The sequence below is a fragment of the Sminthopsis crassicaudata genome, chromosome 1, assembly GCF_048593235.1.
Source record: "Sminthopsis crassicaudata isolate SCR6 chromosome 1, ASM4859323v1, whole genome shotgun sequence".
Lineage (NCBI taxonomy): Eukaryota > Metazoa > Chordata > Mammalia > Dasyuromorphia > Dasyuridae > Sminthopsis > Sminthopsis crassicaudata.
Window position 1 is genome coordinate 19,000,242 of NC_133617.1, and position 144,179 is coordinate 19,144,420.

Consider the following 144,179-nt stretch of genomic DNA (forward strand, 5'->3'; position numbering starts at 1 on the left):
TAGCAGCTCCTTCTTTCTTTTTAAGACTTGCCAGATCTCTTGGCCCTAAGCTTAAGACCAATAGAATTCTAGTTCCCACAATTTCTGGATGTCGAGGAGAGGGATGTCCATCTAATCACTTTTTAAAAGTTTGCCCAACTCCATTTTTTTTTTTTTTTTTTTTTTTTTTGCATTTTCTCTAATGTAGGATAGGCTTGATACAAATTCTTCTTTTCTGGGAAATAAAATATTTTCATGACATCAGAACGTGTAGGTCTATTAAAGTGATGATCCCAAGACTTAATCCACAATCCTATGGAATACTGGAAACACTGGTGACCAGTCAGAAAGCCTGGATTCTAGGGCTTCTTTGCAGTGTGGTATTGACTGTTCTGGTTCTGCTAACTTCATTCCGCATGGGTCCATAAAGTCTTTCTGTTTCCCATTTGTTATTTCATATACCACAGTGGTTTGTTCAGCTGCTGCCCGTGAAGGAGCACAAGATCTAGTTTGGTACAGAGAAATCTTTGCCTCTTTCTTCAGTCTCTCCTGGGGGCATGTGCAGTACTTGTCTCCCTGGGTCAGAGCACGTGCAGTTCCTGTCTTTAAAAGCTCAGTCCCAATGCCAACTTCTGTGCAAGACCTCTCCAGATTTTCCTGATTACTAGAGTCCCCCTTATCCTGTCCCCATTTTTCTTCAATAACAAGGAGATGGGTTCTAAGCTCCTTCCCAGCTCCAACATTCCCTATCCCAAGCTCCTTTCCAGCCCCTGATAGTCTGTGTTCTAAGGCCCTTCCCAGGTTCTCAGACCTCTCCCAGCTGACACATTAACCTGTGCTTCTCTCTTGGTCTTCCCTCTGAGAGTACACATACCCTAGTTCTCTGACCATTCCTCAAGGGCTCATCTTTATTTTTGAAATCATGTGACTTACCCTTCCCCTTCGCCTTCCTTTGCTGGGACCTGTACAAATCCCAGCCCCTTCAGAGTAACAGGGTTTTTTTAAACTCGGCTATCACAGCAGACCCTCCACCTTCTCCTTTGTTTGCACAGTGGTGGATGGCACTGCCAGCTTCTCCAGGTTTCGGTCTTGCTGCTTATTAAGTGACAAATGAATAGGAGCTTTCCTTTGAAGGCCTGGCCTGTTTGAGGAGTGGCCAGTGGGTGGCTGCCTAGGTCGGAGGTCACAATCTGCCCCTCAGAGGCTCTTCTTTCCTACTCTTTATTCCTTATTCAGTTCAGCTTTACATGTTTCACCAGAGAACAGTAAATAGTAAAAAAAACTTGCATTTCTATAGCACTTTAAGTTTTGAAAAAGCGCTTCAGAAATATTTAATTCTTAGCCTGACTTTGGAATGTAGCCCCTATTATTATTATTCCCATTCGACAGTGGGGGAAACCAAGGCAAACAAACAGGCTTGGTGGCTGGCCCAAAGACACACACAGCTAGGAAGCTTCTGAGCCTGGATTTGAGTTCAGACCCAAGGCTGCCTAAAGTAGAACATTCACTCCTTGAGGGTAGGGGCACCAAGCAGAGTCCCCTTGGCCTACAGCAGGTGTTTAATTAGTTATAGCAAGTGAACTTGAACTGAAATGGATCAAGAGAATGGATAGGCTCTTTGGCTCCGGTGGTCGGTTCTGCTCAACCCTTCACATGGACAAAGTCCCGTCCTGATAAAATGCAGACACAGAGAATTGGGGGGGGGGGTTACTTGAGGCACCGCAGGTGCTTGGGGCTGCACGGAGTGGAGGGGAAGAGGCTGGCGCCCAAGGGAGGCGAGGGGGACGTCGGGTGCCTGTTTGGCTGGCTGCACGTGCAAGGGAAAAGGTGCAAGTCTTACTTCCAGCGGGCCTTCGTCGCTCTCTTCTCCCCGAGTTAGGCGTTCATTCTGAGCTGAGCCAGAGGAGAGCAGCTGACAGACATGAATTCTTAAACTTAATGACTGAGTTTTCTTTCGATAGACGATCTTGCCAGAGTTCGAGTGTTTGGCAAATGGCACAAGATCCCAAGGAAACAAACCACTTATGGGGACCCGGGGTTAACCTACACCTTCTCAGGCCTCACCTTATCTCCAAAGCCCTGGATCCCAGTCCTGGAGCACATTCGAGACCGTGTGGCTGCTGTGACTGGACATGCCTTCAATTTTGTGCTGGTCAACAGGTAACAGTGGGAAATGTCAGGTGTTTTAAGAAACGTGGCTAAGGAGTAGCTAGATGGCTCAATGGATAGAGCACTGACCTTGAAGTCAGGAGGACCCTGAGTTCAAATACAGCCTCATATACTTAATAGACACTTCCTAGTTCTATGACCCTAGGCAAGTCATTTAAACCAGCTGCCTCACCAAAAAAACCAAACAGAAAAATGGAGTGGTGCAGTATTCTGAGGATCGTCCATTGGCTTTCTTTCCAGTTGGCTTCAAGGCCAGTAGAAGAAACTGATGACACTAGGACCACTTCTAGTTTATGTAGTGAAAAACACTTAAAATAGGGCCTTGCATAGCATCTGCATTTGTTGAACTGGATGGAGACAAGGCCATTTCCCTTGTCTCTTTCACCGATTATCTCCAGTGATCCCGGCTTTACTTGATTGTTCAGAGTTGTTGACTTGGGATCAAGCTGTGAGTTTCGGGAGGGCAGGAACCATCTTGCCCCTTCCTTTGATCTCCAGCCCTTGGTCCAGTGCCCAGCTAATAGGTGCTTAATAAATGGTTACCCACTGAGAACAAGCCAGGTGAAAGTCTTCAATAGCCTCAGACTGGGCTTTCCTGAGCTTAAATTTCTTAACTCTATAAAATTTGGGCAGGCTAATTTCTAAGGCCCTTCCAGCCCTAAACAACTGAACTTTAGAAAGCAGTTCAAATGGAGATATCATGCTTTTTGCCAATGAACTCTAAAAATTCTAGCAGTAGGCAGAATCAAGAAAGATCCACATTCTTCTGATTTGGCTATTTCTGGAACTAAGGAAATCCCTGAGCCTTCCCCAGAAGATTCAGAATCATCATATGGAGGGTCTGTTGAGGACGTTCAGTCTTTCTCCCCAGCCCGGCTCATATCAAGGTCTAGAAGTCTTTGCCACTGGGCAGTAATAAGCAGGGCCCTGGACCCCAGGTCTTGACTCCAAAGTCCAAGGGCACTTTGCTCTCACTTCTAAGCCACACTAAGGAAGGGCTGAGACGTTCCTGGAGGTTAGGATTACACAGAAAAAACAGGCAGAATGTTTTCCCCTTGCAGGTACAAAGATGGCTGCGATCACATTGGTGAACACCGAGATGACGAGAGTGAGCTGGCTCCCAGGAGCCCCATCGCCTCCGTATCCTTTGGAGCCTGCCGGGACTTCTTATTTCGCCACAGAGATTCCCGAGGGAAAGAGGCCTCCCGGCGTGTTGATATGGTGAAGATTCAGCTGGCCCATGGGAGCTTACTGATGATGAACTACCCAACCAATGTCCACTGGTATCACAGTCTCCCTGTCAGAAAAAGGATTCTGGCTCCACGAGTCAATCTGACATTTCGTAACATTCTCCTCTCTAAAAGATAAATGCTTTTCTTAATTCTCATTAAGCCTTGTTTTTTTTTTTTTTTTTGGACAGAAAGTCAATTTTCCTTGGGTTCTCTGTCAAGGAGGGGCTATAACTGGCACTTCAGACAGTAAACAGCATTTGAAACAAAGCACAGTAGTCACATAGAACGAAAGCTTTAAGGAGGATGAAATAGCACATGTTGATTTATTAAAGAACTGCCTTACATACTTTCATTTGTCTTTGCAATGAAACAGGAAGCTGCAAAACCACTGCCAGCTTACCTTTTCTAATAAAATGAATCTTTATTGCCATAATCCACACAGCAGGTACAAACAGATGTTCTCAGCAGATCCACAAAACCAGTGTTTTGTACTGTAAACTATTTATTTAATTTAAAATCTTTGCCATAAGGAATTAAGTTAATTATTTCCCCCAACTTCAAAATCAGCCCTCTGGCTTTGATGTGATAACTGCTAAGACATTAGAGAATTGTCAGCTTTTACAAAACACAGTTAAAGGTTTTTCTCTGCCAACGTTTTTCACCGTTATCTACCATGTCCTGAGCCTCCCTTCTGACCTGCAGAGAAATGCTCTGTAAAAACCTCCACATTCCCGTCTCACTGAGGTACTTTTCCAAAGGAATTTCAGCAGATGCTAACTTAAGAACACAATTTAAATCTGTCTGGGCTCTTGCTTCCCTGGCCTGGAGCAAAGCAGATCATTGTTAAAACCACCTGAGGTGAAGGAATGAGCTGAGCAAACCCACAGCTGGACCCCTCACAAAAGTGCCCCAAATCAGGCCTGTGGGCCTCTGCCCTGGCACTCAGGGCAGCCTCGCTCTGTGGAGCCACGCCAGGGAAGAAGGCCTCACCTGGAAGTTCTTGGACAACTGCACAGTCTTGGGCAGAAAGATTGGCAGAAGCAAGTTTGGGCCTTACCTTGAGAGGCCTTCTGGGTGGGATCTGGCCCAAGTCCTACCTCCGGAGAATTTGTAGTTTTAGTGCAGACATAATTCTCATTTTATTTATTTTTAAAAACTTTCACTAAACATAGGCAAGCCTTGGGCAGCTAACAAATTTTTCAGCCTTACAGTGCCTGGACTTAAGAACTGAAAAGAGTCAATAAGAACATGATTAAATTTACTACATACTTTCACTCTGTGCCTAATAAATATCTATTATAATAATCTGATGAGTAAGATGTGCATAAGAACATGTGGGGAATGAGTTCAGAACGTAGACATATGGCTGAGGACACAGTGTTGGGGGGGTAAAGGCGACTTTGGAGCAGGGTGAGACCAGCCTGAATTAGCCTCCCTGGTGACCCAGCTTCTAGCGTCCATGCCGGGCCTGCCCCTGTCTCCGACCCACAATGCCCTGTGCTGGGTCAGGGCCTAGGATGAGCCGACCAGAGCAGCACACCCAGAAGGGACAGACACAAGGAAACCTTCTCGTTACAAAGGACAAAGCAGGTAGCATGGGCCAGGTCCTCTTCCAATGTAGAACAACCTGACCTGTGGACGTACAAAAGTGGGGGCTGCACTGGTTCCTCCACTAAGGAAAAAAGGAGCTATTGCCTTTCAAAAAAGTCTTTCTCAGCCTCACTGAGCGGCATGGATTTTGGACGTGACCCATTACAAAAGCGACTGGCTGGACCGTAATCATTTAACAAGGGAAAGGCACTTCTTTTAAATTGCTGCCTTTAATAACTATGGAAATTCTCACTCACAGCTTCTACAGGCCTGCTTTTTAAATAGAGAAATCTGATTTGAAATTTTTTTTTAGAATTAGGCAAAGTGAATCTCCTCTTACAACTTGCAACGTACACATCCAAAGTGGCTTCGGACGTCTAGAACTCTGCAGGCCCCAGTGTCAGAGAGGGCTGAAGACGTCTTGCATACATCACGGATGCTTTCTAACACCACAGCACTCCCAAGGGCCCGCCATTATCAGACTTGTTTCCAGTAGCTTGGTTTGGGCATGGATCAGGAGATGACAGCTCCAAGAGAGCTCTCCATCACCACCGCACCGGAATGTCGAAGAACTGGAGTCAGGCTATTTTCATAATGTATACAGAGAAAAAATTAGGGTTTTTGTTTTTTGTTTTTGTTTTTTTCTGAACCGTTCTGAGCACTCTTGCTAAGCCTGGCTCTCAGTTTCACTCTTCGGACTTGTATTCCTGGCTTTGGTGTTGCTGGGCTTTCGAAAGGACCCGCTCATAAAAGAGCAGATAAGCGCTTGAAGACAAAACTTCCTGCAAACTCGCCTTTCGAACGGTGTCATCTGAGATCCATAACCACTGGCTGCTGGTAGACAGAGGGTTCTTAGCAGAAGGAGGGGAACGTCGATAAGTCACAAAGTGACCAGAATGCATGTCTCCATGATGGACCACAACAGCCATCAGCCTGAAGAGGTACACAGAAGAGCTGAAGGCCAAGTAAACAAGAGAGTCGTCAGCATTTAACGTTCAGTAAACACATTAAGGGAAATCACAGGACTACAGCATTTTGAAGTAAAAGGGACATAGTGCCATTTTCAGATGAAGAAATGGAATCCTAGAGTGGTCAGTTTTAAGTTGTCTAGGACACAAAAGCAGGAAAGAGTCTGGAGTCTGACAACAGGGCTGACCCTAGCTTGTCTGACACCAGTGAATACAATTTTGCACATGAAATCCATCTTAAATCTAAGGGAGAACTAAATTTCTCTTTGGATCCTCCGGAACAAATATATTTGGAAATGCTAATTTGCTCTTAGAAATAATCAGGGTTAATAAGCATTTATTACAAACCAAATGCTAGGGATATAAAGACAAAAAATGAACAAGATTGGGAGAATTCCCAGTAGCCTAGGATGCACACAACGAATGGACTGGCAGCCACTTACCTATAGTCAGGAACACCTGGGAGAGAGAAAGCGCCTGTGGTTGGCAGCAGTGTTGGTGAGGAGCAAGCCCCATTGATGAAAAGTGCTTTGGTCCTGCTGGGCTGAGCAGAAGCTGCAAGAGAAGGGGGTTTTGGGCAATTTGAGGCAGCAGTGTCCTAAGCAACACAACCACATGCAGGGTCATCAGCATCTAAACATTCCGCCAAGAGGAAGGGATCACAGTGACTATTTTGGGTAAATGGCGAGCACACTGGTAGGGGTGCCAGAGCTGCAGTGGCAAATAAGGAGTGCTATCAATCACATCAAGGTTATCCTTAAGACCCTGAGAGCAAGTCCATCCTGGGAACACGACCTGGACCTGCCACCCTGCATGTGCCTAGGAAGGGAGAGCTGGCATTATAGCGCTATGTTCAGGCTAGAGTAATTCAGAATACGATGAGGCCTGGGAAATCTACTCGGTCTGTACTCTGAATTACCCAAACTAAAAAAGTTCTAGATCATTCCTTATGTTGATGGTAGGGAATATTAAGTAGGAACTAATTTCTGTATGCCTTCTGAGAAGCTGGGCAAGAAAACAAGTCTTAATAGGAAAAGGATTCCTGAAAGCAAGGAGACTGAAATATCTGAGTCAAAGGGGCAGAACCTCTCTAAGAAGGGCTACAGCTATAACCTGCAAAGGAGAAAGGAGAACTCATGTAGGTGTTAGGCTAGGGCTGAGTCCCCAGATCTGGGTAGAAAAATATCTACCCAGGAGAAAATGAGGAAAGCCATAACCTTGTAAAGAGAATTTCCCCAACTGGGACACCCAGTTCCTACTCCGAGGCAGGGAAGTACTTTGCTCAGTTGTTTTTTGTTTTTAATTGATCTACAAGGATCTATGAGATAAACTGTAGAGAAGCCAGAGAAAAGATGGTGAGGAGAAATTTCTTATGAGAACTGTCTCAAAACTTAATTTAGGAAAAAGCATCATAAAAGAAATTATATAAAGAATAATCCTAGAGAAAGGGTATAAAAGGGATAGTTTGAGAGAAGATGAAGAAATTATTATCCTTGATGGCCAATGAGAAAGAACAAAGACTAATGTAAATTTAGGGAATAAGTTAACTCATTTTGAGGTGAAATAAGAATAGAATTACCTAGACATTTTACTTGGGATCTAGATTGAAGTGAAGAGTGAAATTGTGTTTCTAAAAGAAGAAAAGTTCTCTGCTACTCTGGTTGGGATCCTTTGCAATGCCAAAATGTTTTAAAGAATTATCCATGGAGGGCAGCTAGGTGGCACAGTTGGATAGAGCACCAGCCTTGAATTCAGGAGGACCCGAGTTCCAATCTGGTCTCAGACACTTAACACTTCCTAGCTGTGTGACCCTGGGCAAGTCACTTAACCCCAGCCTCAGGAAAAAAAAAGAAAAAGAAAAGAATTATCCATGACTGATTTAGTTTATTAATAAAATTATATATTTGGTAATCTGAATATTTAATCATAAGAGATTAATGTATTCAGCACATTTTGTTGTTTAGTTGGTTCATTGTTCAGTCTTGTTTGACTCCTCATGCCCCAAATTGAAGTTTTCTTAGCAAAGATACTGGAGCAGTTTGTGATTTTCTTTTCCGGCTCATTTTTTAGAGATGAAGAACTGAGGCAAACAGAGATAAATGACTGAGCTAGGGTTACACAGCTAACAAATGTACGAGTCTGGATTTGAACTCATGAACGTGAGCCTTCCTGAGTCCCAAGTGCTATCCACTATAGCATCCCTTAGCTGCCCCATTCGATATATTTAGAGATAAGAATAACTACTATTGGAAAAGGAATTTCTTCATTCAATAAATAATACTAAATGAACTAAATGAACCAAATATTTAATGAGAAAAGGACTGCAGGTTTAATTATTTATTCCAGAACTTGGGATGATATGATCATTATATATATTAAATATTAGGAACACATGTAGAAGAGGCTGAGAAGTGACTCATAACTGAGTCAGATCCCAATAGTTTTTGCTATATAAGTATATACAGAAGAGAATATAAATACATACAAGGTAGCTGAGGAAGACAGTAACAATTTGGGACAGCAGGAAAAGTTTTATGTCTAAGGGGGTCCTTGAGCTGTAGTAGTGAAGAGTAGTGATGGTAGGAGGAAGTAAATTTCAGGCAGGAGAAGCCAGCCCAAAGGCCCTGGACCAGGAGATGGGGCACCCAGGGTGGGGGGCTAAGTTGTAAGTGCTTTCAAAGCTAATCAGAGACCCTTCTAGATGCACCCAGAGGCAATATGAAGCCAGTGGAGTTGAGGAAGTAAGAGAATGACCGGTCAGATCTGTGCTTAAAGAAAATGGAGTAAGTGAGGAAAGTCTTCAGGCAGGGAGCCTGTGGGAGGTCACAGCAGTTTTGACACTGGCTGGATGAGTCAAGAGTTGGGCTCAGAAGGAAGAGCTGTGGGAGTAGGGAACGGCAGGATCTGACACCTGCTTGGATTCATGGGATGAGGGAGAGCCACTGATGAATGACAAGGAGCTTTTAACAACAGAAGTAATGAGATCTCAGATCAACAGGCTGGCCTGAGGGAATGAAAGTGTGACTGGGCCTCTAACAGCAGCGGTTTGTTTTGGTAAAGGGATGGATCTGGGAAGAAAAGATAAGAGCTCCATTTTGGTCATGATGAGGGTGAGAGATCTCTGGGACATCTGGTTTAAACATCCAGCAAGGCAAAGTACTGAAGGGAAAGCTTAATTATACACCTGAGCGTCATCTATACTTGACAGTTCAATTATTATCAAATTAAATTATTCACTTAAAAGCCCAGTGCCCCATTCACTTCTGGTGCCAGGAGCTGGGAGCTTCCACAGTAGGAGTTTCCTGGCCTGATGAAGTCACATGATCACAAGTATTAACCAAACTCCCCCCTTTTGCACCATTCTCCAGCAATCAGTGGCCAAATCACCTAACTACGTAGAACCGAAGGGGAGCTGGGAACTCAGGTGGTCAGAAATCCTGCCTGGATTGGTCACCCTGCGCCCTCCACTTTCCTGGCAGACTTTCTGGACAATGTGACCCCACGTGTCCGCAGCCCATTGCTCTTCCTAGAATGGCCTCCAATATGGGACAAGTTCTGGTCAGGTACCTGACTTGGGGGCTGTCATCCCATCCTTCACTTCCAAGGCCGTCGCCTCTTTCAGTCTGAGATTGTGCTGGTGTGGTTTGCAGCCAGGGAGGTGATATTTATAGATGTCCATGATTAGGAATTCATTAAACTGTACATGTTCGTGACGTTTCAAAGGCGTGCCCTGGCTGGACCAGCTCAGTCTTTGCAGATGGATGCACAGACACTGAGGAAGCTGCCGGGACAAACAGAACAGAAAGAGGATAGCCCGTGAGCCTCTCCTGTACCACAGGAACATTCCTTCCCGCTCCCGTGCACCCTCTTACCTTCCCGAGCTTTAACTGTTTGACAAATGTGGTTCTCTGGTGTTCGACCACTTCCCCATTCAGGGTCCCTTCCGCCTCAATCTGAAATAAAAGATGACATTCTTACCATTGCATCTCCACAAAATTAAGGGGCGGAAGAAGAGTTGGCTCAGTGCCTCTGGACTTTGCAGTAAGTCACTCAAACTCTGAGAGTTATCTTCCTGTTTTTTAAAATTAAAGAATATTAAATTTGCCCCATCTATCTTGTGGGATTGTTGAGATATAAAAATAGATGTAAATGTATTTTATACACTGTGAACTGCTACACATAAGAGAGGGCATCTTAATTTTCTCTAATATCAGACACTGCAAATGAGGTCAAGGTTATGTTTACTCAAGTGTTCTGCTGACACTGAAGGGATCAAGTTAACTTGGGAAGTGGAGGTAAGCCCTCTGACCTCCACCTATTCTACCTGACTGTCCCATCACTTCTTGGTTATTTCCACTAACCTCATCACCAGCTAATCAATAATCAATCACCAGGGTAGAGGGAAAGGCAAGATGAAAAATCAATTCTGTCTTGTCTGGCCAACCATCATTGTCACTGGTTACGGGTGAAAACAGAGGTAGCCAAAAGGAGCTGATGTTGAGAGAGGGACTCCATAAGGCAGGGAGAGATACCTTGGTACAATTGTCACACACAACGTCCCTGACTGATTCTGAGGAGATGAAATGATGAAGGCAGTGGTCCAGAGTCAAAGGGCGACCCTAGAGCAGGAAAAAAGAAATTCACTTTTATCATACAAAGTCATCCATTTATAAACCGACTTAGGAGATGGAACTCATAATCCCATCGTTCTGTCTTCTATAGAGACAGAAAACAGGTAAATGCAAAGGAAGTTTCCTCCCATCCGTGGAGCTCCCCCTCTTGCTGCGGACTCCCTAACCAGCCACAGATATGATCAGAGTAAAAAGGGACTGGGATTGAGCAAGTCAGAAGCTTCTCATCTCTGCTGGATGTGCTGACAGTTGGAAAACAGCAGCCAGGCAAAGCAAACTCTAGATTTCTACAGGGCCAGGTGACAATCAGGGGACCAATGGGGTATAAATCTCAGGTAGGGGAGGAAGGGAAGGGAACCATCTGCCTTGAAGGACAGGCTTAGGTCAGAATTCTTAAGAGGAGACAACTAGGTGACACAGTGGGTAGAACACCAGCCCTGGAGTCAGGAGGCCCCAAGTTAAAATCCAGCCTCAGACACTTAATAATTCCTAGTTATGTGACCCCAAGCAAGTCACGTAACCTCAACTGCTTTGCCAAAAATAAAAATAACGATCCTTCAGAGGTCCCTCCCTTCCAAGTCTATGTTTCTACAAATCAGAAAAAGCCAGCTCAGTACCTACCCACGTGGCAGCAGGGATACTTAGGGAAAGACTGTCAAAGGTATCGTATCTCACAGGACTCTGAAAAGAAAAAGGCAGAGATTCCATAGAGCAGAAGTTCAAGCGAAGGCCTCCCACAACACCCACCGGGAAGCTGTGCTAGAGCTTGAAGACAAGGGGGGTGGGCGCCCTAGCCTGGAGAGGCCTCCAACGTTGCATGAGTACTCACAGGGGCACAGGCCAAGCCAAGGGCCCTTGAAATTTGGGTCTGCTCAAGCCGAGGAGGAAGCATGGTGCCTGGGGAGCCACGGAGCTACAGCCAGTAGGCTCGGGCGCTTCCTAAGCTGTGCAACCTTGGGCAGAAGTTGGAGAACACGGGGGTTGGGCCAGATGACTTCTTCAGTCTCCTCTAGTCCCCTGTCTACAATCCCAGGTCTACTTATATTTGATCCAGGGCTATTTTTAAAGAACTCCACCACCCACCCAGCAGAATCTGCCAATTCATGTGTGTACAGACCTAGCCTAGACTCAAAATCCTGTCAGTTCTTAATGGTGTCTCTGTTAATGTAAAAGCAAGTGCACCAAGAGCACCGGGCACCAAGGTGCCAGGACTGGCCACAGTGGGAGCATGAGACTGATACCGCATCTAAGCAGGCTCAGGACGAGAGGAAAGCGGCCTGGCCAAGTCCGCTAATCTCCTCAATACGGGGCCTGTCCCCCTCTTCCTCCCAAGAAAATGCCCAGAACTCAGGTACACATTTTCTTTACCTGGTGCTCACAGTGCTTGCAAACCATGTTACTAGTAAGTCTCCCATGGAAAGGATGCTGAGATTTCCAGGCGCTGGACATGGGGTGAAGTGCTCCTAGAACAGAAAAACATCTTTTTACCCTATAATCCTCCTCCTCAGAAAACCCCTGCCCCTTCACTCCATGAGGAGGAGTCTGTAATGGATATCCATTTTCTCATTAATTTCCACCCCACTACTGGTATGACATTCTTAGGTTGTTGTTTTTGTTTTTTTCCCCCCAAGACAAATCTTATTTTAAAATAAAACCTAGCTTTTTTTAATACAAGAAGAGATAATTTTAGTACCATGAAATCAGAAAAAAAAACTTTAAAACTACTTGTTTGAAGACACCTATAAATCAATCAGCCAATAGCATTTATTAAACACCTAATGTGCACCAAGAGTGTATGGAAACTTAAAATAATGGTGCCTCAAAATCTGAGGGGATATTCCTCTGGCTAAGGAGGACAAAGGCTCCCTTCATCCTAAATTCTTCCAAAGAAATGATCTTGTAGGATTGTAGAACTGAGCGTCTTTGGCTTTGGGGCCTGGTTTTTTCCCCGTGGAATAAGGAGCGTCCCAGCGCCAAAGCTTCCTCTACCAATGCACACTGGTACATTATTCTGCAACTTCCAAGATTATGGAAGGTCAGAGATGGGACTTAAATTGAGGATTTCTTCACATTAAGGGCAGTTTTCTAACATCCAATGGCAGCTTTTCATGATTAACAGGTATTAACATTTTCTTACTTAATTATCTGTTTGGTACTTCAAAGGAAAAGTGATTTACTGAAAAGAGATGTCTGTGGTCTTTATATTTTTTGTTACAGAAATGAGTCTGATAAATAATACGTGATCTCGCCTGTATTATAAAGAACTAACTAATGGTTTTTCTTTATTATAAGTTCCTTTTGGTGGAGGATACCAACTTCCTAAAGATTTTTATTCTAGAATTCCAGTTGTCCAAAGACTCACTTAGAATTCCTGGACCTCAGGGCAGCTAGGTGGCGCAGTGGATAGAGCACCAGCCCTGAAGTCAGGAGGACTCGAGTTCAAATCTGGTCTCAGACACTTAACACTTCCTGGCTGTGTGACCCTGGGCAAGTCACTTAACCCCAGCCTCAAAAAAAAAAAAAAAAAAAAAAAAAAAAAAATTCCTGGACCTCACTTTGTTGCTGGATTAAATTCAATCTAGGAATTAAATTCCTAACGGAAATAGGCCCTGACCCCAAAGATTTTTCATTCTATGATCAGTGAGAAAGAGAATTTCAGGATCAAAAAGACAGCCGAAAGCTGGTTTTTCACACTTTCTATCCCCAAATATGCCTATGACAAAATGAAGGAGGAGCATTCATTATTAGGAGACAGACTACGGAAGGAACAGGAGTTATCCATTTCAGAAGAATTGGACTTTTCATTTCATTTGGGGGAAGGGGCAAGGAACTACTAAAGCTATAGAAAACAAGAGAACTATTATCTGACTTTTTAAACAATAATAACTGAAAAATAGTTTCCAATTGGTAAAATGTAACTAATTTTTGCCTCTTTTAAGAGTTATTAACACAGTCTCTATCCCTGATCAGAGACCTTATAGCTGGAAGGGTCCCCAGAAGTACTAGAACTCACAACCTCACTTATAAATAAGGAAATTTGGGCCTAGAGATTAGGAGATTTGTCCAAGCTTATTAGTAGTGATGAAATTATCTCCTCACTTCAAGCGCCTGAAATATCTGGCATCAGAGCTGGCTGACATCAAAAGGTATATGCTATGACTGACTTAAGTCAACCATTCATCATCAAGGAAAACATAAAGTCACATTTGAAGCTATTTATGCTTTCCTGCAGGTAAAGCAGGCAGGGGATGAGGGTGGGCTGGCTTCCAAGATGCTTCCAAGCTCTGAAAGTATTCTGTTTGAGACATAATAGCCAAGGTTTTTTAAAGTCTCCTGGGGAGGAAGACCAGCTGAACTGCATGGCCCAAGGAGACCGGCCAACAAGGTGATGACCATATCTAGAAAACAGAAGTGTCACGCGACAGATACCAAGAGAAAATGTCTACCTCGTATTCTGCAGCTTATTTGTTGGAGGGTCATTTCTTGTTGCAGCTGTAGAGAAAGAGAGACAAACTATTTATACCCTACTCCCAAAATGCAACTCTATTCACTGCCAGCCCCCCACCCCGAACTTGAACAGACTTCCACACTGACCTCAACACAAACTGACATCAAAAACCCCAGAAATCCTCACCTTTTAAAACTGTTTGAATTGCCCTCGTTCATCCAACAAATAAATTCCCTCTTGACCTCCCCTCCATAGCCCCTCTCATGGAGAAGCGTATTCCCCATCCTCCCGGGGCCACCCGCTCCACCCGGTGCTGGTCGTTGGGGATCTCATCCCGGCGAGCTTTGTCCTCTGTCCAGGGGCCACAGCACGTGCTTTGGTTAGTGCTGGGTTTGCATCTTCCACAGCACTCACAGGCGCCCAGATTTAGAGTCAGAAGGACAGGATGGATTGGGATCACCCAAGTCAGCTCTCATCCACAAATGAAGAAACTGGGGCTTAGTGAGACCCACTGACTTTGGAAGGGCTCAGGATCCCAGTTCCCAATACTCTTTCTACTGCTTGTGAACAAGGATTTACTTTAAAAGAGTTTTGAGATCTCCCAGCTCTGGATGAACCTAACCTCAGGATTAAAGCTGGGCTTCTTTATTAATTGTGCTTCCTACATTTATTCCCTACTACATACAAATATAGGGAAATAGTCTTTGGGCTTTACCTCCAAAGAATGCATGTCGAACAGATGTGCTACCCGAGGGTGGCGATCTCTCTCATCCTCTAGAGACGACGTGATGACGTGGAATAATTCATGTGCATCCTAGCCAAGAGGGACAGGTCAGTCAGGAAGGGACAGAACGTCAATCCCCCGCCCCACCTCCAGCTGACTGCATAAAACGAGAGCAGCAGGTTGAGGACGGGCTTCCCTCCAGCCAACCAAGGCCCAAAGTCCAGGCCTGGCAGCACCCCAACCACCAGCGGTCTCCAGGCTTTGGGTGCACCCCACAAGGTGTCTGGTTATTTACACATTGAAGACATCAGTACTATCAGTAATTATGTGCAACATAAAACTGATACAAAATATGAATTCAAAAGGAAAACAAAGCTGAGACAGTTGGATGCTGGAGCTAACAGGGGGTGTCACTGAGCTTTCTGACCATGGCAGTGGCGTAGCAGGGGCTGGGCTGCCTGACCTCTGCAACCTGATGTGGGCGCTTTGCTGACAAGTCCCTCAGGTGCTGGGGACACAGAAAAGGCCAAGTGGTCCCTGCAGCCAAGAAGCCTGGGCTGAGAGCAGAAACTGGATATAGCAGGCACTTAATACATGCTACTGGTTTGTGAAGGGTTAGGGAGAACTGTCCTCTCTTAGGTCCCCTTGGGTTTGCTGAGGGCTCAGATCCTTTACTGACAAGTCTCCTGTTCTCAGACGATGCTGGAAGTGATGTTTTTAGTTCTCGGATTAAAAATATTTCACCATTTTACACACATTTAGCATGTAACTGCTTCATTTAATGAGGATCTTTTAAAAAATTATAGATAACCCCACAGAATCATTTCCTACAACAGGACACCACAGCCAGCTGCTTCCCATTACAGATAAGCACAGAGTGGCAAGGTCTTAAAAATAAAGGAAGGAAAAAGAGTTCCGGGCTCCTTCTTGCCAGGCTTTCACATACAGCATCAATGATGCCGGGGGGAGGATGGAGCTCAGAGGCCCCCACAGCTTCCCAGCACCTGGAGCAGGGCGGGGTGCCTGGCTGCCACCAGAGCCCGGCCAGCCCTCCCTGCCTCCCTCTCCCCTCCTCTCACTAGGGTTATGGCAGGTAACCCTGGGCAAGTCACCAAAGTACTCAGGGATCTAAGCAACTGAACCGGGGGGACAGAGGGGATGCTGACGTGCACTGGCGGAGGACATTTTCTCCATCCGGAGTTCCCTAATCAATATAATCACCCAATGTTTGCCTCTGCCTTTTCCTTATATACAAGTCAACTCAAAGCCATGGAACTCTCAACTCCCTCCCAAATTCTGGTCCCACATCACCAACTGCTGCCTGGTGTCTACACCTGCCCATCAGCAGGCATCTCATCCCAAGCTCATCGTGTCCTAAACAGGCTTGTAAGCCCCACCCACAGTGCCGCCCCCCCCCAACCCCTGCCTCCCCCCTCTCCATATCTAATCAGTGGCCAAGTCTTTCCAGCTCTTTCTTTACAGTTTATCATGTCCCCTTTTCCTTCTTTCTGTTCTGTCACCACATTTGCTCTGGCTGTCATCATTTCCCATGTGGACACAGCTGACAAACCAGGCACGTCCTGCTGCTCCTCCCACACGAAGTCCCACCTCTCATCTCCTCGCCTTTGCCTGCAGGCTGTGGCCCCTAGGCTGGAACACACACCATCCCCACCTGTCCCTCTCTAAATCCCTCGCTCTAGTGCTTTTCCTGCTCAGATGCTAGCATCCCCCTCGAATTACTTTGTATTATTTTCTTACAGACACAAATTCTGTGTCCACCTCTATGGAGACATCTTGTTTCCCTGAGAGTACAAGACAGACTTTCTGCTTTGCCTCCATATCCTCAGTGCTTTGCCTGGCGCCCAGGAAATCCTGGCCAAATGCTAGGCGACAGACCACCTGGTCTCTCCCCTCTCCAATCCCTCCCTCCAAAGAGCTGCCCAATTGACCCTCTCCTGCATGTATAATCAGACCAAGAGCTTTTGTTTTAAATACGATTAACAATGTTAACTGTTTTCCTAATGTCAAATCATTCTTACATGATTGACTTTGACCATAGTGAATAACTTTTTGGAATAGATTGATGCAGGATTTTTTCATTATTTATTGCTAAATTCTTTTTATTTCGTCTCTCTTATGAATTCATCTTGTCCATTTGCTTAAAACTCTTTTTTAAGTAGGTGAGCTAAAAGTTTATAGATATTGTTTGTTAGTCTTTTGTTGTCCAACTTATCTATTTCTCTTTTAATTTTCAAATTTCCTCTTCTGGGTTTATTTGTTGATTTTCTCATTTTTAGTTCATCAATTGTTTCTTTTTCTTTTCTGTTAATGGTCCCTTCTCAAGAACTTAACTTTTCCCATAAGGTTTATTGAAGACTTTATTAAAACACACACAGGTCTGACTTATCCCTGACCTATTCAAGAGGCTTCCTAATGAATTCCAAGATAAAATGCATGTTGTCCCCCATGCCACACAATACAGCTCCAATTCACCTTTCCAGACTCACCCACTCTTCCCTCCAGCCAGACTAGCCTGTGGGCTGCTCCCTGCTCATATGATGCTATCTCTTGCCTTCCTGCTTTGGTAATGACTATCTCCCAAACCAGGAGCTGCTGTTTTTCCTTACTTCTGCCCCTTGGCCTCCCTAGCTCCATCACAGCCTCATTTCAAACCCTTCTCCTACACAAGGCCCTTCCCAACCCCTCCACAGACACACACAGATACACAGACACACATTCAGACACACACACACACACACACACACACACACACACACACACACACACGACTTCCAAAAGAATTCTTGACAGCAGAGTCTATTTTTGTCTAACCCAAGCCCTGACATATCAAGTTTTTTAGGGGTTTTTTGTTTTTGTTTTGAGGCAATTGGGGTTAAGTGACTTGCCCAGGGTCACGGAGCTAGGAAGTGTTAAGTGTCTGAGGTTGGAGTTGAACTCAGGTCCTCCTGACTTCAGGATTGGTGCTTTATCACTGAGCTGCCCTAGAGTAGGTTTTTAAATAAAAGTTATGAAATTGATGGGAAAGCCTTTGCCTCTGGCAAGAGTCAGAGTTGCCCATGGGCAAGGCCCAGGCTGATCTTCCAGCTGCTCCTCAGTGTGTAGCAATCATGCTTTGGGGCAGGGCTGTGCCCACTTCTCACCTGCTCCTCAAAGGAGGAGATCTGCCACCTGTACATCCTCAGCACCTCCAGTAGGCAGCCAGCGTCCAGGACGTCCTCCTCCTCCTCACCACTGGTGACTTCTTGGCAAGACAAAGCTGGTGAGACAGAAATGACTATACAGGTCACGGTTCCATTGGATCTCAATGGATCAGAAATCAAAGAACTTGCTGGGAAGAGCACCAGAGCTGGCTTGCGAACCTGAGAGCGCTAGAAAAGCCATCATCGTGGCTCATCCATCTGACCCGTAAACTCTCCAAGCCACTCCCATTGGTCATTGACAGCAGGAGAAGCCTCTAAACAGGGAAGAGGTGGCTGTTCCTGATGGTTTATTCCTTAACCACCAGGTGGAATCAGACCTGACCAACAGACAGGAAAAGCTGTGGTTTAAATTCATGGGGCTTCAAGAGGTTATCAAACTGTGCATACCCTTTGACCCAGCAGCGCTACTACTGGGATTATATCCCAAAGAAATACTAAAGAGCGGAAAGAAACATATATGTGCCAAAATGTTTGTGGCAGCTCTTTTTGTAGTAGCTAGAAACTGGAAGATGAATGGATGTCCATCAGTTGGAGAATGGTTGGGTGAATTGTGGTATATGAAGGTTATGGAATATTATTGCTCAGTAAGAAATGACCAGCAGGAGGAATATAGAGAGGCCTGGAGAGACTTAAATCAACTGATGCTGAGTGAAATGAGCAGAACCAGAAGATCACTGTACACTTCAACAACAATACTGTATGAGGATGTATTCTGATGGAAGTGGAAATCTTCAACATAAAGAGGATCCAACTCACTTCCAGTTGATCAATGATGGACAGAGGTAGCTACACCCAGAGAAGAAACACTGGGAGGGGAATGAAAATTGTTAGCACTAATATCTGTCTGCCCAGGTTGCATGTACCTTCGGATTCTAATGTTTATTGTGCAACAAGAAAATGATATTCACACACATGTATTGTACCTAGACTATATTGTAACACATGTAAAATGTATGGTATTGCCTGTCGTCGGGGGGAGGGAATAGAGGGAGGGGGGGTAATTTGGAAAAATGAATACAAGGGATAATATTATAATATATATATATATATATATATATATTTATATAATAAAAAAAAAAAAAAATTCATGGGGCTAACAGGTTGGAAGAACACACAAGAAGCCATGGGCCATGCCTGAATTTGGTATTTAAGCTGCAAGATGTTGAGCAAGGCCATCACGCCCAAACAACCTCAGAATGGTAAAGGACTCGGTAAGTACTAGCACAACTAGTTTTCCCAAAAGCCTCTTGTTCTCTAGGGATTCCTCAATCCCATCTTTCCATGATTCCTTCCTTAATGTCCATTTTTCCTCTGGGAAAAAATGGCAGGAGGTAGAGGTTGTAGCAATAACATGATTTGGTGAGGACCCCGTGGCCTCACCCTGGCAGAGAAAGCTTGGCAGGGTTTTAAGAAAAGGGGAAATACCAACACACTAACAAGGACAGAAACCTTTGCTCAGTGACTCCCCTTTATTCACATTATAACTTTTATCTGGAGGGGGGAGTGTTGAACAATGATCAGAGGGTCATCTCAGAGTGAAGTCAGCATTATTCTCAAGTCAGAAATCTCTTGTACAAGAGAACAATTTGACTCACTGGAGGCGAATCAGGTGCCCAGCATGGACAAAGCACATTCTACAAAGACTTTACAGCTTCCACAAGCGATTCTGAAAAAAGAAGTGACCTCAAAGTGGAAGAAATGGCTGTGCTATAGAACCCCTTTATTTCTCCCACAATTCCCTACCTTTCAGTAGGCGCAGCAGAGTTAGGGACAAGTATTGGGGCTTAGTGGTTTCTCTCTGATCCGCAGGATATTGGGCAGTGAATTCCTCCAACCACTTGATGAACGTGGGACAGGCAGAAAGGCCTTGCAGCAAGGAGTTCATGAAACAGGTGTTTCCTAAGTTGAGAAGACCAGGAACAAGCCCTAGGGAAAAAGGACAGAGCAGTGAGTCAGCCATGACCATCACTTGGCCTTTGTTCACTTGGAGAAAACCTGGATCACAAAAGGAGGGAAACAGGGCTTCGCTGAATGGTCTCTAAACCTTCTTCACGTTTGTCAGAAAGTGTTACAGGAAAACGGCCAAAGGAACTCTGAAAAAGGAATTGAGAGGCAGTCCCGCTTAGAATGATGAAGTTGGGACCTGGGCTAAAAGGCCAGAATTGGGATAAAAGGCTTATGGATAAAAAACTGGTCTGTTGCTTACAATTGTATTTTAGAAGTCAAATTAGGTTATTTAAGCCAATAAAACTGAAAATGGAGAATTTTCCACTGTCAAGAAGATTTTAAAATAAAATTATTATGAACTTTAACAATCCACAAGAGAAATATCTCAGTACACAATGAACAAAAAGGAGGACCGTATAGAAAATTGTTCATTTTTGTTTATATGGGTTTTTTAAAAGTGTATGTTAAATTTAACACTAATTAAAACGCTTCCCCATTTGTATCCCATTCTGAACTTCCCTTCACTGTATTTCTGATGGTTCACTAATATTTCTTTTTTCCCCCCATTATTAACACTTCTTCTGTAACCCTCCCCCCAAGCTCTCCCTTATAACTAACAGCACCGGTCAAACAAACCAAGTCACCATCACAGCGGCTTCAGTGGCTTCAAGTCCATTCCCCTCCTTTCTGCTAAAGGGGGGAAACCCACTTCGTGGCCAGTCTTCTGAAGTTTTGATGGGTCCCTGACTAGATCACAGTTGTATTTTTCAAGGTTATTTTCCTTTATACCCATTACTGTAGTTGATAGACTGCCACATTTCCTCCTGCCATCTCTGTAAGCCTGACAGGTATAAAGTGACCCTCAGACTGCTGTGAAGTTTCAGACAACTTTAAAAATTCTAAAACTTTAAACTTTCAAATTCTTTAAACTTTAAAAATTCTAAAAAAAAAAAAAAAAGAAAAGAAAAAAGAAAAGAAAAAAGAAAAGAAAAAGAAAAAGAAAAAGAAAAAGAAAAGAAAAAAGAAAATACCCTAGCCTGTTGGGAAGAGCATAAAGTAGGACATTTAGGAAAGTTGGCTTCCCCCTCTCCCCATTTTATATAATTGAGGATCCTTGGTCTGTCTCGGAAAGCAACTGGGACCTATTGTATAGGACTCCTGGAATCTAGCCTGACAAATCAAGTGAAGTCTCTCATTTCTGCTCAGTCTTTTGTAAACCGCTCTATGTCCCCCCACTCAAGGGCCACTTGCAATTCTAATGACCCTCTTGATCTTCAGCTTTGGACACTGCTCAACAGTACCATTCTTGCATGTATTTTGAAAAATAAAAACGTATTATACAAAAAAAACCCTTAAAACTTTATTTTCTTTGATTTTACTCTCTCTCATCTTCCCACATCTAAATAATTATCAGGTTACTATTCCTAACATCTAGTCGGCCGACTAACCAGATTACCCTGCTCCTATTCCTACTTTCTAGGCTATTTCTTACCTATTCTGTTAATTATTTTTATTGTGGATGAGTCTGGATGCTTCCGTCTTTGAATTAATTGATAATTTCTCTGAACACCGTCCGTTTTTGTAGTAGTGCCAGGTTAATAACTAAGTGACATATATTCTTTAACACTTCCATTCAGAAGATGTCTTGTGTCTTTCAAATACAAATACAACAAAAATTCAGTTCTGTATTTCCTTTTCATTTAACTTTGTTCAATTTGTTCAGCCCCGAGAGAGGAGACTCAAAGTCTCTTATAGAGACTGTATTATCATTTTGCAACTCAGTTAACGTTTCCTTTATTAATGGATGCTGCTATGTTGTTTGTATATTTCATACTGATACTGTTTCATTGATAGCTTTAAGTGTAACATACTTTCTGCTTCTCTTATTTTCTCTTTGTCTGATGTTCACATCCCACTTCACATGCTGTGTGCCTCCCCCCCCTCCCAAGGCAATTGGGGTTAAGTGACTTGCCCAGGGTCACACCGCCAGGAAGTGTTAAGTGTCTGAGACTAAATTTGAACACGGGTCCTCCTGAATTCAGGGCTGGGGCTCTATCCACTGCGCCACCTAGCTGGCCCCTGCCAGTGTGACCTTAAGTCCCATCATTTAATCTCTATAGACCTGTTTCCTTATTTCTAAAACGAGGGGACCCTGTGGGTCAAGGGTCCCTAAGGGAAGCAGAGGCGCAATCGGAGTCCCTTCCCTCACACCCTGTTCTGGTTAAAGAGAGACCCACGGACCCAGGCCGTGTCCTGTACTGGGCTGTACACTGAGAGCCGGGAGGAACCTGAGGAGGAAGTCCTCCAAAGGAGGAGACTAGGCCAGAAAAGCCGTCGCTCACTTCCCTGGTCCCCAGAAGATGGACTATGGCCTGCTTCCTCTGTGCTAGAAGGAAGGGGATCCGCCTAGACTGCAGTCACTGACTGGGAGCCAGACGGACTGGAGAGCTCTACTCCAATGCTCCCATTTTACAGATGAGGAGGCCAAGGCCCGAGGCCCCTAAGTGCCTTCCTGGGAACAGACCTGGGGCCCCAAGGAGCTTCAGCAAAGAGCAGAAAGTGAGGACAAACAGAAGCCCGGCCCCCTCTCAGGGAAACCATGGGCCCGAGCCCTCACCAGATGGTGACCAGAGCTCCCCGACCCTTGGAGAAAGGTGCCTTGGGGAGGGCCCATGTCAGACCTTCCTGGATGGAGAAGGCCCGAGGGGTGGTGGGAGACAGGGTGCCAGGCAGCGATGCCCATGAACACCACGATGTCCACAAACAGCATGGGGCAGGGCCTCTGAGGCAGCACCATTCCCAGAGCCAGGTCTGGGGCTGGTCCAGATCTGAGGCAGGACTGGTATCCGGGGGCACTGCTCTGGGGCCCCTTCTGTGTCTGCTCCGCAGCAACGTTCCCCCAGCAGTGTGGAAGGGCACTGTGGGAGGGCACTGTAGCTGGTTCCGGGCTAAGAACTTGTGCGAGTTGTAGAATTTTTAGAGAGAACAGGGCAGGTCAGGCCCCGAGCCCTCTCGGGCCCCTCAGCAACAAAGGACACGAATGACGAGCTGCCAGAGCCTGAGAGCCCGCTTCCGAGGTGCGTGACGAGGCCGCTGACTTTGTTACAAGAGGATGGACAATGCGGAGAAAGTCACTAGGAACTGACTGCTTGTCAAGCCCCGCAGACCCATGCCCCCGCATGTTGAGCGTGTCCACGGTCTGCTTGTCCAGGCCGCTGTGGTCCCCCCCGCCGTGCTGCCCCTTACCTTTCCTGCGCTTCTTCCTCTCCGTGATGGGGCCCCACAGCACATAGATGCCTGCCGCCAGGGCCGCGGCGACCCCCCCGAGCACTCCCCAGTTCTTCATCACCTTATACCTAAGGGAGGAGGCAAGGGGGCACCGTCAGCACCAGAAGGCCTGGGCACCGGCCCAGACCGGGGGTGTGGGCCAGGTCAGCAGAGCCAGGACCCCAGGGAGGGGCTCCTTCCTGCCTCAGAGCTCCCATTGTGCGGCACCCACGCACTTGTGCAGCCCTTTGAGAGCTCGGAGGAGCTCCTGGCCCTCCCATTCCCCCGAGGAGGAAACTGAGGCAAAGAGAGACAGCGATGTGCCCAAGGCCACCCAGCAAGCGGGGCGAGGCAAGCTCCAGGGGCTGGTGCCAGGGGCAGAACTGGGGCAAGCTCGGGGGCTGCAAGGCGGTCCCTCATCTCCAGATGAAAACCACGGCCCAGAAAGCTTCCCTCACATGCCTGAGCCCACAGAGGTGACAAAGGACAGAGCTAGGACTTGAACCCAGGTCCTGTGCCTCCAGATCTGCACCCTTTCTGCTGTTTACCACAACCTCCACCAGATGTCAGCACAGCCCGCTCAGAGGGAGGGGCCACAGCCTCCAAAGCCCTCCTCTGGCAGAGGAGCTACTTCAGAGGGTTCTCCAAATATTGACAGAGAACTCTGGTGTTTGGGGTCATGGTGTAAGAACTGAACTGCACCTTCTGAGAGGGGGGGGATCGAAGGAGGGGAAGGGGAGAAAAGGGGGGAGGGGGAGAGAGGAAGGGAGAGGGGGGAGAGGAAGGGAGAGGGAGGGAGGGGGAAGGGGAGAAAAGGGGAGGGGAAGAGAGAGGAAGGGAGAGAGGGAGGGAGGGGGAAGGGAAGAAAAAGGGGAGGGGGAGAGAGAGCCCTCCAGCAGTGAAGCCACTTTTAAAACAGCAGGCTCTCTGTTTAATTAGTATGTAAACAAAGTACCAGGAACACCACGTCCTGAGCCCCAAACTGGGAGCAGGGGCAGGACAGGACGTTTCCCCAGAACTCTGCTGCCGTGACCTGTCGGGATGGCACTGATGCCCCCTCCCCAGCCCCCCTCGGGCTTCTTCCACTGGCTCTCCCAACCCCAGCTCTGTCTGCCTCTTGTGTGCCCCCCAGGGCGGCCCTTCAGGTGGATGCTGGGGTTCCTGCCTTCTAAAGGGGACGTGGAGGAAACAGAGGCCCTGCCGGAGCTGGCCTGGGAGGGCCCAGAGCATGGGCCAGGCCCAAGGAGAAGCTCAGCGTTTCTTTGCGGGGACCCTATTCCCCAGACCCTGTGACTCCTCAGCAAAGTGGGGAGCGCCCCGGGCCCGGGAAGTCAGAGCCAGCCTGGTCACCGACCGGACTGGCCAGGAAGGAGGCAGCCGGCCCTCTGGGTGACCTCGGCCAGCGGCCCCGGGTCAAAGGACCCCGTGCATGGTGGGGCCTGGCAGGGAGGCCTGGGGTGAGCGTGGCAGGGGCGCCTTGCAGAGCCAAGCCAAGGCCCGCGCTCAGACCCCGGTCCGGGGGTCTCCTGCAGCCTCAGCTTCCTTGAGGCCTCCCGAGGGCAGAGCTGGGCTGGGGTCTCCTCCGCAGCCCCGAGTAACACGTGACTCCCTTAGTGCCGCCTCTGCAGCTCACCGGGCAGTGCCCCAGCCCCCACGGGCCCTGGCTCTGGTTCAGACAGGAGGGGCTCGGATCCAGGCCCACAGAGGGTCTCTGGGCTAAGCCCCCTGCACCCCTGGCCACGGTGGCTGGGCAGTGCCAATCTGGGTCCTGGCGACCCCGACCACCGGGCACCTACCAGGAGCCACATCCCAGGGAGTCTGAGGGGGAGGAGGCCGAAGCTCGGGCCAGCAGCCCCCAGGAAGGGGGAGGGGCGGTCTGGGCTCTGACTTATTCTGGAGAACGCCTTGGGCAGGCCAGCATTTATGAAGCGCTCAGGGTATGCACTTGGAGGCCTGGCTCCTCGGAGCCCAGCTGAGCACGGGGGAAGCTCCTCTCGTCCTGGGAAAGAGTGGGTGCCCCCCCCCACGTGCTTTTTGAGGGGCTGACTCTGACCCCGAGGGCAGCCCCTCCCCCTCTGGAAGGCTCTGGGGTTGAGTCCTGCAGAAAGCCACTGGGGCACCGCTCACTAGGGAAGGGGGAGCCCCCGGGGGCGGGGGTTTGTCTATAACAGGAGTTTAATAAGTGCTGACAGCCCCTCCCCCACGCTGGGGTCTCACTCGGAGCCTCCGTTAAAAAGGGAGCTGCGGCACAGGGGCCCCTCGCGCACAGAACCCCAGCCCTGGCGAGGGAGACCCGAGTTCAAATCAGCCCGAGGCACGGACCAGCGGTGACCCTAGGCGGGTCCTGGCGCCCGTTTGCCTCAGTTTCCCCAACTCTAAAATGGACGGGGTGGTGATGGAGGTCAGGAATGTAAAGGTCGGCACACAGCAGGTGCTGCATAAATGCTCACACCTGTCCCAGTAACACAGGAGGCACTTAATAGATGCTGGTTCTTGATGTGAGTCTCACTGAGCGCTCTAGTCGGACGCCATCATTTGGGAGGAGGGGCAGTGACCCGTCCAAGGTCACACGGAGACCCAGGAGCAAAGCTGGAATTCGAACCCGGGCCTTCTCCACCCAGCTCCGCGCAGCCGGCCGGCTAAGCGAGTCCCAACTTCCAACAAGCTAACTTGGGGGCAGGGGGCGGAGCCAGAGCTCCCAGCGCCCCCTGCGCCCGGCCCCACCTCCCCCAACGCGCGCTCCCGGCCCCGCCCTCAGGGTTTCGAGCTCCGAGCCCTCAGCCCCGCACACCTCTCCGTCCTCCGGCCTCTGCCCCTCCCCCACTGGCGACCCTGCGCTTGCGCGCCCCCGGCGCCCGCGCGCTTCTGCCCCTCCCCCCGCCCCGTCCTCCAGCCGCTCGGCTTCCTGGCGCCCCCGCCCCTCTCTCCGCGGCTGCGCCCTCGCGCTCCCCCTCAGGCCCGGCTCCGGAGCCAGCCCCACTGACCTGAGTACGGCCCCGGCCCGCAGGAGGCGCCGGAGACTCCGGTCCAACGCCGCCGCCGCCGCCTCGGCCCCAGGGCTGAACATTGCCCCGGCTCGCTCGGAGGGGAGGCCGCCCGGCCCCGCCCAGCCGAACTCCCCGAGCTGCCCCCCTCCCACCCCGCCCCGCCCCCGCGGGGCTCAGCTCTTTTGGCTTAGGGGAGCGGGCACTCTGAGCCGGAGGAGGTGGGGGGGACTCGGGAAAGAGACGGACCGGAAACAGGCTTCTGCCGGAGGATAAAAGTCGAAGGACAGCAACCACCACCTTCCGGCCTCCTTTAATCCCGTCTTCCCTAGCAACCGGCCCGCGCACGCGCGTAGGCTCGAGAGCTCGTTGCTACGAAGAGGACGCGGGGTGGGTGGGGGTCGGGGAGGGAGAGACCGAAGAACGTCTGCGCAGACTCCGAGGCCTAGGGTTACGTCCCCCGTAGGAGGAGCCCCAGAATCTGGGACGTTGGAACTCTCGGGGATGCTTCCCTGATAAAGTCTAGCTCTGGCGTCGCTTTTGGTGAAATCAGGGAGACCAGGGACCGGTCCTTGGCCTTGCGTACCTGGCCTGACCCCGAGTGCCGGGACGGAGGTCCGCGCTCAGCGAGCGGCCTCCACGTTGGGCCGGGCCACAGCGTAGACGTATCCGTAGTTTCCGTGCACCTGAGCCAGCCCCAGACGGCCTTCCTTAAGAATCACTCCCGGGCTTTTATTTTGGTGGGGGGGCGGGCGGGCCTCGCTGCGGACCGCCCCTGACATGAGGACCCACGGGCGTATTAATCTGTTTCGGAGCATCCTGGAGCCCCCAGCCCCTTTCTTTGTATCTCCCTCACTTCCCACCTGGAAGGACCGGGTATGCCCCCTGCCCGGGGAGCTGGCACAGTTGACAGGATGCCAAGGAAAGGTCACGGCAATGCCCCATGGCCTATGACCTCCTTAAGTGGGGCCACTGGGATCACCTCGTCTCCCCCCCTCCCCCCCAGCAGGCAGAACATGTCATTACCATGACAGCCTCGGGCTTTCCAAACTGTAACCAAGAGGAGCCACGGCTTCCAGCAGCCCTGGGGCAGGGGAGCCATGGGACACAGGGCCCAGTGAGGGAGACTGGCCGGAAGGGGGAGCACCACAGAGGGAGCACGGGCCGGCGCCCGAACCGGGTGCGCACCAGGCTGCGGGTTTCACTGGGCCCGATGACGGCTCACTGCACCAGGGGCATGAAGAGCCCCATCCCCCTTCCCAGCCCCCTGTCAGGAGTGTACGAAGTCAGAGGATCGCTAACCTACTTGGGGAAGGCAGAGAGGTTGATATAAAGCTTGTCACCAAATGTCCAAAGGAGAAGAGGAGCCTGGGGCCCAGCATTCACCGAGATCAGCCGGAGGCAGACACGGGCGCAGTTGTTGGCTGCAGGCATGTGATGGCATGAAATAGATGGCAAACCGAATGCCAAGCTCCTTGAAAAATGGGGGAAACGGGGCAGCTAGGTGGTGCAATGGTTAGAGCAGCAGCCCTGAAGTCAGGAGGGCCCGAGTTCTAATCAGGCCTCGGACACTTCACTCTTCCTAGCTGTGAGACCCTGGGCGAGTCACTTAACCCCAGCCTCAGGAAAAAACAAAACAAAAAAGTTAAAAAATAGGGAAAACCACCCACAGAGACATAGACAAGAACTAATGGCATCCAGAGGAGGTAGAAGCTGGGGCTGATACCCTTGACCCCTCCCCACCTTAAGGGGACCCAAGGCGGGGTGTTAAAGGGTGACCAGAGGTCCTATGTACCTATCGCCATGTCCTGGGGCCCCCAGAATAAAAAGACACCAGAGCAAAACGCTTAACGCTACGCAGGAGCCCCAGAAGCCATGTTGGATACATAGGTGGCCATAGAAAGGAGGCACCTTCATAGGGATGATGGCTAGGATCTGAAGGGTATAGCATGTACACAGAGTGTGACCTGTTACCACTACATAGATACAGGGGTTCTCAAACTCCGGCCCACAGGCCAGATGCGGCCCGCTGGTTATGGCCAATGGGCTGAGGGGCCGAGACAGAGGGTGAGCTTTTGTTTTACTCTAGTCCGGCCCTCCCACAGTCTGAGGGACAGGGAATTGGCCCCCTAGTTAAAAAGTTTGAGGACCATTGTATAGACACTGTAATGTCAGCTGAAAAAGAGTGTGTCATGGTACAGGAAACAGCCTGCTAGTCAGGACTGCCCAATGCCTCTACCAGGGGTCGGCTGCAGTGTGGGTCCGTGAACAGACAGGGCACAGGGGGCAGCAGTGAGCCTCGCCTGGCCTCCGTGCCACAGGGGAAGCCATTGAAGAGGCAGGAAGGGGTACACCTGGTGGGCATAACAAAAGCCACAGCCCTTCAACCACCAGTTACATAATGGGGACCCTCTTCCCACCAGTCAGGGTCACAGGTTACTGTCAGGGAGTTTGGATCAGGTGACTGTTGCTGCCCACAACAAAAACACTGCTAGGTACATAACACCCTTCTGTCAAATACTATGTAGGGTACCCCTGGGCGGTGGCCCCCCTCATCTCAGCAGCCTGGGCTGCCATGAGCAACAAGGCTGCTGCAGCGGGGAGCCCTTCCAACGGTCCCCGTAAAGGCTATATCACGTATAACAGGGGTTCTGTCTTCAGGTCCTATAACCATTTCGAGACACATGTTTTGGGAATAGGAAGCCAAGACCTATGAACCCCAAATGTCACCAGAGAATGAGACATAGCAGTATTCTGGGACAGGTTGACGTTGGAGCATGTGCAATATGCCCTGCTACCAAGCAGTGTTTCTCTGTGTCAAAAAAAAAAAAAATGGCACTTGGAACTGCCACCAGAGGTATGTAGGGGCAGCTAGGTGGCACAGTGGATAGAGCACCAGTCTTGAATTCAGGAAGACCTGAGTTCAAATTTGGTCTCAGACACTTAACAGTTCCTGGCTGTGTGACCCTGGGCAAGTCACTTAACCCCAAATGCCTCAGCAAAAAAAAAGAAAATGCAATCTACTGAGAAAACAAAGGATAAATAACAATAAGGAGTAGAATCTAGTGCACACCAAGGGTTAGCCATGGAAAAGAGAAAGACAGGTGTGTCTGGACCACAGTTTCTACTTTGACTTTATCAGAGATGGGATAAATGAATGACGACACCCAGGATTTTGAGATAAAGAAAAAGGGAAGAGGGCACATGTTGAAACAATCATATTATTTTTTAAACACAAAGAAAAAGTTCTTAAGCTAAAAGGGAAGAAGATGAGGTATGGGGAGGACAGAGAAGTTTTGGAATCATTTCTGTGGAAAGTGAGACAGGTTATCAATTAGGAAGGAATAAATTACCGCAGTAATCTTGCCACCCATCTTGCACCCAATTGGCTCCAGAGGAAAGAGTAAAGCTGATGAGCACAGAACTTTCCCTTACTTAAATCCAATTCACTTGCAAGTCATAGCATCACGTTCCTGATGTCCCGACAAGCAATACATGAAGGAACAAATGAACCAGTTAGCACAGTTGTAGGATTTCCAACAATTTCATTTAGCAACCCCTACATAGGAGCTAGAGAGTGGGAGAAAGACAAGGCTGAGGTTTTGCAAGAGAAGAAAGAAACAAAGAGAAGAGGGCAAAGGAATCCAGAGTAGAAGACAATAGAAAGTTGAAATGGAGGGATAGCTGAGCGAAGCCTGCCACGAAAATGCAATGGAATATGATTACATCATGGAATAAAAACTTCATGGAAAGGCTCATGAATTACCAGAGTAAGCATAACCAAGAAAACAGTTAATGCAACGAGGGCAATGAAATAAATGAATCAATCTGCTGAGTTTGCCCAAGTGTCAACATTCCTAATTATGATGTTGCATACGTGTGACCTGAGGTTCTCCAAGGCAAAGTTATACCTGAGAAATATCAGTTTTTCCAAGTCCTATTGAGCCGGGCAAGTTTGAGTACAAGCTTGGCAATGGACTTGTGTATGTCCTGCCAGAGACTCTCAGAGAAGTTTATCATCTGAGATATCTAGATTCTCTATTCTAGCGATATCTTTGCCAAAAATGGGCTATAACTGCTCACCAAAACCCATAAAACATCAGCAGGCACGTCAGCTAGTACAAATAAAAGAAAACAAACTTCACATGATATTTTTTTTTTCGTATCCTTGTCCGATTCTTCCCCATCAGACTGTCTGCTCAAGTTATTGTCTTCATTGCCTGGTGCCCACGACAAACCTGAGGTCTAGCCAGTCCAAGTACAGCTGCCACTGAATAATAGATGTTTTTATAAATAGTGATGTATTATTAATTTGTAGTGGAAGTGGTGCATTGAGTGGCCATTCCTACCCTGTACTGCCATACATCAGGCAGAAAGAGAGATCTCTGGGATATCTGGAGATAACTGGGTCACGGGGTCAGGGTCTCAGAGGCATGGCTATTGATGTGCTAATGTAGTCTAAAGCATATGCTTCTATGTTCCTGGAGAGAGAGAAAACACATGAGATCAACAAACAGTCCAAAGTCTTTTTGTTCTCTCATTGGGTTTTAAGAAGGGATTTAGAATTATGCCCTCAAAATGGAACTGAGGAATTACTGAAATTTGTTGAGAAAGGGAGCAATAGATAACTCAGACCTTCAGAAAGGATCCAATCTTGCTAGACCCTCTTAAGTGGGTACTGCCATGTCCAGGGAGCGGAGTTAGCGTCTTTGGAATTGTCAAATTCACTTTTCTGCATAGATCTGGCCAAGTTCCTCTGCTCAGAGGTCCCCTTTGATCCCCTGAGTAAATTCAAACCCATTTTATTTGGCAAATTTACCTGTCAGGCACAATATCATGTGTTCAGAGGGGAAGGCTCTTAGAAATTCAGTCTTCCCTTTGTCTCTGTCTCTCATTCCTACCACTCTTCAAAGTCAAAGTCAAGTGTTGCCTTCTCCAAGAAATCTTCCCTGATGTCCTCAGTTAAAATCTTCCCCCCCCACCTCCAACCTTACATAGTCCTTTGAATTCTGCAGTCCTAATCCACTTGTCTTATGAAACTACCTTATATCTAGCATTGTTATTATTATACCATAAGCCTCAAAGGCAGGAATTTCATGTTATAATTAAACTTTGAACCACCACCGTTACCTAGCCCAGGAACCACAATCATGGCTGATCTATGTAGCACTTTAGGGCTTTTGAAGCATTTTCCCACACGTTATCCCATTTGATCCTCACAACACTCTTGTGAGGTAAATACTACCCAGGAGGCGAGCTCGGTGGTAACCTGACTGTCTGGAAAACTCCCTATCCAAGTGGTTGAACCTCTCTGTGTCTCCTCTCAGCCTCCTTATTTGGAGGCTCTGCTCCATGGATTTGAGAGTCCTGCCAACTCTAGATAATGATCTTTAAGAGATCCTATAGTCTACCCAGTGGTCCTCAAACTTTTAAAATAGGGGGTCATTTCACTGTCCCTCAGACTGTGGGAGGGCCGGACTGGAGTAAAAACAAAAGCTCACACTCTGTCTCCGTCCCTCAGCCCATTTGCCATAACCCAGCGGGCCTAGTAAACATCCTCAGCGGGCGCATCTGGCCCGAGGGCCGTAGTTTGAGAACCCCTGGTCTAACCCCTGTATTATACAGATGAAGAAAGTAAGACACAGAGAGGTAATGTCATATACATATGGTCACACAGATAAGTGACAAAACTAGTATCCACAACTCCACACCCAGCTCTTGTTCTGCTGGACCATGTCCCCTCCCCAGGGAAATTTTTTTTTCTAAAGAATAAGGGCTTCCTCTGAGAGCAGCTCCAAAGGGCTTTCACTAATTTTGTCCAGGCAGGTGTGTCTGAAACAGTTTCCACTTAGCCTCTTCTATCACCTAAGGATGAAATTAAGAGCTTGGCCCAGGCCCATGGATGGAAATAAAATGAGTCACTGAAAAAGCAGTGACCCCAAGGGTCTGGGCCTGAAACAGGACTTGGGAAGAGTCCAAGATGTCATTGTTACTTTAGCAGACTTATCTCTCCACGTAGCTTCCAAAATTAATTTCCTAATGTACAAATCTGACCATGTCATCAGCTTCTCTTCCCTCCATATTCAATAGTGACTTCTTATTGTTTCTGGTGTTGTGTTAGGATTCTTACAAGGTAATTATGCACTGAGTTCACACCTTTAAAGGTGCTTACACCTTTAAAGGAGCTCTCATTGGTCCTTTAAGGAGCTCCCACAAGCCCATTCTCTTGGCAACACACACACACACACACACACACACACACACACACACACACACACACACACACAAATGACCTTATTCCTTATTCCTTCTACATGTCTTTTCATCGTCAATCAACCTTAGTTCTCCCACCTCAGCAGTAGCCTCTGTCCTTCCAATTGGAAGATGGAGCCAGGAGCTCTAAAATCTCCATTTCAAGATAAGGGCCAGCACAGCTATTTTCTCACTTCCCACCTGACTACACTACTTGGAGACTTCTCCATTAAGCTCTTGACTCAGTTTCCTACCCTTCCTCATTCCCCTTTTCAGCTCTCGTTTGTGAGCTGTCTTCCCCTCTTAGATTATAAGGTCCCTGGGGACAGGGGCTACCTTTCTTTTTTTATATTTGCATGATTAGGGGGTTAGCTCAGTGCCTGGCATAGAACAGTTACTAAATATTTATTGATGATTTTTGACTTTACATGACTATTCCCCATTTCCGAAATTTGCTTCCTTCTCAACTCCATCTCTTAGAATCCTTTAGCTTTCTACAAGTTTCTATTTAACTGTTACCTTCTACAAGATGCTTTTCCAGGTCACCCAAGGTACCAGTACTTTCCCCACCCCATATCACTGTTTCTTTTTTGTATTCATTCCTCCCCTACTTAATAGTTTTTTAAATTATTTTCTAATTACGTGTACTTGCATGTAATGTAATTACATTTATTTTTGTAAGATTTTGATTTCCATTTTCCCTCTCTTCCCAAAATGGCCAGCAGTCTTATATAGAGTATGTTATAAAATATATTTGTATGTTAGTCATGTTGTGAAAGAAGAATCAAAACAAAAGGGAAAAAAACATGAAGAACAAACAACCCCAAAGTGACAATAATATGTTTTGATCCACATTCAAATCATGCTTTATCTGGATAAGGATAGAATTTTTCATCACGAGTTTTTTAGATTATCTTTAATCACTGTATTGCTGAGAAGAGCAAAAGTCTATCCAAGTTGATCATCACATATGTATTGATTTTCTATATACTTATACATGTGCATGTCATCTCTCTCTCATAAAATATGAACTCTTTGAGGGTAGGGCTTATTTAATTTAGTTTTTGTGTTCCAAATCCCTACCAAAATCTCTAGTCCTTGTTCATGTGAACTACAAAAAAAAACAAAAAACAAAACAAAACAAAAAAAGACAAGCAAACAATTTTGCCTATCTTATATTTATGCATTTTGGTTTTTTAGCCTCAATTCAGAATTTTACACTTATTTGTTAGATTTCATCTTATAACTTTGGGTCCTTCATGTTTGTTAAGATCCTTTTGAATCTGTTCTTTTTCATGATACATTAACTAAGCAGAATTGATAAGCATGATTCTAGTCATTCAAAATGATTCAACTAAGCCTTTATAAAGTGTTTATTATGCTAGATACTAAACATAAAAAACACGAATGAAACATATTCAAGCCTCAGGAAACTCATATTCTACTGAGGGGGACACTACAGATCCATAAGGAAAATTGAACACAACAACAGGAAAGAACAGAAAAGGCTTCATGAAGAAAATGGCACCTGAGCTAAGCCTTGAAGGAAGTATGAAGAATTCTGGTGGGAAAAGCACAGGATTTAGAAATGTGCTAAATGATCCAAGAATGTTAGTTCTACTCCTTGCTACATAACCTGTGCAACTTTGGGGATATTTACTTCAACTCTTTCAGCCTCAGTTTCCTGTAATATACAATTGGGTTGGACCAAATGGTCAGTCTTTCTTCCGGGTCTAAATCTATGCTCAGAATTCTAAGAAATAGAATGTGTAATTCAAGGTGTGGCTAGCCAGTCATCTAATTTAGCACTGGAAGGGACTTCAGAGATCATCAACAATCCCAACATTTTACAGATGAAGAAACTGAAGTTAAGTGGTTTCCCCAAGAATAGGATGGAGGGAGGGATTTGAATCATTATCCTGAGTTCATTTCTCTATTCACTCTACCATTGCTGCCACTCCACAAAGGAAAATAGTGTGAGATAAACCTCCAGGAAGTAGAGGAGATCACATACTTAAAGAAAAGTAGATTGAAATCAGTCCATAAGGGGCAGCTAGGTGGTACAGTGGATAGAGCACCAGCCTTGAATTCAGGAGGACCCGAGTTCAAATCTGGTCTCAGACACTTAACACTTCCTAGCTGTGTGACCCTGGGCAAGTCACTTAACCCCAGCTTCAAAAAAAAAAAAAAAAAGAAATCAATCCAACTGGTACACTTTGAGTCAATGGAAATGTATCCAGCTTTAAATCTACTTAGATTTCCTATCCACTATGTACAGATCCACTGTATCCTGTCCATTGTGGACAATAGCTCATGGTTCTAATGATAACCCTTAAGAACATCATGAAAGACTTTGTCAAATGCCTTGTTGAAAAAGGCATCGAAGGTAACTCTCTCCCAGAGCACCCTCGTACCTTTGCATCCCATTCACAAGACAGCTGCCATCTATATACCTATCTCTAATTCTGCAGAGGAAGCTGGTAACCTCCTTGCCCTGAAGGCAGACCCTACAGGCTTTAAAAAATGAGTAAAAAAATCAAAAGGATGATCAATATCTTCTATGCAGAAAAAGAGCAGGTTTGCAACCCGGAGGAGACTAATAGCAAACAGTCTCCAGTTAATACCCTGAAGGGGAATGGTACCTGGCCCCCATCACATAACTCTCTCCTAGAAGAGACTATTCAAAACCTTAAAAGAGAGTTAGAAGAAAAATGGGGAAAGGAAAGAGAAGCTATGCAAGAGAGTAACAACATCATGAAATGTGAATTGGAAAAGATAAAGAATTTCCAGGAAGTGCAGGGAAACAGAATTTGTGACCATGTTTCTCTTCTACCCATTTGATTACTCCTTTTAACCAAGGAAATGAATTTAATTTGGTATGGTTTGTCCTGAGTCAATCTGTCCAGGCTCCTACAGAAACTGCTCTCTTTTTCTCATTTTAATATTCTATTTAATATTTCTTTCATAATGTTGCCAGGCTTAGATGTCAAACTTACGAGCCAGTCACTTCCAGAAGCCACCATTCCTCTCCCCCATTTTTCTGAAAATGGAGACAACATTGGTCCATCTTCAGTCTTCTAGGGGCTAAAAACTACTGTTTCTTTTCACCACTACCATCACCACCACCACCACCACCACCACCATCATCACCATCATCACAATCAACATATACAATTACTGGATACCTGTTATGTGAGGGGTACTGTCCTGGGTGCTAGAAAAAAAAAAAGTCTGATTTTAGACCATCAGGTGTGGGAATTGGAACAGGGGCTTTCTCTTTGGGAATTTCACCTGTTTGGGGGATGGCCATATGGGAAAGGAATGATGGGTTGTGTTTGATAGGATTTGTAAAGAGGTTCCTATCCTTGGATATGCAGTCATTCTAAAAGGTCAAAGCCATCCCAACCCAGGTGACCTGGGTGGATCATGTAACCACATCCTGGATATTTGGAGAAATGTTGAGAGTTCAATAAGACCAGGTTCTGGGGCTCCCTTTGATCTTGCACTTCCCACCCTTCCTCAGTTTTCTGTTATGCTTGAGATTGGATTCAGAAGGGGGAGGACTGGGTCCAGAATTCCTCTGAAATAGCAAACTTCCTCTACCGAGGCAGGACAGCCCCTTCTCTGTGGTTTATAATCTTAGAAGGCTGCCTGAAGTAACCAGGATTACATAGCCCTTTGAGGCAGGATTTGAACCCAAGACTTCCTGAATACAAGATCAGCTGTCTTTCCACTCCAGTACAGGATATTGCTCCTCAAATTCAAAACAGCCGTAGGAATTATACAACCATAAACCTACCCAAAAACAGCTCTATGTAGCTATATGTATATGTGTGTGAACTATATATACAAAACCAAAACAACGCTAAAACTGTGTACAATATTATGTATAATAGTTTATGTATATATATATATATACATTATATATATTATATTATGACATATAATATAATATATATACATTATATATATTATATTATGATATGTAATATAATATATAATACATTATAATATATATAATATACATTTTATATATATGACTATATTTATATACTTACCAAATGTGTTCATTTGCTTCACCTGAGTTCAAATTCAGCCTCAAACACTACCACTTCCTACCCCAATTGCCTCACCAAAAATGAGACAGAAACACTGACAGACAAAGGACAGTCTCCCTTTAAGAGCTTACAATCTAATGGAAGACACAACATTCAAAGCTATCGATAGAAAAAATAGAAGATAATTTATAGAGGGAAGTCATTGGAATTAAAAAGTAGAAGGAAAGGGTTTCCTGTAGAAGGTGGACTTTTAGTGGACATTTGAAGGAAACCAGGGAAGCAGAAAGTAGAGATGACATTTTAGTTATGGGGCAGTCAATGGAAATGTCCGGAGTGGAAAGATGAAGCATCTTGTCATTGAATAGCAACAAGGAGGCTGGTGTATTTGGGGATGAGGCATAAGGTATAAGAAGACTAGAAGGTGGTGGGTCAAAAAAGACTTTGAATGCCAAACAGAGGATTTTATATTTGATCTTGGAAGCCATGGAGAATCATGGGAGTTTATTTAAGTAGGAGAATGATATGGAGTTCGACCTGAACGTTAAGAAAATCAGTCTAATGATGTAATGAAAGAGTGGGGAGTGGGGAGACTTGGAGCAGATAGATCCCACCCTCCTAGCAGCTATTGTAATACTCTAGGGGATCAGAGCTTGTACCAGAGTGGTGGCCATGTCAGGGAGAGAAGGGCACATGTGTATTCAAGAGGTGTTAAAAAGGTGAAATCAGTGGAATTTGCCATGATTGTTAGGAAGTAGAGAGAGATAGTGAGGAACTTGTGAGACAGAGGGCCTGGGAGGATGGTGTATTCTCAAGATTCAATCCAATTTTTTGTCCTCTGATTGAGTGATCACCCATGATCACTCATGATCAAGCCTTAGCCTAAGGTCATGGGCCAAACTTTGAAGACCATTAGTGTAACACATTATGACATACTTTATCAAATACTTGGCTAAAATATAAATTCTATTTTTAACATTTAGCATTAAACATTTAACAGTTTAGTAACCCAAAGAACCTAGCCTGCAAAGACAATGTAAATTGGGTCATTGATCCCAGAGGGAATGCTACATTTAAGGAGATGGGCAGTAGTTACCCTTAAGCATAGGAAAGATGGTGGCCCTATAGATCTCCGATACCTTTTCCATCCTGCAAATCCTGCACACCTCATTAACCACAGCTCAGACAACCTAGTCTTTTCATGGCTCACAGATATCACTCACACACGATTGTCTGATGGCAGACATCTTTGATGAGTGTAAAGGCCCCTGTTTTATGTCTTACCTCATAGGAAGAATCAGTGCTTGTCAAATAATGTTCACCTGGTTGCCTGAAGCCCTTCCTCTGCCCTTTGATGCTACCATCCGAATAAGGTGGCTAAAGCCAACTCATACTAGCTCGACAATCGACTGTTAAATTTTTATTGTAAATACTTACAGAAATCAGCAAATACTACAAGTCAGGGCTTGATTTATTATTTGTTGTTTGTCTAACCAAGGCTTCTTAAACTTTTTCCACTTGTTACCCCTGTTTCCTGGGAAATTTTTATGTGACCCCAGGTATATAAAATAGGTATACAAATCAAACATTTAATGATTATAAATCATAATTTCACAATCCCCACATTCAGTTATGTAACTCCATATGGAGTCGTGATCCACAATGTAAGAAGCTTTGGAGACTTAAGAAAATGGTGGGGGAAATGCTAATGATATATATTAACTTAAGAGTGTGCCCTGTGCATGTATACATATATTGTATTTAATTTATACTTTAACATATTTAACATGTATTGGTCAACCTGCCATCTGGAGGGCGGGAAGGAGAGGAAAAATTAGAACAAAAGGTTTGGCAATTGTCAATGCTGTAAAATTACCCGTGCATATATCTGGTAAATAAAAACTATTAATAAAAAAATAAAAATTAAAAAAAGAAAAGAGTGTGTCCTGTGCCCATTTTTTTTTCTTCTGGAAATCTGGGTATTAAACATTCACTAACCCACCCCTGATATCGACTCATATTCATTATTTTTCTTACCTGCCCCTAGCATCCTACAATTTTTGGAAATGGTTTAGAGGTTTATAATATGTCAAGGAATAGCTAGCAATCAGCACCCTCCCCACCTCCTATATTTTATAGAGTCTTGTATGATTTGAAGAATTGTAGACTCATAATGACATTATCATTTCAGAGTAATTCCATTTCTGATTTATCTTCAATAAAGTCTTCAACTTGACATTTAAAGCCCTCCACAATCTGGCTCCTTATGACCTTTCCAGACTATTATATGCTTCTCCCCTTCAGGCATGCTATAGTTTAATCTAACTGGCCCCTTTGCAATTCCTGGTACACAGCATCCCATTTCTCATTTCCATGTGTTTTTATAGGCTTCCCCCCACCCATAACTAGAATGAACTCCTTCCTCTCTTCTGTCTCTTAGAATTCCCAGCTTCCTTCCAGAGGCCACTTCTTGTTAGCTGACGCCCTTTCTGATACATATAGTGATCTGTTTATGTTCAAAATATATCATAATTATGTGCTTCAATGTTTTATATGGAATATTCTCCCTTTTCCTCTCTGGCTTCTGGCTTCTTTCGTATCCTAATCAACATCTCATCTTCTACAAAAAGCCTTTCCAAACAAAGTTCTAAAAATATTTTTACATGTAATTGGAAAAATTTAATAATAATAATAATAAAAACCTTTCCCAATTTCTCTTAATGTTAATAGTATCTCTCTCTGGATTATTTCCAGCTTCTCCTGTCTCTATCTTGTATGTCTATAGTTGTCTTTAGGTTATCTCTCCCTTGAGAGAAGATCTTGTACTTTTATTGTATCCCCAGTACAAGTCCTGGTATACAGTAGGGGTTTAATAAATATTCACTGACTATTTTTCTACCTCTCCAAATAGAAAGTAAATTTGAGGGCAGGAACTGGTTTTCAATTAGTCTCTAGATTCCCAGAGCCTAGCCCAGGATTAATAACAAGCAGATTTGCTTACTAAATAAATATTTTCTGCATGGAATTGAAGTGATGGAAGCGCCAGATATTTTGCCGTAAAGATTCTTTTTCATCAGACTCTCTTTCAAAGCAATTAATGAAATGAAGACTGAGAAGGTTAAGTGACTTTCTAAGGTTAAAAAGGCTGAACTGAGCCTAGAAATCTGGTCTCCTGAGGTTTAATGCTCTTTCTACTGCAGCACACAGACTGAAATCTTATAAATCAGATAATCTTTCACATTTATAAGTGTTCTAAAAAAAAGGTTCATTCCTTCTCAGTCTTCTTTGCTGGATTTTCCATATTATGCCCTATAACTACAACATCTATACCAGCCCTTCTTGTCTTTTCCCTCTATACCAAAGCTTCTTAAAACTGTGGGTCACAACTCCACGTGGGCTCTCATAACTAAATGTGGGGGTCACAAGATTATGACTTGTTTTCTTTTTTAAAAATTAATTAATTAATTAAATTATTTTTACAAAAAATTTATGCATAGGCAATTTTACAGCATTGACAATTGCAAAACCTTTTCTTCCAACTTTTCCCCTCTTTTCTCCCACCTCCCCCCAGATGGCAGGTTGACCAATACATGTTAAATATGTTAAAGTATAAATTAAATACAATATATGTATACATGTCCAGACAGTTGTTTTGCTGTACAAAAAGAATCGGACTTTGAAATAGAGTACAATTAGCCTGCGAAGGAAATCCATAATGCAGGCGGACAAAATTAGAGGAATTGGAAATTATATATAGTGGTTCATAGTCATCTCCCAGAGTTTATGACATTTTCTTTTTTTTTATTAATTTTATAATTATAACATTTTTTGACAGTACATATGCATAGGTAATTTTTTACAACATTATCCCTTGCACTCCCTTCTGTTCCGAATTTTCCCCTCCTTCCCTCCACCCCCTCCCCTAGATGGCAGGCATTCCCATACATATTAAATATGTTGTAGTATATCCTAGATAAAATATATTCGTGCAGAACTGAATTTTTTGTTGTTGTTGTTGTTGCAAAGGAAGAATTGGATTGGATTCGGAAGGTAAAAATAACCTGGGAAGAAAAACAAAAAATGTAAAGAGTTCACACTCATTTCCCAGTGTTCCTTCTCTGGATGTAGCTGATTCTATCCATCATTGATCAACTGGAACTGGATTAGATATGACTTATTTTCTTTTTTCTTCATTAATTTTATAATTATAAATTTTTTGGCAGTATATATGCATGAGTAATTTTTTTATAACATTATCCCTTGTATTCATTTTTCCAGATTTTCCCCTCCCTCCCTCTACTCCCTCCCCTAGATGACAGGCAATCCCATACATTTTACATGTGTTACAGTATAACCTAGATACAATATATGTGTGTAAATCCAATTTTCTTGTTGCAAGTTAAGTATTGGATTCTGAAGGTATAAGTAACCTGGGTAGATTGACAGTAGTGCTAATATTTTACATTCAATTCCCAGTGTTCCTTCTCTGGGTGTAGTTGTTTCTGTCCATCATTGATCAACTGGAAGTGAGTTGGATCTTCTTTATGTTGAAGATTTCCACTTCCATCAGAATACCTCTTCATACAGTATTGTTATTGAAGTATATAGTGATCTTCTGGTTCTGCTCATTTCACTCAGCATCAGTTCATGCAAGTCTCTGCAAGCCTCTCTGTATTCCTCCTGCTGGTCATTTCTTACCGAGCAATAATATTCCATAACCTTCATATACCACAACTTACCCAACCATTCTCCAATTGATGGACATCCATTCATCTTCCAGTTTCTGGCCACTACGAAAAGAGCTGCCACAAACATTTTGGCACATACGGGTCTCTTTCCGCTCTTTAGTATTTCTTTGGGATATAAGCCCAATAACAGCAATGCTGGGTCAAAGGGTATGCACAGTTTGATAACTTTTTGGGCATAGTTCCAAATTGCTCTCCAGAATGGCTGGATTTTTTCACAACTCCACCAACAATGTATTAGTGTCCCAGTTTTCCCACATCCCCTCCAACATTCATCATTATTTGTTCCTGTCATCTTAGCCAATCTGACAGGTATGTAGTGGTATCTCAGAGTTGTCTTAATTTGCATTTCTCTGATCAGTAGTGATTTGGAACACTCTTTCATATGAGTGGATATAGTTTCAATTTCATTATCTGAGAATTGTCTGTTCATATGCTTTGACCATTTATCAATTGGAGAATGGTTTGATTTCTTATAAATTAGGATCAATTCTCTATATATTTTGGAAATGAGACCTTTATATGTAAAAAATATTTTCCCAATTTGTTACTTCCCTTTTAATCTTGTTTGCATTAGTATTGTTTGTACAGAAACTTTTTAGTTTGATGTAATCAAAATCTTCTATTTTGTGGTCAATATTGATCTCTAGTTCTTCTCTAGGATATGACTTATTTTCAATAAATGTTTGATTTGTATGCCTATTTTATATAACTATATCTGGATCACATAAAAATTTTGGGGGGTATTTTGTTCCAATTCTTCTCTCATAACATGACTAATGTGTAAATATATATAATAAGTATAACCTAGATTACTTTCCATCTTGGGGATGGGAAGGGAAGGAAGGAGAAAAATGGAAATCAAAATAATATAAAAGTAAATATTGAAAACTAATAAGTAATTTTTTTTAAATTTCTTGAGCAAAAAGGAGTCAAGCAGAAAACATTTTTAAAACCCTGTTCTATATGACTTCACTTGGTGAGCTCATCAGTTTCTTGGACTGAATTACCTTCTCCCTGGTGATGATTTTCAAATCATCCTATCCTGTCTTAACCTCTCTGCTGACCTCCAGTCTTGCATCTCCAACTGCCTTTAATACATCTCTAACCGGGTATCCGGTAGACATCTTAAACTCAATATGTCCAAAATGGCACTCATTCTTTTTCCTCCTAAACTCTCCCCACTTTTAGACTTTCCTATTGCTATTGAGAGCAACACCATCTTCCAAGTCCTTCACTACATGAATATCATTTCATTTGATGCAAATAGCATTTATTTATTAGCAGAGCACTGGACTAGATGCTGGTAATAAAATGATAAAACAGAAACCAGCCTCGTTATGTACTACTGAGAAATCTTCCCTAACTCTTCCTTCCCTCTCCAGGTCTTCTTTCTCTCCTACAATTTTACAAGAGCATTTTGTCTGGCTTTCTCTTGTATCCACCCCAGCTTTCTTTCTATTATGTTTATTTGTGAACTTGTAATCCCTGTGTAATGTAAGCTCTCTGAAGACAGCTACTGTTGCTTTTTTCTGCTCACTATGCCCAGCTTTTTGAAGTATCAGCTTTCTTACTTGTAAAATGAGCACATTAATTCTTATACACTTAAACTTCACAAATATAGGGTCTCGAAAATGCTAGACATTTAATAGCCGCTTGGTGAATGAGTGAATGCTTTTTTAGAGACATATTGGATAGCCTTTTGTAGCAGGTGAGGTCTGGCTACAGCAGAAGTTAAGCAGAAAGGGGAGGAAGTCAGGAGTCAGTATAGATAAAATTTACCCTAAACAGATGAGCTCAGGCGGTAATTCCTTCCCAAGGTTCCTGCAGTAACTCAGACCTCTCAAGCTGCCTTCTGGTTTATGACACTCTCCCAAGTTCTTGACAGAATTATTGGCCCTTAATTCACCCCCTTCCTGTTATTTACTTTATGGCTATCTGGACAGTCTGTCTGAGGCATCATAGTTATTACTAAAGCGGTTTCTGTAGCTTATCTTTCTGAGCTCAGAGAGGTCCTTTTCCTTTCTGAATCGCTCTTGAAACAGATTAACTGACATCTATCCCATGAGGCAATGGGAAAATGTTTATTTCTTTTCTTTTCTTTTATGTGTTTCTCTCCTTTTCAACAAGGGGCTTAATTTCTTCCCTCAACCTCCCTTCCTGCTCCAGTGAACTACTTAAAGGATCATAGGACCAAAGATTTAGAATTAAAAGATTACATAGCTGATTTATGGATGAAGAATGGAGATTGAGAAAGGTTAAGTGATTTTGCCCAAATTTTGTCACTGATAAGAAGTGCCAAAGTCAAAATTTTAACCCAGGTCCTTTGAATCAGAAAATCAGAAAGAACTGATCATGGTGTATGAAGATGTATTCTGATGGAAGTGGAAATCTTCAACATAAAGAAGATCCAACTCACTTCCAGTTGATCAATGATGGACAGAAATAACTATACCCAGAGAAGGAACACTGGGAAGCGAATGTAAATTGTTAGCACTACTGTCTATCTACCCAGGTTACTTATACCTTCGGAAGCTAATAATTAATGTGCAACAAGAAAATGGGATTTACACACATAGATTGTATCTAGGTTATATTATAACATATGTAAAATGTATGGGATTGCCTGTCATCGGAGGGAGGTAGTGGAGGGAGGGAGGGGATAATTTGGAAAAATGAATAAAAAAAAAAAAAAGAACTGATCATGGCACAGAATGTTGTTGTCTTGGAAATGAGAGCATCATACTTCCAATTATCAATGCCCATAAAGATCTGACCCTATGAGGAAGGCAGAATCAGATTCTGCTTGAGAATCAACTCTACTTGTCTCTAGAGTAAATTATAAACTCCTGTCTAGATTTTTAAAGCTCTACATAGCTTTACCCCAAACTACCTTTCCAGTCTCACTTGGATGCTGCTCTTTCTCCTGAACTCAGGGATCCAAACAAACTGACCTCTTTGTTTTTTCACATAGGATCTAGGCTTATTCATATCCTGACTTTGGCACCTACTCTCATCTCCTGCCTCCTTGTTTTTGCCCTAGTCATCCTTCACCCCTGAAATGCCCTTTCTCCATCCCTTTTTTTCCCCAGAGTCCTTCTTTTCCTTTAAGGCACAGAATCCAGTACCATCTTCAAGATGAAGTCATTCCTGAAGTCATTCTCCCAACTGCTGATGCTTTCCATCCAAATTTCCTTGTGTTTAACTACTCTACTTATATTTGCATCCATTCACTTCATATTTATATGTATACATTTTCCCACATACCCTTTGTCTCCCCATTAGAATGATGGTTCATTATAAGTAGATGCTCTTAGCATTTGTCTTTAGCACAGTGCCTGGCAATAGCAGGTACTTGACAAATATTTGTGGATTGATAAATAGTTAGTTGATTTTGATCGTGTTATAGCAGAAAGAGCATAGGATTTTGGATTCAATAGAATGTAAACTCCTAAAGGTCAGTCCCTGTTTTTCATTTTTTCTTTGTTATCCAATGTCCCTCCCCACCCTTTTCAGTTCAGACTGAGGATTTCATCAGTATGGAGATTCCTTCCACTAACACAGATTTGCAAAACTCATTTGTCAATTATAGATTTAAGAATTTACCTGGGGAAACTGAAAGACGAAGTCATTTGCCTAAGGTCACATGGACAATATACTCTAATTCAGATTTTCTTGACTGAAGTCTGGTCCTCTGCCCATTAGGTCACACTTCCTTTCATCTCATATAAATAGGTGCTTCATAAGTATTGGTTGAATGGGACTGTATTGGACTGAGTTCTAGTTTCAGCTCAGTTCCCTAAACATTTATTAAATACCTCCTATATACACGATACTGAGCTAGGTGCAAGGGATGGGGAAAAAAACAAAAACAAAAACAAAAAAATTCCAGCCCTCAAAGAACTGATGTTCTACTAAAGATGTTCTTTTGCTTCCATTCTGAGCAATTTGATGATGCTGTAGGATATGGGGCTTTGCTTGAAAATTGTGAAGAACATCTCTACATGGAGATGGGCAGGCCTACTGTTGGTCTGCTGAGAAGCAATGAGTTAACCAGTTTTTAACCAGTACTTATTAACCACATACTGTATGTCAAGCCCTGAGCTAAACTCTGGAAATACAACAAAAAAAGGCAAAGAGTTCACAATCTAATAAAGGAGACAGAGTATATATATAAAAACTATGTATATAAACAAGGCCATGGATAAGATAAACTGGAGATAACATTGGAAGTAAGGGGGATGGGGAAGGCTTCCTAGAAAAGATGGGATATTAGTTGGGACCTAAAGGAAGATCAGGAAGTCAAGAGAGAGAGATGAGGAAAGAGAGCAGTCTAGGGCCAGGAGACAGCCAGCAAAAGTGCCTGGAAGAGGAAGGGTCTTGTGCAAGGAACAGCAAGGGAGCTTGTGTTTCAGGATTACAGAGTTGGGGGATAGAGAGCAAAGGGTGAGAAGAATAAAAGAAAATAAACCTGGAAAGTAGGAGGGGACTAGGTTATGAAGGACTTGGAACTCCATATAGAAGGTTTTATGTCTGATCTGATCCTGAAGGTAAAGGGGAGCCAGTTGAGTTTATTGACTGGGCATAACATGGTGGGACAGCTTGGTGATGGAAGTTGGAGTCAGAAAAACTCATCTTCATGAGTTCAAATCTAACTTCCAACACTAACTAGCTATGTGACTCTGGGCAAATCATTGAACCCTGTTTGCCTCAGTTTCCTCTCTGTAAAATGAGCTGGAAAAGGAAGTGGCAAACCAATCCAGTATCTTTGCCAAGAAAACCCATGGAGGCTGGAAAATGACTGAGCAACAATAAAAAAACACGAGTGGCTCTGTGCTACAGGGAAATCCCTTTAACATCTGAGTAGAGAATGGATTGTAGTGGGAAGACTTGTTTTAGGGAGAGCACCAGCAGGCAATTGTAGTCGTCTAGGCATAAGGTAGTTTGAGATTGTCCCAGAGTTTGGCAGTGTCAGGGAAGAGAAGGGGATGCATTGAAGAGATGTTGCAAAGGTAAAATCTACCTGACTTGGAAACAGATTGGATATAAGGGAATGAGAGAGAGTATGGAATCAAGGATGTCTCCCAGGTTCACGATGTGGCTGTTAACCTTGATGGTTATTTAAGGACATTTGAGAAGAGTTTAGAGTATGAAGGAAAAGTAAATGAGTTTGCTTTTGGACTGAGATATCTAATAGGTAAGAGGACATATGAGAATGAAAGTTAGGGCTAGATAAGTGGGTCTGAGAGGTAGCAGCATAGAGATGATAACTGAATCCATGGGAGATGATGAGAATCCTAAATGAAACAGGGAGAAGGAAAGAGAAAAAGGGCTAAAAAAGGGCCTATGGGAGGTACACAGGGTATTCCCATGAATCCTTGTGAGTAACCTAGTCATAGATCCAGGAAAGGAGGCCAAGGAGGAGAATCAGGATGGAGCACTGTTACAGAAAACTAGAGAGAAGAGAGTATGGAGTATAAATTGGGAGGGATAAACAGTGGTCAAGAAGGATGAGGATTGAAAAAAGGCCATTGTATTTGGCAATTAAGAAATCACTGAGTAACTTCGCAGAGAACAGTTTCAACTGAATGAAGAGGCCAGAAGTCAGTGTGTACAGAGAAAGATATGGGATGAGAGCTAGTGGAATTGGAGGAATCAAGTGACAGATTTCTTCTTCTTCTTCCCCTCCTCCTCCTCCTTCTCCTTCTCCTTCTCCTCCTCCTTCTCCTTCTCATTCTCCTTCTCCTTCTCCTTCTCCTTCTCCTCCTTCTCCTTCTTCTCCTTCTCTTCCTTCTTCTCTTCCTTCTTCTCATTCTCCTTCTCTCCCTCTGTCCATATAGAGATCCATATCTTTACATGTAAGCATTCTGTCCAAAGGCATATAGTTTTTGATTGCTTATATTTCATAAGGTGACTTGATTTGGGGGACAAATTTTCCCCCTATTTAATTATTTTATCATTCCCCCCCCAAAAAAAAGCTGGGATAATGAATTATATCATGTAGTTTTTATTTATAATTTCTTGAAATATAGTTCTGAAAAAACAGGCTTTGAAAAAGCCCATTGTGATTCAAATATTTGACTATACTCTAAACCCAAATCACTTCTGATTTTCATTGATTGGCCAATGATAGATACCAGCTCAAGTCTCTCTTGCTCCTTGGGTTTTGATGACTTAGAGTGAGTGCTAGGAGCAATTTTTTTTCTGGCCAGAAACTGAGGGTCTTCCCCTCCCAGGTTGATTCTTTTGTGATGGCGATCTGAGCCATCTTTTATCTCAATTCTTACCTAACCCTTCATCGATGGTTGGGTATTGCATTAAACATAATGGTTGGGTATTGCATTAGACAGAGACCTGGGAAAGACCTTAGCTTTCAAGTCCAAGATCTCCTATTCCATCCTGGGCCAGTGTCAGTTGTTTTGACTTCCGTCTTGACGCCGGACATAGAAAACTGGTATAGAGTAAGGCTGATGATTTTGTGTAGCTCTGCTTCACTTGAATCCAATTCACTTGCAAGTCAAGACACCACCTTCCTGATGTAATTGGTCCTGGATAATGTGCATACCCTTTGATTCAGCGGTGTCTCTACAGGCTCTATATCCCCAAGAGATCATAAAAGAGGGGAAAGGACCCACTTGTGCAAAAATGCTTGTGGCAGCCCTTTTTGAAGTGGCAAGGAACTATCAGTTGGAGAATGGCTGAATAAGTTATGGTATATGAATGTTATTGGAATATTATTGTTCTGTAAGAAACGATCAGCAGGATAACTTCAGAGAGGCCTGGACTTACATGAACTGATGCTGAGTGAAGTGAGCCGAACCAAGAAAACCTTATACATAATATCTTTTTTTTTTCTTTTTCTGAGGCTGGGGTTAAGTGACTTGCCCAGGGTCACACCACTAGGAAGTGTTAAGTGTCTGAGACCAGATTTGAACTCGGGTCCTCCTGAATTCAGGGCTGGTGCTCTATCCACTGAGCCACCTAGCTGCCCCCCATTATACATAATATCACCCAGACTATGTGATGATCAACTTAATAGACTTGGTTCTTTTCAACAATGATGTGATCCAAGACGGTTCCAATAGACTTATGATGGAAAGTGGCATCTGCATCCAGAGATGGAGACTGAATGTGGGTCAAAGCATGATATTTTCACCACTTTTTGTTGTTGTTGTTGTTTTTTTCTCATGCTTTTTCCCCTTTTGATCTAATTTTTCTCCTGCAGCCTGATGAATATGGAAATGTGGTTAGAAGAATTACACATATTTAATCTTATCAGATTGCTTGATTTTTTGGGGAGAAGGAGGGAAGAGAGGAAGAAAAATTTGGAATATAAGGTATTACAAAGGTGAATGTTGAAAACTATTTATGCATATATTTGGAAAAATAAAATACTATTTAAAAAAAGACTGAAGCATGAGTAACAAGGACTGTCTTTCTGTGTCACTATCTTTCTGTTTCTCTCTCTCCAAGAACAAAAACCATCCAGCATCAGGAGACGGATCACATTCATGATGGATGTGGGAAGAAGAAACCTGTGTGTATGCACAATTCCCTCCCTATGTAGGAGTTTAAACCACACTATGGTACTACAAGTCTTGGGAAAAGTAAAAAACTCTACAAAAAAGTAACCCATTAGAATACTGAAGGTTTGCTTTAGTCTTATCTTTTAGGTACACTCCCTTATAAGGAGAATCGATGGATTATTCAAGTGATTTTTGACATTATTTGTATTTGTTTATGAGATCTTGAGTGCTTTTAAATTTCATACATTTTCAATGTATTGTTCTATACCACGTTTGGATTTGCTACCTTGAGTGCCTTTGTGGGTGATAGGCAATTCTAGAGACAAGAGATTTTCTTTTCTTTCTTTCTTTTTTTTTCTGAGGCAATTGGGGTTAAGTGACTTGCCCAGCATCATGCAGCCAGGAAGTGTTAAGTGTCTGAGATCAGATTTGAACTCAGGTCCTTCTGACTTCAGGGCTGGAGCTCCATTCACTGTGCCACCTAGATGTCCTGACAGGAGATTTTCTTAGGATAAATTCTAGGTGGGAGCAGTTAGCCAAAGAGAAAAAATGGTCCTCTTGGGGGCAGCTTCCATGTACAGACTTAGGTCTATGTGAGCCCAGGTAGAGTTCTGGGATTGCTATGGACCATGGATTACATTTAAAATGCAAAGGTACATGATTTTGTTGGTACGGTTCTCCCAAACCTTCTATGACTTAGTAGTTGGTCTTTAAGAATGGCTGTTGTCAAAAAAATAATCACTCTGAAGCCAATCTTATGATGATTACTCATCTGTAAAATGTGCTATTATAGTAAAGATTTAATTTTAATACAATCAACCATTTCTATCTTCTCTCAATAAATCCTTCAATTAGTTGAACAGGAAGGAAGTCATCTCCCTACTATAAATGAGATAAATATATTATTCGCTTTTCTTTTTAGTATTTTTTAAATATTTAAATCATCCATCTAGAATTCATTAAGGTATATGGTGTGAGCTATAGGTAGAAATCAGTTTCCTACCTGAAAGCCAACTAGACTTCCCAATACATTTATAACATCGAATCCTTTCTCCAGTCTCTAATTTTATAAATTAATCAAACATTAATTTTAGTATATATTTTGTTGGCTGTCTGGAATATCTCCATTCTATTTCATTGATAAATCTCTCTATTTTTGCCTTGTTCCAAGTAATTTATCACTGATTTTAATAGATTAAAAAGGCCAGCTATATATAATATATATAATATATATATAGCTATACATATATATATATATATATATATATATATATATATATATATATATATATATATATATAAGCTAGCCTAATTCTTTTCTTCTCCTTGCTTCTTATCATTCTTGTCTGTTTGTTTTTCCATTATAATTGTCTACAAATCTCTGGTTATTTGATTGATATTGTATTAGACATGAAGAGCAATTGTGTAGTACTGTCATTTTTGCTATTTATCCAACCAATCTATGAATATTGACTGCCCTTCCAATTATTTGCCTTTATTTCTATCATTTTCAATTTTCAGTTGTCATTATAAAAATCATATGCCTTACCTAGGTTAATTCTCAAATAGTTTGGATGCTTTTAGTAAGTACGGTTTCTACTACACTAGTTCTTGAATGATGTCAAAGTCATTTAATGTTTGATGGTCCTTTACATTACTCCAATACATCCTCTGACTATGGATTATTTGCTTGATGTATGAAATTAGTTAATTTAATTCTTTTTTGTTTATTGTTTTTTAATCTATATTTCCTTATCTTGCAAAAGGACAGTGATCCCATATTCTGTTGGCATTATGGAAGCCTGAACCTACTATTTTTCTTACCTGGGCCAATATGTTCCTCTTTAAGTAACTTGGTCACTTAGTTAGGCACTCGCCATTTTGGCACTAAACTAATCATAGAGGTCCAGTTGGTTTTAGACCTTTTGGAATGCAAAACTCCCAGACTCAGACTAATTCACTGACCCCAGCCTCTCCAGCAGTAGGGGTCAAAGGGGCTTACTATCACACTTGGTGAAACAATTTAATTCAACAAACATGTCATTTCTGGGACTACTTCCCACCTTGTACACTGGATTCCTCAGATAAAACTTTGAATTTGAAGTACTCTGTGGGCCCACATCTTTTCAGAACCATAGCTCACACGTCCCTACCAGTGTGTTAGAAATTTATTCAGCCAGAAGATGCGATTAATTCTAAACAAAGGCATTTCATGAAATAGCATAGCAAGAAAAGTAACAATAACAAATTTCCCCTGTCAATCTGGAGCATGTGTTCCATAAATATGTGTCACCAATGAGAAGAATGGACACATGTGAAAAAAGATACATGGAGGGTTAGCCACGTAAAGAACTCTGTGCTTCTGGAACATTTGTGGAGGAGCAACTAACGCTTCTGATACCACAGGGGTAGAATGTCTTCTTGTGACATCATCGTACAGCTCCTGAGCTTGCCACTAATCTTGAATGATATACCATCTCTGTTGGGTATGTAGTCTCTAGAAGATACATGGGCATGTCATGGATTCTCTGTGAGGCGTTGTTCCATGATGACTTCATATAGTCGCTAATTGATGTTGCTCTACTTGTCCAGTGGTTGCTATTGGTCAATGCTAAGTGTAGCTTGACTGAGAATAATATTATGGACTTCTTAGTCTACCTTCTTACTGCTTCTGTCTTCTGACCTGGAGACTTTAGCTGAGATGCTATCTCATCTCCATAAGAAGGAGAATGGGCTTTGCCATTATAGTTTTTAGCTTAAAGCCCATAGGCTTTTTTTTTTGTATATCTTTTTTAAAAAAGCAAAGATCTCGGGTTTCCAGTCATTGGATTAAGGAAAATCCTGAAATTGGTTTTTTCCTTTTATTATAACAATTATCCATTTTTTTCTGAGCCTTTATTCCAATGGATGTGTTTGTTTTTTTGTTTTGTTTTGTTTTGTTTTCCAGAAGGAAGATTATTCTGTTCAGGTGCTAAGATCTTAGGAAGATAGAACATCTTTAGCAAATTAATGCCTTCAGGTTTAAGTTTCTTTTCTTTCATCTCAACTTTGTGGTCACCTTGGACAGCGTCTCAATCTTATAAGCATTTAGGTTTATAAGCATTACCTTATAAGCATTTAGGGTTAGAAAGTTCTTGTGACATTCTATTTAATTTCCATTATTAATATCTTGTCAGTGTTGGTGTTTCTAGAAAAGTAGCAAGGGTTCTCTGTGGATTCTGGGTCCCCCAGTTTATCCACCTTGAGTCCCTTTTGGTCTGCCATGCAAACAAAAAGGGGAAAACAAAGGAACAAACTAAATCTAGAGGACAAGGCCATTGTTTTCTCCCATCCTAACCCCATTCCTGAATTTAGTGTGTGTGTGTGTGTGTGTGTGTGTGTGTGTGTGTGTGTGTGTGTGTGTGTGTGTGAATATATATATCTCTCCAGCTTAGTGGCAGTAGATAGAGCTCATACCTGGAGACAGAAAGACCTGAGTGCAAATGTGACGTCAGATACTCACCAACTATATGACCCTGGGCAAGTCATTTAATTTGTTTGCCTCAGTTTTCTCTTGTATTAAATGGGGTAATAACAGCATCTACCTCCCAGAGTTGTTGCAAAGATCAAATAAAATATTTGTAAAGCACTTAACACAGCATCTGGTACATAGTGTCATACAAACGTTAGCTATTATATTCAGACCGTGAATTCTTATGTGAATTTCAATATGCTTTCATTATGGCAAGGGCTTTTTTGTGTTATATACTCAATAATTTCTAACAAAAAGGTAATGAATAAAGAGCTGTCCTTGGAGTTTCAGGGAGACCTCAGTTCAAGTTCCATCTGTGATAGACAGCCTTGTGTGATCCTAGGGAAACCACTTACCCTCTCAATCTAAAAGCTATTAAAGCAGCAAAGTAGGAGTTGATCTGAATTGTAGAGAGTTTTGTGTTTTTTTTACCCAGAATCTCCTAAACCAATCATATCACAAGTCCAGTTCAACTCACACACCCATATCAGATGCTTAATTGTGCATTTCAGGAATATTTATGGAATTAAATAATTTCTAATTGTTGAATCTCTATTTCTAGCAACCCCCTCTACTCACATTTCCACCTCATTCAAAAATTAGTCACTTAAAGTGACAACATAATTAATGTACTTGTAATTAGAATAGATGGATTTCAGTCCCACCTCTGATACTCGTAAAGTGTACTCATAAGCATGAAAGTAGTTCAGTGAATGTAATAATAGACACAAGAGTCAGAAAAACCCGAGTTCAAATGTGACCTCAGATACGTACTAGCTATGTGATCCTGAAAAAGTCACTTACCTTTTGTTTATCTCAATTTCATCATCTCTAAAATAGGGATAATAATAGTGCCTTTCTCCTGAGTTGAGAGGAACAAATAAGGTAATAATCAAAAAGCATTTAGGTACCTGGAACATAGTAAGTGCCATATAAATGTTAACCTATATTACATTATATTTTATTCTAAGGGCATCTAAGTATAGATAGAGTTCTGGGCCTGGAGTCAGGAAGACCTGAATTAAAATCCAGTTAAAATCCTCAAACACTTCCTAGATGTGTGTCCCTGGGCAAGTCACTTCATCCTGTTTGCCTCAATTTCTTCAACTATCAAAGCAGCTGAATAAACCATTCCAGTTTCTTTGCCAGAAAACCCCAAATGGGGTTGCAAAATATTGGACATGACTGAAATGACTAAACAACAACAATAACAAATTATTATTATTAATCACCTTACTTCTTGAAGTATCAGCTTTCTTATCTGTAAAATGAGTATAATAATAATTATAGGTTAGACATCACTGGATTGTTGTAAGGCAAGGCTTTATAAAATGGTTTTGCCCCTGAACCTATCCAAATATATCATGGAAAGATTATAAACTGCATTATTGTAGGGAACTCAACATATTGAAATCACAGATATTTTGGAAAATTTGAGATTTTGAACAGAACTGTTGTGATGCTCCCTGGAGACAAGATTAAGAAAGTGCTTTACAAACTTCAGTCATGATATCAACTTTAGGCATGATGTCAATATCCACTATCTATATCTATATCTATATCTATATCTATATCTATATCTATATCTATATGTATCTATATCTATATATATAGGGAAATATATATAGATATAGATACATATATCTATCTATCTATCTATCTATCTATCTATCTATCTATCTATCTATCTATCTATAATAATGGATATTGACATCATGCCTAAATGTGAATGTGAACATATAGAAGCACTGACATCTTCCCTATGTGATTGCAAGGTGAGTTTGCCTCTTTCTATTCCTACCCACCTATTAACATTCTTTTTATCTTTTCAGTTTTTTTTTTCATTTTTAGCTTTTTGTCATTCGAGCCTTTGCTGGTGGGTCTTATACAGTCCTATCAACCTTTCTCTGGTTTTACATTATCCAACTACTTTGAACCCTCTTGCACAAGATAGCTCATTTCCCAACTCCATGATGCCTTGTTGACTTTTCTTAAGATGTTCTCCTCCTTCAATTTTACCTATTAGTGTTTCTAGTTTCCTTCAAACCTCCGATCAAATCCTTCTTTCTACAAGATACTTTTCCTCAACTGTTGGTGCTTTGTGCTCTGAGATTACCTCCTATCTAGTCTGTGTATATCTTATAGGGACCTTGTTATTCACATGTCGTCTTCTTTATTAGAATGTGAGTTCCTCAAAGGAAGGAATTTTGCCTTCCTTTGTGTCCCCAATATTTAGCAGAATGGCACATTACTGAATGCTTAATAGATAGCCATTGACTGGTTGATTGACTGATTGACTCTTGTCCATCAAATCTGGCTTAAACACTTATTCACTGTATGACCATGTATAATTTGTCTACAATATGTCCACACTTATTGTCCCCTCCCTTCCTTCCTCCCCTCCCTCCTCCCCTTCCTTCCTTCCTCCACTCCCTCCTCCACTCCCTCCCTCCCTTCCTTCCTTCCTTCCTTCCTTCCTTCCTTCCTTCCTTCCTTCCTTCCTTCCTTCCTTCCTTCCTTCCTTCCTTCCTTCCTTCCTTCCTTCCTTCCTTCCTTCCTTCCTTCCTTCCTTCCTTCCTTCCTTCTTCCTTCCTTCTTCCCTCCTTCTTTCCTTCCTTTCTGCTCTCTTCCTTCCTTCCTTCCTTCTACAGAGCACTTGGGAATACAGAGAAAGCCTAAACCGTCCCTTGACCTCGAGGAGCTTACATTCTAATGGGATGAATAACAGGGCCATAAGTAGAAATATACAAGATCATACAGGGCTCTGATGCATCCATGTCAAGACAACCATTTTATAGACTGCGATGCTAGAGAGGAAAATCAACATCCCAGCTCAAGTGTAAAAACAACGCGGGGGTGGGGGGGTGGGGCGCAGGGGGGAGGAGAGAAGAGGGGGCGGGAGGAAGGGAGGGGGCGGGGTAGTCGAGTGGGAGGGAATGGGCAAGTTTCTGCTAGCAGCAGAGCTATCTCCGCCCCCTCTCCATCTAGCAGCCTCCTCTTCTCTCCCCTCTCTTCTCCTCTCCAGCTGCTGCTATTGCTGCCGCTACCCTCCTCCTCCTCCCCCTCTTCCTCTTCCTCCTCCTCTTCCTCCTCCTCTTCCTCCTCCTCCTCCGCTGCTCTCCCCTCGGCCGCTTTGTCTCCAGGGTGCCCTAGCTGCATCCTTGTAGCTGTGGGGAGCTGTCCAGCAGCCCCGCTCCTGAACGCCTTCCCAGCCGTCCATCCCCTCGCCATGTAAGGGCCATGAGAACACCGCTCCCCACCGCAGCCTGCCATGGAGGATGATGTGTTCCAGCTGAGACAGCTGCCGTGAGTACCACCGGGGGATGTGGGGAGACAGACAGATGTGCGTGCGTTCGGCAAGAGCCAGACCGCTCTGGGCGGGCGGCATCTGGGCTCTTAATTGCCCGGAGCCAAAGGAGCCCCGAGAAAATGAGTTAGGCCCCGAGGAAGCAGGCCATTTTCTCGGCTGGGGAGCCAAGTTGGGTTTCTCTGACTCAGTTCAATTTTCCCCCGCTGCCGATGGAAAGATAATGTGGGGAGCAGGGATATTGTCTGGGGTTCTGCCCAGTTCTGGAGGGATGGATTAGCAGGCATCTGTCAGGGCTGGGATTTAAGGAAGGTGGAGCAGCTTATTTCAAATGCTGAGAGCCTCTTAAAAGCCTGGACATTTGCCCTTAGCAGCTCTTCACCTCCTCAATGAATGACTTCCAGCCTCTGAAATCTTTCTGCAAGGTCTGTCAGTTGGGAATGATAAAAGATGTTTGCAAACAGCATTCTCCCCCCTCCCCTCTCCCCGCCTTCCTCCCTACCCCTTCCCACCAAGATTCCCATCAGAGAGGAAAAGATGGGGCAGAGGGCTGTTGTTTATGAAGCGTGGGAAGGGGAGGTCTGGACTCAGAGCTGATTATCCTAGATATCATCCCTAGGAATCGCCTGCCTTTTTTTTTTTTTTGAATGAGTGGAGAGAGGAATTTTTTTAAACCCCCCCAATGAAGCCCACCTTAATCCACTGGCTTAAAAAGCAGTAGAAATCCACTGCTTAAAGGAAGTGATTGCTTCAGGGTAAAATAAAATTGCCCTGGAACCCTGGGGAACACTCTAAAGCAACTGCTCCAAATTGCTGTCTTTGGCAGGGGGCAGGAGTGGGGGGCGGGAGGGGGATGTTGGGTGGAGGGGATGTTCCCTCCATGCAGATTTCCTAAGATGGGAATAGAACTACAAGGAGAAAGCAGTTCTGTGGCCGTTCAGCCAAATCTCAGCTTGCTGAATGAGATTCCATTTCGACCTGTCCAGAACCCTTGCTTATTACACCTTCTGTGGGTGTCTTTTTCTCCATTCAGCTTTTAAAAATAAAATAAGATGTTTCTTTGGAGCACTTAAGTATCCTCTAAAGTCATTTTGGGTGTGGGTGTAATTGCTTCCATAGTCAGATATTCCATCCAAATACTGTTCGACAAGATGATGAGGAGTGAGCAATTCCATGAGGATTTCACTGAAGAGGGTACCTTGTAATTTCTGTTTCCTCCCCAGTGTAAAATTATTACATTAGATGGGGCGGAGGAGGAAAGGAGAGGGTGACTGTGCTGGATGTGACATGAAGGCTTTTATTAATAGAATGATGCTAATAGACATATATTTTATTGTTGAACACAGAACGATTTCATAAATAATAATCACATCGGACATTATACCAAAGATGGCCAGTTAGAGCTGCCAAAAGCTGGTTGTCAGATGAGATATGAGAATACCGAAATACAAGTACCTGAGTGGAATTTATATGGCTGAGTTACAGAACTATGAAGCTGGCAAAGGGACCTTGGAGACCAGTTTACAGGGAGGAAATTAAGGCCTCCAGAGAGGGCAAGTAAATTGCTTAAGGCCACACATTTTCTATGCTAAGAGCCAAGACTCGAATCCCTTTCTTCAAACCCAAAGCTTTTCTCCCCCTCCATGTTGCCTACACAAAATAAGTACTCTCTATTCCAGTCAAAAGTCAATTCCAAGGGCCAATAGAAAAAAATAGCCCCAAATTAAATCATATTTAATCAATATGGGCTCCTGATGGCATAAGGGAATATGTCTATCCATGATATACGAAATTGACATGAGATTGTAATTGTAATTTTAAAACTTTGTGTTCTGTAACAGATCTGGCCACATTTCCCCCTCATTCAAAAAATTTCAACAGCTCCCTATTGCCTCCAGGATAAAATAAAATTATTATCCCTACGATTTTTTTTTAATCCCCCCCGCCCCGGCATTTAAAGCCTTCCATATTCTGTTTTCCACCACCAGCCTTGTTAGTCTTGTTTTGTATTATTCCCCTTTATACACTATCTATAGTCAAGTTGACATGTCAGCTGTACCTTGTATAGGGCATACTATCTCTAGCCTCTTTGACTTTGCACAATTCATCAAGCATGCCAGGAATGTCCTCCATCCTCACCTTTGCTTCTTGGAATTTCTAGTTTTCTTCAAAGCCCCCAAACCTCTGGGACTGCCTTCCATATGAGATCTTTCCTCATACCCCAAGTTGTTAGCTTTCTCTGCCTCTTAAAATCATGTTGTTATTATTTTTACACTCTTTGATTTACTCCCCTGGATATATGTTGTAGCCTTCAATGGTATGGAAGTTCCTTGAAGGCAAGGAGTATATCTTTTTGTCATTGTATTCTTCTCTGCCTCCCACATAGTAGGCAGACAAGAAATGTTGGTCGAATTGAATTGAAATAACTTGAGTTTCTAAATATTGATGGAAGTTAGTCAACTACAAAATAGTAGATAGGTTGTAAAAAGAGTGGAGTGTTGGGCTTGGAGTCAGGAAGACTAGCGTGTCCAAATCCTTCCTCAGAAAATAGCTATGTGGCCCTGGTCAAGTCACTTAACCTCCCAGTCTCAGAATGAGGACATCAGTAAAATAAAGATAATAATAGCACCTACTTGACAGCATTATGAGAATTAAATGAGGTGATATTTTTAAAAAATACTATATGAATGCTATCATTAGAAAAAAAACATGGAAAGTATGTGTGAGAGAGAGAGAGAGAGAGAGAGAGAGAGAGAGAGAGAGAGAGAGAGAGAGAGAGAGAGAGAGACTCTGTGTGTTAGAGAGAGACGGAAAGTGAAAGAGGGAGATCCAGAAGGATAGAACAGCTAGGTGTGCAGTGGATGAAGTACTGGTTTTACAATTAGAAAGACTCATATTCATAGTTCAAATCTGGCCTCAGACTTTACTAGCAGTGTGAATCTGGACAAGTCACTTAATCCTGTCTGCCTCAGTTTGCTCATCTATAAAATGAACTGAAGAAGGAAATGGCAAACTACTCCAGTATCTCTGCCAAGAACATGGGATCATGAAGAGTTGGACAAAACTGAACAACAACAAAATGAAGGAGTAGATGGTCTCTTGGGGCCCTCCCACCACTGACATTCTATTGCTCTGGTTTCTAAGGTTCATTTCAGTCCTAGTATACCATATTCTAATGTGCTTATGGTTCTATCATTTTTTGTTCTAAGGAACCTTCTATCTTTGAAGTTCCATGATCACACATACAAACACACATACACACACAAACTTAGAATTGGAAGGGAACAAATATTAACTCCCTTATTTTCCAAATAAGGTAAAAGAATCCCAGAGAGAAGTGAGTTGCTCAGCATGGTACAGCTAGAAAGTAAGTAGCAGAGTTGAAATTTGAACTCAGATCCACTGGCTCCAAATCCTGTTCTCTTTTCCTTGTACAATGCTGCCTCCCAGGTCCTTTCTAGCTTTAAATTCACTATTCCGTGTCCTTAGGTTCCCTACAAACATAAAGGTTTATGAACAAAACATGAATAAAATATCCACAGATTTTCTGAAGAGTGACTAGATTTCAGCAAGTTTGCAGCACTTGTGAAATTTGCAAATGACTCAGGGGATGCCTCCTTAACCAAAGAAGTTGCCTGAAATTACTTGGATATCTCTGTGCTGAATCAAAAAAAAAAAACTGACCTTAAATATAGAAGAACATTTAGAAAACATGTTAATGATTTCTCGTTCAGTTGTTTTAGTTGTGGCCAGCTCATCCCAACCCCATTTGGGGTTTTCTTGACAAAGAGACTTGCCATTTTCTTCTCCAGCTCACTTTACAGATGAGGAAACTAAGGCAAACAGGATGAAGTGCCTTGCTCAGGATCACACAGTTAATAAGCATCTGGAGCAGGATTTGAACTCAGGAAGACTTTAGGTCCTTCATTCTGCCCATTGCTCCATATAGCTGTACATTTTAATTTTATAAGGCCCCCAAAAGTAATTGTAATCTATAAAACTACATTTGAATGAAATCAGAATGAATTTTGGAATATTTGACAACAATTTATCCTTAAAACTCAGCTTAAAGAACCACTCTACTCCATGTGTCACAGTGAATCCTGAATTAAGTAGCGTTTATGCCATCTTCCATGCATGGTAAAGACAGATTGCAGACTAGAGATTTCTTTGAAATGTGGTGTAGTGGAAATACTGCCGGATATGGAGTCAAAAGATCTAACTTGAAATCCTACTTCTTCTTAGTAGGTATGTGGCATTGAAGAAAGTAAATAAGCATTTATTAAGCACCTCCTATATGCCAGTCACTGTGCTAAGGATTTACAAATATTATCCTTATCTCATTTGTATTCTCTTTTATAACAACCCTGGAAAATAGGTGCTATTATTATTCACATTTTACAGTTAAGGAAACTGAGGCCCAAGTGATGTGACTTGCCCACAGTCACACAGCTAGTAAGCATATGAAGCAAGATTTTCACTCAGATCTTCCTAAATCCAGGCCCAGCATATTACCCATCATGCCTTGAGCAAAGCACTTAACCAAGAAGCACTTACTGCAGGTCAGGAATGGTGCTGGGCAATGAATGGGGTGAGGAAGACAAAAGTACAATTAGAAAAAAGTAGAAATGGGCCCTGCCCTCATGGAGCATTCTGTAACAGTGAATGATATATACATTTGTAAGTGCAACCTGACTCCCAAAGACCACTCTCTCCTTGTGGGTGGAAATCAGCACCTGAGCCCCTGCAGTGGGGGGAAGGAGAGCATCCCCTCAAACTCCCTCAGTCTCTTTGGCAGTAGCTTTGGAGACTTTTGGCTTCACCCCAAGAGAACAGGCAGAAGAGACCAACCCCACTTCAGGTTACTGAAGGGAAAATAGACTGTGGGAAGAAGCTGACACGAGGAGTTGACTGTGTCCATCACATCCCTGTTCCCAGCTTTCTTCATGAGTGATTTTGGAGAACTTGTCCTTGGATGAGATTTAGAACTCTCTTCTAATGGAGCTGAGTGATCCCCTTCCCAATAGGAGAGAGCTCTTTGATCCTCTATGGTCTGGTGTGTATTCTCCTACATATCCCTTCTCTGGTTTCTGTTTTGTTACTAACTTGGATAAGTGGATTTCTTTCCTAATTACTATGTGTGTTCATTATGGAATTGGAATTTGATGTGAAAGGCTCAAGCCTTGGATATAAAAGATCACTTTCTCCTTTCCCCATTAAGAAATAGCTATCAGAAATGTAGTTGGAAGCTGAAAACCATATTCTCTTGATTAATAATCTTTAAGGGAGTAAATAAATATAATTCTAGCTAGGTTTTCTCTCTGTGTGTGTCTATCTATCTCTGTCTCTTTCTTCCCTCCTTTTTAACTTCCCTCTCCCTTTTCTTCTCTTCCCTCTTTTTCCTCCTCATCCTCATCCTTGTCATCATCATCATCATCTTCTTCTTCTCTCTTCTCTGTCTCTCTCTCTTTCTCTCTCTCTTTCTCTCTCCCTCTTTCTCTCTCTCTGTCTCTCTCTCTTTCTCTCTCTCTTTCTCTCTCCCTTTTTCTCTCTTCTCTCTCTCTCTGTCTCTCTCTCTCTTTCTCTCTCTCTCTGTCTCTCTTTCTCTCTCTCTCTTTTTCTCTCTCCCTCTTTTTCTCTTTCTCTTTCTCTTTCTCTCTTCTCTCTCTCTCTCTCTCTCTCTCTCTCTCTCTCTCTCTCTCTCTCTCTCTCTCTCTCTCTCTCTCTCTCTCTCTCTCTCTCTGTCTCTCTCTCTTTTCTTATTCTCTCTAACCTTTTGCTTCCTGGTAGGAATTAAAAGCTCCTTTGGAGAATGATGGGAGAAGAAGAGGCTAAGAGCTGAAAAAATAGGAAAACCAGATTGTGAAGAATTTTAGATGCCAAAAGGAGTTTATATTTGCAACCAGAGGTAATAAGAAGCCACTGGAGCTTACATATGAAGTATGATTGACATAGCCAGGGAAGAATGTGAGAGGAGAGAAAATGTTATGTAGCCGTGCTTCTTCTTTCAGTAAATCCCCCCCCTCTAAGAGCTACCGTAGTTCAACTGATTGATTGATAATGGGTAATATAAGCAACAGTACTAGAACTCCTCAGCCTCTTGGTGTTGTTCCTAGAATCCTGAAGGGATCAGTAGTCAACTTCCCTCTAGAGATCCTAACTAATGAGTGGGAATGCCTTCTTTGGGAAATGGCCTAAAAAAAGTGCTACATTCAGGACTGAATATTCCATTTTTAGGAAGAACATTGACAAGGTGTTGTACATTTAGAATAAGTATGACAAAAGGCATTCAGATCATGCTATATGAGGAACAAGCAAAGGAACTGGGTGACGATGAGCCTGAAGAAAACAATTAGAAGAGACATGAGAGCCATCCACTTTTAACTTTTTGAAGAATTGTCCCATGGAAGATACAATAGACTTAAACTCAGAGGCCAAAATAGAAAAAAAAAAAAACCCTGATATTGCAGAGAGAAATAGACTTAGACTGGATGTCAGAAAAATTGATTTATTTTGAGAGTTATTCAAAACTAGAATCAACTATCTTGGGAAGTTTCCCACTCTTCAAGCCAAGTGGGAATTTTATTGAGGTATGTGTTGGATTAGGCATTTTTATCAATGGGATTTCACGAATTTGAATGGAATTAGAGAGGGAAATTCAGAAGAGCCAGAGTCTTCAAGGAGAGCTTCCAAAGGGAGGCAGAGAAGAACAGAATAATTATTCTCCACGAGGGAAATGGGAGTAAGGAGGTAGGACTCGGCATGTCCTGGTGGTGGTACAAGGATGTGGTTCTGATTAGAGCTAAGAAACCATGGTAATGAAGAGAAGTGAATTAGCTTACTACTACATGCCAGACACCATGCTAAATGCCTTACTAATTTTGTCTCACTTGATCTTCACATCAGCCCTGAATAAGTACTAGTATAACCCCATTCTATAGTTGAGGAAACTGAGGCAGGGGGAAAAAATGTGACTTACCCAGAATAACACAGCTAAGATATGAATGAGGTTGGATTCAAACTCAGATTTCCTTTATTTGGGTTACTCGAGCACTCTATCTGATTACTTACTTAATTTCCATGACCTAATGAATATTCCAAAGCCCCAAAGCTCTCTATAACTAGATTTACCTGCTTATAATTTTACTATTTATTTATCAGTAGATAATTGCCAGAGGAAGTTTCTTATCAGGAATCAACTCCCTACCCCATTAAAATCAGAGGGGTATTTAAAAAAGGGAAAAAAATACTGATTTGGGAGCTGGGGATACAGATATAGTTAATGTTGTAGTCCCAAGACCTGTGTTCCAATCTCAGTTTTGCCATTTGTTTTTTCTATGCCTCAGTTCCCTCATAATAACAAAAGTTAGTAATAGCTAGCATTTTTGTGAAATAGTTTGACAGATATTGTTTCATTTGATTGTAAAATTGGTGTTATTATTATCCTCTTTTTAACAATAAGAAAATTGAAGCACAGAGTGATTTGTATGAAAGGGTGGCCCCTTTCAGCTCTTGATGGAATTCCTGCCTTCAAGGAGCTTAGCTTCTTCTGAGGTGTGGGATGAGATGGGGATAAATTGTTCCCAGATAAATGGACATAAGGTTATTTGAGGAGAGAGGGGAGGTGGAGGAGTGATCAGGGAAGACTTCTTGGTGGAAGTGGCACTTGCATCACCTATGGTAGAGGAAGGTTCTGAGGGGCACTGATGAAGAGGGATGCTTTCCAGAAGTGAGAAACGACTCAGACAAATATAATGGCAGGCAATGAAAAGTTGGGCTTAGGGAATGGCTCATAATCCTGCTGTATGCAGTTCAGAAAGGGCAGTAACATGGAATAAAGCTTGAAAGATAGGAGGCCTTTACCTACCCAGGAAAGAGGGGAAAGACCTCTGAATATATTATTATTGTTAGCCTTCCTCTCCTGTAGGAGTAGTGATGACTGCATTCATTCTCCTGGGGTTAGGCCACCTGGATGGAACAGGGGATAATGCTTCCCTAAGACTTTTGGGATACCTTAAGTGTCCAGTTATCCCTTCTATATCACACCTTGGCCCATTGCAGTTTTGATATATTGTGGATCAGCATAAAAAATTAAATGTGAATTTGAGGGGAGTTTTGTAATGTTCTGTTTCTCTAAAATGTAATCGTTCTCTGTGAGCAGATCTCTTGGGGAGTTTCTGGAGGCAGCCTTCGTTTCAATTCTGTTCCAAAAATCACCAAAATGCAGCCAGGAGTTAAAGTCCGGATTCTTTATTGGGTCCTTCAAAATCCTGAATCTTTTCCTGGGGTCCAGCTAGCTTTCTTAGAGGCCTATCTCTCTCCTTGATTCCCAAGAGCTCTAGTCCAAATGTCTCCAGCCAGCATAAACATGGATGTGGGAATGAATCAGACTCCGCCTCTAAAAGTGTGGAATTATGGGTTTCTGCCTTGTGAATCTCCCAGAAGTCAATCCTATTTGTGAATCTCCCAAAGTCCCTGAGTGGGCTTTTCCTTTAGATGTGTGAATCTCTTGGATTTGCAAATCTCCCCACTGAATCCTGGCTCTGAATCTTCCCTCAGAGAGTGGGCTTGTCCTTTTCTATGCTCTCTAAAAGTATGATGTCTAATGTGTGAACCAATGATCGAGCTCCTTTAAAGGTGTGAACTGAGTACATAAGTACCTTGTCTCAAATTCTGGCCCATAACATCTCCTTGTAGGATCAGATCAATCATACTGAACCATCAGATAATTATATCCATTCCAGTGACTTAGCACCTTGTAAGAATTCTAATAAAGTTTAGTGGAAGCTGCAGCTGACATATGAAGGCCAGCAGACAAACAGAAAAAAATTGAGAACTCAGAAATACATAAAATATATGTATAGAATTGAATAACATAAACATATTTTATCTTTTAATACCATAATAATTCAGACTTTTCCGGTATGAAGGGAAGGCCTAAAAAAAATTGGATTTCCAGATCATTGGGGGGGGGGCATTGTACCTCTATTTCCCAGGTTCACCAGGTAAAAATAGCTTTGTCATAGAAGTACCTCTTTCCAGCATCAGGAGTAGCCCTCAGCTCTGAAACTAGTTGTGCTGACTTCCATTCTAAGCAGGGCTGCCCTGCTGATGAAGGGCAAGAGGTCCGCCATGGTCTTTCTATCTTAGCTATGGAAGCTCCCCAGCTGCATCCCTGCCTGTGGCCAGCCATACAAATGTCCCTGGCCTAGAGGCTTTCACTGGACTGCTGCTCAAGGGCATCCAAATGGCTTCCCTGCCTCTGATGTACTTGATGGACCTTTCAAAAGCACACCGGCCAATCTAAAAGGAGTTCACTGGGAAACTGTCTAAAGGTCACTGTTGCCAGCCTGGTTTTTTATATAACTTTCTGCATTCATCCTCCTTCTCTCCTCTCTTGCTAGCTCTTAATACTTGGAAACCATATTCCGTGCAAGATTCATTCAGATGAGGAAACTGAGCCACAGAGAGGGGCATTACCCAGAATCACACAGGCAGGATGCAGTAGAGGGACCAGAACCCACAGCTTTTAATGCCAAATCCCGATCTCACGTGCAACTTTTTCAAAGCCTCTGTTTCCTCATCTTGAAAAGGAGTACCTCCCAAGATAATTATAAAAATCAAATAAAATTATGTATAGGATTTTTTTTTGAAAAGTTGATGCTCTCAAGAAATTTTGGAACTCAAAATTTTATTAAAAAAATGAATGTTATGCATGGGACTGCCTACCATTTAGGGGAGGGGGTGGAGGGAAGGAGGGGAAAATTCAGAAAAGAAGTGAGTGAAAGGGATAAAGTTGTAAAAAAATTACCCATGCATATGTCAAAAAAAGTTATAATTATAAAATTAATTTTAAAAAGAAAAAGAAAAAAAGAATGTTAAAATTGTCTTTACATGTAAGTAAAAACAAATTTTAAAAATTAAAAAAAATAGTTAACACTATAAATGTCAGTTATTATGACATCACATTCTTATCATCTCATTCAATTATGTTTGGCTAGAAACAATGTTGGTTCAAGTTTCTCTCCTGCTTTTATTTTAGATTGAACGCTCTATGTGCTAATGTAAGGGTGGACAAAATAACTGCTTTTTGTAACTGAATATTATTAGTATGATAGGATCTTAGATATAGAGCTAGAAGGCAGGTTAGAGATCTTTAAGGCCAAACCCCTCGTTTTACAAATGAGGAAACTGAGGCTGAGAGGTGAAATGACTTGCCCAGGGTCATACAGATAATAAATGTCTGAAATGGGATTTGAATTTGTATTCTTGACTCCAATTCTAGTACCCTAACTAAATAATGCTGCTGCTCATTATCAATATCATCACCAATGTCATCAACAACATCCTTGTCACTATCCTTACCACCACCACTACCATCATCACCATTACCACAATCATCATCCCAATCATCATCATCACCATCATCATCACCACCATCAGCACCTTCATCATCTCAATTATCATCACCATCATCACCACCATCAAAATCTCACTTGACGGAGTTCAGATATAAATAGTCTGGGGAAAACTTGCTTCTTTTGTGTTCTTTTATGTTTCATGTTATACAGACAATTATTTTTTTTTGTTTTTTTTTTTATACAGACTATTACAAAGTAGATAAAAAGATTGTTATTATTGTTGCTGTTAATCTTATTTGCATCTTTTCTAATCAGATCAGATGGTCTTGGGAAAAGTTGACTTTTCTTTTATATATTAAGTGGTACAATAATGAGAGCACAGATAAACTACTTCTTGGTGTTCACTAAAAATGTGAAGATGTCAATTCATTCTCTCCCGAGTCCACTGAAAGCATCTTCTGTACAATAGCAGTAGCAGACAGATGGATGGGGATGATGTGAACCTAAGCTTGTTCCTAAAAGCTGGTCTCCTCAGCTATTTTTCTATACTTTGAGAGTGCTGCTCTTGTTGTTTTCCCACTTGGAAATTGTATATTTGAGGGATAATGATATCTAGGAATGTATTGGAGCTAGGTCAGACTAGCTCTTGAAAGTCAATGATTATTTTTTCAGAGTGATCATTTATATCTCAGAAAATACTATAGATCAGGACTTGATTTATTGTTTTCTCGATTATCCAAATATAAGAAAGTGATGAAAGAAATATGAATAATACAAGCTCAATATAAATGTGTATCATGCACATGTTTTATTTTTCAGAGAGCCAGTTGTTAAACATTTATCAGCAGACCTTTGAATCTATTTAAAATGTTGGGTTTGAGTTTTTATCAATCAGTGTTATCCAAAAATGATTATGGGAAACAGTTTGATCTGAAATGATGATCTGGTCCCAATCCAATTTATTGTTTGAGTTCTCCGGGATATTTTGAAGGTGTATTTATGGAACAGGGATTTATAGTCTTTAAGTCAACAAAGATGATGTATAATTCTGACATAGAATTCTAACCACCAGGTCTGGCCTTGCCGGGTATTCAGTAGGTGTTAAATTCTTAGTTTGCAGTTTTGTGTTGCATAATCTCTAGCATTTCTTTGTATAATCTATATTGATCACTAAAACTGGTTCCAAGGATTATCCCTAGTTTCTTATGACAATGGCCTGGTCCTGAATGGCGCGCGCTGTTCAATGTTTCTTTATCAATATATTGATTGATATATTATAAATATATATTTATATGAATTTATATATTATATTAAATTATAATTAATAATAAATTAAATTTTATTATATTATTATAATAAAATATTAATATAATAAGATATATTGATTGGTTGACTCACCCAGAGAGGACCTTTCTGGGATCCCTATCTGAGATACTAGTCGTTTCTTTGGCCTCCATCGAGAAGGAAACCACTTTCAATTTGGAAAATCCAATATCATTTTTATTACTGTTGTTATTGTTATTATTATTACTCCAATGGTACATCTAACATAACAGTCCAATAAATACAATACAATCTGAGTATACAAGGTACTTTGTTAGGCTCTGGGGACACAAAAATAAAATAGAAACCAGTTCTTGCGCTTATGAAGCTTGCATTCTACCATGACAAACTGGTTCCTTACAAGTACCTGCTGATAAATGCATTAAACCCAAATATTTCTAAATACAAATTTTGGGAAGAAAAAGGGACTCCAAAACTTACATGCATGAATGTGTGTGTATATTAATAATATGGATATTAATGTTCTCATCAACCAATTTCTCACATATCTATTTCAAAAGTATGGCGTGTTTATTGTGCTTTTTAAGTTTGAGAAATGGTCTATACCAGAGCCAAACTGAAGTGGGGTGATTGGGATGTTGCCTCAAGGCACCAAGTTTACAAATACTGACAGCATTTGTGGTCCTTTGGAAATTCTTCCTCCATTCTTCTCTGTCTTCCCAGAAGCTACCTCACCACCCATTTCCTGCATTTCTGGGACCCCAATACTATAGTGTCCCACAATCATCTCCCCCAAATCTAGGGCCTTTTTAGCCACTATCTTCTTCTTCTTCTTTTTTTTCTGAGGCTGGGGTTAAGTGACTTGCCCAGGGTCACACAGCTAGGACGTGTTAAGTGTCTGAGTCTAGATTTGAACTTGGGTCCTCCTGAATTCAAGGCTGGTGCTCCATCCACTGCACCACCTAGCTGCCCCCAGCCACTATCTTCAAATGCAAAAAGTCCTAGTTATGATTCTAGTCTGACTCGTTGGAAAATACTCTGTGAGGAGGAAGGGAAATTTAATAATGAAAAACCAAATTAATACTTTGTATTTGTAGAGCATTTCTTTTCCAAAGCATTTATACAACTATTTTCATAGTTTATTCTCTCTATAGTACTGTGAATTTGAAAGGATCAGATTTACTCTGTCACATGAGTATTATTTGAATAAACTAAGAATGTATTGTCTAGAAAAGAGAAAATTTATGGAAATGAGTGCTGTATCTGAAGGGCTCTCAGGTAAAAGCGAGGTTTTATTTGTTTCCCTTGTCTGCTAAGAATAGAACAATGGATAAAATTGACAGAGAGTTTAGGATTGGTATAAAGAAAACCTTCTTAACAAAAGGAGCCATCTTAGAGTGGAATGGGCTGCAGATCTTCAAGCAGAGCCTTTGGAGAGGGGACTTTTGTTCAGGTATAACTTGTGTCTAAGGTTGCCAGATGGCATTATGGATAGATGACACCTTGGTGTCAGGAAGACCTCAATTCAAAGACAATTGCTAGTTGGGCAGCTAAGTGGTGCAGTGGATAGAGCACCAGCCCTGAATTCAGGAGGAGCCGTGTTCAAATTTGATCTCAAACACTTAACACTTCCTAGCTTTGTGACCCTGGGCGAGTCACTTAACCCCAGCTAAGTGGTATTGGTTCTGGAGTCAGGAGGATCTGAGTTTAAATTCTACCTCAGGCACTTAATGTGTCTCCAGGCAAGTCAATTGAGCCTGTTTGCCTCAGTTACTCATCTGTAAAAATGGGCTGGAGAAGGAAATGGCCAATCACTCGAATAATTTTGTCACAGAGAGTGAGACACAAGTAAAATGATTCAACTAAAAAAAAATTGCTGTGTGACCCTGGGTATTTACTAGATCTCACTCAACCTCAGTTTCCTCATCTGTAAAATCAGGAAACTGGATTTGATTACTTTAAGGTCTCTTCTATATCTAAATCTGTCATCCTGTACGTGATTCTGAGGTACTTTTGATTCAGTTCAATTCAGTGTGCATTAATTAAACACCTACAGTGTTTTAGGCACTGGGGGTACAAAGACCAAATAGAGGATGCAATCCCCTTTCCTCAAGAAATTAGGCATTAACAATTCTATGGTTCTCTCATTCCCATCAATGGGAAATTTATGAATAGATGAGGAAACTTATGAATAGAAATGCCAAAATCTAATTTTATCTCACTAATCTTGACAAGAATATAATGGCCAAGAGAAAAAAATATCATGAGATAATTTATCAAGAACTGGAATAGACCTTCTGAGACCAAGTCCAACCTCTTTGTTTATCAGACGAGGAAACTGAGACAGACGTCGGTTAAATAACTTGCCCAGCATCACATAGCTAGAAAGTGACTGTAGGAGGATTTGAGTCCATGGCTTCCTGGCTCCAAGTCCCATTTATTAGACTACACTGTGTTACATTGGCATGAAGTACCAGAAATGGCATTAGGACTCTGACTGCAGGACTAATAATGTTCTTTCTCTTGTACCACACTGTCTCAGGGACCTGACAAAGACACGGCCTTGTATTCTATTGTGCTAGCTATTCAGATTCATCCAGTTTAATTCTCTGAACAAGTCAACAAGCATTTATTAAGTGCCTACTGTATGCCAGTCACTGGAGTTATAAAGACAAAAACAAAACAAAACAACAGCCTCCCTTCAAGGAACTCACAGTCTAATTGTCAACAAGAGAAAGTCTTTTCTATTTAATCAGATGCAAGAAAGTCAGGGAAACACCTCCCCACATAACCATCCCTGCTTCCCTCTAGAGTGGTCAAGTTCCGAAGAACAGGAGAGAGTTCCAGGTCTGATGATGATGCCATCTCGGGAGAGCATGAAATCCAGATTGAAGGGGTCCGGTCAGACTTAGAGGCTGTGGAATTGGAGGATGGAGCTGCAGTGCCCAAAGAGTTTGCCAATCCCACTGATGGTAAGTAGGGTAATAATAACAATAATAATAACCATAGCTTACCAAGACTTTTACTTATGTTGTCTCATTTAATCCTCATATCAACCCTATAATATTTTATGTATAAAAATATAAAGTTATTATCCTAATTTTACAGATGAGAAAAAGACTGAGAAAATTTGACCACTTTGCCCAGTATCACACAGCAAATAAGTGACTAAGACAGTATTTGGGTTCAGGCTTGCCTAATTTCCCATTCAGTGCTCTATCCACTGGACCACGTGGCTTTCAGAATCTATCTGCTACTTCATAGAAATTAAGAATTTTTTTCAATGAACAGAAATCTCTCTCTCTCTCCCCCAATTTTCTTCCATATTGGAAAGAAAAGAAAAACAAAACCTTTGTGATAAATATGCAACGCAAGTAAAAATAATTCCCATATTGGTTATCTAGCTGCTGTTCTTAGCAGCTGATGTAAGGTATTTTTGAAGGCTCACTTGTGGGGTAATATCATGAAAATATGCCCACTACAGAGATACTTGCTTCAGAGCTCAGTGCATCTAAGTGGAAAGGCAATGGGGACTAGAAGTTTCATTAAGAGTGATTAATTATAGCCAATTTCAAAAATTAGGGATTATAGTTGATCCCTACTAGTTATCTTGTTGGATTTTTTTTTCCTTTTAAATTTTATACATCGCCTTCATTTTAAAATATCTGTCTTACCACTCCATCCATCAATCCCTCTTTTATTACTTAAAAAAATCACTTCAGCAAAATTAAGAAACAATATCAACCATTTCTGAGAGTATCTGCATTATTACATATCCCTATTCCCTCACCTCTACAAAAAAAGGGAAAAGGAATGTTTTCTCATTTCTTCCTCAAGAACAAGTTTGGTTGTTAGAATTATACACTGCTCAATTTAATTGTTTTTCTCGTTCTTTCAATTGCCATTCATCCAGTTTAATTCTCTGAACAAGTCAACAAGCATTTATTAAGTGCCTACTGCATGCCAGTCACTGGAGTTATAAAGACAAAAACAAAACAAAACAACAGCCTCCCTTCAAGGAACTCACAGTCTAATTGTCAACAAGAGAAAGTCTTTTCTATTTAATCAGATGCAAGATTTTTCCACTTATCCAAAAGTCAGGGAAACACCTCCCCACATAACCATCCCATACTTTCATGGTGGAAGACGCGGTGGAAGCCATTGGCTTTGGGAAATTTCAATGGAAACTGTCTGTCCTCACTGGATTGGTTTGGGCAAGTATTTGGAATGGGGGCAGTGCGGTGCTTCAAAGTCAGGTTTTAAGCAATCTAAAATATGGGTTTTGATTGTTTTGGGTGTTTTTTTTAATCAATAATGAAAGAATGAATGATAAAACGATAAAACATTTCTTACAGCACTGTCCCAAACATCTTGTTTTGAATAATCTTGGACTATGTAGAATGGGATCTGGATTATTGAAGAAAAGGAATATGGATGGTGCTTTACAAAGCCAACCATACTCTAAAGTGGAAATTCTTCCTCTCCATCTATTGATATTAGCTAAAAGGAGCACTAGTAAGGAAAAAATTGATATCATGCATTTACATAAAGCCTATCAATGGTGATAATTCTAAAGCGTCAATGACATTTGATTTTACTTTTACTTTCCAAATGTCTTATGGATGCCCTCTACTTTTTTGTTTATTTTTTTTCTTCTTTTTAAAAAACATATTTGTTTAATACTTAAATACAAAATAGAAAAATAACATTGTCATGTGGACAAAAGAACATAAGAGAAGATTCAAAATGTGTAACAACAGATTTCTTTTTTCAAGAAATCTAGTTATTTCTCAGTATAATGGCCTCTTCAACACTTATAGCAAAGAGAAACTGTTCATTCAAATTTAACCTACAGAGATCTTTGCTATATGGAGTATTCCACCTCGGTAGCTTCCCACTTCTCAAGAGGGGGGAGCGTGTTTCATCTTGGGTTCTCTAGGTCATTGTAAATATCCAGAGTTCAGCTGCCTGCTAGCATTCCTATTTGCTTTATATAGAATAAGACCATTATACTCATTTTTCTCCGAGTTCTATCGCATTCCCTCTACCTCAGTTCATATATATTTCTTTAATTCCTGACCTTTGTTTTCTATGGTCCAATAATATACCACTCCATTTATATACCACAATTGGTTTAGCTATTCCTTAAAATATGGCGTAATAATATTCTCCACAACCATAAAGCATTTATTAAGGGCCCACTAGGTTCCTGGCACTGTGCCAGGCAGGAGGTGACAGTTATGAAGATGAACAACTCTGAAAAGAGAGAAACATGGAGGGGACTTTATTGCATCCTTAAACCTCCACCATCTTCCAAAACATATAATTTAATGCTACAATTTACGTCACGGTGACCTTGAAACATTCCCATCCCAGGAAAACTGACTCCTTTGTCTCATTCTCAGATACTTTCATGGTGGAAGACGCGGTGGAAGCCATTGGCTTTGGGAAATTTCAATGGAAACTGTCTGTCCTCACTGGATTGGCTTGGGCAAGTATTTGGAATGGGGGCAGTGCGGTGCTTCAAAGTCAGGTTTTAAGCAATCTAAAATATGGGTTTTGATTGTTTTGGGCATTTTTTAAAATCAATAATGAAAGAATGAATGATAAAACATTTATCGTGACTGCCCTGCATCTCTTTCCATGAAGAAGAACTGTAGAGTTTAATTAAATTAAGCAAGTGATAGATAGAGCATTTCTAGCCCTCTGTCTGCATGAGTAAATAGGGGAGCAGTTTCTTTACCCCAGCCTGTTGGATTCCCTGATGCAAAAGAAGACAGTCTTGGAAGCTGGGGCTGAGGAGGTAGAGTCAGTCAGCAGCAATCATCAGTGTCTGTCTACTTTCCCTTTCTGGACCCGTCTCTCACTTTCTCCTTCTTCTAGATGGCAGATGCGATGGAAATGATGATTCTCAGCATTTTGGCACCCCAACTGCACTGTGAATGGAGACTCCCCAGCTGGCAGGTGGCCCTGCTCACCTCGGTAAGAGCCCGGTGCACGTCTGCTGCCTTCCTAGAGTTTAATTGGCCCTCCCCCCACTCTGGTCCACATGTCACTCTGTCACTCAAGCCCAATCCGGCCTCAGTGGAGGAGATCTGAACTTTGGTGGGGAAATCTGGCTGCGGCCTTCTCCCTTCCAAGACGATCCCCAGCACAGTCTTCCTGTCTCCCCACCTCCCACATCTTGGACAGTGACACACCCCGAGGAGATTGCCTCTTTTGTTCATCCTTGAGCCCCCAATCTGGAGCTGGGCATCCGAGTAGTTAAAAAAAAGTGCTAGAATTGGAGAAGCCAGGACATCTCACCTCTGCCTTTTACCTGTGTGGCCTCAGACAAGTCATTTGTCCTGTTTGCCTCCCACTTTCCTGTTTGTTTTTTTAATTAACTGTCGCATAACGTCTCCCTAACCCAGTTTCCCCATGTGCAATGGGGATGATAATGGTAGCATCTATCTCCCAGGGTTCTTGTGAGTTTGATTGGAGAGAGACAAAGAGAGACAGACAGAGACCGAAACAGAGATAGAAAGAGACAGACACAGAAAGAGACACACACAGAGACACAGAGAGAGACAGAGAGATGGCTCCAGAATGCTGGATGAATGCTGAGTTCTCTCCTGGATTATAATCCATGATCGTGAGCTTCCCTTTCCCTCAGAGCAGCAGCAGACACCCTTGGTGTGATCCATGACCTGGATCCCTCCTAGCCATGACACCTGGGTAGGTCCCATTTTATCTCAGATCCTCAGTTTCTTCATCTGTAAAATGGACCTAATAGTACTGGCATTACCTCCCTCCAAAGCTCTTAGGCTTATGGAGTCACAGACCAAAGGCATAGAGCTGTAAAAGACCCGAGAGGGCGTCAAGTCCCATCCTTTCGTTTTATAGAGGAGGAAACTGAGGGACACACGGTGCCCAAGGTTCCACAGCAGATGGCTAAAGCGGGATCTGAGCCCTTATTTTCTTGATTCCAAGTCCGGTTCTGACTCTGGTGTCAGGGAGGAAAACCTGAGGAGGAAAACCTGACACCAGAGTCGAAAACTAGCTGTGTTCTGGACAAGTTAAGTCTGCTTTGCCTGTGGCCCTGCCCACCCAGAATTCTTAGAGACTGACGTTGTCCCACTCATCAAGAGATGGTTATCGATGGCTCTTGTCACTCAGTGCATAATAGCAATGGTAATAATAATAATACATAGATGGAGTTTGATACGACTTTAAAGTTTACAAAACCCTCTACAAATATTATCCCATTTTGTCCTCACACGTTGTTTGTCCTGAATTCTTGAAGACAACACGGCATCAGGGAGGTGAGGCCGTGACATGCAAGTGAATGGATTCAGTGAGGGAGGGAAGGCTCTGCAAGGTCACCAGCCTCCCTTTCTCCTCCAGAGCCATCGCTCTCTCTCCCTGTCAGTCTGCCTCAGTCGTCTCTGTCTGTCTGTCTGCCTCAGTCTCTATCTGTCTCTGTCTCTCCAGTCGTCCTCACAATAACCCTAGGAGGTACATGCTATCATGGTCATCCCCACTTTGCAGATGGGAAAACCAAGGCTGTGAATGGGATGGGACTTGCCTAGGATCACATAGCTAGGAGGAGGTCAGAGCTGAGATTCCCCCCCAGCACCATAGCTGTGCTCCTCCAAGGCTCCTTCCAGCTCAGGATCTTCCAGCACTCGAATGACGAGCTGGCTTGCCATGTGCAGGACATTTGCTTTCATTTTTGAGAAGAGAGCGCGAGCCACGGGGAGAATGTTGACCTTGGGGTCCGGTCCTTCAGACACTTACTTCTGTGTCAGCCTGGGCACATCGCTTAACTTGTTTACCTCAGTCCCTGAGCTGGAAAATAGGGAGATAATCAATAATTGGGTTCAATATTTGATGGCACTGACTTAGCTGTGTGGCTTAGGCCCAAATATGTCTATCTGAACCGTCCTGAAGGTTTCAGCTCTGAAATTCCCTGTCCCAAAGTGTCCTTCCTAGATGTTCTAAGCTCCCTCCCATCTTTGACATCCCCTGTTTTAAGGCCCCTCCCAGCTCTGACATCCCCTGTTCTAATCCCCCTCCCAGCCCTGACATCCCCTGTTCTAAGCCCCCTCCCTGCTCTGACATCCCCTGTTCTAAGCCCCCTCCCAGCCCTGACATCCCCTGTTTTAAGGCTCCTCCCAGCCCTGACATCCCCTGTTCTAAGCTCCCTCCCAGCCCTGACATCCCCTGTTCTAAGCTCCCTCCCAGCCCTGACATCCCCTGTTCTAAGCATCCCCCCATTCTATACCTTCCCTGTTCTGAGGCCTCTCCCAGCTCTGGAAAGCTGTCTGAGTCTGAGTAATTTCCTAACTTACGGGGCTGGCCGTGGCTTCCTGGGGTTTTCCTGGATCCTCATTCACCTCTAACAGAAGTTATTTCTCGTGTCCTCCAGGTAGTGTTCGTGGGAATGATGTCCAGTTCCACTCTTTGGGGAAACATTTCTGACCAGTATGGACGAAAAACAGTAAGTCAACTATAATCAGGATACCTTGCGTGTGTACTTTTCATTGTATTTGCTCAGTGAGCATTTATTAAGCACCTACTAAATCGTAACCATTGTGGAAAGTGCTGAGAGTATAATAAGCAAAGCAAAAACTCTCTGCTGCCCTCAGGGGGCTTCCATTTAAAGGGGGAAATGGCATAGAAACATAGAGGGAAGACGGAAGGTAAGCTTTGGAGGGAGCACTCACAACTGAGGGGATTGGATAAGTTCTGCAGAAGGTGATTCTGAGAGACATCGGGAAGAAAGACAAGGATCCTAACAGGCAAAGATAAGGAGAGAAAAATGCTTCAAAAACCAGGACCGCCATTGCTAAGCTAGGAGACGAGGGTATGAGTGTGCTGAAGAGTGAAGAGAGACATTCTTCTGAATGTCTCTCAAACATCACTTCAAAAATGAGGCAGCTGGGTGGTGCAGTGGTTAGAGCACCAGCCAGAAAGTCAGGAGTTCAAATCTGGCCTCAGACACTTAACACTTTCTAGCTGTGTGACCCTGGGCAAGTCACTTAACCCCAGCCTCAGCAACAACAACAACAAAAGGGTCACAAATGAGGACACTGTAAGGATTTTTAATGGGAAGAGCTTAAAATGCCAAACCAATGAATTTACATGTGATCTAAGTGGGAAATAGGGAGCCACTGTTGTTTATTGAGCAGGGGAGTGACAGACTCAGATTTAAACTTTAGGGACAAAGACTAACTGTTCAGGGATGAATTGGCATAGGAAGAGACTCATTGGAGGCTGATGCAGATTTCTTTGTGAGAGGGTGACTTGTATGCGTGGAGAGAGGGATAACTATAATATGTGAGAGGCATTGTAGAAAAAAGAAATGGGACAATTTGGCAGTTGATTGGCTAGGGATAAGAATGACTGACTGTGGGAATCTGGGAAACTATTGTTCAATTGAGTTTGACTCTGTGACCCCATTTGGGATTTTCTTGGCAAAGATACTGAAGGGGTTTGCCATTTCCTTCTCCAGCTCATTTTACACATGAGGAAACTGAGGCAGAGTTAAGTGACAGCCCCCTAGTTAAATACAATTTGGGGAGAGGGAAGGTACTAGTTATTGGGAGGCACCAGAGAAAGATTTTATGCAGAAAACGGTGTCTGAGAAGAGAGGGTGCTTGAATCAGAGGGAAGGAAAGAGTGGTTTCCAGGCATGGAGGATGCCAAAGCAAAAACCTAGAGGTGGGAGATAAGGTCACGTGAAGGACAGAAAAGGGCCAGTCTGTCAGACTGAGAGGAGGGTCCGTTGAGGCTGAAGAGATGGGTTGGAGCCAAACTGGGCAGGACTTCATCTTATCATAGAAGCCACAGGAAGCTAGGAATCAGTCGAAGAGGAGAGTGACATTATCAGCTGTGCCCTTAAGAAAATTACTTTGGCTGAATGGGGAAGAGACTGGAGGCAGGGAGAACAATTAGGAGGCTGTAGAGGTACTTTAGGTGCAAACTGATTGCAGAGGGTGATGGGAAAGGAGAGAAGGGGTTGGATAAGGAGAGCGAGCTAGGAAGGTAGACAAGGCAAGATCTGGCAGATGAGGGACTAGTTGAGAAGGAGGGTGAGGGTCTGGGATCTGGCTCATGGGGTGATCCTGGAGACCAGAAAGATTATTGCTTTCAAAGGGAGAGAATGGATTTTTATCTGGTGGAGGTGCAGGAATGGAGATCATGGTCATGATCATGGTCATGGTCTTGGTCTTGGTCATGGTCATGGTCATGGTCAGGAGTTTAAATAACCCAGGTGCTCTCTCTCAAATCCAGCCTTCCTTCCTCTTACTGCCCTAACACCGGGCTGCTGCTATCCTGGGATGCCTCGGAGACTCTGTTCCTCGATGAATCATGGGCACTGTGATGGGGGAGGTTGAGAAAAAAGGCTCATCTCCTGCAGAGAAGAGTCTCTTTCCTCCTCCTCCTCCTGGGCTGGCAGACCGCCCCTGCCTGACACCTCCCTCCTACCTCCTGTCCCCTTTTTTTGCTTTGGCTGGTGACGGTCGCCTGTCTGAAAGTCTGTGCCCTGCTGCAGAAATCCTAGAGGAAGGGGCAGAGGCCCCCCCCATCCTAATTGTCATTCCTTAGGTCACCCTTTCCCCATCCAGTGGGGACAATCCCGTCCCTTTCCTTTGGGGAAGCTTTGCTCTGTTTGTTTTTTAAAGACTGAATATAGGGAGGAGACAGAGCCCCTGCTGAGGATTTATTTATAGTCCCCCTTCCCCTTGTGACTGGGCAGGAAAGAAATAACAATCACTAATTTGTACTAACCCACAGTTCCTACTCCTTCTCATCATTGTGGGTAAAGCCTTTTAAGAACTTAAAATGGCAGCCCAAATATGAGCAAGGGTTCCTGGGCCTAAAGGTGGGGAAGTTAGCCTGAAGCAGTGAAGGGTCTGGCTCACTGAGGATTCTCAATGCCCTTTATTTATTTTTATCTGGTAACCCTGCTTGAGCTAAAGACCGAGTATGGCCATGTAAAAGCCCTCAGGATCCTGCTTTAATGAAGGGTCCTGCTTTAATCTTCAGGTGGAAGGACTTCCGAACTCAATCTGGTCCAATCAATATCTAAATAAGAATCCTGTTCTCTCTCTGGCATCTCTGGCAAAGGGGCCATCTAGTCTTCTCTTGAAGACTTTTATTGAAGGGGAACCCACTGCCTGCTGAAGCCATTCACTCCCCTTTGGGGCAGACTTGAGGGTTGGGAAATATTTCCCACATCAAGCCAAAATCTTCTCTGCAACCTGGAGCTAGAACAAGTCAGACTATAAACATTTATTAAGTGTTCATTGAGTCTAATCTATCTTCCAAATGACAAAGAATTTAAATTTAAAGCTGGAAGTCCCTTTGGGTTTAATGCTCTCATTTTACAGATGGGGAAACTGAGGCAGGGAATTTTAAGTGACTTGCCCAAGGTCATACAGCTAGTGTATGTCTGAGGTGAAATGTGAACTTGGGTCTTCCTGACTTAAAATCCCAATACACACACACACACACACACACACACACACACACACACACACACACACAATTTCTCCCTGGAGTCTTCACTTCTCCAGAACAAAGTTTCCAGTTCATTTTGTATGACTTCTAACTCACTTAGCAGCCTAATCACTCTCCTCTGGACCTTGGCCGGTGTTCCCAGAGATGAGATGATTTGTAATTCACCCATTAGTTGTTTTGTGTAAAGAGGTGAGCTAAAAAAAAGTGTTTGAGGATCAAAGACTAATTTGTTCTCTTTGCTGCAAGTCCTGAGATCTTCATCCATCACTTATTTCCCATGAGCAATGCAAACATCTGTCTAGCTCCTGCTCCGATTATCACAATTTTGAACCGAGCTGGCTTTGAGATTCTCAAGCTGCTGCTGCATACAACTCGGGAAGCTTGGGCTTCTCTCTTTCCTTCATCCATCTGCCCCCATTTTCTCCTCTCTACCAGTATTTATGGTGTTTCCATTGGAGGGAACTAATTTTGTTAGCTGACTTGTAGGCCTTTCTGTATATCCCCAGAAATTAATGGTATACAGTCAGTGCTGAATAAATGCTCATTGATTCCCATTAACTGCTCAGTAACAGATCTTTGGGTCTAGGGCTCTTAGATTCTCTTTGATCATTTATTATTATTATTATTATTATTATTATTATTATTATTATTATTATTATTATTATTTGAATAGAGTTGTAGACTGCAGGGAGAAAGGAGAGGTGTTTAACGACCAGCTCCCCAGAAAAAAATAACGTAAACGGGACACACTTTGTGAAAGCTTAGCGCTTGGCTCCAGAACTCCAATGGCTGGGGCCCATATGGCGTTCTTAGAAAAGGAAGTCGCCGTGCTTTATAGTCTTTCCCAGAAGTTCCCAGAGGGCCGAGCTAAAGGGGAAGAACCATAAAATAAACCACCACTGGATGAGAGAGAGCACCCAGTCTACGCTCAGGAAGACCTGAGTTCAAATGCAGCCTCAGACACTTCCTAATTGTGTGACCCTGGGCATGTCACTTTACCTGTTGGCCTGGGTTTCCTGATCTGTAAAAAGAGCTGGAGAAGGAAATGGCCGACCACTCCGGGATCTCTGCCAGGAGAACCCCAAACGGGATCAGGAAGATTTGGACCTGACTGAACTACACCGACCAAGAACTACAGTTTTCAGTAATACTGCAGTCTGAATCTTGGGAACTAACCAATTAAACAACAGCTTGTAATAATAGCTAACATAGCACCTACTTTGTGCCAGACACTGTGCTAAGCACTTTATAATTATTATTTCATTTAATATTGACAACCACCCTGAGAAGAAGATGCCATTATTATTCCCCAGATAAGGAAACCAAGGCAAACCTTGTTAAGCTAACTAAGCTAGGTCCTGGGTATACAAAGACAGAAAAATTAAATGTGCCAGGGCTCTGGAGGAACGTTGATTCTGCTGATGATGACTCCAAGTCACTTCCGTGGCTTATTATTATGTTTGTACAACATGAAGTGGGAATGGGGCTTAGAACAGGGGATGTCAAAACTGGGAGGGAGCTTAGAACAGGGGGTGCCAGAGCTGTGGGGGGGCTTAGAACAGGGGGTGTCAGAGCTGTGGGGGGCTTAGAATAGGGGATTCAGGGCTAGAAAAGGCCTTAGAACTTCAGTGTCAGAACTCAGGAACTGTTTGCCTTCACCCCATTTCTTTTAAGATGTAGGACCTTCAGGATGAAGTAACTGTATGGTCAGTAGATCTATCCAAGGCCTCACAGGAAGTGACAGGATTGAGTTTCAAAGCCCAGTCCTCAGACTGCCCCTCCCTCCCTCCCTCCCTCCCCCGAGTTAAGTGGCAGGACCAGAGCCAGAGCCTTGGTTCTCTGCCTCCAGGCCCAGGGCCGTCTCCACTGCCCAGCTCTATCTTCATAACAGGTGCCCCTAAATAGCTTAGAGGAATGATGGGGAAGGCACCTGGATAGCTCCGGGGGTAAATCACCAGAACATCCCTCTGTGGCACCCACCATGCCCCAGAGCTCCCTCTTCTCCAAACTTGCAGATAGAAAGTGAGCTCATGAGTCTCTTCCAATCCTGCTGTGGTGGCTGGTGGTGGTGGTGGGTTCCCTAGTGCTGCTTCTAACGTTCCTTGTTATCAGAAGACTGGCTCAGGGGATTCTGGGCAAGAAGCAGGAGTAACCAGTTTTATCCTTCCCAAATTAACAGGCCATGGGACTCATCTCTGTTTTCATCCCTGGCTAGTCCGGAGGGGAGAGGTCAGTTTGAGGGTTTCCACCCGGGGCCTCAATGGCTCAAAAACAAAAAAAGGACTTCCTATCACCAGACCCTTCTGAAGTCCTTTCGCTCTCCTTTCCCTCACACCCAGACTCCTTTCATTCATTTCCTCCCATTCTTCTCCAGGATCAGGGAATTCAAAGCAAAGTTCCTCTTAGATGAATCAAATTAGGAGTCAGTATGGATTCCCCAAGAAAAAACTTTGAAAATGCCCCCCCTCAGTCTGTAACCCTTCTCCCTGTGCCAAACGCCCTTCCTGAGCATGGGGACCCCTTTCCTAAGCTCTCCGCAGTGATGGACACTGGGAGATTCCTGAATGATCCAACTTTTGGTGAGAAAGTCAAGGGAACTCTAAGTATCTACCAGCCCATAATAATAATGGCGACTCCGTTTAAGTTTTACCACCTTTCCACCCTAAGAGGTAGCTTCCTTTTCTCCCTTTCTTTTTGAGCCTTTGTGATAAAGGGAAAACTTGGGGAAACCCAACTGGGAAATTAAGGTGACGTAAATCCGAGAGATTCAGAGTGCTAGATTCACACCCTCACTAAACCGTCAACAAACTTTGACTGTCGCTATTCTAAATGTAGGAGGGCAGGGAAATGAATGTAGTGAGTGGAGAGCCGGACTTGAAACCAGAAAACTTGGGTTCCAGTGCCATCTCGGATACACAGGCTGGCTGTATGGACTTCTCCGTGTTTTAGGAAACTAAGGGATGTGGGGGGGCATGATGTGGGGCAAGATCTGCGCTGGAGAGGGGGCTTCTTCACCTGGAAGGTTCCACCAGTAAAATCATCCTTTCCTCTCAAAATGAGACCTCTATCCAATGACCAGCAAGTGGACATGTTATACAGGGAGATGAATCCTCTCAATCTTAATGGTTTGGCTAAAAAGAAAATGGAAGAAAGAAGGACATTCTAATTCAATGGGAAGTGGGCCCCGAGCTCCACCGAGGAAAAGTGGAGAAAAGGATTGGCCCAAAGGCTTTTCTCCTCCTCCCCCAAGCTGCGTGAAACCTTTTGTCCATCTGTGAACCCAATTTTGAAAAATATTTGCACAAAGATCACCATGGAAAATACAAGATGGCCAAAAAGTTTTCAACGAGACTAATATTTTGTGCCCGTTATTAATATAATATTTATTAACGTTAACATTATAATTAGGAGAAGGCAGTCTGGGAGAATTGCATCGTACAGAGATGAAGAGAATGGACTGGATGTTAGGAGCCCGAGTTCTAGGCCCCCATCTGTCATATGAGGGTGTTAGACTCTGATCTCTTTGGGGAGAGGGGGATTCTTTGGGCCCTGACTATTCCCCAAAGTTCCCTCTCTGATTCGGTGGTATGTGGGTGGTTTTCTCTCTTGGAGGCTGACCTCCCTGTTCTCTGCCTTGCTTCTGCCTCCTCCCGCTGCAGGGGCTGAAGATCAGTGTCCTGTGGACTCTCTACTATGGCGTCCTCAGCGCTTTTGCCCCCGTGTACAGCTGGATCCTGGTCCTCAGGGGCCTCGTGGGCTTTGGGATCGGAGGAGTTCCTCAGTCGTAAGTAAATATTCATTCATTCATTCATTCATTCACTAAGGACTCCAATCCCTCTTCTCAGTGTGGAGGTGACCCAGGGCTCCCACAGGGCAGGTCAGTGGAGTGAAAACTGTGTGACTCTATGCGTATCATTGAACTTCTCTGCCTCAATCTTCTCATCCATAACCAAACAATCAAAAAGCATTTATTAAGCACCTGCTATGGACCAGGCACTGTGCTAAGTGCTGGGGAGAGAAAGATGAGAAGTGGTGTAGACTCACCCGCAAGGACCTTCCAGGCTCCTGGGGAACACTGCACGTCCATGTAAAAGCACATTCGGCAAATGTATAGAAACACACAGAGTACACATGTGCACATATATAAATGCCAGGTAGTTTGGAGCAGCGGGGGAATGAGGGAATGCACTGTATAGGCTTGTACTGAGTCTCAAAGGAAGCTCCAAGAGCCAGAGGCAAGGAGTGAGCACAGCCTGGGGCTAGGGATCTTCTGTGACTCACTACCATTGCTACTATTATTTTTACTATTGTTACTACTGTTGCTACTACTATTTGTACTACCATTACTATTGTTAGTCTTCTATTGTTACTACTATTAGTCTAACTATTGTTACTACTGTTGCTACTACTATTTGTACTACCATTACTACTTAGTCTTCTATTGTTACTACTATTAGTCTAACTATTGTTACTACTGTTGCTACTACTATTTGTACTACCATTACTACTGTTAGTCTTCTTACTATTAGTACCACTATTCTTACTAATAGTAATGTACTACTAATACTGGTATTAGTCCTAGTACTAGTACTGGTACTACTATGAACTGGTAGTAATACTACCAGTATTACTATTACTATTATACTGCTTACTGCCATTATTACTACTGCTAATCTTACTACCACAACTACTATTTTTTAACTGTTATTACTCCCACTGCTACTACTGCTTTAATGCCTCTTACTACCACTCTTACTACCATTATTACTTTTGCTGTTATACCTCTTACTACCATTATCATAATTACTGCTCCTGTTTATTACCATTGTTACTACTGTGACTAAACTTTTACTGCCATTACTGTTGCTGCTTTTACTCCTCTTACTACCATTATTATCACTATTACTTTTATCACCATTATTACTACTGCTACTAAACCTCTTACTACCATTACTACTTCTTACTACTATTTCTTCTACTGCTATGAAACCTCTTGCTACCATTACTATTACTGCTTTTAGACCTCTCACTACCATTATTACTACTACTACTATTCTTAATACCATTACTACTACTGCTTTTACATCTATTACTACTATTAGGAGCATTACTACTTTTATTACCACTGATACTACAATTCTTACTCCCATCATTATTTACTGCTATCAAATTTCTTACCTTTACTACTACTGCTATTACACCTCTTACAACCTTTATTACTATTACTACTCTCATTACTTTTAATTACTATCTTTGTTACTATTTCTACTACTACTCTTACTATCATTATACTACTCTTACCACTATTAGTACGCCTAGTATTCTTAACTATCATCACTACTGTTATTCTTACTGCCATTAATTACTACAGCTTCTTAGTACCATTATTACTGCTACTTCTTTTATGATTATTAATTTATTCTTCTGTTCTTATGATGACCATTATTACTACTTCTATTATTACTGTTACATTACACTACTTGTTGTTAGTGATATTCAATCCAGTCCGATTCTTTGTGACCCCATTTAAAGTTTTCTTGACAAAGGTATTGGAGTGGTTTGTCATTCCTTTCTCCAGCTCATTTGACAAATGAGGAAACTGAGTCAAACAGGGTTAAGTGACTTGCCCAGGGTCACTGAGGCCATATTTGAACTCAGGTCTTCTTGCTTTACTCAGTTGAGTCACCTAGCTGTCCCAATAACTATTATTATTACTACAACCATCACTATAATTATTCCCATTATAACTATAACTATTACTGCTTCTGCTATTACTACTACTATCACTTTTACTACTATTGCTACAACTACTATTATCACTACTACTACTACTACTACTACTACTACTACTACTACCACCACCACCATAAAGTCCTACCAAACTGAAAAAGCTTTTCTTATGGACCCAGTGAAGCTTGTCTAGCTGTTGTTGAAGACCACGTCTAGCTTCTAGTTAAGGGAAATTCTAGGTTCAATTGGCTGTAGAGGAATGAATAGAGGTGGGTCAGGGAAATAGCAGCTCTCAAAGAGAATTTGAATCAGTTATCAAAGAGTGGCTATCTGCATTGGTGGAGAGAGTGCTCAAACCAACAAAATCACAGAGGTTTAAGTTGTACAGTGGAATACTGGCCAATTCATTCATTGAACAAGTGCATATTGAGGAGGAGCAAGATCCTGGGGGACTCTGAGAGGTGGAGGTCTTATATTCTCTAAAATGAGGGGCTTAATAGAGGTCATCTCTAGTCTCTAAATCCTATGATCTCATGATCCCCTAGAACAGGGCTGGGGAACTTTTTTTTTCTTTCTGCCAAGGGCCACTTGGGTATTTAGAACATCATTCGTGGACCATACAAAATTATCAACTCAAAAACTCAGTGGGAGCTCGTGATCACCTGTGGTTGCCTTAGCAAATGATTCTGAACCTTTTGCGGCCTGTGGGCTGGACATTGCCTCCCCTGGGTTACAATAAAAGCTTCATGGAGGCCTTGGGCATGGAGGGGATGAGCAAGGGCAGCCACACTCCCATCTCCATCATTCTGGGGTTCTACGCTCTCTGGGAAATGAAGGCGCTGGCAATTTTACTCCCAGAGCAAGTGGCAGCCCATGTTTCTTCCCCTCCTCCATCCCCATTCATTATTGATCCTTCTCCCAAGGCTCTGGCTGATGGAGCACCGGCAGCAGGCCGTGCCAGGAGTTAGACTTGCCTTTAAAGCCTCCACACCTGTGAGCCGGGACCGTGTCTAGAGCTCCGGTCACAAATCTTGGGACTGATTCAGTCTGCTGCCATCTCTTTCTTCACTGCCTGGCTCGCTTCCCAGAGCTGGGCCATCACCCTGACAGGATGGCAAACATTCCGGCCCCGGGCCTTTGTTCATTGACTACGGTGCAGCCATCCGCTGAAAGATGGTCGGATCGTGAAGGATGCTCCAGCTTTCCCCTTGTCGTCAAGTGAGAAAGAAGTGGCGGGGCAAAGCAGGTCATGATCAGTGGCTTTGGAGCCGGCAAAACCTGGATTCTCATCCCACTCCTGAGCCTGCTGGCTGCGTGACGCTGGGCACAGCTTCTCGTGGGCCTGAGCAGGCAGATCCCCGAGGGCTTTGGCAACTTGTTAAAATTATAGATGAAAAGGAAAAAGAAGGAGCTAACCTATCCCGGGAGGGGTTTGCTCACCCTGGAGCTCATTCTACTGTACACTAGTCCTCAGGTGAAATTACAGAATTTACAGAGATCACCCAGTCTCAACTCTTGATTTTCCAACTGAGGAAACTAAATTCCTCCACGGGAAGTCACACAGCAGAAGGAACAAAACCAGGCTGGGCGGCCACTTATCTAACAAGAAATTGTGCAGGAAGGGGACCCTCGAGGCTGGTTTTTCCTCCGAGGCTCAATGTCTCCCTATTGCTTCTAGGATAAGATAAAAAATGGTGGTGGTGATGGTTGTTTCTAATTCTTCACGACCCATTTGGGGTTTTCTTGGCAGAGGTACTGGAGAGCTTCATCATTTCCTTCTCCAGGTTATTTTACAGCTGAGGAAACTGAGGCACTGAATGATTTGCCCAGGATCACACAGCTAGGAAGTATCTGAGGCTGGATTTGAATTCAGGTCTTCCTGACTCTATCCACTGAGCTACCTAGCTCCTATTACCTCTAGGACATGATTAAAAAAAACTCTTTAGTCTGGTATTTAAAAGCCTTTCACAATAGGGCTTCTATTTACCCTTCCAGGCTTCCTAAACGTTCTATCCCCGCCACATGAGTCTGCTAGTTCCCCCCCCCCCCATGGCTCCATAGCCCCAGTGGTTAGCACGGTTGCTGGCACATAGTAGGCGCTTAATCTAGGCTCACCCACTGGGCCTCCTCTTCCAGGCAGAGCGGCCCCCATAACGTCCCCGGTAAGAGCTCGCTGTGGTCTCAACAGCGAACATCAGGAAATTATGTCAGAATTAGTCAGAGACGGCTGCTCGGTGCCTGCTAATTTCATTGCTCACTCATCTGCCTCTCAGCACGATCCTAATCATGACAGAACTCATCGCCAAGTGAACTCGAGCATCTTCCTCCAGCCTCAAACAGGCCCGCCCCTGAAAACAGACCCAAACCTTGATTTCCTCACCTGAAGCCCTGGATGACAGCTGGTCTGAGCCGTTTCCTCCCCTCTAAGAGAATTACTTATACTTGATCTCTGAGATAGCGGGGAGTCCCTAGTGGGTACTGAAAGGCGGCGAGGAGAATGACGGGGTCAGAGTGGACTTCAGAAAAACCTTGCTGGCAGCTGAGTGGAGGAAGGGAGAGAGGCGGGGAAACGACCACAGTGACAGGAGAAGATCCAGAAGCTGGGACTCAGGGGTTCAAATCTAAGCTCGGATGCTGGCTCCCCCTGGCCATTTGGGGTACCTTTCTGGGTCTCATTTTGCCCACATGTGAAATGGGGGTAATGATAAAGCCATTTCTCTCTCTCCTAAGGATGCTGGGCTGTAACCCAGAATGCCAAGCTGAAAACACATCAAAAAACCTTTTATACACACACACACACACACACACACACACATACATATTTGTATGCATATACATTCATGAGTATATTTGCATATAAGTATATATTATACACGTATATGGAAATGTGCAGATGTACAAATGTATGTAGGTATGTAAGTATATTTATGTCATTTTCTTTGGCTCATGACCCAGGGATTTATTTGCTTGGAATTTTTTTTTTCTCTGAGCCTGGGATAAGTGACTTGCCCAGGGTCACACAGCTAGGAAATGTTAAGTGTCTGAGACCAGATTTGAACTCGGGTCCACCTGAATTCAAGGCTGGTGCTCTATCCACTGCGCCCCCCTAGCTGCTCCTCAGAATTTCATAACTGGACAATATTATACTATATCTTCATGTATTCACTCCACAAGAAGTAGGAAGCACCTATTCTGTGCCAGGCAAAGTACTAGGCAATGAGCATACCAAAAGAGCGCCTGCCCTCAGGAGGCTTCCATTCTGTCCTATCAGGAGAGACCACATATGCACAAGGAAGTGTACCGGCTTCTCCGAGCTCCTGAACTCCACTCCTGCTGTCCCTGAGGAGGGCTGAGGGCCCAGGGCGGGCCCGCCACGCCCCTCAAGGCCCCAGGACGTTGGGGCAACTATTCTTTCCTGTGCTGTCGGCCCAAGTCTCCGTTCTGCCAGGTTCTCCCTGATAGCGGTGCTGGCGATGGGAACCAGCATCATTTCACCCGTTAACTCCCAGCAGCTTTTACCAAAAGATATTTATTGAGATTATTATTAAGATTACTCAATTACCCAGGAATCCAAGTGTGGACATTTCCTCCCAGAGCCTCAGACCCCTTTTTCCCTGTACCATTCAGTGCCCGGGGAGCGTGAGCTTCCATTAGAAGCACCGGCTCCACCGCATTCATTCAGAACACAATTTGCCTCCTTGTTTCCAAGGCCGAGCATCTTGGCTCCCAGGCACTGCTGAGCCAGCTCGTTAGTCCCGGCTCAGCCGTGGGTTCTGGCTCCCAGGCCTCTGAGAGGTCGCCGTGCTGACCCTGAAAGGGTCGTGGCTGTCTCCCCTAGTCCTTCTCTTCCAAGAGGCAAAAGGCAGTAAGAGCAGGGGCCGGCACCCCAAGGTCTCCCCTCACTCAGAGGCGGACAGCATGTCTCTAACTCCAGTGCGGCTTGGTTTGGGGTCTGCAGGTAATCAAAAGGCCAATAATGTCTATTCCTGTCAAGTCTGCGTGGGGGCTTCAGGAAGGGGGGGCTCTACCCCCTCAGAAGGATGAGCCTGTCTGCAGAAGGGGAGAGATGGAGCTGTGATTTCACTGGTATAGGGAAGTCTCAAGTGAGAAAACTCCCTTCCCCAGGCAGATTGGCACCTCCTCTGCAATTCAGAGTTGTCTAGAATACTAACTCACCATTCAGGGGACGTCAGAGGCACAATTTGAAAACAGGTTTCCCTGATTCCAAGTTCACATCCTGGCTATAGGAGCACAGATTTTAGAGCTGGAAGAGATTCTTGTTCAAATCCCCTCATTTTACAGGAAGAGAAACTGAGATCCAGAGTGGTTAGGGAATTTAACCAACAATCCTGGCTGTAGGAGCGCAAATTTTAGAGCTGGAAGGAATTGTCTTGTTCAAATCCCCTCATTTTACAGGAAGGGAAACTGAGACCTAGGTTAGTTAGGGAATTTGACCAACAATCCTGGCTTTAGGAGCGCAAATTTTAGAGCTGGAAGAGATTCTTGATCAAATCCCCTCATTTTACAGGAAGAGAAACTGAGACCCAGAGAGACTGGGGAATATGTGTAACGTAACACAGGAAGGAAATCCCAGAAACAGGATTTGAACTCTTCTCATACAAGGCAAGGACGACTTGTCTTTTCTGCCTTTGTACCCCCATATGGCCAGCATCTAAGGCAGTCTGTTGCTCCTTGCAGGCACTTATTAAAGCTTATTGAGTGAATGTTCCTTTCTGCTTAGAAATTTTTATCGATTCCTAGATACCTCCAGAATAACGCTCAGCCTTTTATCCCAGCATTCAAGGTCCCTGGGCAAAATGGTCCTCCCTCCCTTTTCAGATTGATCCTACAAGATTCCCCCCACTTGCTCTGGCCATCAAATGTTTACCATGTTTTCCGACGTACGTGCCTTTATCTACTCTGTCCCCTCTGCCTGGAACTTGGTTCCTTCTACTTTTCACCAGTTGAATTCCTATCCTCCCTTTAAAGAGCAATGCGAATGTTTCCATCTCTGTGTTCTGTTGTTCAATTGTTTGAATTATGTCCAACTTTCCATGGTCCCATTTAGGATTTTCTTAGCAAAAGGTACTGGAGTGGTTCATCATTTCCTTCTCCAGCTCATTTTACAGATGAGAAACTGAGGCAAATAGGGCTAAGTGACTTGCCCAAGATCACACAGCTTGGAAGTGTCTAAGGCTGGACTTCATGAAGATGAGCCTTCCCGACTCCAGGCGGGTGCTCTGTGCACTGTGGTTCCCCCCCCCAATCTCTGTGACAATTTAGTGCCTGTTATGTGCCAGGTGGCCCTTTGTGATACAAAGACCAGAACTGGAAAGTCCATTTCCTAAAGGCACTTGGTGGGGAGGCTGATGCCCTCACAAGCACATAAATGACACCTCATACAAATAAAGACAGTAATTTTAGGAGGAGAGAGTGCTGATAACTGGAGAAGGGGGGAAGGTGGCAGTTAGGAAGGCTTCCTGTAGGAGGTAGCACTGGATTTTCCCATTGGTCAGGAGGACAGGGGTCCGAATATGGCTTGTACAAAGGCTTCCAGGCCAGAGAATAGCTAGCAGGCCAAGGGGCCACCCCCCCATTTTGTTTGTAATGATATTCCTCCTTTAACCCAACCAAGCACATCATAGGCTCCCCGGCCCTGTGGGATCCACTCTGTCTAATCCCCTCACTGAGACTCAGCGACTTGTCTGAAGTCTATGATTGTCTGTCCTTCATTCTCAGAGGACCAAGACATCAGAGAGGGGATGTCATGACATGCAGCGAATGGGATTTAAAGGAGGGAGGGCTGGGCAAAGCCACCTGCCTCACTTTCCCCTCCAGAGCCATCTAGGTCCAGTGGCAAGAGAGAGACCAGGATGACTAGAGATAACTCGGATGCAACGGGAGCCCAAAGTAAATGTCGGAGACAGAACTGGACCCCGGTGTCCAAGTTTCCAAGGGCACCCTCAAAATAATCTATATCTCTGAATTTTATCGTCCCTTTGGACTATGCGTCCTCCCATGACACGAACCCTCACTTGAACGAAGGCAGGAAAACAACATTTATTAAGAGCTTTCTATGTTCCAGGCACTATGTTTCGTCATGGGTACCAGTATAAACAAGGCTTTCCCTGGCCCCAGGGACTTTTTTACATTCTTTTTTATTTTTTGGGGGGGGCACTTTGGATTTTAACAGAAGCAAACAGCACAGAGAAGAGAAAGGTGGCCCCGGAAGGAGTCACAGGGATGCTGAGTCAATTTATTTGATTGACACTTCCTCCTGTCAATCAATAATCCATCTTTTTCTGAATTTCTCTTCCGCAGGGTAACCTTGTATGCTGAGTTCCTCCCGATGAAGGCCAGAGCCAAGTGCATCTTACTGATAGAGGTATGGAGCTGCCGCTCAGAACCCCAGCAAAGGAAATGACTGTACGTTTAGTCTTCATCCTCAGGCCCCCGAAGCTTCTTCCCCATCACTCCATTCCTCCAGCCCCAGGAGCAGCATCCTCCCTGGGCCTGGTGACACCCTATCAAGGAAGGGATGGAGAGTGGCCTGGGGATCAATGTGCTTTAAGGAAACTCACGTAATCTATCTCAAATTTACAAACCACCAATTATCTGAAATAGAAAAGGATTCTTATTACCAGAGTGAGTGCGTCAAATCACTTCAGCCCTTGGGCCTCAGTTTCCTCCTCTGTAAAATCTTAGGAGTGACTTAGATGGCCTCTGAGATCTCTTCCAGTTCTGCATTCATTGATCTTATGGAGAAGTAGCAGGTCAGAGAGGGACAGTGCTGAGTGGTCCTAGAAAAAATTGTGTCTGGAGCTCTGTTAGCATGGGATCTGAGTTCAAATGCTGACTCTGCCCCTCTAAATGATGTGACCTTGATTAAGTTAATTCCTTTCTCTGTCCTTAGTTTACTCATGTCTAACAGGAGGAGTTAGTTGGTTGAGAAGCTTTCTCGGATCCCATCCAACTCAAAGGCTTTGCCTTTGATTTCTCTGGGCCTGAATTTACTCATCTGTAAGATGAGGGTGTGAGATTGGATGAGTTCCAAGGCCTATACTCCTTTACACTTCTTTTATCCTTCCAGTTTTATATTCGGAGCCGTCCTTCATACTGGGTCATCTCTGCTGCAGGCTCCCTGTTAACAGGAGACAGACAGCTAGCTACTATCTTAGAATACTCCCTGGGGTCATCGCAGGCTCAATGGGGCTGAGGAATGGAGGGAGGGGCTTCTTATGTTCAGTTATTTTTCAGTTGTGTCTGACTCTGCGAACCCATGTGGGGTTGTTTGGGGGGAAATGCTGGAATCATTTGCTATTTCCTTTTCTAGCTCTTTTTAAAAAAATAGTTCAGGAGCTGAAGGAATCAAAGTTGCCCACAGTCATACAGCTAGGAAGTGCTTGAGGCTGAACCTGAACTCAGATCTTCCTGACACTGACCTCTTTTTCCCCTTCTGAATACCCCCATAGCAGTTTAATTGTCTAATTAACTATCCCACCCTCCTGACCCAGGCTTAGATCCTGACCACAATGGCCGACCTCTTCATCTTGGCCATCCTTACTAGCTGACTTTCCCAGCTACGCCGTCCACCTTCCCCGCCCTGACCAGTGGGCACACTGACCACCCCGTCCCACACCTAGAGTCAGCCTGTTCTCACTGACCATCCTCCCACACTGGTGACCATGGCCGTGTTTTCCACACCAGGCAGGCTGACCATTCATTCACCCTGTCCACACTCACCCCATTATGTAGAGTCCTAGATTGGGGTTCAACTAAGTCCTTCAACATTTACTAGCCTTGTGATTGTGAGCAAGTCTCCTTATTGTGGAGCAAAGAAAAGGGGCTGAAATGGTAAGCGCAGGACTTGGATTCAAATCCAGCTGAGTTAGCTGTCACTTATGTGAACTTATGGAAATCTTGTAACTTCAGTGGGCTTATAAAGAAGGGAATTGAACTTCAGGACCTCTCAAGGCCCTTCGAGCTCTGGCTTGATGATCCTGCTACCTCTCTGGGCCTCAGTAATCCCATCTGTAAATTGGGGCCAATTGGGGCAATTGGCATAAAGTCTCTGGAAAAGGGAGGTTGAGGAGATAAAGGAGGCAGCTGTTGTTACCTGGACCATTCAGCCCCTCTTTCCTGCTCATTCGGACGTCTGATTTTCACTCTCCGGTGACAGGTGTTCTGGGCCATTGGAACAGTGTTCGAGGTCGTCCTGGCGGTGTTCGTTATGCCCAGCCTGGGATGGCGTTGGCTGCTCATACTCTCTGCGGTGCCGTTGCTCTTGTTTGCCATCTTGTGCTTTGTAAGTATCTTTTTAAAAAAACACAATTTTCCCTCAATCAACTGAAACCTGCCTTTGGTGCCTCCATTTCCTCCTCCCAGATTGAGAAAGAAAGAAAAATAAAACCCGTCACAAACACATGGAATCCAGCAAAACCAATTCCCAATTGGTCACATCCCCCCCCCCCCAAAAAAAAAAAAAAAAGTCCTTCCCTTGTGACTCAGGAAGTGGGCAGGAAGTTTCCCTAGGAGTCCTCTGGAATCACAGTCGGTCCTTATGAAGGTCAGAGTGGCCTTATTGTTGTCACTGTAGAAATTGTTCCCCTGGTTTTGCTCTTTTTACTGTTTCCATCGTTTCCATTCATGCAAATCTACCTCTATACAGCTCTGTAGTCCGCCCAACTTTTCTCGATATTCCCTGTGCAGATAGAAAGGGGTCTGCGCACGTGAGCACCAACTGAGCCTCCATCATGAAGGAATGTTGTACCATAAAGAGTCCTAGGGTGGGGATGTTGAGGGTGGGCATGGGGGTCCGGCAGGACCTAAATTAAGTCACCTCCCCTCTCTGGGCCTCTGTAAACTAGGGATATCAATCTATTCAACTCTAATAGTTGGTGTTATGTTTTCTAAAGTCCCATCAGCTCTGAGTCAAGTCCATGACCATTTATTAAACACCTATTGTATTTTAGACATTGCAATGGCTTCTGGGAAGGCCCCTCTCACTCTGATATTCCCTGTTCTAATGCCCCTCCTACCCTGACGCTCCTTGTCCTGAGTCCTGAGTAATGGACGCTGGGGGTCCAGGTTAAGCTAACTATTCCTTCTCCTTCCTTCTCCTTCCTCTGCACCCTCCCAGTTCTCTGGCTGAAGACCAGGCCACCATCTTGCCCCTCGATTTCTAAATTGCTCTGGAGTTTGGCTGGGAGGCTGCAGGAGTTTCTCTTGAAAAGCCCAAAGTCCTTCTGCAAACGTTCCCATTGGTCTGCCAGACCTTTTACAAATGAAACATTCCTGCATAGCTATTCATCTCTGGACAGAGTTAGAAAGAAAACTCCACAGAAACAAATCCCCATTGGCTACCCACCTTCCCCATAGCAGAGTATCTGTTCTGCAAGTGGGCAGGCAGGCAGCCAGCATTTATTAAGCGCCTACTGCATGCTAAACCCTATGCTAAGGGCTGGGGACACCAAGAAGGGCAAAAACATGGTCCCCTGGGTCCTTCATTCAGATTCTAAGCCCGATTCTCAGGTTACATATCGATTCTACAAGGCCTTTGGAATTGTGGTCAGAAAACACCCCCCCCTCTCCCCCAGTGAGACACCGGAGACATAAATGGGAATTTTTGCACCTGAGACAATTACCACAAACCAAAGGGCTGAGCTCACCCTCTGGGGAGGAGGAGGGGAGAGGGTGGGGAAAGGGAAGAGCTCTCTCCAGGCTGCCATCTGGCTGCTTCCTATTTTAAGGAATTGGTCTTGCTGAGCTAAATTCTATTGTTTCCAGGCTACAGGCCGCCAGTTCTGGTAGAGCCCTTTAAATTCAGAGCTGTGTCCCTCCCCCACCCCTCCAGCCCAAGTTGGTCACCCCAGGGGGAGGGCAATGGTCTGTGCTCTTCCTCTTAGTTACAGCTCCCACCGAACATCCTTAGCAGTCCCAGGGGAGGCCTCTCTGAGCTTTTAGAAGCATCTGGGGCCAGGGCTAGGACTGATGAAGAGCCGGGTTGTGCTAGGCCTAGGGCAGGCCCGAGACTGGACCTCTGAGAACAAGCCAGGCCTGCACCTGGCCCGAGGTGGAGCTTCTGTGACAATCCCCTTGGTGTGTGGCTTAGAGACTCCCAAAGCCGTATTGTTGGAGATCCCCACACCTTCCTCCTGCCCTGGATGTGACAGTAACCGTTATCTGGATGCTATATTTACTCTCATGTTCAGCTGCTTCTAGCTAGCAGTGTTGTTAGTTTTCAGGAATTGTCTGCACTAAAAATTAGCAGCCCTCCCTTCCCCCCCTCCCCTCCCCGTGTGTATGTGTGTATGTGTGTGTGTGTGTGTGTGTGTGTGTGTGTCTATCTCTATCTCTCCCCTTTCTGTCTCTTTCTGCCTCTCTCTCTGTTTCTCTGAACTTCTCTGTCTCTTTCTCTCTGTCTCTGTCTCTGTCTCTGTCTCTCTGTCTCTTTCTCTCTGTCTCTGTCTCTCTCTCTTTGTTTCTCTCTCTGTCTCTTTCTCTCTCTCCTCCCTCTCTCTTTCTGCCTCTCTGTTTCTGTCTCTCTCTGCTGAGGTCAGTGATGAGGAAGTTAGTGGCAGTCAGGGAGTTGTTAAAATACCCTTTTGGTCAGCTTAGGTTCTTCATGAAGGAATTCACGAACCTGAAATTCTAATTGGCAAAAATGAAAGTTTATTGTTGGATAGGAAGCCAGTTTTGCTAAGAGCCGTTAGTGGCAAAGTCCTATTAGGGAAATGGAGGCTGGCACTGAGAAGAGAAAGCCTTCTCAGCAGGCAGAGTCCTAGAAGCAGAACAAGCTGCTTTGGACTTTCTGCAGAGTGAGTTCAGAAATTGCCCTTTAAAAAAGAATCTTGAGGCTTCCGATTTCAAAAAGCCAAAGTTCCCCAGCCTAGATGCTTATTAGTAGCCAGCCCAGATCTCCAATTGGAATTCAAGAGTCTGACATCCTCAAAAGATCAAAAGGGTGCTTTTTGACCAAGATTTCTAATTTAATAACAACACTTAACTTATCCGGGAGATATGCTTTCCTGAGATCAAAAGGGAACACAGTTTCAGAGAGGTAATTTTAAAAGGAACACAGTATCAGAGTGATAATTTTAAAGAGAATATAGTTTCATTCCCCCTTCATCTCTGTCTCTTTCTGTGTGTCTCTGTCTCTGTCTCTCTGTCTCTGTATCTCTCTGACTCTCTCTGTCTTGGTCTCTGTCTCTGTCTTTCACACACACACACACACACACACACACACACACACACACACACACACACACAGCATACCTGAAGAGAGTCCTATACAGCCAGAACTAGAAAGAATTATTAGCAAATCAATGAAACTGTTTTTGTATTATTGTGAAGAATAATAAAAAATCAGCTTAAGAAAGACCTAATGCCTTGATTTTGTAAAATTAGAATGATGACATCTGTAAAGATCTACCTCCTGGGATTGTAATGAGGCTCAAATGAGATAATATGCATAAACCCCTTTGTATAACTTAAAAGGCTATGCAAATAGCAATTTTTAAATAATAATTAATCCATTGGTTAGTCCTTGGTCTTTATCCAGACATTGCTCCAGTGGAATGTCAGGGGATTTGAAATCAACAGACCTAATTTTGTATCTTGGTTCTGTGACATCCTACTTGTAGAACCTTGAGCAAATTACCCAGCCACTTGGGAACTTTGTCTATAGAATGAAGAAGTCTGTGTGCTAAAAAGATATCCTAGAAGATCCAAGATGTAAAGGACATTCAAACTTTGGAGAAATCCATTAAACTGTGAACTCCTTAAGGGCTGGGACTGTCAAATTTTGTAGAAATCCATTAGATTGTAAATTCTGTGAAGGCAGAAACAGTCAAATTTTGTAGAAATCCATTAGACTGTAAACTCTGTGAGGGCAGAAACTGTCAAATTTTGTAGAAATCCATTAGACTGTAAACTCTGTGAAGGCAGAAACTGTCAAATTTTGGAAGAAATCCATTAGGCTGTAAACTCTGTGAGGACAGAAACTGTCAAATTTTGGAGGAAATGCATTAGGCTGTAAACTCTGTGAGGGCAGAAACTGTCAAATTTTGTAGAAATCCATTAGACTGTAAACTCTGTGAGGGCAGAAACTGTCAAATTTTGGAGGAAATCCATTAGATTGTAAACTCTATGAGGGCAGAAACTGTCAAATTTTGGAGGAAATCCATTAGATTGTAAACTCTGTGAGGGCAGAAACTGTCAAATTTTGTAGAAATCCATTAGATTGTAAACTCTGTGAGGGCAGAAACTGTCAAATTTTGGGGAATATCCATTAGATCGTAAATTCCTTGAGGACCTGTCCTTGAGGAAACTGTCTTTTGACTCTTTTTGCATCCCCTGTACATAGTACAGCATGTTAGGAACAATATTCGTAACTCCCAAAAAGGGCTTAGTGAATAAATAGACTCAGGATAAGTGAAACAATTTAAACTTTTAATATCTTCCTGCAGGAAGCAGATACAGAAACTCCATATTAAGTTCCCACTTCATAGATACTAGAACTAGCAATTATACCCTGTAATCCCTCCTAAATCCTTTTTCTCAAAGTTTCCATTGGAGGAGACCCTTCAGAGATCTAACATATCACTACACTCCCATTACATACACTTCTGATCCCCTCCCTGATCATGTGTTGCATGTTATGTTAATGAAATCTAAGCTCCTCCTGGGGAGATGAAGTTTACATTAATAAAAGGCTAATTAAGCATGCTCAGTAGCAAGAGCATTGTGATCAAAATTTGACCCCAGGGGGTTTGAATGTCTGCCATATCTTTATGGCATTTGAATTACTGATGGGTCACAGCCCAGGATCCACTCCAGATTGCATCCTGTGGATGAATGTGGAACAATAAAAACCTCTTATTTGTTACTCCTTATTTATCTCCTGTAGAACCCCTATTCTGACTTTTTATTTGTCTTTTTGTAAAAGCTCTTGTCTCCTTCCCCAAATCATGATCTTTTTTAGCTCTTTTCTTTTTCAATTGACAACCTTGTAGGCTATGAATTTACTAGTCAAGCCCCAAACTTTCAGTATATAAAGCCCTCTTAAACTTTCTCTAATTTTTTTTTTTTTTTTTTTTTGACAAAGAAAACCTTTTGTGAGCATTACTGCTGGCCAAGATAGTGTAGACCACTGATTTGGCTCTCTCCAATTCCTCCTTGCCCTCCCACAAGGATTCTTGTTGATTTAAAACATTTGTTTTCTGGGACAGTTGGTGGTGCAGTGGATAGATCATCAACCCTGAAGTCAGGAGGACCTGAGTTCAAATGTGGCTTCAAACATTTAATACTTCCTGGCTGTGTAACTATGGGCAAGTCACTTGACCCCAATGCCTCAGCAAAAAAAATAAATAAATGACCCAACATTTTTTTCTTACTTACCATGGCGTCTAATAAAATTTGGCTCAATATTATAATTGGTCCAAGATCTATTTGGAGTTTTTCAACTGTGGAAACAAAACTTTACAAATATCCCAAGTGTCCGGCACATTGTCGGTGCTTAATACAAGTTTATTGATTGACAATCCAATTTTTTTTACAATTATTTAGTGATAGCATTAATAAACAGAGCATTGTTGGCAAAAACAAATGATTTACCTTGATGACAAATGTAAAAATGAGTGTATTAACTTAGCTTCAAATCTTATCAATGTATCCCACTCCCCAAACCATCACAAGTTTCCTGACTCATATAATCCTACTTTATTTAGTGTAGCCAAAGTTTTAACTCAGGATGTATTCTGCTTCCATTTTCCCTTGATAATCAAGTATCCAGAACCAAGCAAATTGAATGCTTGCTAGGTGCCGGGTACCATCCAGTGCTTTGGAAATGCAAAGATAAAAAGGAATCAGTCTCTGCCTTAAGCAGCTTCCATGTCAGAGGAGTATCTGGAATGACTTTCTACATATGGCGGTGATTGGCTGGGATTGACCTGGATCTCAGACAATCATTCCCACATATTGGGGTTCAGTCGTTGTCCAATCTTACGCTGACTCTGCTTTGGTTCTGATCTTCTCTGCCTTCCCAGTGGCTTCCTGAGAGTGCGAGGTATGACGTGCTATCTGGGAACCAGGAAAAGGCCATTGCCACCTTGAAGAGGATTGCCACAGAGAATGGCGCACCAATGCCCCTGGGAAAATTGATCATTTCCAGACAGGTCAGTGCTCTGAGTGTGCTGGTCCAGATTGCTGCAGCTGACAAGGACTGGGCAAGTGGGAGTGGAAAGAGAGCTGGATTGGGAGTCTGAGGACCTGGATTCAAATCCTCACTCTGCGATTTATTTTCTGGGTACTCGGGAAAAGTTATAGAACATCCCCAGGCCTCTGTTCCTCATCAGAACTTAGCAAAGTTCTAAATTTATTATTTAAATTTTATGGTTTAATTTTCTAGGCTCTCTGGGGGGGAAAATTTATTCTGTTTCGTGTATCCCAAGAATACAGGATAAGTGTGAATCAGTCCTTGCTACCTCTGCTGTCCAGGGTAGAATCTGAACTTTTTGTAAGACAAAGGGGACCGAGGGGACTAAAGATTTATTTACCACATAGGTGCTGTAGTGGATAGAGTACCAGGTCTGGAATCAGGGAGACTCATCTTCCTGAATTTAAATCTGGCCTTACTTCCTAGATATGTGATCCTGGGCAAGTCACTTTACCTTTTCTGCCTCAGTTTACTCATCTGTAAAAGGAGCTGGAGAAGAAAATGGCCAACCATTCTAATTATATCAAGAAAACCCCAAATGGGGAAGACAGGACTGAAAAGCAATTGAAAGTGATAGCAATAATAAACAGCATCTTTGACAAAAACAAATGATTCACTGTAATGTTCTGATCGTCTCTCAGTTGTGATCCTTCTCTGGAAGGAGGTTTCTTTTCTGTATAATCTTTTCCTCTATGAGCAGGTTTCTTGGGAGGCTTCTGGAGCCTCCAGCCAGCCTCTTCTTCTTCCTGAATCCTGGCTCTGAATCTCCTCCAGCTCTTGTCTTTCCCCAATCCAGACTGCTTTCCAGGCTCAATGTTGTCTCTTTTTATCCTCCCAGAGAATGGACTTGTGGGTACTCCCAGGGGCTTGTGGGAATTACTTACAATCAATGAGCTTGCTCCTCTTAGAATTCCTAAGGTGTAAACTCCCTTTAAAGGCCTGAACCAAAGGTCTGAGCCAGAGAACTGTCAAGTCAACCTGAGTTCTCACCTTGTAATTGTCCAGACAACCTGAGTTCTCACCTTGTCACTCTCCAGACAACCTGAGTTCTCACCTGGTAATCCTAACAATTCACCTTGACAATTAAAATATAAATGGCCTTTTCTCCATGAGCTTACTCCCATTGATTTTAAATAATAAGCCTATTCCTTGTTCAGATAGCAAACTTATTTTGAGTTGAGAATCGTAAACAGACTTTGTCTTTGTTTTGAAACAGGAAGACCGAGGCAAAATTAGGGACCTTTTCACACCCCAATTTAGATGGACAACCTTATTGCTATGGTTTATATGGTAAGAAGTTTTCTTGTTTTGATGTTTTTTGCAAATGTATCCCATTGATTACGTGGCCCAAAGGACTTCCATGTTTCTTGAAGACAGACTTATTAGCAATTCCCAGGCCATTGTGATATTCCCATTTCCTTAGATGGCAGTTTATAGCCTGAACACTGGGGAGCTAGGTTGATATAGGGAAAAGAGCAATGGATTTCTCTAAGGGAGCCACAGCATGGAAGGAGAGTTGGAAGGAGGTCAGCCCACTCTTCCATCTGATATCTTATTTTAACCAGCTCTCATGAATTAGGCTGTGTCCTATCTATGTGACGAGGGAGTTGATGGAAAAGACACTCAATCCTCACCACTAATGCAGGCCCTTTACCCTCATGGGCCTTGGTTACCTCATCTGTAAAATGAGACTGTTGGACTATATGATTCTAGCTCTAGATTTAAGATTCAAAAAATCAGATTCACAGTTTCAAGGGCCTCAGGGCCCAGACAACCTGACTCTTATATTATTGTCATATCCTATTTAAGAGTCAGCCAGCCTGGAAGGGAAGCCTGTTCCTTCTTTCCAAAGCCCATCCTGGGAGCAGCTAGGTGGTACAGTGCATGGAGCACAGGCCCTAGAGTCAGCAGGCCCTGAATTAAAATCCAGCCTCAGACACTTATGGGCTATGTGATTCTGGGCAAGTCACTTAACCCTGTTTGCCTAAAAAAAAAAAAAAAAAAAAAAAAAAAAAAAAAAAAAAAAAAAAAAAAGGCCATTCTGCTTTTATATAGTTTTAATTGTTAACATTGAGAAAAAAATCGACTGTTGGCAATCTCCACATGTTATTCAGAATAATTCTCCATGCTTGACTACATCTATAGATGCTGGGAACCCCCTCTAAATTCAGCACCCTAGGGGAAAGATTCATTTGCCCTGCCCTAGTTTTACTCTGGTAGTAGGGAGCACCATGGATGTGAGTCAGAGTGACAAATAAAAAGCAGAAAGTATAGCTCTGCCCTGGAGAGGCTTACAGTCTATTTTGACAGATAAACTGTAAAAATGGGGATGGAGTGGAGACAAAGTTCAGTGCATGAAAATGTAGTCTTAAATGGGTACCAGGCAGAATTTGTCATTGTCAGTGGGGAAAGGGTCATTGTGGATGATTTTGTAGAGATGGGAATATTTAAAGGGGACATACAATGCGTGACCCTGGGTAAGTCCTTCTCTCCAAGTCTCGGTTTCCTCACTTCTAAAAAGAGAAGATTGGGCTCAATGATGTCTCAGGTTCTTTCTAGTTATGTCTCCATCCGTTTAGTAATCAGCGAGCACATATTGTTATATAATATTGTTGCATAATGTTTATGTTATGTTCCTGCTCTGTACCTATAGCAGAAGAGTGTATGTGCTAGGAAAAGTAGGAAAGTAGCAACAAAAATCAAACAGGGTCTGCCCACAGGGAATTTGGAGACAGATGATCACATTAGAATGGTTCTCGTGGTTCTGTGTGCATCCACCCAGTAATGTTTTCTGAAATTGAGAGCAGCCGCCGCTCTGATGTCCCTGGATCAGCACGGTCACCACGTTCATACAATCGGCCCCTTTTTGGTGCCCTGAGAAGTCATTGGCCCCTGGGATGGCTTGTGCACCCCTGTTTTTTGTGAAGAAATAGGGATAATATGCGGGTGAAGGGAGGGGCGAGTAGCTTCATAGCCATTCCTCCTCACTGGAGTCTCCTTACTTCCTCCCTGACAGGTTTTCCAACGCGTTTTCATACTACGGGTTAGTTTTGCTAACTACAGAGTTCTTTCAGGAAGGAGATGTCTGCAATAGTGAGTATCTACACTTTCTGCTTTTTGTTTTCTAATGAAATATTTTAGACCCGGAGATTTGTTGAATCTGAAGCTGGGAGGGACCTTAGAACAGGGAATGTCAGGGCTGGGAGGGGTCTTAGGTCATAGAGCTAGTAAAGACCATTTTACAGATGGAAAAACTGACTCCGAGAGAAGGGAGTGATCTCTTGTATCTATCCCCTTTTCTTCACTTCTACAAACCCACCTTAGTTCAGGTCTCAGTTTACCTTGGTGAGTAATGGGGATTGGGCTAAGGATAGAGGGCAGATTGGGACTGGGCCTGGGATTTCACTGGTGTAGGGGATTCCCAGATGAAATATCTCCACCAAGGCAGGTCAACGTCCCATTCATAACTGGGGTTTTTAGAAAATTGCCTAGGAAATGACTTGTTTGAGGTCACACAGTCAAATCAGAGGGGATACTTTGGCTCAAGGACAGATCTCTGTCCACCACACCAGGCTGGAAGGGGCAGGACAGACACCTGAACAAATATGATTAAATACATATAAGTGAATAGAAGATATATATGTATAAAGGGTATAGGATAATACCTACAAAGGTAAGGATATAAGGGACATGGTGAATGGCAGTGTCCCTGAAGGGAACACTGAAGGCCGGGGATGTCCAGGCACCAGCTGCTCATTTTATAAAGAAAGAGGTTCCGGAAGGCTCAATGACAGGCCCGGGGTCACACAGCTATTATATGGCCAAGTTAGAATTTGAACCCAGGCTCTCTAAGTGGAGGCCAGTGTCCTGCTCTCTTTGCTAGTGGCTAGCTGCCTGGAGGACACTGGCCCGGCCTTGACCATCACAAGAAGGGAGACTGCTGCTGAGCTGTGTGGTACAGACCCCTACCTGGTGGAGACGGAAAATCCTATTCCTGAAGTCATACTTGGTCGGCACTCAAAGATCTAAGGGGAAAGTGGAGTTCCCCATTGCTGAGGCATCAGGTTAAGCCCTTGTCTCTGAGTCCTACATCAGGGCCACCTGCTCCTCGGGATATTAGGCCTAGTCTCAGGCTTGGTCAGTAATTTATGGATCGAACACAATGAGAGAAGCTTTCTCGTTAAGCCTCAAGGTCCCCATGCCTAGCTTTTGTCCTTGTGTCTTCATCGTGGGATGGCCACCTGGCCATTGTTTGGAACAATGATTTGGGAGCTGGGGGAGGAGGTCCAGGAGTGTCCACCATCGGAACTTAGGATTCAACAGCCAAGCTCTTGCACTCTCCAGGAAGGAGGGCGGGTCAGAGCACGTCTGCTCACCCTCTGTCCATGGGGGTGTGGGACTGAAGGCACTTATTTAGTCCTAGCTGTGCCCATTGGCTCCGGGATGAATAGAAGGTACCCATGGTCCTTCCTGACCTGTGGCCTATCCACATGATCTGTCTGGATTCTGCAAAAAGAGACGATTCCGAGAGATCCTGCAGGAGGCTGCCCGTTTTAGAGAGGCAGAAACTGAGACTGAGAGATTCTTACTATATACAATGTATACGTGTATGTATATACACATATAGCATTAAATACAAAGTGATTGGGAGAAAATCACACAGAAACTAAGTGTCAGAGTCAGAAATTAAGTTAGAATTTGAGTCTCAATGGTTAGTGTCTCCCAACCTACCTGTATATTAACAAAGTTACTGTGTATTATTAACATTACATGGATTTAATATTTACTTATATTTATATGTACTGTATTGTGGGAGCGAGGTGGTGCAGTAGATAAATGATGAGGTCTGCAGGCAGAAAGACCTGAATTCAAAACCATCGAAGATGCTTCTTAGCTGTGTGATCATATAACTTCTGTTTGCCTCAGTTTCCTCATCTGTTAAATGGGGATAATAATAATACCTACCTTTCAGGGTGGTTGTGAGGATCAAATGAGATAATAATTATAAAGCTCTTAGTACAGTATCTGGCATATAGTCGGTACTATATAACTTATCTATTGTTACTTTCATATATATATATATATATATATTTTTTTTTACTTTTATATATATATATATATATTATCTTCTTCTCTGGTAGAAAGCAACCTCCTTAGGGGTAAGGATTACCCTCTTATTTTTAGTCTTAGCATAAAGGCTTTGTTGTTGTTGTTGTTAAACCATTTCAGTCATGTCCAACATTCTATGACCCTTTGGGGGTTTTCTTAGCAAAGATATTAAAGCAGTTTGCTCTTTCTTTCTCCGGCATATTTTACAGATGAGGAAACTGAGTCAAACAGGGTTAAATCACTTGCCCCAGGTCACACAACTAGAAGTATCTGAGGCAAGCTTTGAACTCAGGAAGATGAGTCTTCCAGAGCTCTAACCACTGTGCCACTTAACTGACCTGCCATAAGGACTAGGAGCTTAATAATTGCTTCTTGGATCAACGAAATGATTGCATATATATCAAGTGCTTTTGCAGTCTCATAGCTCTATAAAAATTGAGCCCTTCTCAGCAACCTCAGTATTTCCGTCAGCTTACCGAGTTCAGATAGAAATGGTCATGGTACAGTTGGTTCTCCCTCTGTTGTTCTTTGATGTTTAACGTCCCAAGGACTTCTGTGCAGAAGGATAGAACGATTGCCCTTGTTGACATTTTTTATCATATATTTATTGTGGCCTTCACAATCACCCAATAAAGCGGGTAATTCTTTATTCACAGAGAATAAAGAGAGCTGTACACAAAAGCCCGGCTCTCTGCCGTGATCTGTAGTTCACCTTTTCTTCTGATGTAAATAATAAGTTAAAGCTGTTGTGCTCAGAACTGTCCTTCTCTCTGATTCTTTCTGGTTTTCTTTCTCATCCTTTCTCCATTTAAAAAACAACATAAAACAAAAAACACAATTTCTACCAAACCGTACTTGGAAAACAAGCAATTAACTCTGATAAACTCGATGATGTCAATGGACCAATAGTGAATAGTGAAGAGGCTGATCACCTCCTGACGTAGAGGTGAAGGACCATTATGCACAATGAGAAATATTTTTGGACATGATCAATGCAGCAATTTTTTGTTTGACTATGCTTCTAAGATGGGCAGCTAGGTGGCGCTATAGGGTGTAAAGAGCTAGACCAGAGTTCAAATTTGACCTCAAAAACTTTAATTCTGCCTCAATTTCCTCATCTGTAAAATGGGAACAATAATGGCCCCTACATCCCAGGATTGTTGTGAGAATCAAAATCTTTGTAGAGGTCTTTGCAAACCCTAAAATGTTATCTAAATGTTAGTTAAGCTACTTATTACTAATTATTAAAAATGTTATTGATTGTTATTAAATTTGGAACAAGACATTAAGTAATCCTGAAAGTCCTAGATGAAGCATTTAAAATTCTTTTCCTCCTTTCCCCTTTCTTCTTGTCCCAGTGTCGAGCAGAAGGAAAGCTGTGAAGGCCAAGTGTAGCCTGGCTTGTGAGTACCTAACTGAGGAAGACTACATGGACCTGCTTTTGACGACTTTATCTGAGTTTCCAGGTAAGTGGCCCACCCACTTCCAGAGAAGGGGCCTAACCACAGATCAGGGGCCACTAGCTGATTGACCTGGTCTACTCCCACATCTGGAGCAGTTGTGAGTTCATTTACCTCTCACTTATCTGTGATAATGCTAGGAGGTACAGTGGACAGAAAGCCAGGCTTGGCAGGCTTGAATCTGAAAGAACTGAGTTCAAATCTGGCTTTAAAAACTTATTAACTTGAGACTCTTTATTCATCTCAATACACTAGAGAAGGAAATAGCAAACCACTTCAGTGTTCTTGCCAAGAAAACTCCATGGAATCAGCCATTAATGAATAAATGAACAACAACAAAAGAAGCATGCAGAAGGAAGGAAGGAAGGAAGGAAGGAAGGAAGGAAGGAAGGAAGGAAGGAAAGAAGGAAGGAAGGAAGGAAGGAAGGAAGGAAGGAAGGAAGGAAGGAAGGAAGGAAGGAAGGAAGGAAGGAAGGAAGGAAGGAAGGAAGGAAGGAAGGAAAGAAGGAAGGAAGGAAGTGTGTGTAAGGGTCCTTTAAATGGGCGCCGTCACAGCACAACAGGAGATTGAGTGGCCCAGAAGTAATCTCTGTGGATATAGGACTGCCCTGTGGGTAGGATCCTGTCCATATTGAGATAGTTTAGTAATGGGTGACAGCTCTCTCGCTGGTTGTCTGTGCATGTGACCTCACAGGCCCTTTATAAGCCCACTGCAGACAGCAAGTCGCTCTCTTTAACCTGGCTCCATAGCCTAGGGTAGCTGAGCCAAGCTGATGGATAGCTGAGAGGTAAGGAGTTTGGTAGTAAACACATGGGTCTTCAGACTAGGTGTTCACTAAGGAGTTAACAAGTCAGGGCAGTAAGTCAGGGCATTATGTGAGTAGGTATAATAAAGGCTTTTAAGATTACACGTGGCTGTTCTTGAGTGAGCTACCGGTTATTAAACTATAGATTCAAGAAATCATGCCCAGAAACGTTTGAAGGCCTCAGAGGAGGCGAGCCGGGTAGAGTTGACACTGCAAAGGTCAGTGGTCAAAGGTACTCTGTTGGGCCTAGGACAGACTAGTAATTGTAACTGCCAGGAGGGCATGTTACAAATGGTGCTCCACGTTGGGTGCCAAATTGCTGGAACTCTGTCTTCCCAGAAATCAGCCAGAGTCAGGATCACTAAACTTCTTTATTCTTGATCTTTTACGGTCAAGGTCAGGGGGTTAGGTCTAACAATCTCACACACACCTTCCTCCCTCAAACGCCAGGAGAGACTGACTCAGTGCCAGAGTCTCAATTCCTCTTCCTCCTCCTCCTCCCACACACGTCACTTCCCCCTCTTTGTCCCACCAATCAAGTCAGCACAGAACCACTGGGGAGGGTCAACCTTCAAACAAGTTAATAGGGAACTGTCCAATTGGCAATTAGTCTCACGTGCTTCATTATCCAAGTGTATTGCTCAGTTCTAGCCCTTAACAAGGAAGGAAGGAAGGAAGGAAGGAAGGAAGGAAGGAAGGAAGGAAGGAAGGAAGGAAGGAAGGAAGGAAGGAAGGAAGGAAGGAAGGAAGGAAGGAAGGAAGGAAGGAAGGAAGGAAGGAAGGAAGGAAGGAAGGAAGGAAGGAAGAAAGGAAAGGAGGGAGGGAGGGAGGGAGAGAGGGAGGGAGGGAGGGAGGGAGGGAAGGAGGGAAGGAGGGAAGGAGGGAGGGAAGGAGGGAAGGAGGGAAGGAAGGAGGGAAGGAGGGAAGGAGGGAGGGAAGGAGGGAGGGAAGGAGGGAAGGAGGGAAGGAGGGAGGGAAGGAGGGAAGGAGGGAAGGAAGGAGGGAAGGAGGGAAGGAGGGAGGGAAGGAGGGAGGGAGGGAAGAGGGAGGGAGAGAGAGGGGTCAGGAACTGCTAGCATCCAGGCCATGTGGTTGGATGCTATATCTCTGAATCAGAATCTTGGTTCGGGATTAGAATGTAATGAGATGCAGAGGAACATAGATATAAAATAATAAGAAATGAGAACTCTAGAACTTGTTCACCAAGTCTAAACCATACTCTTTTAGCAGGAGTACACATTCACAGAAATTTGGGGAAAGAAACTAAAAGAAAAATAATGAAAAGAATTAACAAGGGATATAACTAATTAACCATCCAAGGCTGTAGTAAAAGTGCTTTTCTCAACTTTACTTTTGATTCTTAAAAACATAGTAATGGTATTTCTAGTGTCTGTGAAAGAGATGTTTGAAATGTGGGCTACCTGGAAATCCCGTGTTCTATCAAACCAGACAAGGGTCCATCATGGTGAAGTGACTGAATAAAAACTCAGGAGGTTAAAGGACAATCCCCTTGTGGGAGCCGATGTGGAGGGGCCTCAGATCAGGAGATGCACTCTCCCCAATGCTGGCTGTCTACAGAGCACTAAAATCTGAGGGACTTTGATAAGTGGAAAAATCAGGTATAGGAGCAGTTTCTGGCCTTGAAGTCAGTGATAGATCAAAGGGAAAACATCAGGAGTGTGGGAAGACTCGACCGTCCCCCTATAAGCTTCAGTTTTTTCAAGGTGAATGCTTTCATAACCTATTCTAGGCTGGGAGACTGGTGTGGCCCTGACTGGGGACCTTCTGCAGCTCCCTCTGACTTTACCTCCCCAATTAGGCTGTGTAATCATGTATTTAAGGGAACTAGAATGGTTTCTACAGATCTGGCATTCATGAAATGATGCTTCGGATGTCCCTAGCTATAGCCAACCCAAGGACTGGAGAGAACCATTGATTATGTTCTTCGGGCCCCCAACACCTTCCCAAACTCCAATTTGTTAGGGATCTGTTTACTATTATTCCTCTCTCCACAGGCATCCTTGTGACTCTGTGGATCATTGATCGGCTAGGCCGAAAGAAAACAATGGCCCTATCCTTTTTCGTCTTCTCCTTTTGTAGTCTCCTGTTGCTCATCTGTGTTGGAAGGTAGGCTCAAGAATGGATAATGGGTTAGGGGGTCAACCATCCCATGTCCTGACCACCAAGTTGGGAAAGGCAAGTATGATATAATGGATAAGTTGTTGAATTCTGAGTCAGAAGAGCCCCATATCCGTATCCTACTTCCAACACTTCCTGGGCTTGTAACTGTGGGAAGGTGGTTCTCGGAGACTCAATTTCTCTATCTGTAAAATGGGAGCAACAATACCCATTAGAGCCTGATCGACAGGGTCATAATAAGGCTCAAATAAGATGAGATGTAGAAAGAACTTTGAAAACCTAAAAGCACACAGAAATGGCAGTTATTATTATCATGATTCTGTCTTAAGGACTATAAGAAAATGTAAAGGCTTTACTCAGTTAATTGATTAGCTTTTATTCGACACCAATTATGCCGATTATATACCAGGCACTGTGCTAAATGCTGTGGATACAAAAAGGGCACAACCAGCCCCTGCTTTCCAGTAGCTCACAGTCTATGAGAGACAACAAGCAAACACACAAAACACATGCAGGTGAATTAGGGAGGATTTCAGAGGGAAAGCTCCAGGGCCTTCAAACTAGCTCAGATATTGTCTCTACAGGAGGCTACCCTGCCCCCTCCTAAAAGCATAATTCTTTTCTATGTACCTCTGGGTGCCCCTGTTTTCTCTCCCTTTAGAATGAGGGCAAGATTTTGAAGATTATTCCGAAAAAATAAGATACTATAGAATGAGGTTAGGAACGGCGTCTCCCTAACCCCTAGTACTATTCCTGGCACATAGTAGGTACTTAAATACACATTGACTGATGGATGGTACTTGCAGATACCTCCTGGTTTTCAGGCACAGATTAGGCCCATTGCTTGTTTTATGAGATTCCTGCCCTTGCCACCCTGGGAGCCCTTGACTACCTCCCCTCACATCGCATCACTCTGCTCAGTCCCCAAACTAACCACACTCTTATATTACTCAGGGTACTTGGAGACATTGTTAATTCGGAGATTAATCTAATAGGACTAATATTACTTACATAATGCTTTCAAATATGCAGCGTGCTTAACATGCAGTATTTTATTTGAGCCTTGAAACAACCCTGTGAGATTAGTACCACAGATACTACCACTACTACTACTCCCCCCTTTTTACAGATGAGGAAGTTCATCAATACCACAGATACTCCTCTCCTTCTCTTCCTCCATCTTCTCCTCTTCCCATTTTACAGATGAGGAAGCTCATCAGTACCATAGATAGTACCCTACTACTCCTACTACTACTCACTCCCCCCATTTTATAGATGACAAAGCTCATCAGTATCATAGATACTACTATTACTACTACTACTACTATTACTACTACTCCCCTTATTTTACAGATGAGAATGCTCATCAGTATCATAGATACTACTATTACTACTACTACTCCCCCTATTTTACAGAGAAGAAAGGTCATCAGTATCATAGATACTACTACTCCTACTCCTACTCCCCCTATTTTACAGATGAGAAAGTTCATTAGTACCGTAGATACTACTATTATTACTACTCCTCCTACTACTCCCCCTATTTTACAGAGAAGAAAGCTCATCAGTACCATAGATACTACTACTCCTACTACTACTCCCCCTATTTTACAGATGAGAAAGCTCATCAGTATCATAGATATTTCTACTATTTCTACTCCTCCTCCTACTTTCCTATTACTCCTACTCCTACTCCCCCTATTTTACAGATGAGAATGCTCATCAGTACCATAGATACTACTATTACTACTACTACTCCCCCTATTTTACAGAGAAGAAAGCTCATCAGTATCATAGATATTTCTACTATTTCTACTCCTCCTCCTACTTTCCTATTACTCCTACTCCTACTCCCCCTATTTTACAGATGAGAATGCTCATCAGTACCATAGATACTACTATTACTACTACTACTCCCCCTATTTTACAGAGAAGAAAGCTCATCAGTACCATAAATACTACTACTCCTACTCCCCCTATTTTACAGATGAGAAAGCTCATTAGTACCATAGATACTACTATTACTACTCCTATTACTCCTACTACTACTCCCCCTATTTTATAGATGAGAAAGCTCATTAGTACCATAGATACTACTATTACTACTACTACTCCCCCTATTTTACAGATGAGAAAGCTCATCAGTATCATAGATATTACTACTACTACTTCTACTCCTCCTCCTCCTACTCTCCTACTACTCCTACTATTCCTCCCTCTATTTTACAGATGAGAAAGTTCATTAGTACCATAGATACTACTACTATTACTACTACTACTACTACTACTACTACTACTACTACCCTTATTTTACAGATGAGGAAGCTGAGGTTCAGAGAATTACATCACTTAGACCCTTTCTCCCAAGCAAGCCAGTCCTAATGAGGGGACCAGGCAGGGCTCACCACATAGTTATTATCAGTGGTGGGATATGAACTCTGCTCATCCTGACTCCATGTCCAGGAATATCACAGATAGAGAGTTCAGAGATCAAAGTCCAACCCTCTCATTTCCTAAGGAAATGCCAGAGAAACTAGATGCTGAGTATCAGAGGCAAGAAAAACCTAACGCTTCTTGACTCAGTATTCGATCTTGACTTGTAGACCATCCACCCCGTCTCCATCAAAGGTTACCTCCTACCAGCCTTGATCTTTGAAAAGTAGTAAGGATGAACAGGGCAGGCCTTGGTAAATGGGAAATGGTCACAGAACCCACCACAGGTTATTGCTGGTATCTAGCTGAAAAATGTCTCCCTGCCAGACAAACTCTTGATCCACTTCTTTCTCCTTTCCCCCTCCAGAAGTGTCCTCACTGTGCTTCTCTTCATCTCAAGGGCTTTCATTTCAGGAGGATTTCAGGCTGCCTACGTTTACACTCCAGAGGTAGGAGGGATCTGGGCAAGAAGGGGCAGCTTTGGTACACCAAGGGGGAAAGGGCTGGCCGATCCTGGGCACGGAGAAGCGCTGACTGCATTTCAATGCAATCGTATTCCTTTGTAGTCCCTTTAAAAGCATTATTACCTCTTCTCCAGATCACCAAAGGTTCATGACATCAAAATAGATAAGATCTCTTGAATGAGGGCTTAACATTGGGCTACTCTTTCTCAGGTTTACCCCACAGCTACCCGTGCCCTGGGATTGGGCACCTGTAGCGGCATGGCAAGAGTGGGTGCCCTCATCACTCCATTTATTGCTCAGGTAGGTGACATCATGGGTAGGAAAAAGAGGAAGTCAGAGGGTGAGGGATGGGACAGTGATGACAGCCCTTTCTCCCAAACAAGCCAGTCCTAATGAGGGGGCCAGGCAGGGCTCTCCATAACATTGTTTCTAAGCCCAGAGCAAGCTTCACAAAATGCATCTTCAAATCCATTTGACAAAAATGTCCAATAATATTTCATTTCTCTAAATATGTATAAAAATGGTTTTCAGCATTCATTTTTATGATTTTGAATTCCAGTTTAAATCTATTTTTAAAGGCAAATTCTGAAGTCCAAGGGATGAAATGATGGGGCCAAAGTCACAAAGGACTAAGGTCAAGATTTGAAATCAGGTCCTGTCGTTCCAAGGCCAGTGCCCTTTTTAGCCCATCCTCAAATTCACTTGACAAAAATGTTCAATAGTATTTCCTTTCTCTAAATCTGTAAAGATGGTTTTCAGCATTCATTTTTATGATTTTGAGTTCCATTTTAAAGGCAAATTCTGGAGTCCAAGGGATGAAATGATGGGGCCAAAGTCACAAAGGACTAAGGTCAAGATTTGAAATCAGGTCCTTTCTTTCCAAGGCCCTTTTTAGCCCTTGCTAGCCCTCAGGCCACATCTTGGAAAGAGGCTAGAGCAGGACAGCACGCTCTCTAGATGCAGAGGATCACCACGTCCCAAAGTGGGCTTTGAGCAGCCTCTTGTGTCTCTCCCTGCAGGTGATGCTGGAATCATCTGTTTACTTGACTTTGGTGGTGTACAGTGGCTGCTGCCTCTTGGCCGCCCTCGCCTCCTGCTTCCTGCCAATTGAGACCAAAGGCCGTGGTCTGCAGGAGTCCAGCCACCGGGAGTGGGGTCAAGAGATGGTGGGGAAAGGGTCCCACAACCTGGGCGTGACCAGGTCCAACTCGGGATCGCAGGAGTGACGGCGCCTCGAGAGGCTGGATGTCCAGGAAGGCCGGAGGGAGGAGGTGGGGGTGATTCCCGAAGGGATCAGGCTGTCACTGCCAATGTCACGGGTCAAGGGTCCAGACCTGTGGATTTGGACCGAAAGGAATTTGTGTCTTCAATACCGTTCACTCATATTCATCCAGCTCCACCTCGGGGATGGCAGGGGAGGCGTTTGTTCTGGGGGTCACTCTGTTGGCGGGAGAGTGGGGTGAGGTTTGTTAGCGCTGGCCCACTGCCAAGCTCCAGAGGTCCAGCGACATCACGAGCCGACCAGGCCGTTCAGATCCGGGTGTTCAACGGGAGAGCCAAAAGCCTAACAGTTGGTATAGATAACCCAGCTCCGTGGCTCATTCTCCAAGGAAGGGGACTCCGAGGGGGTCAGCCTCCACCATCAGTCAGCCAGTTGGGTTCTGGGTCCCACCTCAGGGGCAGTTTTCATGGGCATTGCAGAGAAAGGTCAACTCAAAGCATGGGAGCTAAGCGACCCTTATCCGGGTCCAAACTAGAGACTGGAGGGGAAGAAGCCCACGTGGGAAAGGCTCATGGATCTCTCAGCTCAGAGTCCTCCCCGCACTGCTCACTGCTCTATCACATCACCATTGCTGACCGTGCGTCAGGACCCCGCTCCTCCCCCCAACGCCCATCTCCACCATGCATGGGGGCAGGTCTGTTTTTGTCCATTGTACTCAGGCTTGTTCCCGATCTCGACCCTTTCTCACTCACTGGGGAGCGGGGATCCTTCCCATCAGTCGGCCCCCTCTGACAACTGCTTCCAGCAAGGCTGGGACATCGGGACAGAAAAAAGCAGGGATGGAAGGAGGGATCTTGCCTCTGATCCCTAGAGAGCTCCAGGAGGAACTGGGCTGGTGACATCCTTTCTTCCCCCGGGAGGGTAATCTGGGGGCCCGGTACCTTTCATGGCTGGCTCTTCTGTGGGGAGGAAAGATGGGAAGAGGATACCACCCACTTGAACGGCCTTTCTTTACTAAGCACCAGCCATGAGGGCAGAATCCCATTTTGAGCCTGGATAGATGTACAGAGAAATCAGAAAATGTGCCCAGCCAATCACACTTCTCAGTATTATTCCGAAGCTGGGGGGGCGGGGCTGAGTTTTCAGGTCCTCATCCCTCAGCTCCAGTTTCGTTGCTGCCATCCCTTGCCAATGCTCATGACATCACCCAGGGGTGGTCCGGGGCGCCACTCATGCCTCCCGGGGGGGATGGTGGCCCTCTTTGATGGACAGAACATGGGGGGTCAGCACAAAAAGAGACTGCCTTTTTGAACTCAGCTTCCATCGGGGTCAGGAGAAGGGGACTAGGTTCCATGTCAGTGTCATATGCCTGCCTGCAGTACTTGGTTCAGAATGGGATGTTTCCCATTGGGAAAGCAAAGGGATCAAGTCAGAAGGGAGAGCATCCCCATCTCCCATCAAAGGCCAAAGAAGCTGCTGACATTTTTTTTTTTTGCTTGGAGATGTGTTTTCAGTAAACATTGCAAGGGAACAAAGTCTGTAAGTTCATTTATTATTAAAACATGTTGGTGATGGACCTTCACAAGCTCTGCCTTTGTCACTGTCCCATATCAGCCTCACGGGGGTCTGCGTGAATCCTACATTAAAAAAAAAAATTCTACAGCTGGGAATCTCTTGGATGGAAAATTAATGAAAAGACATTTAATAAGCACTGACTACGGGCCAGGCACTGTGCCAGTTTATCCCTGGGATATAAATAAAAAGTGAAACTCGATCGACCCTTGGGGAGCACACATTCTAATTGGGAAAGATGGCAGAGAGGGGCAGATTCAGCTTCAAGGTATGTAGGAAAACCCAGGAGTCTTTAGAATGTATCAGGAACCTGGAGGGGATCCAGCATCATCGGTGGGAGGAGGATAAAAATGGGGCGAAGGATTGGAGTAAAAGGGGGATTCTGGATTCTCTCTGGTCCATTCTCCAATCTGATGGAAACATTTATTTATTTTTTTTATTTAGAATTTTTTCCCACAGTATATATGCATGAGTAATTTTTTTTTAATATTATCCCTTGTATTCATTTTTCCAAATTATCCCCCCTCCCTCCACTCCCTCCCCCCTTTGACAGACAATCGCATACATTATACATGTGTTGCAGTATAACCCAGATACAATATATGTGTGTAAATCCCATTTTCTTGTTGCACATTAAGTATTAGATTCCGAAGGTATAAGTAACCTGGGTAGATAGACAGTAGTGCTAACAGTTTCCATTCACTTCCCAGTGTTCCTTCTCTGGGTGTAGTTGTTTCTGTCCATCATTGATCAACTGGAAGTGAGTTGGATCTTCTCTATGTTGAAGATATCCACTTGCGATGGAAACATTTATTAAGCACTTAGTATGTACATAGTAACAAAAAGACTTACAAAGGCAAACCGACCCTTCCCCCCCCAAAAAAAACAACAACAATCTTGGCTCTTGAAGACTTAAATTCTACTATAGAGATATAATAATCTCTTTACTTTCATCTACAACTCTTAATCTTCATGATGAGCTTCCAGTTACTTAATGGCTACGGGATCTAAAAAAATAGTGTTCTATTGCTTTTCCTTCTCCTTCCCAAATAGGGATGATTCAACCAAGTTTCTTCCAGCTTTAATCTTATATTCCTCACACACTGTGTTTCTATGAAAAGGCAAAGGGAAGGTGAGTTTCCAACTGGACTTTGGGAAATGATGCCATTGCCTAAACGCAGGCCTCAGAAAGTGTCCTGGGTTCAAATGGGAGTGTGTCCAGACCGAATCCTTACCTGTCTTTGGACCCTGGGTGCCCTGTTCTTGAGGGTTTCACATTAAAATCCAGCTAATTAGTTAGTTCAAATTTATCTTCCCCCGAATATTTGATCTTGAGAAAACAAAAATTAATATATGTTTTGGTTTTTTGCTGAGGCAATTGGGGTTAAGTGACTTGCCCAGGGTCACGCAGCTAGGAAGTGTTAAGTGTTTGAGGTTGGATTTGAACTCAGGTCCTCCTGACTTCAGGGCTGGTGCTCTATCCACTCCATCAACTAGCTGCCCCAAACAAATGGATTTTTAAAAACAATCAAATGTATCAGTCTCCCCTCCTTTAATACTCATAATATACTCACTCCCCTCCCCTACTCATAATAATTATTAGAAAGAATAAGAAAGGGGAAAATCAACAAAACTAACTTAATACATTAACCAATCTGACAGGTTAAGCAATGTTGCCCCACCCATAGTCCCCCACCTTTACAAAGAAGTCAGAAATAAGTGTGTTTTCTCCTTTTTTCTTCAGGACCAAGCTTGAATATTATAATTACAGTGTTTAGTTCCTCTGGGGGTGGGAATGAGGTATATGCCAGATTTTATTGATAGATTTGCTTTCATATTGCCTAAATTTCCTCCTATATTTTGCCCCTCTTCTGTTTCTAAATGAAAGAAAAATAGAAATGAATTTAGCAAAGTCCGTCAACATTTCAAAAAACTGTTGGTCCTGGGAAAAGAGCTATACTCTGGTGAACCCCCTTCTCTGTAAAGAAGTGTGTGTGAGAAGGGAAAGGATGTCTTCTCATAACCTTCCTTGGAACTTGTTCTTTATAGTTTCACAACATTCAATTTTCTTTTTTTTTATGATAGTTGTTGTTTTTTTCCCCATTAACATTGTTGTTGTCATTGTGTAAATTATTTTCCTGCCTCTGCTTATTTCTCTCTACACCAGTTCACATAGGAATTTCCATTCTCCTCTGCAGTCATAATGTACATCATTTCTTACAACGAGGTGATATTTTACGACATTCATTCAGCCATCCCCCAACTGATGGGCATTTTCTTTATTTCCAATTTTTCTTGTACTTGTTCAATTCTTTCTTAGTCATATCTGATTCTTTATGGGGTTTTCTTGTTTAAAATGGACTGGTTTGGCTTTTCCTTCTTCAGCTCATTTGATAGATGAGGAAACTAAGTTGGAAACAGGATAAAGTGACTTGTCTAGACACAGCTAATGACTAAGGCTGGATTTGAACTCATGAAGCTGCGTTCAGGCCTGTCTCTCTATCCACTGCATCATCTAGCTGCCTTTTTCATTTCTTAACTAACACCAAAAAAATGCTGCTATAAATATTTGGACGCTGTCTTCTTCCCAAGAGCCTCCTTGGTGTATATTCTTAGTGAAGGGTCAAAGGGTATAGATATTTTAATCACTTCATTTGCAGAATTCCAAACTGCTTTCCAGAATGGTACAACCATCCATAGTTCACAAACAAGGCATTAGTCCCTATCATTAATGGTTTTTAATCAATATGTATAGACTAAGCACCTACTATGTGTCAGGCACTGGGCTAGGTATTGGGGAATGAAACAATCTCTCCCTCAGATAAGCTTCATTTACTTCTGCAAATGGACTTGCCTAAGATAATACATCATTCCCATAGCCCAAGGCTGGCTTTCTTTCCAGAGTTCTTTCTAGTCCTGGGGAAATAAGGCCTGGAACTCAGCTCCTCAAAGTATATTGAACCATCCCTCATCCCGCAGCAAGGTCAAAGATTGAGAAATAGGAGGGACTTCAGTAGTCACCAATCTAACCCCCCTGATTTTATTGATGAGGAAATTCAGAGAAGATCAATTATTCCAGGTTATATGTAGGTTCCTGAGCTAGGGAAGGAAAAGACATCAGGGGTCATCTGGTCTAGCTCTTTTATTTTACAGAAAGGGAAACTGAGGCACAGAGAGGCCAAAGGATTTGCCTAATGTCACAAAAGTCATAGGATCATAGACCTGAGTTGTGCCATTTATGACATTTTGGCGCACGACCAATGAAAGAATTTGTTTGTCTCTGTATCTTTCTTTCCGAGTCTTTTCTCTGTGTCTGTGTCTGTCTCTCTTTGTGTCTTTTCTGTCTCTCTGTCTCATTCTCTATCTCTCACTATATGTCTCTGTCTCTTCTGTCTTCCATCTCTGTCTTTCCCTCTCTCTTTGTCCATCTGTCTTTTCTGTCTTGTTGTCTCTGTCTCTTCAGCTTTCTCTTTCTCTCTGTTTTTTTTTGTTTCTGTCTGTGTCAATCTTTCTTTACCTTTTTCTCTTTTCTGTCTCTTTATCTCTCTCTCTCCCTCTTTCTTTTTGTCTCTCTCCCTCCCTTCCTCTCTTCCTCTCTCTGTCTCTCTCTCCCTCTCCTCTCTCTATCTCCCTCCCTCCCTTTCTCATTCTCTCCATCCTCCTTTCTCTCTCTCTCTCTCTCTTTCTTTCTTTCTCTCTCTCTTTCTTTCTCTCTCTCTCTCCCTCTCTCTCTCTTTCTTTCTCTCTCTCTTTCTCTCTCTCTCTCTGTCTCTCTGTCTCTTTCACTTTCTCTCTCTTTCTCTCTCTCTTTCTCTCTCTCTCTCTCTCTCTGTCTCTCTCTCTCTCTCTCTCTTTCTCTCTCTCTCTCTCTCTCTCTCTCTCTCTCTCTCTCTCTCTCTCTCTCTCTCTCTCTCTCTCTCTCTCTTCTTCTCCTTACTGTCTTCCTTCCTCCCTCTCTCCATCTCCCACTCCCTTTCCCTCTCTTTGTCCCTCTCCCCTTCTCTCTTTCTCCCTTCCTCCCTCTTTCCCTTCTCTCTCTCTCCCTCTCTCTCTCTTTCTTTCTCTCTCTCTTTCTCTCTGTCTCTCTGTCTCTCTGTCTCTTTCACTTTCTCTCTCTTTCTCTCTCTCTTTCTCTCTTTCTCTCTCTCTCTCTCTCTCTCTCTCTCTCTCTCTCTCTCTCTCTCTCTCTCTCTCTCTCTCTCTCTCTCTCTCTCTTCTCTTCTTCTCCTTACTGTCTTCCTTCCTCCCTCTCTCCATCTCCCACTCCCTTTCCCTCTCTTTGTCCCTCTCCCCTTCTCTCTTTCTCCCTTCCTCCCTCTTTCCCTTCTCTCTCCCTCCTCCCTCCTTATTCTTTCTTTCCCTTTTCCACCTCCAAAGGTGCCTGGCAGCTTGGACTGAGGCGCATTTCTAATTATGATCAGGTGACTGAGCTCTCCTAGGCAATGGGAGTCATGTGGGTTTTCCCTCTGGAACACCAGCTGGCAATAACAACAGTGGGATGTATGGGTCAGCTCAAAGGCTTTCACCACATGGAAATCAGCATTTCATGACAATGTTGCCCATGGTGGGCCACGGGGTCTTTGTGGTAGGGTCAGAGGGGGCAGGGGACGAGGGAAAATGCTTCTTACAAAGTTCAGACCATCTTTCTTGAAAGGAATTTATGTCTTTGGAATAACCTCTCATTTACCAAAAGCCAGATGGGCAGCACGCTGGAACATACGGCCTTAAAAAGTCCCGGACCCTGTTTGTTTAAGAACTCCCCACTTAGTGGCCTTAGAGCCAGGAGAATACTCCGGATTCCCCTTCTGTGCCAGAAGGACTTCCAGAGCTAATTTTCTCCTTTGCACAAGAAAGGATGGACCCTCAGGCCCTGTGATTCTGCTTTCTAGCTTGGGATTCTGCTCATGGGATTTAGTCCAGGAAGGGATCGACTGATCCACAAGCGCTCATGAAGTGCTGCCAGGCACTAGGTTAAGAACTGGAGACATTCTAATGGGGGAGATGCCATGCAAATAACCAGGATGTGCAAAGCATAAAAGAACCCCACCTATTCCTGCCTCCTTACTTTACAGAAAAGGAAACTGAGGGTGGGAGACACAAAGAGGTCTACCCAGAGTCATGCAGGAGGTGAATGGCAGAGCCTGGATCATCTGATTCCAGAGTTACCTTTGGTTTTAAGCTTTAAAAGCCTAAATGGTGTCAGCCAATAGTGGCCCTGGATACCAGAGGTGGCCTAGTGGATAGAGTGTTAGACCTAGAGGTGGGCAAATCCGAGTTCAAATCCAGCCTTGAGCTGTGTGATCCTGGGCAAATCAGTGTCCATCTTACTTTCCTCATCTGTTGATTTGCCTGGCGTTTCGTTCTTAAGGGGGACTGAGGACATCCCAAGTGTGATGCCTTGACTTGCCCATGAACTGGACTGAAGTGAGGCAGAGCTGTGCAAAGTTATCAGTCTCACTCTCTCCTCCAGGGTTATCGAAGTCTGGGGATATAATAGCACCCGTCTCCCAGAGTTATTGTGAAGATCACATGAGACAATGTTTGTAGTGGTTGTTCAATCATTTCAGGTGTGCTCAATTCCTTGGGACCTTATTTGGGGTTCTCTTGGGGAAGATGCTGGAGTGCTTTGCTATTTCCTCCTCCAAGTCATTTCACAGATGAGGAAACTGATGTAAGCTGGGTTAAGTGACTTGCCCAGGATCACACAGCTAATAAGTGTCTGACTCTTTATGATCCCATAGACCAGGGGTTCCCAAACTACGGCCCATGGGCCATATACGGCCCGCTGAGGACATTTATGGGGCCCACCGGGTTATGGCAAATGGGCTGAGGTGGGGAGACAGAGTTTGAGCTTTTGTTTTTACTCTAGTCCGGCCCTCCAACAGTCTGAGGGATGGGGAACTGGCCCCCTATTTAAAAAGTTTGAAGACCACTGCTAAACCACAGCACTCTAATACTATCCTTGATATTTGTGTTTTTTTTCTGGCAAAGATGTTGATTTGATATTTCTTCCTCCATCTCATTTTAAGATTAGCTAACTAGGCAAACAAAGTTGAGTGACTTCATAAGCATGAAAACCCTAGATAAATGCCAGTTTTATCATCTGAATAATGAAATTTCAGTTTGGCATCTGAAATAACATCAGGGGCCATCCCTCCAACCCATACTTGAACAACATCCCCCTCTTCAGAATCCTCTATAAGTGTCTATCAAGCCTGTGCTTGAAGACCTCCAATGAGAGCTCTTCACCACCACCCCCAGCCAAGCCAGCCCATTCTACTTTGGGTCAGTTCCAATTATTAAGAATTGTTCCTTTTTCCAAGACTCCATTTTTCTCTTGTCGATTTCCATTCATTTTTCCAGGCTTTCTCCTCTGGGACCAAGTAGAAGCAGACCAATCCTTCTCCAATGTGACAGCCCTTCATATACTTGAAGACGATTATCATGTCATTCCCCCAACCCCTAATAATTTTTTTAGCTTCTCCAAACTAAATATCCCCAGTTCCTTTCAAATCCAGCATGGCCTCCAGTTTTCTCATCATTTTATAAACTTTCTGGTTTATCAAAGTCTTTAAAAAAAAAGATTCTCTTCCAAGGCAAGGCAAATGGATGACAAATGAGTAGGAAATCCCAGAATCCCAGAATTTAAGAGTTGAAAGAGTCCTTAGTGGCTATTCACGTGAAACCCTCATCCACCTTATAATATCCTTGACAAGGGGTCATCATCCATCCTGTACCTGAAGACCTCCACTAGAAGGGAAGCAGACAGGAGCAGGCAGCAGCCAGCCGGCACAGGCTTGACAGTTTGGGGTGTGAGCATTTACATCTTGGAAATCATCTTGTCAAAGCTATAAATGCGTTGATTTATTGTTTCATTGGTTGTCTCAAGATTGGAGAGAATGTTAAGAATACAAATTAAACTTAAACGTGTATGATATATGTAGAGCATTCATGTCTTACCATTCCCTACTCCCATCCCACTCCCACTCCCTAATTGTTGTTAAATATTTCCTAGCACAACCGTGGAGGAAACCCACCTGCTCTAGTCTCTGCCCCTTCCTTCTTTGGACAGCTCCAAGTGCTAGGAAGTATTGTGATCAGATACTTTTTGTTTCTGCTTCTGCTCTTGCTCCAACAAGCCTGATCTCCCTTAATTTAACTTACTTTTCAGAAAACTGAAGGCAATAAATTTGAGAGCCGCCATATTATTTTGCTAACTCACAATAAAGTTGTGGTCCTCTGATACCCTCAGATCTTTTTAAAACAAACTGCTACTTAACCAAGACTCCCTTGATGGGTTGATTTTTTAAAACTTTAAATTGATCCTGGTTAAATTTCAGCTTCTTCGATTCAGCCACTCTGTGCTCCAGCAGGACAAGATCTCTGGGGATCCCGCCTGAAAGATCTTGTCTTTGGAGATTAAAAAATGTAAAACGATATTTCACAATGGGTTACAGCTTTGTTTTAAGAAAGGAATATCTCGGTTCATGTTATTCATAAAAGGCAGCAGCATCAGAAAGGTTTCACAGAGAATCTGGTTGATTGTGAAATTCAACTTTTGGGGAATAAATAAAAAGCAGAATGACTTGGAGTGAGAGGCAAAGAAAATGGCTCCAAGTGCTGGCTTTGACACTTAATAACATTAGGCAAGTCATCTAACCTCTCTGTAAAATGAGGGGGGAAGGAGAAATTAAACTGCATCATTCAACAAAGTTTCTTCCACCTTTAATCTTCTAACTCCTCACACACTGTGTTTATATGAAGAGGCAAAGGGAAGGTGAGTTTCCAACTAGACTTTGGGAAATGATGCCATTTCCTAAACTCAGGGCTTACAGAAAGGCCTCAGAAAGTGTCCTGGGTTCAAATGGGAGTGTGTCCAGACCAAATCCTTCCTGTCTTTGGACCCTGGGTGCCCTGTTCTTGAGGGTTTCACATTAAAAGTCAGTTAATTAGTTGTTAGGTTCTTACTAAGTGCTAATGGGATAATGAGATATTAAGTTCTTACTAAGTGCTAAGTCGGTACTTGACAATTCTCTAGTTCCGGCCTTTCCTGAGAGTTTGACTTGTGAGTTCCTGGGGAAGAGCTTGCATGCTTAGGAGGAGCAAGTTCACTGGTTGAAGTAATTTTTCCCAGAAGCCCTTGCATTATCCCATGCCCATTCTCTGGGAGGATAAAAGAGGGCAGCTCTGGAGGAAAAGGGAGTTTCTGCTCTCGACCAGACTTGAGGCAGCTCTCTGCAGGAAGGGAAATCACTTCTTTGGACCAGAGTTAACGGCAACTGTCTGGAGACAACGGTTCTCTACAGGAAAAAGAATCTGTCTGAGAGATTTGAGTTGACACAGCAGATCTCCTCCCAGAGAGCGATCGGCAGCTTCTGGAGACTACAGCACATTACAAATTGGCGCCCAACGTGGGGCAAGTACTTTTGCTTATCCTGACAAGGACTTATTCTGAGCCCTTCAGAGGAGCTAGACCGGACCATTGCAATTAGTTCAAATTTATCTTCCCCTACATATTTGATTTTAAGAAAACAAAAATTAATAGATGTTTTGGTTTTTTGCTGAGGCAATTGGGGTTAAGTGACTTACCCAGGGTCACATAGCTAGGAAGTGTTAAGTGTCTGAGGGTAGATTTGAACTCAGGTCCTCCTGACTTCAGGGTTGGTGCCCTATCCACTGAACCACCTAACTGCCCCAAACTAATGGATTTTTAAAAAAAACAATCAGATGTAACAGCCTCCCCTCCTTTAGAGAGAATGTAGTTTATTCAGGCCCCTTGTGATCATAGTCTGTGCCCTATTGTCTCCCTACATGGGCAGACTTGGTTCTGTGTAAGAACTGCTCCTTTGAGATGTCATTAAGAATGTGTAGTCCAAAGTCAGGACAGACATATCTCTCCCATAGGACCACTAGACATTTGTCCAATGACCTGTGGATTAAACGGAATGAAATCAGGGGCTAAGATTAGGAGGGCAATAGAGGGAGAAAAGGAACAGAGGGAGATGAAGCAAGAAGTGAAAGGCACTGAGGGTGTATGGGAAAGAGTCGTAAACTCTGGGGTTGGAAAAACTGGCCTGAAATCCTAGTTCTTCCATCATCTTCTAGCACTGTGAGCTTGAGCAGTACTCACCATCCTGTCTGGGGCTCCCTGTCTCCATCTATAAAGTGAAGGGATTGGACTGGATAATCTCTAAGGTCCCTTATAGAGTCAATGGTCTATGTTCTAAATTAAGTCATTGGATTTAGACCTTCAAGGACCTTAGAAGACATCTGGTTCAACATCCGAATTTTACAGATGAGGAAACTGAGCCATAAAAGCTTACATATACATTCCTAATTCTAAGCTCCCTCCCAGCTCTGACACTTCCTGTTCTAAGCTCCCTCCCAGCTCTGACATCCCCTGTTCTAAGCTCCCTCCCAGCCCTGACAAACCCTGTTCTAAGCTCCCTCCCAGCTCTGACATCCCCTGTTCTAAGCTCCCTCCCAGCTCTGACACCCCCTGTTCTAAGCTCCCTCCCAGCTCTGACACCCCCTGTTCTAAGCTCCCTCCCAGCTCTGACACCCCCTGTTCTAAGCTCCCTCCCAGCTCTGACACCCCCTGTTCTAAGCTCCCTCCCAGCTCTGACACCCCCTGTTCTAAGCTCCCTCCCAGCTCTGACACCCCCTGTTCTAAGCTCCCTCCCAGCTCTGACACCCCCTGTTCTAAGCTCCCTCCCAGCTCTGACACCCCCTGTTCTAAGCTCCCTCCCAGCCCTGACATCCCCTGTTCTAAGCTCCCTCCCAGCCCTGACATCCCCTGTTCTAAGCTCCCTCCCAGCTCTGACATCCCCTGTTCTAAGCTCCCTCCCAGCTCTGACACCACCTGTTCTAAGTTCCCTCCCAGCTCTGACATTCCCTGTTCTAAGCTCCCTCCCAGCTCTGACATCCCCTGTTCTAAGCCCCCTCCCAGCTCTGACATCCTCTGTTCTAAGCCCCCTCCCAGCCCTGACATCCCCTGTTCTAAGCTCCCTCCCAGCTCTGACATCCCCTGTTCTAAGCTCCCTCCCAGCTCTGACATTCCCTGTTCTAAGCCCCCTCCCAGCCCTGACACCCCCTGTTCTAAGCTCCCTCCCAGCTCTGACATCCCCTGTTCTAAGCTTCCTCCCAGCTCTGACATTCCCTGTTCTAAGCTCCCTCCCCGCTCTGACATCCCCTGTTCTAAGCCCCCTCCCAGCTTTGGCATCCTCCGTTCTAAGGGCCCTCCCAGCCCTGACATTCTATGATTGTATGAAGGAAGCCAGTCACGTCCCAGTTGTTAGCAGCAGGGGTCAGGGGTTAGTGATGGCTGGGAATTACTTGCCCAGGGAGCTCCTTGTCCTTAGATGCTCCCTTCTCTCTGCAAGACAGCCAGCAGTGCCTCTAGCTTCAGGAAAGGGATCATTTCTTCTGTTTATTTTTTGATTAGACCGCATTAATCATCCCCAGCAGGTCGAGGGCAGAGACATTAATTCCTGATTCTCAAATAAGGAGGCTCTTTAGTGAGTTCGTTTTTCTTCTTGCTAAAGAATTTCCATGTGAACCGATGCTCCCAAGAAATGGGAATATGGGTCAAGGGAGAGTTAGGTGGGACTGTTGCGGCTCTGGGCTGAACTGGCTGGCTCAGGTTCTGGAGTACAGGATGCTCCTTCTCTGCTGTTAACTCCAGTCTTTCCACTTCTCTGCTCTCCCATTTTCTGGCTCTGATCAATACACTGTGGTCCAATAGGAAGTGCCCTAAGCCAGGAGCTAAGACATGTGCATTCTAGAACTAGCTATGTGACTTTCAGTAAGTCAGCTTCACTCTATGGACTCAGGACCTCAGTCTGCCCATCTGTAAAATGGAAGCGCTGGATTCAGTGATCTCTAAGGTCACTTATAGCTCTGAGATCTTATGACTCTGAGTGTCAACCCTATATCTAACACCTTTGGTGTGACCTTGAGCAATCCCCTTCACCTCTTAGGAGCTCAGTCTGCCCATCTATAAAATGGAAGCATTGGACTCAATGATCTCTAAGGTCGCTGATAGCTGTGAGGTCCTATGATTCTGAATGTCAATCCCATATTTAACACCCTTAGTGTGACCTTGAGCAATCCCCTTCACCTCTTAGGAGCTCAGTCTGCCCATCTATAAAATGGAAGCGTTGGACTCAATGATCTCTAAGGTCGCTGATAGCTCTGATTCTGAATGTCAATCCCATATTTAACACCCTTAGTGTGACCTTGAGCAAGCATTTTCACCTCTCAGAGCCTCAGTTTCCTCATCTTTAAAATGGGGAGGTTGGATTTGATTAGCTCAGAGATCCCGCTGTGATCCCACAGACTCTACTCTTTTGTCTTTGCACACGCTCCTCTCACATGAAATCTTTTGGGAGATGACCATGTTTCGAGCTGACCTGCAGGGCTGGGAACAGCCCTTCCCAGTGTACCTATGGTGGGCCCAGTGACCCTGCGCTTCTAGGGCTGCATATTGTGGCTAGCAGGAGAACCCTCAGTTTTTTCTCAGGGCAGGCTTCTTGGCACAAAAGGCTGGGGATAGGGAGGAGAGGGTGGGAAAGGCGGAGAATTGCGTAGAACATCCGGGCACCTTCACAGGTGGGATGGAGGAATACCAGGCAGCTTCCGTTCTTCTAGGATTTGCCCAAAGAGCTTAGCAACTTCCAAGGCACAGCCCCAGTGAATGGTGAGCCCGTAACCGCCGTGGCCATAGTTGTGAATGAGCTGAAAGAACCAAGAGATGCACCCTGGTCACCGCACCTGCTGCGGGGAGGTCACACAACAGGGGAGAAAGCTTCTCTGGCCCAGAAAGATTAGAGTGTTTAGAGAGTTCCACTTACAATGGTGGGACTGACACCAGGAAAGTCACTGGGTCTGAATTTTACTTGTCTCCTCTGTGAAGAGGGGATAGTAATAACTTGTACTTGTGGAACCTTCCCCATAATGCTGTTGTGTGGAAACACTTTAAATCAGCTCTTCCCAATTCTGACATACCCTGTTCTAAGGTTCCTCCCAGCTCTCACATCCCCTGTTCTAAGGTTCCTCTCAGCTCTCACATCCCCTGTTCTAAGGTTCCTCCCAGCCCTCACATCCCCTGTTCTAAGGCCCCTCCCACCTTTGACATCCCCTGTTCTAAGGCCCCTCCCAGCTTGGACATCCCTTGTTCTAAGGTTCCTCCCAGCTCTCACATCCCCTGTTCTAAAGCCCCTCCCAACTCTGATATTCCCTGTTCTAAGGTTCCTCCCAGCTCTCACATCCCCTGTTCTAAGGTTCCTCCCAGCTCTCACATCCCCTGTTCTAAAGCCCCTCCCAACTCTGATATTCCCTGTTCTAAGGTTCCTCCCAGCTCTCACATCCCCTGTTCTAAGGTTCCTCCCAGCTCTCACATCCCCTGTTCTAAAGCCCCTCCCAACTCTGATATCCCCTGTTCTAAGGGTTCTCTCCTTTCATTTCTGACATTTAGTATGTCCCAGTGGCTAGAGAGCTGGCTTTGAAACTAAGAAAACATGGGTTTGAATCTTGCCTTTAACACATACTGACCATGAAACTATGGGTAAGCCATCTAACCTCTAAGCGTCATTGGAGAAGAGGGACAGGGCGTCCCCTCACTCTGGAGCTCGGGCCTCCTACCGCTCTGATTCAGCCCAGCGTGCGGCTCTCTCCCTCCTCAGGGCCATCTCTCAGTATCTCCATTTCTGGGCACTGCTCCCCTACTTCATACCTTTGCTCTGACTGTCCTGTGCTCAGTCATGTTTGATGGATTGGGGACTGGGGGAGGGAGAGGATTATCTCTCTCTAAATTAATCCTGCTTTCACCCAGCCTTCTTTGGGATTCTGATGCCTTTCCAAGTACCATGACTCAGGGTCATCTCCAAGCTAAAATAGGAATGGATTTTCAACTCAATTTCAAAAGCTGTGTCATTTGCTTTTTTTAAACAGGAGTAAAAAAAAAATTAGGTGAAAGAAAAAATGATGAATTTAATTGAAATGGGGTCCCACAGAATGTGGTTTTGCTTATAGAACAAGGAGGTCATTGCTAAGAAGCGCGTCTCCGTATTCACCAAAATACATATGACAGTACATTTTGTGATAGCAGAGCATCAGAAATAATAGAAGTCCACTGACTGAAGGATGGGTAATTGTGGTATGTGAAGGCAAAATGCAATGTTACTATATTGTAACAAATGGTATGATGGGTCTGGGGTCATGAAGACTCATTGTCTTGAGTTCAAATCTAGCTTCGGACACTTACTAGCTGGGCAATCACTTCATCCCGTTTGCCTCAGTTTCCTCATCTGTAAAAAGAGCTAGAGAAGGAAATGGCAAACCACTCCAATATCTCTACCAAGAGAACCCCAAATGGGGTCATGAAAGTCGGACACAACTGAAACAACAACATGACAACAACACGATGGTGTATGTGATAAATACAGAGAAATGTGGAGAGGATCCATAAGAGCAGAGGCAAAGTCAGCAGAACCAAGACAACGATATACCCGATGATCACAACAATGGAAATGGGAAGAACAACTCCATACACACAGAAGTCAAAAGTGAAAGTTGCAAAATTAAAAAGATCATGAAGAGAAAAAGCATTTAGATAGTCCTTCTATATATACCAGGCACTGTGCTAAGCCCCTCACAAATATTGTATCTTTAACTGTTACAACCACCTTGGGAAGTAGAGGTTTTTTACAATCCCTATTTAACAGTTGAGGAAACCGAGGCAGACAGAGGTTAAGTGACTTATTACACAGCCAGGATGTATCTGAAGCTGCATTAGAACTCAGATCTCTCTGACTCTAAGCTCTATCTACTGCTACTCAGGAAGCAGGAGTGGGAGATTGATACATATTGCTCATTGCACATGTTTTCAAACTTTTTCAACATATTTATCAGTTTTGCTGATTTTTTTTCCTTTTCTCATTCTTTCTTTCTTTCTTTTGTATTTAAAAGAATACTCTTTATTATATGAAATGGCCTTCTGGAAGGAGGAGAAAGAAGTATGCTGGGGGGAAATATGATTTTAAAAAAGACAAAGAATAAAAACATTTCAATTTTTTCTTTAAAAGATTATCCCAGAATCCCTATGTTGATCACCCCTGACAGCCCTATCTTATGACTTTGGGTAAATCACCTTCTGGAGACTTCAATTTCCCCAACTGAAGAGGCACCCTATTCCCTTTCTACCTCCTAGCTCCTCCCTTGGAAGGAAAAGTACTAGAGGTGACAAATGGCATTATTAGCATTCTGGCCACAGGAGATCATACCTCTGCCTTGAAGGGCCCACAGGACAGTTTCTCTCTCTCCAGCCGGACTTGGGATCGGACTGGCCGGAAACCACTCCATGAACTTATGATATCTGCATCCTGAAAGGAAAAGCTTCAGTAACGTGGGTTCTTTCACATTTTTGGTGTTCTTGTTGTTATTTAGGGAAAAGGAAATGTACATTGTCATTTATTCCTATATAACTTGGGCAAGTGACTTAACAGCTTTGAGCCTCGGTTCCCCTTTTTGTAAAATTAGATCGTTGCACTTGGGTCTCTAAGATTCTTTTCAGCTCTCTGATGGAGATCGGGGATGAGCTGTTGGTATTTAGAATAGTGTAAAGGGTTGGGATTCTATAGTAAGCTCATAGGAAAAAGCTCTATGGATTTGGGGACTTCACTACATGGCAATACTCGGTAATGACCATATTTATGACTAGGGTGGAGCAACTGGGTGTTTTCCCCAGGTGCTGAAATGTAGATGGTGTCAATCTTGGGGGATGTTTTTTCCTTCTGATGGCCACACTCAGCTGAGCTCAGCCACATCCCCAACCGAGTTCGGTCCTTCGGCAGAGTAGAAACCTCTCCTCTGATGGATATAATCCAGGAAAATCCCCCACAATCACTCATTTTTCCTATTATGAAACTGAATGGTAAATGGCAGGTACTTCCATGGCTACATCAAATTATCCTTACCTCCTTCTAGCTGCAAAAACTTCCTTGTTAAATTTCTAATGATGGCAGCTCTTAGCACATATGTAGCCGGTACACTTCCGGCTTGATGAAAATTAAAGTCTTTTCTCATTCCTATGAAAATCCACCCAATTTATCCAAGTTTTGGTGCTTTTCTGTGGCTTCGGGAGCCCCAAGGTCAGGACGTCATTACAGGAGGTAGGATATCCGTTGGTCTTGTCTTACCTTCAATGTGGGCTCCAAGCAGCAGCAGCCTTCCCAAATGGTATTGTGGTCTTGTTGCTCATTTTTCTCATTCCAGTTCCCCAACTGAAAGATACCCCCCAGAGTGACTGTCTGGCTCCTGGGTCAAGAGAGAGGAAGATGGAAGTGGAATGAGGGGGGTCCTCAGCCCCCCATTGTCTGCTCTCATCTCTCCCATCAACATAGACACTTACCTCCATCACTGCTATTTGAATTAGAGTTATATTTACTATTTATTATCATTTATCTTTACTACCATTACTGCCATCTCCATTACTACCATTGCCTCTGTCACCATCATCATTCTTACTACCATCATATGTGGTGAAGAGCACTTTTCTGGGCTCGGGAACAGACAGGACGGCTGGAAGAGACATAGCTCCTGCCCTCAAGAAGTTCACCATCTTTGTAGTAGGAAGATAGGCCATAGAGAGAGAGAGAATATTCCTACTTCTCACCACATGAATTAAGTCCTTTCCTTGAAGACAGGATATAAGGTGAAAATCCATAGTAAGGAAACAGAGCAAAATCAGAAAAAAAGATACTTTGGAGGGTCGGCACTAGGACTAAATTGGAACCAGCTCAAACCAGCTCCCAAATCATGATTGTTAAATTTTCACTGTGAGCATTTACATGAATTAAATCATAAAATGCTACAAATTAGGGCTTGATTTATTTTGTTGACTATATGGGATTAAGAAAGTGAAGGAGAAATGGCCATGAGACAGGCTAAACTTAAAAGTGTGTCATGTACACTTTTTTTTTTCTTCTTAAAGAGCTGGTTGTTAAACACTTTACCAGCACATCCCTGCCTGGTACCATATTTTCACTCAGATTGAAGAAGCCTTTCCATAATGCAAAAAATAATCCATGGAGTGAAAAAATGTAAATTATTATTTAGTAAAATGAAAATTTCTAATAAGTATCCATGTGGCAATGGATGAGTATTTGTAATATCTTATGAAAGGTTCATAAAAGCAGTGCATGTAAAGAACTTTGTGGAGGACAAGGGGAAAATCATCCATGAAAAGGAAGTCTTTATGAAGATGGAGGCATTTGACTTGGGTTCCAAATCATGGAAATTTAATAGGCAGATTACATTTTTGTTTTTCTTCCCAGGTTATTTTTACCTTTCTAAATCTGCTTTTTCTTGCCCAACAAGAGAACTATATAAATATGTACACATACATGGCATTTAAGATATACTTTAACATGTTTATTATGTATGAGACTACCCGTCTTCTAGGGGATGGGGTGGAGGGAAGGAGGGGAAAAGTTGGAACAGAAGTGAGTGCAAGGGATAATGTTGAAAAATTACCCATGCATATGCACTGTTAATAAAAAGCTTATATAATAATAAAAAGCTATAAAAAATTTAATCGGCAGAGAGTGAGTAGAATATCCTAGCTATAATCAGCAGAGTGAGCTAAGGAAGAGAGATGGTAAAATATGGAACAGTGAGTGCAGAAGCTTGGCTGAAATATTATTGAGTATTGGGAGGGAAAAGGATGAGATCTAGCCAGAAATGTGGGATGGAGAAGGAGCGTTGGAGTCTTGCGTGACCGTTATCATCATCATCACTGTCACCATTACTACTTTTCTCTTTCTACCACCAGCATAACCACCAACATCAGCACTTAACATCATCACTATGGCTATCATTATCAGCGCTCAACACCATCATCTCCACTACCATGACCATGACTGTCACCGTCACCATTGCCAAGACTCTCATCTCCACCACTGCCATCACTACCACAATCATAACTATTATCACCACCGGCACCAGCACCAGCACCATGACTATTACCACCACCACTAATACCACCATCACTACCAGCACCATGACTCTATCGCTTTTACCACTAATACCTACATCATTACCAATGTCACCATCATCACCCCCCCACCATCATCATCACTTGCACTACCATCACCACAATTATCACTGTCACCACTACTGTCACTAATGTCATCTCCATCACCACAAACACCACCATAACTTATCATCCCCATAACTATTACCATCACTACAATCCCATCATCCCCATAACTATTACCATCACTACAACCCCATCATCCCCATAACTATTACCATACTACAATCCCATCATCCCCATAACTATTACCATCACTACAACCCCATCATCCCCATAACTATTACCATCACTACAACCCCATCGTCCCCATAACTATTACCATCACTACAACCCCATCATCCCCATAACTATTACCATCACTACAACCCCATCATCCCCATAACTATTACCATCACTACAACCCCATCATCCCCATAACTATTACCATCACTACAACCCCATCATCCCCATGACTATTACCATCACTACAACCCCATCGTCCCCATAACTATTACCATCACTACAACCCCATCGTCCCCATAACTATTACCATCACTACAATCCCATCATCCCCATAACTATTACCATCACTACAACCCCATCATCCCCATAACTATTACCATACTACAATCCCATCATCCCCATAACTATTACCATCACTACAACCCCATCATCCCCATAACTATTACCATCACTACAACCCCATCGTCCCCATAACTATTACCATCACTACAATCCCATCGTCCCCATAACTATTACCATCACTACAACCCCATCATCCCCATAACTATTACCATACTACAATCCCATCATCCCCATAACTATTACCATCACTACAACCCCATCATCCCCATAACTATTACCATCACTACAACCCCATCGTCCCCATAACTATTACCATCACTACAATCCCATCATCCCCATAACTATTACCATCACTACAATCCCATCATCCCCATAACTATTACCATCACTACAACCCCATCGTCCCCATAACTATTATCATCACTACAATCCCATCATCCACATAACTATTACCATCACTACAACCCCATCGTCCCCATAACTATTACCATCACTACAATCCCATCATCCCCATAACTATTACCATCACTACAATCCCATCGTCCCCATAACTATTACCATCACTACAATCCCATCATCCCCATGACTATTACCATCACTACAATCCCATCATCCCCATAACTATTACCATCACTACAATCCCATCATCCACATAACTATTACCATCACTACAACCCCATCATCCCCATAACTATTACCATCACTACAACCCCATCATCCACATAACTATTACCATCACTACAACCCCATCATCCCCATAACTATTACCATCACTACAATCCCATCATCCCCATGACTATTACCATCACTACAACCCCATCATCCCCATAACTATTACCATCACTACAACCCCATCATCCCCATAACTATTACCATCACTACAATCCCATCATCCCCATAACTATTACCATCACTACAATCCCATCATCCCCATAACTATTACCATCACTACAACCCCATCATCCCCATAACTATTACCATCACTACAACCCCATCATCCCCATAACTATTACCATCACTACAATCCCCTCATCCACATAACTATTACCATCACTACAATCCCCTCATCCACATAACTATTACCATCACTACAACCCCGTCATCCACATAACTATTACCATCACTACAATCCCATCATCCCCATAACTATTACCATCACTACAATCCCCTCATCCACATAACTATTACCATCACTACAACCCCATCATCCCCATAACTATTACCATCACTACAATCCCATCATCCCCATAACTATTACCATCACTACAATCCCCTCATCCACATAACTATTACCATCACTACAACCCCGTCATCCACATAACTATTACCATCACTACAATCCCATCATCCCCATAACTATTACCATCACTACAACCCCATCATCCCCATAACTATTACCATCACTACAATCCCATCATCCCCATGACTATTACCATCACTACAATCCCATCATCCCCATAACTATTACCCTCACTACAATCCCATCATCCCCATAACTATTACCATCACTACAATCCCCTCATCCACATAACTATTACCATCACTACAACCCCATCATCCACATAACTATTACCATCACTACAATCCCATCATCCCCATAACTATTACCATCACTACAATCCCATCATCCCCATGACTATTACCATCACTACAATCCCATCATCCCCATAACTATTACCATCACTACAATCCCCTCATCCACATAACTATTACCATCACTACAACCCCATCATCCACATAACTATTACCATCACTACAATCCCATCATCCCCATAACTATTACCATCACTACAATCCCATCATCCCCATGACTATTACCATCACTACAATCCCATCATCCCCATAACTATTACCATCACTACAACCCCATCATCCCCATAACTATTACCATCACTACAATCCCCTCATCCACATAACTATTACCATCACTACAACCCCATCATCCACATAACTATTACCATCACTACAATCCCATCATCCCCATAACTATTACCATCACTACAATCCCATCATCACCATCAACACTATGACTGTCATGATCACTGACAGCACCACAACCGACATTACTATTACCATCCCCACCATAACAATTGCCATCATTACTAATGCTATAATTACTACCAGCACCACGAGTGTAACTTTCACTTCACCACACATCAGTGGGTAATCAGTATCAATGCGACCATCCACACCATCATCACCACCATCATCCCACCATCGTCACCGTGATTATCACTGTCACCACCACCATTGCTTCCATCATTATAAGTCAAAAAGAATGGATTCATTCATTGTTCAATCTACCCCTGTTCCCAGAGTCTGGTTGGCCCCGGCCTTTCTCACCAATTCTACTTGACCCAGAGGGTGGAATTAGTGATAACCACAAAAAGGAAACTTTAAATTTGACATCAGGAAAATATTTCCCGACAATGAGAGCTGTGGAAAGAACTGTCTAGAAAGAGAATAGGCTGTTTCTCCTCCATTGGAGATCAGCCTGCAGAGAATAGATGGAAATGGTAAAAAGGATTTGTATTCATGGTCATGTTAGACCGAATGAAGTCCCGTCTCCCTCGGACTTTGCGTGTGTCTGGGAAAAGGGTAACATCAGGCTGGACAGAAGTCCCCAATCTTGGAGGACAGTTCATGGGGTAGCCCCATTATGAAAGGGCATGGAGGCCTACTTTGCCCTATTCCCGCCCCCAAGTCGACACCTTACCCTGGGATGATATAGGGGGTCTTGTAGATCCCAGCATCTGAATGATGAGTGATAATGAAGTGCTTCAGCCAAGGGGCAAACACCTGAATGGCACAGAAGGAAAAGATTTTGGATGGCCACGCCCCACCCATACATCATAACCAGAGACTCCCTGGACTAAGTAGGACCAGATTTCTTGGTCTAGTATCCTAAGTTCCCCCAGTGGTCCTAACTTAAAGAGAAACTCACACTGGCTACACTCTCTGTAAGGCCCTGCTTCCCCTTTGGGAACAATGTCTCCCCAACATTGAAAACAGGTGGAGGCTCACTCCAAATCTTCCTAGATGGACACTGTGGCAGAGCCAGAAAAAGTCATTAGTGGATCCTTGACAAGGACGAAAAATTCTCAAACTCTTCTCCCACCGGAGCCTTCACTATAACCCTATCACCTATTTCTGTCTTGTCATGAAGTTTACAAGGGGCTTTTCTTATAACAACTCAGAGACATAGGCAACTTTTTTTTTTCAGAAAAGAAGACTGAGGTTCAGAGAAGTGACCTGACAGTTTGTAAATTTCAGATGTCTATGCCCCCTCCACTCCATCATTTGTCATAACTTGTTCCAAAATACGTCTCTGTGTCCTAAAAAGAGGAATTTTCTGATCCTAAAACTCTAGGTGTTCATTAAAAAAAAATCCTTCCTTCCAAGGCAATCTTAATAGATTTTGGACGGAAAATGCCATCTGCACCCATTGACATATGTGATATTCACTTCTTTTTTATGTTTTTTTTTTAATATCTCCTCTGATTTTTCCTTTTTGCTCTGATTTTTCTCTCCCAACTAATTCATAATGTAATGTATATTAAAAATAAATAAATTTACTAGAAAAAAATCACCCTTCTTGCTGTCCTATGGAATGTGAATGCCAGATAGGTCCCCCTTCTTCTCGCCCCCCAGTCTCTCCCTTACCCCATACCCCACCTACCCCTAGCCATGGCTTGATTTCCTGAGAAGAGAACCCTAAGGTGCCAGCTTGAGTCAGTCTTCCAGCTGCTGTCCCTTCTTCCCACAGTTCCCCAAGCCAGCCCTTTCTCTGAACACTTTCGGCATCCTATCTGAAAGACTTTCCATCAAAGCCCTCAGAGGTCAATCTAATCCCCCAAGCCCTAGATCCCAGGGCATGACACAAAGAAATCTCCTTTGCCATCAACTGTTCCTCAACACCCTGGCCGCCAGACCCACCTTGAGGACCTGACCCCGTCCAGGTTGCAGCAGGGGGTCAGCTTGCAGCTTCCCAGCCCATACCCCGGTGCAATTGATGATGACATCTGCCCCTTCTCTTGCCACCTGGAGACAAATAGCATATGGGGAGGGGGGGAAGAGAGAGCAACTGAGTATAACCTCCTTTACCTGCTCCTAAACATCCTTCTCTGGGGACCTGAGAAACCCCAGGGGGACTAGAAGCAGAGAAAAAGGGGGACCCAGCCCATGAGTTTCTCTGGTGGTTTCTGCCCCTGGATTCATCCCATCAAGGTTTGCCCCAGACTGGAAGAGTGAAATTTCTAGGGACTGAACTTGATGCTCCATTATCCTTTTTAAAGTTATTCTGAATTTAACAACTTAATGTTGTCATTAATCACCAGATTTAGCAATACCAGTTGACTATAAGTTCTTTGAAGGCAGAGACATCCTCCATGATTGGCATAGTACCTGGCACACAGTAGGCACTTACTAAATGCTTATTTGGATTGAATCAAGTTAAATTGAGGTAAAATAGCCAGCAACTAAATACAAGGTTGTGTGTGTTTAATAATAAACAAAATAGTCCACAAATTCTTTCCACGTGTGCAAATCCCTTAGTGTTGAATCTGTTTCCTTATAAGATAATAATATTATTGTATATAATAAGAATAATAACTAGGTAGCATTTAATAAATGCTTATTGGATTGAATCAAATTGAATTGAGGTAAAAGAGCCAGCAACTAAACACAAGAGTTTGTGTGTTTAATAATAAACAAAATAATTCAAAAATTCTTGCCATATGTACAAATCCCTTAGTGTTGAATCTGTTTCCTTATAAAATAATATTATCTTGTATAATAAGAATAATAATTAAATAATAATAATAATTAGGTAATAAAATAACAATAACTGGCATTTCTATAGCACTTTAAAGTTTGCAAGATGCTTTACATATTGATCCCAATAATCCTAGGAGGGAGGTGCTATTAGCATCCCCACTTTGCCAATGAGAAAACGGTTGAGATGGGAAATAATTCACTTAAGATCACACCACTTCTGTAAATACTCATCTGTGGAAGGATTTGAACATCGCAATTCCTGACTCCAGGTTAGAACTCTATTACTGCCATACCCATAGGACCTAACTGATGGGGAACAGCATACTACAATAGAGTGGGGGCCTGCCCTGGGCCCCAGATTTGGGAGATGCCCCCGAATTGCTGGGGCTTTACACAGCAGAGGACTTCATAAATGTAAAATTGAGCTGGCACTGGGCCCCTGAACTGGAGACGGGTTAAGACAGATCTGAGGTTCCCCCTATCTCACTATGGCTTCTTGCCCTCATTTTCTGGGTGACTGGTTTCCCTGCTTTCACTGAGTTTGGAATAGGGATGGCTGACGTCAGATGGGGTTCGACATACTGTCCCCAAGCACTAGACAATTTCTCTGTTCCTTGTCACCTTGGAAGGAAGAGAGAAGAGTTTTAAGGGAATGGGAGAGAGGGGAGGATCTTAACCAGGGACCTGAGAGGGTATTTAATATAAACTATTCATTTTGCTGATGAGGAAACTGAGACTTGGGAAGATTAACTGATTTGTCCAGTCAGTAACAGTTAAAGATTGGATTTGAACTTAGATCCTTGGATATAGAATCCATGGTCTTTCCCTCTTGGGACAAGTCACATGGCCTTTTGAGTTTTCGTTTTCTTGCTGTAAAATGGAAATTATTAAGATTCATAATAAAAGACTGTTGTGAAGTTTATTTAGATTCTGAAGTCACTCTGTAGTAGTTGTTCAGTTGTGTTGGACCCTTCATGACCCCGTTGGGGGTTTCTTGGCAAAGATACTAGAGTGGTTTGCCTTTTTTTGTCTCCAATTAATTTTACAGAAGAGGAAACTGAGGCAAACAGGGGGAAATGACTTGCCCAGAATCATAAGCTAGTAAGTGTCTAAGGCTGGATTTGAATTCAGATCTTCCCGTCTCCAGGCCTGGCGTGCTATCCATTGTACCACCTAGCTGCCCAAGAGCCTCTTTAAATACACAATATAATAAACAATATTCTTTCTGTGTTCTACTTTGCTATGGAAATGCTTAGGGTAGGGTTCATTTTGTGTGCGTGCTTGTTAATTTCAGAATAGAAAAATGTAAGCACTGTGTAAATGATGGTTGTTTTTGTCCACAGTTACACAAAAAAGGAACAGAATGAGTAGTTGACCTCAGGTCCTCTGCTTTCAGAACCAATATACTTTCCACGACAAGCATTATTATTAAGCAACTATTGCACTTGACGTGACCCATGTTATTGCTTTATTGATTTTTCTGTCAAGTTTATGGGACAAGGTTTTTAAGAAAGAAAATCAATCCATTATTTGTTTGCCTCTGTGTAGATAGTATACATGTACCCACCCGACCTCTTATAAACTGGTAGCAAGAACCAGGAAAATTCATGTCTCGATTGTAAATATAAGACCAGAGAAGTATAATTCTTCTTCCCATTAAAGCAAAAATCAGACCTATTTCTTTCATTTCATTTTAATTATTTATCAGGGAACTTTTATGACAGAATATGAAGAAAAATACCATTTCGTTGACATAGACATTGTTTCATAAGTTTGTCACGGATGGACTTTTGGCATGCTTTAATCCAGATAATGGTGTTGTTGTATTTTAAGAATTTAAGCTTTTGGGGCAGCTAGGTGACACAGTGGATAGAATACCAGCCCTGAAGTCAGGAGGACCTGAGTTCAAATTTGACCTCAGAAACTTAACACTTCCTAGCTGTGTGACCCTGGGCAAGTCACTTAACCCCAATTGCCTCAGAAAAAAAAATTAAATTAAATTTTAAAAAATTAAGCTTTTCTCTGCTCTTCATTAATCTCAAGATTATTGATCATCCATTTTGTGATAATGAAACTACAACTGTATGAAGTGAAAGAACACACACACACACACACACACACACACACACACACACACACACACACACACAACACAGCCCTGTTAAGCCCTGAGAATATAAAGACAAAAACAGTTCCAGGCCTCAAGAAGCTTACAGTCTATTAGGACAGACAGCATGCAAATAACTATGTAAATACAGATAATACTAAGGAATATATACAGGCACTATACTATACTATACTAAGTACATACATACAGAGTAGGTATCAATCACTTAATCAACTAGTATTTATTAAGCATCTACTATGTGCCAGGCCTGGAGTCCTCTTGAGTTCAAGTCTAACCTCAGACATTTACTAGCTGTGTGACATTGGACAAGTCACTTCACCCCATTTTCTTCAATTCCTTCAATTATAAAATGAGTTAGAGAAGGAAATGGCAAACCACTCCAGTATCTTTGCCAAGAAGACCCCAAATGGGGTCATGTTTGACTTAAAAAGACTCAAAAACATGCACCAAGTACTGTGTTGATTAAGCACTTGGACTACAAAGAAATACAGAAGCATCCCCTGTCTGCCAGGAGCCTACTGTCCATAGTGGAAAGTCCTGAGAAGTCAGGAAAAGGGGTTTCTGCAAACCAGAAGTCTGCTGAATTGGAGGGTTCTGGGTCCTAGAGAAGAGGAGGTAACTAGAATCAAGAACAGCTCCAGGACCCTCCCACCATTAGCCAGTCCATTCTCCCTCCTTGATTTACCTCCTCAAAGGACTGCACTTTCCTCAGGAAGAACTTGACTCCCCGCTCAGTTAACCTGCAAGACAATGTTTCAGCAGAAGGTGGCTAGTCAGTCACAAAGCCAGAATCCTGCCCAGTCAAGGAACTTCCCTTCCACTGGACATCTTGGTATAGGGAAGACCTCCACAGACAGTGTCCCAGAATCTCCAAGGCCGAAGAGATCTCAGAGGCATCTAGTCAAACACAGACTGAAACAAGTGGCCATCTTCTATTTGTCTGAAGCGGTCCAGGGCTAATGGATACCTCCTAAATTAGCCAGATAGAGAAGGGGCTAATGGATCCAGGCTTAAATCTGTCCCCTTGTAGCATCTACCCTCTGCTTCTATTTCTGCTCTTTGGAGTCAGGCTGCAAAGATAGAATCATTCTTGGATCTTTTAAATACAACACTGTATTATTTTGGGGACAATAGATGGCATCCTTAAGATTGAGAGGCTGACTTCTGTAGTCCTATAAAAAAATGCCCTAAATCAATAATGATTAGAGAAATGCAAATTAAAACAATTTATCCCCCTCAGATTAAATAAGATGATAGGAAAAGATAATGATAAATGTTAGAGGGATGTGGGAAAATTGGGACACTAATACATCATTGGTGGAGTTGTGAAATGATCCAACCATTCTGGGGAGCAATTTGGACCAAAAAACTATCAAATCGTGCATACTCTTTGATCCAGCAGTCTCACTGCTGGATCTCTATCCAAAAGAACTCATAAAAGAGGGAATAGGACACACGTGCAATAATATTTGTAGCATCCCTTTTGCTAATGTCAAAGAACTAGAAAATGAATAGCCCATCAATTAGGGAATTGCTGAATAGGTTTTATATATATATATATACATATATATATATATATATATATATATATATATATATATATATATATATATATATATATATGAATAATGGAATATTGTTCTATAGAAAATGATGAGCAGACTGATTTTAGAAAGGCCTGGAATGATTTACATGAACTGATGCTGAAACAAGCAGAATCAGGGAAACATTGTACAGAGAAACAAGATTGTGTAATAATTATGATAGGCTTGGTTCTTTAAAAAAATTCAGTGATCCAAGGCAATTCCAATAAACTTTGGATGGAAAATGCCATCCGCATCTAGAGACAACTATGGAGGCAGAATGTGGATTGATGTATATTATTTTCACTTTTTTTCTTCTGTTTTTTTTTCCTGTTGTTTTCCCTTTTGTTCTGATTTTTCTCTCTTAACATGATTCATATGGAAATATATAAAAAATGAATGTACATGTATAACCTGAAAATAAATAATAATAATAATAATAATAATAAAAGACTGAGAGACTGAATTTCAAGCTAGCCATGTTCCTGATGGACATGGGGCAACACTCACCTCTGGGTAAGCCAGGGCAGGTAGCTCTTGCCCTCTAGGATCATTGCAGTATTGAACCATCCATAGCTAAAACAGTAAGTGAGGAGCAAAAGAATGGAGGGGTTACGATTATTATAATTTTTTTAAATCACTTTACTATAATTTCTCCTTTTTGTGCAAATACACTTGAAATATAATTATGAGCAGATATTATAATTTTACTTTAAATTTAATAGCTTCATCCTCTTGACTCTATTTTCTTAAAGATTAAGAAAAAATGCACTTTATCCACCGACAAAGCTTGATGCTTTGAGGACCAAGGATAGAGGTATTCTTAAATTCCCATCCTTTTGATCAGGGATTCTCAAACTATGGCCCACAGGCCAGATGCAGCTGCTGAGGACGTTTATACAGCCCGCCAGGTTATGGCAAATGGGCTGAGGGGCAGAGACAGAGTGTGAGCTTTTGTTTTTACTATAGTCCAGCCTTCCCAACAGTCTGAGGGACAGTGAACTGGTCCCCTATTTAAAAAGTCTGAGGACCACTGCATGCTGGAAGATCCATCTCTCCAAGCTCTCCTCAAAAAGAAGGTGGAGGTGGGCAGGGTTAGGCTTGGTCCAAGGCAATGCTGTTCAGGCATCCATTTGGGAAAGTACCAGCCAACAGTGTCTGCCGCACATCAGGCTTTCTGGGAAGTTCTGCTCTGCCTGAAAGGAACCCCTCCCTTGCCTAATTGGTCCATCAGTCCTACCTGTAACCAGGAAACAGATCAAGCTCTCGGGATGTCAGTTTCCGAAACCCCAGAACTGTGTCCTTCCAGGTGGGATCCTACACAGGGAAAAATTATGGCCCCATCAATTCTAAAGAAAGTTTCTAATAAATTCCTACCCATTCATATATTTTCTATATCAATCCAAAAAGCACATTGTATATAGGTTCTCAGTGGGCACCAGGTACTATACTAAGCCCTGCAATGGGGGGGAAAAAAAGGGCAAAAATAGCTCCTGCCTTCCAAAAGATTACATCTTATGGGGAATAATGTATTCATCCAATACAATGGTTTCAAAATAGATACAAAGGAGTTTGAAAGGAGAGGATCTAGAGGAGCCAGGGGGATCAGGGAAAGTTTCATGAAGGTGATACTTGAACTCCTCTGGGGCTATTTCCATCATCCTGATCTATAACTAGCCACTAGACCCAGATGACTCCAGAGAAGAAAGTGAGCTGGTGACTTTGCACAGCCCGTCTTCACTCAAATCCAATTCGCTCGCAAGTCAAGATACCATCTGTCATGGTCTTCTTTGAGAATGAGAACAAGGGACAAACAACAACAATGATACTTGAACTGAATCCTGAAGGGAACTGGGGATTTCATAACATGAAAGTGAAGAGGAAAACATTTCCAGGAATGGTAAGGAGACAGAAGAGGGAATGTAAAATGTAAAAGAGAGGTCAGTGTGGTTTAATCACAACATTTCTGGCTGGAAAACAAAGTGTAAGAAGAATGGAAAGGAGTTGATCAATGATGGACAGAAACAACTACACCCAGAGAAGGAACACTGGGAATTGAGTGTAAACTATTTGCACTATTGTCTTTCTACCCAGTTTACTTACACCTTCGGAATCCAATACTTAACGTGCAACAAGAAAATGGGATTTATACACATATATTGTATTTAGGTTATACTGTAACACATGTAAAATGTATGGGATTGCCTGTCATCTAGGGGAGAGAGTAGAGGGAGGGAGGGGAAAATTTGGAAAAATGAATACGAGGGATAATGTTATAAAAAAATTACTCATGCATATATACTGTCAAAAAAATTTTATAATTATAAAATTAAAAAATTAAAAATTAAATTAAATTTTAAAAAAGAAGAATGGAAAGGGAGAAAGAGGTCATATTATTTATTTATTTATTTATTTAAATGTCAGACAGAAAAAAGCAATCACCAGGATTCTACCTGAAAACTTCCAGGAATGGGAGATTCACTACCTACTAAGGTAGCCCATCATATTTATAGACAGCTCCAGGAGGACCTTCTATAATAGTAGCTAACATTTCTAAAATGATTTAAAGTTTGCAAGTACTTTTCATGAATGTATCTCATTTGAGTTTCACCACAACTTTGGGACATATGTTCTAGGGGCATTATTGTCACCATTTTATAGATGAGAAAATTGAGGCTAGCTCAGGGAAGTTAAGCAAATAGACTAAGGTGACACAGCAAGGATTATCTTGTATGTAGAGCTGGAAGGGATCCAAGTAGCCATTTAAATCCATTTACTAGATGGGCAATTTAAGGCCACAAGATAAAGGGACTTGGCCAGTGTCACACAGGTAGAAAGGGAAAGAACTGGGATTCGAATTCTAGTCTGTGACTCAGTTAGCATTTTTTTCCTTTCTATCCCAGTAGGTTTTAGAAGCAAATTTTGAATCCATATCTTTCTTATTCCAAGCCCAGTTTATCTTGGTTTGCATTGTACCTAAACCTGTGTGGTAGTATATCTTCTCTACCCACTGGCACTAATTCTACTTTCCAGAGAATATAAAGCAATATATAAATAATGTAATAAATTATAATCTATTATATAGAATATAAAGCAATACTAGAATCACAAAGATCTGAGCTTTGTGACTTCAGGCAAGTGACTCAACTTTCGTCTCCATTTCCTCATCTGTAAAATGGGGATAATAATCATACCTCCCTGCAAAAGTTGTTGTGAAGATAAAAGGGGATGATAATTATAAAGCACTTAGCCCAATGACTGACACATAGTAAAAATTATATGAATGTTAGCTATTATAAACATGATATTATTAAAGTCTTTTGAAACCTTAAAGCTCTATATAATTGCTTGTTATTATTGTTACTGTGCCCCAATCCCATCTACTCCAAACCCTCATCACCTCTTGACTATATTATTTCTATAGTAATGTAATGCCAGAGAAACTGAGGCAAAATAGAGATTAGGGAGTTTTTAATATTTTATTTGAGAGGGAGAGATTGGGCTGGGGCAAAACAGGATCCATGTTACCAGCACTGGCTGAATTGGACTTGTGTCTCAAAGCATCCAGCAGTGAATGATGGATTCCAGGGATTCTTATAGGGCTCCAGCGATCAGGGGAATAAAGCAGGTTGGGGGTGAGCACTGGTGAGTGGAAACTTCCAGGAAGGGACCATAAATTTGATTCTGACAGGTTGGGGATAAGGAAGGATCATAAGTCCTGATAAGTTGGGAGGGCAAGGAGCCACTCAGTGTGAGATAGGAGATATTCCCCCATCTGAGATTAACCATCTGCAGTTTATGGTTCTATGGAATGCTAGTGGTCAGGCCTCCCAGCCCTAATTTATATTAGTTCTAATGGTCAGGAAGGGAGGTTGCAATCAGGGGATCTGAACTGCAGTTCAAGGCACTGAGGCAGAGCAATTTAGGGAAACTGAGGCAGAGAAATTTAGGGAAACTGAGTCAGAACAATTCAGGGAAACCGAGTCAGAACAATAAAAGGAAAGTGTCGCATAACAGTAATTGCATCCTGGGTATATCCCCCTCTACCCAGATATGATACATTTTAGATAGCAGCACATTTCATCTCCGGTCCTCCGGAATGGTGGTAAGTTAATTGCATTGATCAGAGTTTCTAAGTCTTTCAGAGTTACTTATCTCCACAATATTCCTGTTA

At 43.3% G+C, this 144,179-nt stretch overlaps 4 protein-coding genes and 1 long non-coding RNA gene across 15 annotated transcripts in view; 2 read left to right on the forward strand and 3 right to left on the reverse strand.

Moving 5' to 3' along the window:
- The window catches only part of ALKBH2 (alkB homolog 2, alpha-ketoglutarate dependent dioxygenase), a 24,759-nt gene extending 19,062 nt beyond the window's left edge, over positions 1-5,697 (forward strand). For all 5 annotated transcript variants that reach the window (XM_074295718.1, XM_074295721.1, XM_074295727.1 and 2 more), the window contains 2 exons: positions 1,941-2,139; positions 3,210-5,697. In XM_074295718.1, the coding sequence (XP_074151819.1) occupies positions 1,941-2,139; positions 3,210-3,516 (506 nt within the window). In that variant the 3' untranslated portion in view covers positions 3,517-5,697. The remainder of the gene's footprint in view (positions 1-1,940; positions 2,140-3,209) is intronic.
- USP30 (ubiquitin specific peptidase 30) lies at positions 3,674-26,871 on the reverse strand. 5 transcript variants are annotated; one of them, XM_074295662.1, is made up of 13 exons: positions 26,161-26,488; positions 23,156-23,265; positions 19,706-19,888; positions 17,903-18,018; positions 14,733-14,831; positions 14,016-14,061; positions 11,938-12,032; positions 11,191-11,250; positions 10,471-10,557; positions 9,811-9,891; positions 9,506-9,719; positions 6,382-6,493; positions 3,674-5,903 (listed from the first exon to the last, which is right to left on the reverse strand). In XM_074295662.1, the coding sequence occupies exons 1-13, from the start codon at positions 26,241-26,243 to the stop codon at positions 5,657-5,659; spliced, it is 1,533 nt and encodes a 510-aa protein (XP_074151763.1). In that variant the 5' UTR covers positions 26,244-26,488; the 3' UTR covers positions 3,674-5,656. The 5 variants fall into 5 exon arrangements, with proteins under 5 accessions (XP_074151763.1, XP_074151758.1, XP_074151784.1 ...); XM_074295657.1 differs by having other exon boundaries at positions 3,674-5,924; positions 26,161-26,486; XM_074295683.1 differs by lacking the exon at positions 26,161-26,488 and adding an exon at positions 25,629-25,910.
- Positions 26,872-55,205: 28,334 nt separating this feature from the next.
- Positions 55,206-113,872, forward strand: SVOP (SV2 related protein). Of its 2 annotated transcripts, none has more exons than XM_074295643.1 (16): positions 55,206-55,555; positions 70,013-70,173; positions 72,607-72,696; positions 73,092-73,183; positions 75,612-75,683; positions 82,369-82,493; positions 90,761-90,824; positions 92,619-92,744; positions 98,485-98,613; positions 99,871-99,944; positions 101,671-101,747; positions 105,122-105,229; positions 108,045-108,156; positions 110,969-111,050; positions 111,276-111,365; positions 112,085-113,872. In XM_074295643.1, exons 1-16 carry the CDS (start codon positions 55,521-55,523, stop codon positions 112,289-112,291), a joined length of 1,644 nt encoding a protein of 547 aa, XP_074151744.1. In that variant the 5' UTR covers positions 55,206-55,520; the 3' UTR covers positions 112,292-113,872. The 2 variants fall into 2 exon arrangements, with proteins under 2 accessions (XP_074151744.1, XP_074151733.1); XM_074295632.1 differs by having other exon boundaries at positions 55,208-55,555; positions 72,607-72,692; positions 73,085-73,183.
- An 8,730-nt stretch (positions 113,873-122,602) lies between these two features.
- LOC141558483 (uncharacterized) lies at positions 122,603-123,514 on the reverse strand. The gene is made up of 2 exons (XR_012487084.1): positions 123,455-123,514; positions 122,603-123,226 (listed from the first exon to the last, which is right to left on the reverse strand). It is a non-coding gene; the product is annotated as an uncharacterized LOC141558483 (long non-coding RNA).
- A 752-nt stretch (positions 123,515-124,266) lies between these two features.
- Positions 124,267-144,179, reverse strand: part of DAO (D-amino acid oxidase) — a 38,543-nt gene continuing 18,630 nt past the window's right edge. Inside the window, exons 4-12 of one of the 2 annotated variants that reach the window (XR_012487080.1) lie at positions 141,246-141,322; positions 140,516-140,581; positions 139,108-139,162; positions 135,455-135,559; positions 134,235-134,317; positions 129,057-129,174; positions 128,142-128,240; positions 125,116-125,595; positions 124,267-124,978 (exon numbers count right to left, since the gene is read on the reverse strand). Coding sequence is in view for 1 of the 2 variants with exons in the window: in XM_074295744.1 (XP_074151845.1) it covers positions 125,464-125,595; positions 128,142-128,240; positions 129,057-129,174; positions 134,235-134,317; positions 135,455-135,559; positions 139,108-139,162; positions 140,516-140,581; positions 141,246-141,322 (735 nt within the window). In the remaining variant the exon portion in view is untranslated. Of the gene's footprint in view, positions 125,596-128,141; positions 128,241-129,056; positions 129,175-134,234; positions 134,318-135,454; positions 135,560-139,107; positions 139,163-140,515; positions 140,582-141,245; positions 141,323-144,179 lie in introns of both variants that reach the window. The other variant, XM_074295744.1, reaches the window with a different exon arrangement.

Coding starts and splice junctions, on each gene's coding strand:
- USP30 (XM_074295657.1), bottom strand. CDS start 26,243: ATGTTCAGCCCTGGGGCCGAGGCGGCGGCGGCGGCGTTGGACCGGAGT. Junction 14,832..17,902: donor TCTCCTCCTTTGAGGAGCAG/GTGAGAAGTGGG, acceptor CCTCTTGGCTAG/GATGCACATGAATTATTCCA. Junction 11,251..11,937: donor GCAAGCACTGTGAGCACCAG/GTAAAGAAAATG, acceptor TTTTCTTTTCAG/AGTCCTGTGAGATACGATAC.
- SVOP (XM_074295632.1), top strand. CDS start 55,521: ATGGAGGATGATGTGTTCCAGCTGAGACAGCTGCC. Junction 70,174..72,606: donor GTTTGCCAATCCCACTGATG/GTAAGTAGGGTA, acceptor TCTCATTCTCAG/ATACTTTCATGGTGGAAGAC. Junction 101,748..105,121: donor GGAAGGAGATGTCTGCAATA/GTGAGTATCTAC, acceptor TTCTTGTCCCAG/TGTCGAGCAGAAGGAAAGCT.